General features: G+C 40.8%; 1 protein-coding gene across 1 annotated transcript; it reads left to right on the forward strand.

Moving 5' to 3' along the window:
• The first annotated feature begins 16,798 nt into the window (after positions 1-16,798).
• Positions 16,799-77,132, forward strand: LOC126092347 (U4/U6.U5 tri-snRNP-associated protein 2). Its single transcript, XM_049907890.1, has 11 exons — positions 16,799-16,998; positions 35,026-35,181; positions 35,436-35,549; positions 35,634-35,809; positions 47,841-48,066; positions 48,912-49,198; positions 50,122-50,250; positions 57,716-57,777; positions 68,946-69,081; positions 75,888-75,974; positions 76,736-77,132. The coding sequence occupies exons 1-11, from the start codon at positions 16,809-16,811 to the stop codon at positions 76,787-76,789; spliced, it is 1,617 nt and encodes a 538-aa protein (XP_049763847.1). The 5' UTR covers positions 16,799-16,808; the 3' UTR covers positions 76,790-77,132.
• The last annotated feature ends 67,047 nt before the right edge of the window (positions 77,133-144,179 follow it).

The following is a 144,179-nucleotide window of genomic DNA, read 5'->3' on the forward strand; positions in this document are numbered from 1 at the left end:
GCATCTCTATGATCGTCTCCATGGGAGAATAGCAGCCTGCATTGCTGCGAAAGGTTGATATACACTGTACTAGTGCCGACATTGTGCATGCTCTGTTGCCTGTGTCTATGTGCCTGTGGTTCTGTCAGTGTGATCATGTGATGTATCTGACCCCAGGAATGTGTCAATAAAGTTTCCCCTTCCTGGGACAATGAATTCACGGTGTTCTTATTTCAATTTCCAGGAGTGTATTTTATCCTGTTTGAAGCTCATTTATAAATGTTACTCAATAATTTGTAAAATTAATTTTTGTTAAAACCTATATTGGCTATACGTATGATTTACTTCAGAAAATGTGTAATATATAAAATTATTTTGCTCATGTTACTAGTGGCCCGCTTGTGGAGCGCCCTACATTGCATTTACTTGGCAGTGTGACTAGCTGCCACACAATCAGTCTCCTCACACCACACCAGTGTTACTTAAGTTTTAATGTTTGACTTTTTGAAGAACATTATGTCTTATGTTTTAATGTAAGACTTGAGAAACTCAGCTCTTAAATCACTGTACACTTTGACTATATGTTCTTCATGTAAGTACCATTTGTTTTACACTCGTTTACATTAATGTAAACTTTTATTAGATAAGATATTTAATCTGACATATTCATTTTAGGTAATTACCTTACCTTCTGATGAAGTCACACTTAGAGGGGACGAAACCTGGTCAAGGTATATAGAAAATCTATGCAACCAGTTGGCTGATTTTTACATATTTTTCAAATTTGTGTATACAGTTGCTGCAAACGTCAGCCATGTTCAAAGTTGTAATTATCTCTGTGTTACAAGAACATCGGTATTTTTCATTCATTTAACAGGAATCTTTAGTTACTGAATTATGCTTTTAAATTTCTCTTGAATTGTCCCAGGTCATTCTTTTCTTTCTTTCAGAAATGACTCTGTTCTACCAATCAACTAGTTATTACAGACATTCAAATGTTTTGCCTCTGGTGATTTCTTCTGTCCATTAGACACTTCATTGGTATTGGCTAGGGGACAGCCAGCGCAATTATTAAAAGAATGTGTATGACATTGGACAACATGAACAAGAACACAATTGTTTTAGTTACTTAAGTTGTCTGATGTAAATAAAACAAAATAAAATAAACACTCCTACACCAATTAATATACTTTTATTCTGAAATTATTGGTTTTAATTTTTATTTTCTGGTCCTAATTTAGAGATTTGTGATCCTTTTTTAACCAATACAGTTCATTCTCCCTTCTCTGGCTCTTGTCAAGATACTTTTGAAGTACCACCGCCAGTAACTCTGCTAATCTTTTCACATTTGAGAGCAGGTATTATTAACCGAAGAACAAAACTCATAGTTCGTAGGTGAGAAGACAAGAAATGAAGGAAGAACTCCATGAAGGTGTCATGCCTCTGGTTACTTTGTCTTCCACTTCCAGATTACATACAGCTGCTAGAGATTATTGCACAAGCCAAAATTGTCAATGAAATAGTTAGTGTTCCTCAAACACCTAGCGTGAGATACAACAACAGCCTACAGTTTGATATGTGCCATAGATACATTTCTACCCCAGGATTATAAAACAAAATTATGGTTACCTATTGTAAATCTTGGCATCTTATTCTTCATATATAGTCAATATACTTAATAATCACCATATGATAGAAACAGAATTTAGGTGTGCCCAAGAACTGCAAAATTAGATGCACAAATAGTGTTCAGTAATGCAGTAAGGGTATATTCTGTAGTACACCCATTGCTGCTGTAATGAATTAATCATTCTAAGACATAAATACAACAGCAAGCTGGCCAGTAACACTTCTCAGAATTTTCAGTGAATTCAATCTCCATGATGTCTGTGTTGTCACTGAAAAGACTATTTCACAAAGCAGATCACATTTAATAGTAGCTTCTATTTATGTCCCTACTTATAATTCACCATCTTTCATACAGCTACATATGACACCTTACTATCATGTGCAGAAATGCTGCATCTGAATCGAAATGACTGTGGAATCCTTCTGTTGGCAACTTTATCAAATCGTGTATTTTGTTGTCCTCAATTTGGAACTTACATTACACATCTGTAACCTCTGCTACCTTTCTGTGCATAATTTTTGCGTGTTTCCTTCTTTAAAATAATAATAATCATGCATATTTTGTAGTTGCTCTGCCGATCAATGTGAAGTTGTTCGTGAATAGAAACTGTTACATATTTTTTCCTATACTTTATTTGGAAATATAGAAAGATTTCTTATTGGTAAAATAACAAATACCTGATCATTTAACTAATTTCAAGACAGCTCGTTATACATGTAAGTATCCTACCAATTAAGTTAAATGTTTTGCACTTATATTTTCATTGAATGAAACTCGAGCAGTTTTTGTGTTTTCTACTACACTCCAACTCATTTGCAGTATCTAACAGCGTCAAAGTATCCACAAGCAAAAACTTTTGCTTTCTATCACTAATATTTGTCATGCTATTTCTGCAGATGACGACTAAATAAATATGAAGTGTCGTACTCAAAAATACCCAGAGTACTCTTCAGTTGTTTCCTACTTAACTGGACATGTAGGCTGTTCTGGGAATAACTTACTGAGGAATAAAATGGCTACATGCAACTCCCCCTCCAAGTTACCTGTGTTTAGCGTATTCCTCGGTTAACTAGCCCTGCATTTATCCTGAGATTGTACAACTGGCCCATAGTCAGAACAGATTCAGAAAATTTCATTCTTGTGAAAGACGATTGATCTTCCACTCACTCAAAGTAATGAGTACTATCGACAGTGAATGTCAGGTTGAATCCATATCTCTAGATCTCTGGAAGGCTTTTGACACCATTCCTCACTCATAATTGCGTACCTGTGGAGGACTGTATCAGATGTTGTCAATGGGTTTGTGATTTCCTGTCAGAAAGTACACAATCTGTAGTAATTGACAGGATGTGGTCAAACGAAGAAAAAGTGATATCGCGATTCCCAAGGGAAGTGTTGCAGGCGCTCCGCTGTTTCTAATCTATTGAAACTATTTGGAGACAATGTCAACAGTCCTAAGCAATTGTTTGCAAACGATGCTGTCATTTACTGCCAAATAAAGTCACCAGTACATCTAAATAATACAAAATGGTTTAGACAAGATGTCTCTAATGGTGGGACAATAAAAAGTGAGAGTTCCTCCACAAGACTACTAAAAAGAATCAGGTAAATTTCGGTTACACGATAACTAATACAAATTCAGAGTTTGTCAATTCAGCTGAATACCTAGGGACTACAATTACGAACAACTTATGTTGTAACCATCATATACACAATGTTGTGGGGGAAGATAATCAAAGAGTGCATTTTATTGGCAGAAGACTTAGAAGAAGCAACAAATCTGCTAATGAGACGGACTATATTACGCTTGTCCATCCACTGCTAGAGATTTGTTGCATGGCATGGAATCCTTATAGATGGAATAGATGGAAAATTTCGAGCAGAGATGGAAATTGTGAAAACAAATGAGTTATTCGTCATTTTAAAATTCACTAAATTGCAATCACCAATTTTCTCTTTTAAATGCAAAAATATTTTTTGAGAAATGACCATCATAGTAAAATAGGACAAATCAGAGATCGTATAGAAAGGTTTAGGTGTTCATTGTTCCCACATGCTATTTGAGAGTGAAAGGGTCAATAAATAGCCTAAAAGTAGTTCAGTGAACCTTCTGGCAAGTACTTAATTATGGATGGTGATGTGATGCAGATGTAAATGTTGTTCTAGATGTGCATACTTCTAGTATGCAAACTGTCTAATTTATCTTGCACCCAATATTTAGTCTGAAAAATCACTATCAATCCAATTTGAATTCATCTTTACATTTCATGGTCACTCAATCTTGTATATTTTGTGCTTTGCGAAACTATTTGTACTGTGTCTTGTTGATGAGAAATAGAGAAAGCCTGTTTGATCAGAACCAATTTAGAAGCTCTTCATAAATAGATATGCAAGTGCTGTTTCAATTGTTAATGGTTCAGCAATTGTAATGGACATGTCACTGAAGAAATAGAATAATGTGTGCTTTCTGATTTGTTCAGATAGGAAGATAGTTTATACAAATAAGTAAAAGAAAGGTTGCCAACATGGAGCCTTGTGAAGCTGCACGGATACTGGTGCCTCAGTCAGATGATACTGATATTCTATCTGCATTATTTTGACTTACCTTCTGATTCTTGTAATTTTAATATGACCCTCTCTACATCGCTGCAGAACAGAGACAGGTATCTGAAACCACAAAATTATTTAGGTTTCACAATACCTGAACAAAGAAGAGGCATATACTTTGTACTAATAAGAACATAAGCTGATGATGCAATTTTCATTAAATAACGTGAAAATGTCGGCTTTACTGAAGAAGGAAAACGCAAATGTTTTTAACATTGGTGCTAAAAAAAAAAACAAAATGGATAAGTTTTAAGGACCTTGCCATATGACTATTTTTGATGTATTTGTAGTTTTTGGATAATAGTTTTTCTGTCATTTAACTTCTCAGTAACTTAGTATACAAACTTTATCAAGAATATGTGTTCTGACGTTTGCCTTGGCCATTATCACACCTTATCTCCGCTAATTTCTTGATTCTGATACTTTATTCCGACCTTTTTATAACATGGATGATATCCCATTATCTCGATTTCACCTGTTGGGGATCGGCTAATCAAAATGACATTGAGTTGACATTCAGTCTAGCGCAAATACACGTCATTTGATAGTGATGTTGCTTACTCTTTCATTCCACTGAGTCTAGTGTGAATCAGCCTTTACTCTGTCAAAAGCATTACTTTTCCTGTCAAAAGTCGTTTTAACCCTGTAGTTATCCATTTTTATATGGATGTTTAATGTGTTTCTGTTCAGTTGATGAGCAAAGATGTTTTCAAATAATGCTGTGAATTCATCAAAGGATAGGCCAATTTTTATACCAACATTTGGCTCACTACAAATTTCATTCCATGTCATCTCTTTTATGCTTTTCTTAAACATCTTTGTCTTAGAGTCATTAATTATTCTGATTTCCACTGAAAGGAATTTATACTGTAAGGCACTACCTTATTTATCCATACTAACTGTTTCCCATTATCAGAAAGAGCATTTGTGACTGGATATAGATTTATTTTCTTGGTCTAAGCGTCACCAAAGAAAATATTGTCAAACAGAGTTCTACTATCTTCATCCACCCTAGTTAGAAAGTCAGTTATTGAGATCAAATTGTAGGATCGAAATAAATTTTTCAGACCATTTTTCCTATCAGAATCGTTTAGGAAATCTTTATTGAAGTCACTGCAATCTCTTTACTGGTTGTTGTTATCTGATAGAAAGCATGGCAAGGAATCCATATGCTTCATAAACAAATTGATCCTCAGGATAAAGGACATGATTACAACGAATAATCTCACAATCTGACACTCTGTAGAACAACCTCTACTAATGCTATGAGAATACAAAAACAAACATCTGAACATAGTAAAGTCATCAGACCAACTACCTGTCTAGGAGTCTGTTGCACTGGAGCCAAGTCCACTGCCAGCATTCTTACTTAGTTCACAAAGCAATGTTCCCACAGTCTCCCCCCCCCCCTCCTCCTCCTCCTTCCATTGTTGAGTATTGTGAGGGAGGTTGCATGGAGAGCCAAGGTGGTTATATGATGCAGAAGTAGGTTGTGCTCCTGGGTGCATGTCATCTGCAGCATTGAAGACATCGGGTGGTGAGGTACATGGGATACAGACGAAAATCGTGGAGGTTTCCTAGCATATGGTGCAGCCAGTCATAGCGTGAGTGTGTGGGGGCGTCAGGAGTAGGGGGCGCAGTTGGTGCATTGTTAGGTTGGGCAGTGCCAATAATGCAGTGGTGCCCGACGAAATGAAGTGTGGTGCATTCCCATGAGGACATCGTCGCTGGTGTAGGGGGAAGTAAGGATGGCTGCGTCAACATAACATGGCAGTGTGGCCGATCTTAAGAAGTGTCCCACTACAGAGCCATCTGCAGTTTGATGGTCTGCCTGTTGCCCTTCGAGGAGGGGTCGATGTTTATAAGTTTGATGGTGAGATCCTCAGAAAGGAAGTCATTGACATCTAGACGGAATTCTAAGGAAGTCTAGCACTGATAGTGTGAAGGTCACTAGGCATCAGATGGCATATGTCATCATCTGGTGAAGTATCATTTAATGTCCTTGCAGGTTTGGGTTGGGTTGTTTTGGGGGAGGAAACCAAACAGTAAGGTCACTGGTCTCATTGGATTAGGTAAGGATGGGAAGGAAGTCGGCCATGCCCTTTTCAAAGGAACAATCCTAGCATTTGCCTGAAGCAATTTAGGGAAATCACAGAAAACCTAAATCAGTATGGCTGGATGCGGTATTGAACAATCGTCCTCTGAATGCGAGTCCAGTGTGCCCTTGCAGGTTTCAGCCTGTTAATGAACATGGTTGTTGTCTCATCAAAGCGCTTGGTGGGTACCTGTGAGGGAGTGTTGTAATGCAGGTTGTACTGTGCCATCTTCCAACATGATGGAGTCACAGTCTGCGAGAGCTATATGGATGAACACTTTTGATACAGAGTGTGGAAGAGGTGGTAGCGTTTGGAGGTGTGCAAAGTATTTTTAACACTGGTGACTAGGTTCAGCAGACCAGTGGGCGAGACTGTCGGCTCTTGAAATATGAGAGCTCAGCCAGCGACGCTCCGAGGGCATGGGAGGATCCAAGGGAGCACTTCTGACCAAAGTCCCAAATGGAACGTGAGGATCACTTTTAATATGCTTTGCAATCATTTGACCAATCCATTACTTTGGATGTGGTATGATGCAGTTCCCGAGGCACCAGTCAAATTACATAGTTCAAGAAGAGTGCTGACACAAACTGTATGTTCTGACCAGTTGTGATTGATGGGGCAGCTGAATCTTGATTTACAAGTTTCAACTATTGCTTTGGTGGTGGCTTTGGCTGTAATTTCTTTAAGTGGTGTTGCCTCAACCCATCGTGTGACAAGATCGATAGTCGATAGGATATAGTGATAGCCATCGATCGATATGAATGAGCTGGAAGTGTCCTTTTGGTATAATGAACTGGCTTAGTGGTTGTTACGCATGGCACAAAAATTTACTTTTTTCATATAGTATACATGAGCGAGGTCAAAGGGTGTGATTTTTTTATGTTAGGCCAAATGAAGTTTACTGTCACTAGACGAGTGATAGAGTGAATGTTGGGGTGTGTCAGAGTGTAAAGCTGTTCAAAGATTGTTCGATAGAAGTGTTGAGGTATGAGTGGATGTATCCTATTTTGAGAAGTACCACATGGTATGAGGTGGGTCATGCCTGGGATTCTTAGCTTTCGTGTCTGGATCATGAGTGAGGGCTCTTGACTGTTGGCGTTTTTTTTTTGCACCTCAGTGAACTGATTATAATCGATGGTAGATGAGAAGGTGTTGTTGCGTGAGAAATTGTCCGCTACAACATTCTCTGTGTTTCTGAAGTTGTAGACCTCCTTGGTAGACTGGGTTACATAGTCCAAATATTGATACTGTTGAGAGCAGGGTGCTTTGATTGGGTTGAGAGTAGAATCTGTGAGGGGGGCAATCATTGAAAATAATCAGATTACGTCATACTGCCTCATAGAGCAGCAAGAGTGAGCTGTTATATATAGACGACGTACTGTGGAATGGAGTGAATTAGTGAGACAAGAAATGGAGTGAATGTGGGATGCCCCTTGCCTCTCGTTGTAACACAGCTCCCATAGCAGAACCGCTCGTTTCTCGTGTTATGACGAGCTGTGTATCAAGGATTGGGTGTGCCTGGGTGATGCTCTGGTGAGGTAGTCTTTGTTGTGTTGAACTCACGCCCGCATATGGTTCATCTACATAATTTTGTGCTTGCCAGTAGTATGTTTCGCCGGCCAGGGCTTGTGTTAGAGGTGCCTGCAAAGATACTGCTTTTGGATGATGTCTTCTGTAAAAATTTATCGCGTTTAGGAATGTGCATAATTCTTGGAAGTCTTGTGGTGGAGGCAACAGTTGAACAATTTCGACATATTTTGGTGTGGGCCTTATTCCTGATCAATTTACAATATGTCAGGCTGTCGAAAACGTCTTTGAGGTGTTTCATGTGAAATACCTCATCAGATGAGAAAATTATGATGTCATCCAGGTAAGTATAAGAAAATGATGACTTGAAGAGTAACCCACTGATAAAGCGTTTTTGTGCTTGTGCTGTGTATTTAAGTCCATACAACATAAACACAAATTTGAATAGAGCAAACAGAATCATTATGGCTGTTTTGGGAATGTCATCTGGGCACACAGATATTTGTAATTACTCCACTTTACAATCGACGATACTAAAAATGGAGGCGTTTGCCAGATTATGGGTGAAGTTCTGTATGTTTTTAATTAGATAGTTGTCCACGATAATAAGATTCTATAGTCACCACACAATCTGACAGATCCATCTACCTTGGTGAACAATTTACTGGGTGAAGCCCAGGAAATGTCAGAGGGGCAGATTATGTCTTGTTGTAAGAGTTTGTCTACTGACATATTGGCAATCTGTAGTAGGTCTAGCTGTAGTTGACGTGACTTGTGACGCACCAGGGTTCCAGGTGTGGAGATGTTTTTATGGACTGTTCCATTCTTAATGGCGCACTCTCTGAAAAGTATCTGCAGAGAGTCACTCAAAAACTAAGAGAAGGATGTGCGGGCAGATGATGCCATTCTATCCATTGAAGTACTTGCTGGGAGCAATGTGATGGCTATCTATGTGCGTTGCAATAGAGGACTCAAAAACTAAGAGAAAGATGTGCGGGCAGATGATGCCATTCTATCCATTGAAGTACTTGCTGGGAGCAATGTGATGGCTATCTATGTGCGTTGCAATAGAGGAGACACGTTGGCGTGTTGTAAGTCTGTTGGCAAGGAGAAGGTGATGAGTGGAAGAGGCTGGCATAGTCGATTGATGTACTGCCATGTCTCCAGGAGTTCATGTTCGATGTCTTGAACCTTGCCTCTGATGGTGTTGTTTTTGTGGCGTAAATGAATGTTCACTTCACACATGTTAGAATAAAATTGTTCGTGTTGCAACTGATTGATTGTGCAGAGGCACTCCTGAGGCCGGGGCCACACGAGCGGATTGTTTCCGCAGCGGTCGACGGCCTGCGGCTAGAGGCAGAGTCTTGTAGCCATGCGGCTAGCTGCGGAATGTTCGTGCGGGGAGCCAAATATCTAGTCATCTATTTTGTCTCGAAAAAAATTGTTTCATGTAAACGAAGGAAAGCTAATCCTTCCATGTAGTTAGTTTCTCATTACAACTTATACTTTTCGTGTAAAAAATTAAAAACCACTGTTTTGGAATTCGTCTGTGTTCTGCGCTACGCAATCTCTCTCATTCGATTGTGAGGAAACTATTCGACGAAAAAAATTTATTTTTACGCGTGTTATAGCCTGATATCACAGCTTGATAATGAACTGGTTTTCTTTTCGCTGCTGCCCATGGTTATCGTGATACTTCATAATTAAGTAAAATACAGCGCATATTTTGAAAACTTTGCAGTAAAAAATGTCGTCGCTGGCTACTTTGCGTTTGGTGCATTTGAGATCGTATAATGCTGCATACGAATTGTAGCTAAGATATCGAAATTGTTTTTAACACTGGAAGGAGAGCCATATCTCTTTCCAGTCTCGAGTAATCGAGTGATATATATTGGCGCTTGGTCGCAGCTGCCTACGGCGCGCCACGCTCCAGGCTATTCTCGCTCACAATGCAGAGTTGTGCCGTGTTTATTTTCCGCATGTCGTCTATGAAGGCATTTAGAGTCACACTTTATGTTAACGTTGCATCTTTAAGAGGTTCATCACTTTAAAAGTAGAAAAAGACATTTGCAGATTCAGGTGCAGAGTTAGCTATTTGCTGTATGTGTCATTTTTTGTCGTCTACACTGTTTCATTCACGAAACATTAAATAACTATTATCAACACAATTTTTAAGAAAGTAAGTGAAGTCGACCTGGTAACTGTTTACCTTGCGATTAAATGACAATACAGACGAGAAAAAAATACACTTTTCATTCTAGTACAGCGCGAAATGTTCTTAGAATGAACATAGTTCGCTTCATAGCCGCGAGGAGGCCAAGCAGACGGAATTGTTCTCTCCTTTTTTTAAAGCTGGTAGTCGCGATGGATACTCGACACTGTGCAGTAATGGCATACGTAGGGTTAAAAATACTGAAAAATACACCGAAAGTACTGGGTGCATCCAGTAGTGAGTAGTCGGTTGTTGCAAGGAGCGTTTTACGTTATATTTAACGAGCTACGAGAGGATGAAATGAAATTTTTCAACTATTTCCGAATGTCTTTTTCAAACTTCGATGAATTACATCACACGCTTAGAAACGCTTTACAGAAGCAAGACACGAACATGAGACTCGCTATACCTTCAATGGAAATGCTGGCTATAACTTTAAGGTAAGTGAATTCGAATGTGTAAGTATCCTGTCTCAGCCAAAAATTATCTCAGCTAAAATTAAAGAAACCCAGTAATGTCTATCATTAGTTTTAACAACACTTTCATTTCAATTTTTTTAAAAAAGATAATGATTAGGTCAATAAACGAACAAGTTTAATTCTCTTTTCCTTATTGATATTGAATGAAATGTTACATGTAAATCTGTCTTTTGGGGATAAGAAACATCAATTAACTGTAAATGAAATTAACAGAATGGACATGCAAAAAGGGAAAGTAACTCCTTTTAATTCACTTTTCTGCAAAAACCCTCTACTCAAGAGTCAGAATCAATAAACTCTGGTGAAATAGAAGGCGATTGTTCTCTAGACGTCACAATTCTTTCAGCTCGATACTGTTGAGAGTGCATCTGCACTAATTGAGGAGCTGCACGCTGGTTGTACATATTTCCTTGTGTATGTAATGTTTGGAAATGTCCTGGGATTACTGCATGCGTTGGTGCATGTTGCATAGGTTGCTGACGCGCTACATAACAGCCATGAAATGGTTGCGATTTCGCGTTTCGGATGCGCTGAAGTAGGCGTAAAACTTCCATATGGAATTCTAGTTTTTGATCTAAATCAAACTTACGCAGCGTGGGCAACAAGGAATCAAAAAACGATTTGTCTTCGTCCTCAGCGGACGGAGAACGAATTGGAGGACTATCCAGAAATTTGCATAATTTAGCTTCAAGATCTGTTTTCACGCTTCTCACTTTCGTTTTCTTTTTTGGAACGGATGAGCCTACTGAAATCTGCTCAGGTGTTGAGGCGTCAACTGATGTTACTGTATTGCCGGTGTTGTCTTCTGCCAGGGAAAATTCCAAAGGATGTTCCAAGTGCTGAATTTCGTCTTCCTGTGGACTTGAAACTGAATCTCTTGTTTCTAAAACAGGTGCCAAGAACCCCAGCTGGTCAGCGTACACGTATTTTAATATTCTTACTGCTTCTGAACCAGATTTCTTTACTTTCCTTACATATTTCCGATAATAGTCCCTAATGTTACGCCACTTTTGTTGTGCCTTCTGGCCTACAAAGGAGAAAAAAAGAAACGGAAATTTGATGTAACTTTAAAATCTTTAACATCATTAAATAATGACTAAATATTGAACGTAATTTTTATACATTTATATCTTTGGTTTTAGGTATTTGGCTACTGGTTGTAACTTAGTTGATCTGCACTATACATACAGAATAGGCAAGTCAACAGCCAGTGACATAGTGAAGAAAGTGTGCTGTGGGATTTGGGGCTGCCTGCGTGACAAGTGTCTGCCTCAGCCGACAGAGGAGGAGTGGAAGAATATTGCCAATGGATTCCAAATCCGTGCAAATTTCCCAAATTGCATAGGGGCAATAGATGGTAAACACATTCGGTTGGTCAAACCTAAGACGTGTGGTTCACTGTTTTATAATTATAAGGACTTCTTTTCCATTGTTCTTTTAGCAGTGGCAGACTCAGATTATAGATTCGTTTTTGTTGACATTGGCTCGTTTGGAAAAGATTCAGACAGCACAATTTTTAAAAAATCTACCCTGTGGAAACGTCTGAACGGAAATACATTGTGTTTACCAGAGCCATCTGGCTTACCAAATGCCACTGGGGTAGTTACACCGTATGTGTTTGTTGGTGACGAAGCATTGGACTCTCAGAACACGTACTGCGACCATATGGTGGTAAAATGTTGACACGCAAGAAGAGAATTTTCAACTACCGTTTGTCACGGGCTCGTAGGTACGTTGAATGTTCCTTCGGCATATTGTCGAACAAATGGCGCGTGTTCCAGCGAGCCATGAATGTGAAATTGGATTTTGCTGTTGACATAACAAAAGCATGTTGTGTTCTGCATAATTATGTGCACGAGCGAGATGGGCACCAAATTGAAGACACATTTATTGTGAACGGATTTGAGACTGCAACAAACTTGGATGAAAGAAGAAGAAGTGTGCCAGCAATAAGAAACAGAGATCTAATGGCAAATTATTTTGTAAGTGAGGCTGGTAAAGTGCCTTGGCAGGACAGCAAAATCTCAGGTGTTACATAGAGCAGAAAATGAACTTTTTTATGCATTTTTCTTAATATTTATAGTTTTATTAATTTTATTGTTCTAGCTTGTTATTATCGGTAATTACACCTGTAAATTCACCTGAGACTTAATAAAACTAACTAATCAGCTATTGTTGACTCTTTCATACACTATCCAGAAACTCGTTTGAGAGCAGTGCTTACTGAATCTGGTTTGTTTAATGTTCTGTTTTTAGTGATTTATCACTCTATCCAATATTGTAATTGTCCAAGGCGATCATGTGGCTTTATTCATGCGATGCAAAAGAGTCGATACCATTATTGCCAATTCTTATATATTACTGCCCAAATATGCTGTTCTTTTCTATTGTTATATTTGTGCATTGTTGTTACATTATCAATGTGCAACATGTCAACAATAATAGAAATGCATGGTTTTCTCAACACTTATCATTGTTCAGCAATCCCTAAACAAAAATACTTAACGAGTTCCAGAAAACTAATTCGCTAACTATGTTGCAATTCAGAGTGATCTTTTAACCAATTGTATTATTCTAATAGTGGACGAAAAACTTACCAATGGGTTTTTTCTCTGTGCTTGAATGATCTGCGAAATCATCGAATAATGCACAGCAGATTTCATGCCATGCTGCATCCTTCTTATTTCTGTCCTTGTATTCCTCGGTCCTTACATCCAAAATACAAGGCCTTTTTCCCACTTCCATTATCAGAATCTCCATATCTATTTTCTCAATGTCTAGTGGGCACATCGTGGAAGCCACTTTGTAGTCACACGGAACGGACCACGCAACTGCCTGCTGCAAATGGCCACTCTACTCCGCTCCCAGCACTGACTGCTGTCAGCTGGCCCTTCTCCGCACACCTGTCGCACCGCCCGTGTGAAATGCCCAATTGATTCTCATGACTCATAGCGCTGCGTGTGCCGCAGCGGGTTTTCCGCCTCGCTATGGGCGATGCGGCTGGCAAACAGCAAAATTCCGCGGCCGCAGACGTTCCGCCCCGTGTGGACTGCTGCATCTACCCCATGCGCCATAGTGGTGCGGTCATTTACCGCGCGTCTGTCGTTTTGCAGCTATTCCGCTCGTGTGGCCCCGGCCTGAAGGAGCTAATGCCCATCGGATTTGTCTGTGGCTGATGGGGGTCAGGGTGCTGGGGTGTTGTGTCATTATGCTGAGCTGTCGAAAGGGTGTGACCACAGACCCCAGTGGTGGGGCCTCTACTGGTTGTATATATCAGGTCTGGGACCAAGTTGAAGTGTCAGAGAAAGTGTCACCAATAACAGGTTCTTTCAGATCTGCAACAATAAATATCTAGGTTAATTGTTCAGTGAGACTGACATCGACTGTATGTATCTGTGAGCTATAGACTCGATTTATCAAAATTTTCGCCACACAGAGATGGACGGATATGAGGACGGGTGTTGGACTTAGTGAAGAGGATGGTGAAGCAGTGACACAGTGACCTTGCAGCCTTTGTTGATAAGGTATAGTCATCTGGTGGTGTATTGACACCCATAAAGTCTGTTATCATGAAGTACACACAATCGATGCAATCTGTCATTGTCTCTGTGAGTGTCTAGGCGGCTTAAAATCCAGCACAGTCTGGTGCACTTCCAGTGAACTGTGGATTTCATTTGGGAAATCACATGGTGGTAAGCAGTTGTGAGTGGTGGCAGCATTTGTTGCATAATATCCGCTGAAGTGGTTCTGGTCAGGAGCAGTTCATTCAGCCGTGTGTTGTGATTGTGTGGATGCAAGTTGGTTGTCAGTCTTCTGCACAAATGTGGTTCAGTGAGTTTAGTGGCATGTCGCAGCTATGTGAGTGCAATGCGGTTGGCTGTGTTCTATATATGCATGGCATGAATGCAGTGTAGGTGACAGATTTGGGGGGGGGGGTGTTTACTGGTGTCATGTGAAGGTCATCACTCTGATCAGAAGGGGTTATGTCAGAGTGGGATGAAATGAGCTAGCCTTACCTTTCTGTGGGTTAACGGCCTTGCCACAGTGGATACACTGGTTCCCGTGGGATCACAGAAGTTAAGCGCTGTTGGGCATGGTCGGCACTTGGATGGGTGACCATCCAGGCCGCCATGCGCTGTTGCCATTTTTTGGGTTTCGCTCAGCCTTGTGATGCCAATTGAGGAGCTACTCAACCGAATAGTAGCGGCTTCGGTCAAGAATACCATCATAACGACCGGGAGAGTGGTGTGCTGACTCCAAGCCCCTCCTATCCGCATCCTCCGCTGAGGATGACACGGCGGTCGGATGGTCCCGGTAGGCCACTCGTGGCCTGAAGACGGAGTACATTTTTTTACTTTTCTGTGAATACTTAAGGTTATTGTAAGGCTCTGTATTCCATAACAGGGTGTCTGAATCATGACTCCATCCTAAAAAAGGTACCCCTCTGACACCAGTAACGACAGGGATCTTGCTTTGCGTGATGGTGGCTCCTCGTACATTTTCTGCAAGAAGCTCAGCCAGTTTTTCTTTCCTTTTTTTATTCCATTATGTTTAGTATATCCACAAATCTGAAATTGTAGCAACAGGCACAGGACTCATGTGAGATTTCATTTCAGTTACCAGCAGCCTGCTAAACTCAGTGATAACGTGGTTCACAGAAGTGTTAAGCCAGGGGTGGTCGTGATACCGCAAAACCTCCACTAGACTCACATTTCAGTGTGCAGTTGCTACTCTTACTCCATACAGGTCACCCCGTATGCTGTAATTTCTGCCCTCTGTAAGGCTGTTTCTTGCTCTGCCTACTATAATCACATAATCCTGTTTGTCGAAATCCTTACACATTTACCTTTATCCTCTGTCATGTAGCTAAATGTAAGACTCGTACTCGACCTGGTATCCTGTTGCTAATTTGTCCTACACCCCTCACATTGCTACTACCTAGCAGCAAGATCTCTTTTGTTACCGATTTATACTTAGTTTCTTTGCTAGCAGTCTGCTGCTCCATATTGTGACCTGCTGGTGCATGAGGCTCTTCCCCACCTACATCACACAAGTCAACTTTATTAAACACTGGTAGCTCAAATGTTTTACTTTTGCCTTTATCCACTTCTCACTGTCTTTTCCCCCTTCATTGTATCTGTTTCAAACTTCACAAACTGTAAACTAATTCAGCCTCAAGAACAACAGTAGTCTCTTCCTGTTCAGCAATTCTCTTGGCTCTTTTTGCAGAACCTACACTTCTGTGGTAGAGCTTCAGCTATTACCTCAATCAGTTTCTCACTACAGTCGCCCCAATTGAACTCCGACCCAGAAGCTTCGCATACCATTCGGACTACCCTATGGCAACGTCCGCACTTATTGCGCATTGTAACACAAATATTTAATACTGAAAAAGAAGTTGGGCTGTATTGTCTCTATGCAACTTCTTTGTACTTCTAGTAATGTCCATGTGAATTTCATAGCTAATCTTAAATTCACTCTTATTATTAACCATGAGTACCATTGGAGAGTAAATGTATTGGCGTGTGGGAGAGTAAGAACCTACAATGACTTATGAGGCTTTTGCAATATACTTGTTTATCAGATTTACAGAATTTTCTTACTGCAAGCTTTTGTAGGATAAATGCCTATTTTACCTACGCTGTGTTGCTCCACAAGGCAAATCAATGTACCGAGAAAAATTTCGAAATACAAAGCAGGCTCACTACAGTGACTTTTTGGTGTGTTATGATAGCAAATCAGAGAACTGAGTATGAGAATCCTATATTCATTCAGTTGCCATATAAGAACTTTATGTACAATACCAACAGTTATTGTCATCAACGATGACTCAATGACTGGTTTACTCTTGTAGAATGATCACTTTCTCAATTAGAATGTGATCGGAGCGGGGGCCACACCCAACACACTTGCGCTGAATCATCTTCTCAAAATCTGCTTATTTTCAATAAAAACAGAATTCAGAACAATGCGTGGAACTATTTATGGCAATGAAGCACACCAAAGTTAAGCCATCGACAAGAGTCCTGGATATTTTATTAAAGTTTGTGGTCGCCATGTGTTCAGCAGTATAGATGTATCTATTCGAAACGGAATTTTATATGTCGAAAACAGTATTGGTCAGTAATATGCTGCTAAAATTACCTTGTAATGGCTGAGCAGTCAAAAGAAGTCAATAATAAAATAATAGCAAAAGAATCGAAATTACAATTATCAAGAACAAAACCGTCTTTATGGACTTCTTTGATTAACAGACGCTACCACAGAAGGTAATATTTATGTTTTCGAATGTAAACATGGCAGGAGAGTCGGTAGGGAGTGAAGAGAACGATGCTTCTCTTCAAAATGCAAATGTCAGGAAAAACAGAAGAGACTCAGGTAACACTGCTAATGACAAGCCTGGTGCTCCAAAGTCCATTAAAAGGAAGCGTGATTCATTAGAAGTGATCGACGACGATGTGGATATCAGTAAGTCTTTGTTTACATTACAGTAACTGTTCAGTTGCCAGTAGTGATTGCCTGTAAAGTCAAACATGCTTAGCTTTCTAGCCACTATTGCGTCTCGAACTCATCACTGTGTATATAGTTACCGATTATTTGCGGTATCATTTCTGGCATCTGTTAATTTTGAACAGGGAGACTGTATGTAACCATAATATTTGTTAGCGACTTCTTCCTCTCTCAGTTAAAAATGTGATCTCAGCTGAGTCACTTTGCTGTGTAAATATTTTTCAGTACAATCAAGATTTAGGCTAATTTAAACAGAGTAATAAGCCTAGAGTTCATTAAACTAACTTTTTCCTTTACTGACTTTGAACTCCAAATAATTATTCAGCTATCAGTGCTTCTAATTAGTAATTTACGTTCTTGTATTACATGATTCTGCATTTGGCTAGGAGCACTATTTTCTCCCGTTGTTTACTTAGTGAGGAGATACAAGTAGCACCTGTTGTGAGGATGAAGGGAGACAACAGGTGGGTCTCTCTCATCCTGGGAGTTGAGTGACTCGTTCTTACTTTGTAATCTTCCCCAACGCATCCCTAGCTTCTACCTTAGAAAAAATTTGTTACTAGTTCCAAAAGCTATACCAATTTCTTGTACATCCATAAATGTTTATCAGTAATACTAATAATTTCGTCTCCTGAAGGTAACTGATGGGGAACCTGGAGTATTTTGATATGTACCAATAGAATAGGAGGGATTTTTGTTGAGTATAATTTTGTAGGAGATCATATTTTCAGATGTTCACAGTAGGATGTTAAATGTAGAACTGCTATTTTACTCATTTATTTTTATTCATTAAGGACTCTCTTGGTGGTATAGGACCTGTTATGCTAATGCAATGCAAATTAATAGTTCATAATATAGATACGTGCAGAATACATAAGTTGTTGTTGTTGTTGTGGTCTTCAGTCCTGAGACTGGTTTGATGCAGCTCTCCATGCTACTCTATCCTGTGCAAGCCTCTTCATCTCCCAGTACCTACTGCAACCTACATCTTTCTGAATCTGCTTAGTGTATTCATCTCTTGGTCTCCCCCTACGATTTTTACCCTCCACACTGCCCTCCAATACTAAATTGGTGATCCCTTGATGCCTCAGAACATGTCCTACCAACCGATCCCTTCTTCTCGTCAAGTTGTGCCACAAACTTCTCTTCTCCCCAATCCTATTCAATACTTCCTCATTAGTTATGTGATCTACCCATCTAATCTTCAGCATTCTTCTGTAGCACCACATTTCGAAAGCTTCTATTCTCTCCTTGTCCAAACTATTTACCGTCCATGTTTCACTTCCATACATGGCTACACTCCATACAAATACTTTCAGAAATGACTTCCTGACACTTAAATCTATACTCGATGTTAACAAATTTCTCTTCTTCAGAAACGCTTTCCTTGCCATTGCCAGTCTACATTTTATATCCTCTCTACTTCGACCATCATCAGTTATATTGCTCCCCAAATAGCAAAACTCCTTTACTACTTTGAGTGTCTCATTTCCTAATCTAATACCCTCAACATCACCCGACTTAATTCGACTACATTCCATTATCCTCGTTTTGCTTTTGTTGATGTTCATCTTATATCCTCCCTTCAAGACACTATCCATTCCGTTCAACTGCTCTTCCAAGTCCTTTGCTGTCTCTGACAGAATTACAATGTCATCGGCGAACCTCAACGTTTTTATTTCTTCTCCATGGATTTTAATACCTACTCCGAATTTTTCTTTTGTTTCCTTTACTGCTTGCTCAATATACAGATTGAATAACATCGGGGAGAGGCTACAACCCTGTCTTACTCCCTTCCCAACCACTGCTTCTCTTTCATGCCCCTCGATTCTTATAACTGCCATCTGGTTTCTATACAAATTGTAAATAGCCTTTCGCTCCCTGTATTTTACCCCTGCCACCTTTAGAATTTGAAAGAGAGTATTCCAGTCAACATTGTCAAAAGCTTTCTCCAAGTCTACAAATGCTAGGAACGTAGGTTTGCCTTTCCTCAATCTCTCTTCCAAGATAAGTCGTAAGGTCAGTATTGCCTTACGTGTTCCAGTATTTCTACGGAATCCAAACTGATCTTCCCCGAGGTCGGCCTCTACCAGTTTTTCCATTCGTCTGTAAAGAATTCGTGTTAGTATTTTGCAGCTGTGGCTTATTAAACTGATTGTTCAGTAATTTTCACATCTGTCCACACCTGCTTTCTTTGGGATCGGAATTATTATATTCTTCTTGAAGTCTGAGGGTATTTCGCCTGTTTCATACATCTTGCTCACCAGATGGTAGAGTTTTGTCAGGACTGGCTCTCCCAAGGCCGTCAGTAGTTCCAATGGAATGTTGTCCACTCCGGGGGCCTTGTTTCGACTCAGGTCTTTCAGTGCTCTGTCAAACTCTTCACGCAGTATCGTATCTCCCATTTCATCTTCGTCTACATCCTCTTCCATTTCCATAATATTGTCCTCAAGTGCATCGCCCTTGTATAGACCCTCTATATACTCCTTCCACCTTTCTGCTTTCCCTTCTTTGCTTAGAACTGGGTTTCCATCTGAGCTCTTGATGTACATACATACATACATACATACATACATAAGTATGTATTACAAACAAGGTCGGTGGTTGGCCATGACCTTGATTAAGGAAGCATCCCAGAACCTGCCTAGTGATTTAGGAAAACATAAGTGAGGTAGGCCATTCAGAGCAGCTCTTCCTCCTGAATATGAAGCCAAAGTCTGAACAGCTGCACTGCCTCATTCAGTTGTACATATTGTACAATGTTCTTTGATTAGCACACAATTTGCTCCAGTATAAAACACAGTTTTGCTATTCATCACTGCACACACTGTGGGCACACTCTGGTGATGTGGGCCATGAAGATGCTGCTATGCCCTTGTGCTACACGCGGCCTGTTTGGGAAGCTGACTCCAGGCCCAGAAACATTTAACTATTCTCCATGTGTGTCTTCCGGTTCTTCCCTATATCCGACTGAAAAGAACTGAGTCTGCATCCCCTCGATGATATATATGTGAGATGTTAAACCTAGGAGAATAACAAAACATTACTACCATGTACTTCTCTCTCTCTCTCTCTCTCTCTCTCTCTCTCTGTTATGCCCGTATATTGTGCTGACTGGATACAATGCCATCTCTTCAGATTGGCAGGTGGGCTGGGGGAGATGAGGGTTGGATCAGTTAGGGTTGGTAGAGGGAGAGAGTGGTGGGAGGCACATAGAGGAGTTGGGGTTGGTGGCTAACAGCTCAGAGGGAAGCAGCCGGTTTGCCTCTAATCCTTCTGGGCTGGTTGAGATTTGTTGATGATATCTTCATGATCTTGACACACGGCCAAGACATTCTATCCTCATTCTTGCACAACCTCAAACCTTCTCTCCCAACTGATTTACCTGGTTCTCCTCATTCCAATGTGCCTCCTTACTGAACATTTATTACCACTTCTCTAATGGTCCGTCCGCACGTCTGTCCACATTAAATCGACTAACCATCAACAGTACCTGCATTTCAACAGCTACCATTCCTTCCACACCTCAGAATCCCTCCCATACAGCCTGGCCACCTATGGAGGTCATACCTACAGTGACGGAACTCCCCTGCTAAATAAGTTGAAAGTTACGTGAAGGCCTTCATGGACAAACACTACTGCCCAAACTTAGTCTGCAAACAGATTTCATGTGCCATACCCATGTACACCTCCAATCTTCCTACCATCCCCAAGAATAAGCTACAAAGGGGTGTTCTCATCATCACCCAGTATTATCCTGGACTGGAATACCTGAACCATGTCCTTTGCCAGGGCTTTGATTATCTATCATCATATCTTGAAATGGGGGACATCCTACCCAGGATCCTTTCCATCCCTCCTAAAGTGGTGTTCCATCACCTACCTTACTTACAACATCCTAGTCTGTCCCTGTGGCACTCCCACTCCCATGCACTTGCTACCACATCAGAGGCCAGAACACCTGTGAAAGCAGCCATGACATATACCAACTCTGCTGCAAACCTTTCACAGTTTTTTAACAACCAGCTTTCTACCAGGATGAAGGTCCATCGCCAAACTGTTGCTAAGAACAAAATTGACCACCTGGTGGCACTACACATAGCTGAGCACAACACACACAATTTCAGTGGCTGCTTCGCAACCTGCACCATCTGGACTCTTACCTCCAACACCAGTTCCCATGAACTACGCAGATATGAATTATTTTCGTAGCACAGCCTTCTCTCCCATAATCGTCCTGGCCTCAATCTCTCCTCTCACATCCTCCTCCCAACAGTTTCCCATTCCTCTGCCCTTCACACACTCCCAATTCAAGTCCCTACATCACTGTCCACATTTACCAATCCTCACTGGCCCTGACACCCTTGCATCACATGCATAGCCTGGGCACATGCCACCCCTCCCTCCCGCATTCCTAGATGGCAAATGGACTATCTCCTAACAAGTTGCTAACCACTCTCCCCAAACCCTCTGCCTGCCTCCCACCTCCCTCTGTCTCCCTCACATCCCCCAGCTACTCAAGTCCACCGCCCGAACTGCAATAATGGCTTTATGTGTCCAGTTTGGGGCCTGTATACTGTTTATGCATCCCTTCAGAATAGACACTGGAACCCCATCTGTGCCTGCTGACTTCTCATTTTTTAATTTTTATCTTCAAGCTCGGCCCCAGTGACCAGAGATGATAGTATTGTGTGTGAGAGAGTTGTGTTTGTGTGAGTGTGTTTTTTACTTTAGAAGAGGACCTTTTGGGCAAATTCTCAAGTGTATTGCAGCCTTTTTGTTGTGGTTGCCTGTGACTCAATGTCTCCTGTATGTGGCGTATGGCAACCTATCCTTCTCATGTGATTGTTGTTATTCCATCCTGGATTTTCCATTATTTGACTTTAACTTCAAGCTGTGTTGTGACGAACATCATTATTGTGTGCGCTGTGTAAGCTATTGTGGGTACTACATGTGTTTTAGAAAGATTTTACGGTAAGCAGCAGTTTCTCTTTTTCTACTTCATTGCTATTCCAATCTAGAGTTTCCATATATCAAGATGTGAAATCCACTATAGTAATGTCTTCTCACTCTTCTGAGTTCAACATCTCACTCATCAAGGGGCAATGCTGACTCAGTTTTCCAAGTGTGCTTGAGGGAAGGATAAGAAGCCATTCGTGATGCATAGTGAATGTTGGTGGGCATGGAAGCATCTTTCCGATAAGGCTGGAGTTAGTCCAAGTGGTATAGCAGTACTTTGACAGTCCAGGAGCCAGCAGCAGGTGTCTTTAGTGTGTCCAGCAATGAAGAGCAAGACTGTTTTATATTATGAGTTACCTTCAACAAATAGTGTGTAATCAAGGAGCACTGTACAGTAGGGAGCAATTGAATGAGGGAGTACAGCTTTTAAGAAACTGACTTTTTTTTTTTTTTTTTTTTTTTTTAAATGTTGTGTATTCTGTGAGTTGTACTTTTTGGTGAGCTGATTTGCATTGTATTGGGAATTACCTTGACAAATCCTACATCATTGTGAGATGACCCTTGGATAAGAAAAATAAGTAAATAAATAAAAAAATTAATTTTGTTAGCTGGCCAAAGAGATTAAGCCACTACTGACTTTTCCACACACACAACATTAATATGATTCATCCTCCACAGATTTTCATTAGTATATACACTCAGAAATTTAAAACTGCTAGTTTCTGTTGCCATGATATTACACATATATTTTATGTTGGTTTGGTGATAACTGTATTTTTACATGCCACCTTGATGCTGTGATCATTTAAATAGGTCGTTAATTTCATTAAATCATTAGTAGGAAAAGTCTTTCTGTCTTTGGTGTCTCTGCAGTTGAATAATATTGAACAGTGGGAAATCCGAGGTGGAATAACAACAATATGGAATGGATATATTGCAACTCACCATATAGAGGAGACCCTGAGTGACTGACAGGCACACTGAAAATAGCCTGCTAGATACTTCCAGTTATCAGACTGGCCTTTGTCAGATGTAGACAAAACACACACACACACACACACACACACACTCACCTATGTAACTCACAAACATATTGCTGCTGTAGTCTCTAGGTGCTAAGGCTTTACTGTCATTGTGTACATCTGAGAAAAGACTGCCCGTGAGCACCAATCTATCCAGTTCATATTATTGTTATAGAAGAAGATGAGGATGTCATCTGCATAGTTTGTTAAGTGGAAGTTAATGGATTGTGCAGTATTGTGAACACATATGAGGAAGAGAAAAGAAATTTGTTTTAATGGGTCATGTGTCCGTTGCCCTAGTGTCTGAGATTAAAAGATTATATGACTTTAAGATGTCAGTGAGTCTCATGTTTACTCCACTATGTATTTGAATTTGCATCTGTATTAAGCACAACATATAGTAAGGTGATTAGGACCAGCTTATGCAACTACACTATTGATCTATCCATGAAGCACATTACATCAGTATTTGGTGAGCAATACAGGTACTGTAATCATGTTCTTCATCATTACTTGGAACACAACCACGCATCATTTCAATTGTTTACACATTGGGAGTTCACAGCTTTCTAAGTCACTCTGAGCAATGATCTTTTGAGAGGTACCTAACTCTAAATGTCCATTATATGCAGTTCTCTCTGCAGCGTTCTTTTTCTTGCTGAAACTGGTTGAGATGGATTTGCCTTCATTAACAATCCATGACAGATTTGAAACTGACTGCCGCTGACAAGGTTTGACATTATCTCACTGTCTGTGCTGATAAACTGACAACTTTGGGCAACTTCATACATGACATGCAGTTGCATGACTGCCCTATACCAATTCTACACCATCAACAGGGATCCAAAATAACCATTGTGCTCTTCTAAGGGAGTTACTAACACTTAGTCTTGGGAAATTAACATGTATGGTCACACAGACTGTATTTAATTTATAAAGTTAGAAGAAAAGTTGCTGATTTGAATAAAAAGGAACAGAGCTCTTTCACAAGTTAAGAAAAATTGATACATTTATTTCCTACTCATCATCATCATCACCACCACCACCACCACCACCACCACCACCACCACCACCACCAGCCTTGGGCTGGATCTGTTTGGAATGTAAACCTCACTATCCAGCCCTGTTTTCCCATCATCATTCTGTGTTCACTCTGGTCCAGTCTTCACCTTCTTTTTTCAACAGACTCCTCCATACCTTTCAGCCATCTATCCCCTGGTCTTCCTCTTGGTTCCTTCCATTTCATCTCCATTTCGTGTATCTTTGTGGGAATGCTCTTGTTTTCAATTCTCTATAAGTGCCCATACCATCTTAGCCTTGATGTTTCTATCCTACACTGCAAGGCTTGCTCTTTAACTGTTTCCCTTATCCTATCTCTCCTTGTTACTCCTATCCTACTTCTGAGGAACTTCATTTCACATGCCTGTAGTCTGCTTACATCTCTTTTCTCCATTACCCATGTTTCAGATGCATAGGTCAGTATTGGGTTATCGTGTCTTCTCTGTATCACTCCGTTGCTTTTTATGTGGGACATCTTTAGTCCAAACCAGGCTCCTAACACTTCGTAGGAATGCTTCTGCCTGCCTGCCATATCCAGTGATCTCTTTCTGGTTTCTTCCATTTTCCTCTTTCACATGTGCCAAGTACTTAACACTTTCCACCTTATTCAATTGATCACCTCCAAACCTTATTCAAGCTAGTTGATCTACCTTTCTTTCTAATTGTAACCAGGATTTCACATTTGTTTACATTAAATTTGATTCCATACTGTCTTGCAGTTTCTTCCCAAGCATCCAGCTGTTCTTGAATCTCCTCCTCCCTGTTTCCCCAGATCATCAAGTCATCCTCAAACACCATTACTTTCATCTTGTCTTCTTCAGTTTTTTCTGCTACCGTAGTCATTATCTCATCGAAGACCACAATAAAGAGGGGAGGTGACAGTGCACTGCGCTGTTTCACACCACTTGTTTACTGGCACCAACCTGTCCTTTTGTTTCCCATTTTCATAAAGCTCAGACTTCCACAGTACATCTCCTCTGCTCTGCTTGTTGTATCTTTTTTCACTCCCTTCTTTTCTAGTGCTTTCCAGACCTTTTTCTTTTTAAACAGACACTCTCAAATGCCTTTTCTGTATCGAGAAAGACCGTCACAAGGTCTTCCCTAATTTCATAGTGGTGCTTCTGGAGCTGCCTTACTGCAGATATGAGGTCAGCAGTTAACCTCACTGATCTGAAGCCATTTTGATTTCCTCTATTTGTTCTAGACTCTTGTTCGGATCCTGATCTCCAGGATCTTTCCATAAACATTGGCACAGTGTGACTCCTCTGTAGTTTCTACAACCTTTCTTACTTCCTTCTTGAATATATGGACAATTAATGCTCTCTTCCAATCTTCTGGAGTCTTCTCATTCCACACCAACCTCATGACACATGATTCATCCAGTTTCCCAACCTCCCCCGCAGTACCATTTCCATTTCTTTCCATCATGTCAGGTCCCCCCCCCCCCCCCCCCCCCCACACACACACACACACACACCAGCATTTACTTTTACCTCCTTAGTCTATCATCCACATTCCCAAGTCCATTGGGATTTAACAAATGCTCAAAGTACTTCTTCCACCTGTCATAGGTGTCTCTCTGTTGTCATCCATTCCCATTTCTACCTATGATTGTTGCATCCTCTCTCAAACTTCTCCTCGTACTTTTGACCATTCCTTATAGTACTTTCTTACTTCCTCTGCAATCTTCCTGCATCATCTTTGTCCATTCTTCCATCCATTTTCTTCTATCTTCAGCCAGTGTGTTATTACCTCTTTCTTTTTTTTTTCTTATGCTCCTCTCTTGCTAATTCAGTCCTTCCTCAGAACCACAGTCTGTGAAGGCCTTGTTTTTCTTTGCCATTACCCCCTTGTCTCTTTCATTTCATTTCATTGTGGTATTCCCTTCCCCCATTTGCTGCCACTTCTGCCTCTGCCATAGCACTTTTAAATTGTTCCCATTCCTATTCTCCTGTTTTAGGTTCATCCTTTGGTAACCTTTTTGCCCTTATAATCTCATGGTATTCTTCCTTGACTTTCTTTTCCTTCAGTTACCATACTCTGATTCTCCTTTTGTGGTCCACTGTCTTTTTCTATTCCTTTGTGATTGCAGGCTCATCACCAGTAGCTGGTGGTCACTATGCAGTGCCTCATAACCGTTACAGTAATCTTTGTCTCCCAATCATAGAGCATGTAATCCACTAAATATTTATGCACTAGATTCTTGCTGTACCACATTAGTTTGTGGCTCTCTTTCTTCCTGAACCATGAGGAACTGACCACTAAACCACTTTTCTTGCAGAATTCCAGCAATTTATTTCCTCCTTCTGCTTCCCCACCCCTCTGTTCCTAGTACATTTTCATACCCTTGTCTTTCAATCTCCATATGTGCATTCAAGTCTCTCATGACTATTTCCTTTGTCCATTCATCTGCTTTAGTAGTTCTTTCTCAAAGTCCTTCTCTTGAGATGTGCAGCCCACTTGAGGGGCGTACAACTGAACCACTTCCATACTTCTTCCATATGTCATTATTCTGATCTTCAATATCCTTTCACTTATCCTCTTTATCTCTTCTTTTAAGCCATCCCCACTCCCTTTTGTCTTCCTTCTTCATTTCCACTCCAACACAATTTATAACCTTTTCTCAGATCCCTACTGTCTTTTCCTTTCTATCTTGTCACTCCCATGCCTAAAATATCTGTCTTTCTCCTTTCCATCATATCCACAATCTCCTCTGCCTTTCCTGTCAGTGTTCCAGTGTTCAGAATTTCAATTCACAATCCGTTTACCTGTGCTGAGTTGTTACCTTTTGTAACCATCTTTATCTTTGGCTGCTAATAATTTAATATTTATTTGTACACATTGCTTATAAGAATATTTGTAACAATAGATTCCTCTTAAAACATTTGCCAGTGACGTGCAAGAAATAATTTTCTTTTGTGTTTGAAGTGTTTCCCAATTTTGTAGTTTATGTCTAAATGGAAAATGTTGAATATTTTTGAAGGAGAATAGAGTGTTTCAGTAACACTCTTTCTCAAAACCATTTGACTTTCAATATACTCCTGTGGCAGAGATACCAGTGAGTAATGACATACACTATGTGATCAAAAGTATCGGGACAACCCCAAAAACATATGTTTTTCATGTTAGATGCATTGTGCTGCACCTTCTACCAAGTACTCCATATCAGCAACCTCAGTAGTCATTAGACATTGTGAGAGACCAGAATGGGGCGCTCTGCGGAACTCACGGACTTTGAACGTGGTCAGGTGATTGGGTGTCACTTGTGTCATATGCACATATGCGAGATTTCCACACTCCTAAACATCCTAGGTCCATTGTTTCCAATGTGATAGTGAAGTGGAAACATGAAGGGACATGTACAGCACAAAAGTGTAGAGGCTGACCTCATCTGTTGACTGACGGAGACCACTGACAGTTGTTTTGAGGGTCATAATGTATAATAGGCAGACATCTATCCAGACCATCACACAAGAATTCCGTCCGCCGCTCGTGGTCTCGCGGTAGCGTTCTCGCTTCCCGAGCACGGGGTCCCGGGTTCGATTCCCGGCGGGGTCAGGGATTTTCACCTGCCTCGAGATGACTGGGTGTTTGTGTTGTCCTCATCATTTCATCATCATCCAGGAAAGTGGCGACATTGGACTGAGCAAAGATTGGGTAATTGTACGGGCGCTGATAACCACGCAGTTGAGCGCCCCACAAACCAAACATCATCATCATCACACAAGAATTCCAAACTGCATCAGGATCCACTGCAAGTACTGTGGCTGTTAGGCAGGTGGTGAGAAAACATGGATTTCATGGTCAAGTGGGTGCTCATAAGCCACACATCACACCGGTAAATGCCAAACGACATCTCACTTGGTGTAAGGAGTGTAAACATTGGAAAATTGAACTGTGGAAAACTTTTATGTTGTTTGACAAATCACGCTACACAATGTGGCGATGCGATGGCAGGGTGTGGGTATGGTGAATGCCCAGTGAATGTCATCTGCCATTGTGTGTATTCCCACAGTAAAACTCGGAGGTGATGGTGTTATGGTGTGGTTCAATTTTTCATGGAGGAGGCTTGCACCCCTTGTTGTTTTGCATGGCATTAATACAGCACAGGCCTACATTGGATGTTTTAAGCACCTTCTTGGTTCCCACTGTTGAAGAGCAATTCGGGGATGGCGATTGCATCTTTCAAAATGATCGAGCAACTGTTCATAATGCACGGCCTGCAACGGAGTGGTTAGATGACAATAACATCGCTCTAATGGACTGGCCTTCACAGAGTCCTGACCAGAAATCGATAGAACACCTTTGGGATATTTTGGAATGCAGACTTCGTGCCAGGCCTCACCGATCGGCATCGATACCTGTCCTCAGTGCAGCACCCTGTGAAGAATGGGCTGCCGTTCCCCAAGAAACCTCCCAGCACCTGATTGAACATGTGCCTGCGAGAGTGGAAGCTGCCATCAAGGCTAAGGGTGGGCCAACACCATACTGAATTCCAGCATTACTGATGGAGGGCACCACAAACTTTTAAGTCAGTTTCATCAGGTGTCTGGATACTTTTGATCACTTAGTGTATCAAAGGATCAGTAAGTGTATCTTTTAAATCACACTGTAGGAAACTGAAAGTTACAGTATGATTGTACAATTTTTATACAGTAAAACACAGATAATGGACATTATAGAAATGGTCCTTAGTTTGAGTCTGTACTACTCATAACAGAAGCAGAGAAGTGAGACAGTGGAACTGCTAACTCTGAATAATGACAAGGTGACATATTAAGCTACTGAAGATGGGCCTTCAGGGCATTATACCTTTCCTAGTATCTGGCCGTTTTTTGGCCACTCTTGTTTTTAGTGCAATACCTACGACCAGCCAGTATTCTGGAGCCGCTCCTCCTTTGGAGGCTGTTGCCTCACTCGTACATCATACGTTTTGGGCAATGTATTGATTACAAACAATTTGTTGATAGGCCAAATGCAAGCAGGCATCACCAGGTGCATCATCATCACTCATGGGCAGCACACACAGCAGCAATGGTGGCACCACAGTTGAGGGAACTGTCTTGCATCTTTGGGTCATGTGTCCTTTAAGCACTTCTGGATCTTCCTCCGCTTGCTGTGTATTTGAGGCACAACCTCCAGCAGCAGTTCTTCACTCATCTCTGTGCCAAGCGCAGGCCAAGTCCTGCAGCCCATCTGTTGGAGCTTTCCAACTAGTCTACATGTCTCGACAACATACTGGACTACAATGCTGCTCTAGCAGATTTCAGAGGTGACAGTCAACATCTATTGGCCAGCAACCCTTGCCAAAGCCTCCCACTTTCTCTGACTCTGGCCTTCCCAGGATTCCAAGCCACTGTAGTGGTAGTGGTACTGTGAAATGTTGACTGTTTATGTGTGCTCAAGTGAATCATAAGATCGATGTCACTACAGACTGTGATTATGTTATTCATATTTGATCAAGGACTATTTTTTCAGTTGTTACTCAAACTCTGTTTTATGTGGAACTTAATTTATGTTGTGAAGCTGTAATAAAAGTGTACTTGACTGCAGTATGCGATGATCACTCATCAACCATGTGCATGCAGTTTACAGTAAAGGTAAAAGCAACATTTCCCGTTGTAGGCATCTTGTGCCTTTCATTCCATGTAACTTGCACAAAGTGCTGATTTTCTCAACTCCCTTGGTACTTCTTCATTTCTTTTCATTCCTGCAGTGTACACCTTTCTCGTGCACTTGTACACACTTCTTTTGTTGCATTTCATTCCTGCAGTGTAGATTGTTTTGTGCTCATGTGCACAGTGTCTTTCTTTCTTCTGGGCTTCATAGTGTTTTTTTTCTCCTTTCATGCCCTGCATCAGTTCCTTTATGCTCAGTAGCACTCATCATTTTCCATGTTTTTGGGCCTTCTGAGTATTCTTGTTCTCAGCGTCCTCTGCACTCCGACCACCTGGCCCCAGCTCCACCTTCTGGGTGTGTCCTTTTCGCTTTGTTCTCTGTTTTCAGGCATTTCTTTTGTGGTGACCGCTGCCTCACTGGCTATTGTATCTTTGTGTTTCTGGCAGTCAATTTGGTTAATTCCATCTCCTAGTACTACCAGCATTACACTTTTCATTGGCAACTACCAGCATTACACTTTCCATTGGCACTGTTAAATTCCTAGTGGCAGCTTTGTTCAAGCGCTGTCTCCCAGTGCTGCCAGCACCACACCATTCTGCCACCCATCATGCCAGCAGCCGAATTGGTCGAGCCCTGTCTCCCATTGCTGTCGATAACCACTGACACTCCATCAGCCTGTTGGCATCTGGCTGCTCTTCTGGCATTTTTAATCATTTCTGGCAGTGTGTGCATGTCACTGGTTGGCACCAGTTAGTCACTGGTTTTGTTCCCATGAACCACTGGCTGGTCATATCTGGCCGTACAGTTGGTTCATCTGAGACCATTCCACCGTTGGCTGCCCACCACCTCTGTGGACATTGCTTCACAACCTTGGGTCTGGGTGTCAGGGTCACAGCCACCAACAGCTCCTCTCACCCTTTTTGTTATCCTCTGCATCGACCCAGGGGAGGCACCCCTTCTGCTGGACTCCTCCTGGCACTGCGATCTCCTTTGTTTGGCCCCACCAAACTCAGTCCAAGAGACGGTATGCAGGCCAAAAGACGGTATGCAGGATCTCTTGGCTTGTGTCAAAATGGCACTGCTATCTGTTCCTTATGACAGAAGAGGGGTCTAGTATCAGGCTATTTGTCAACCACTCTTGTTTCTGGTCCCTTTTTGATTATGGGAACCTTGCATATGGTTCAGCATCACCCTCACTGTTGTGGATACTTTGCCTCATTCATTACTGTGGGGTCCGACTTGAGACAGGAGTCTTCCTAACTAGCCCTGAAAACAGCCAACTAGTTGAGGCTGAAGTCCCTCCATCACCTATCAGGTGGCAACAACAACTGCTGAATTGTGCTGTACACGTTCGTAGCTTCTCTGAACATCCCAACTATCATATCCTTTTGCCTGGAAGGGAGGTCCACCTTCCACAACAGCAACGTAGAACTGGGTGTGCAATTGCTGAACGCCTCCAGTGTCTCTGTTTGGATCTGCAAATTCCTCCACTGTCACCTCTGGTCAGAGAGACATTGCATCTGCCTTGTTGGCTTGTGCCCTGACCTCAGATTTGTCCAAAGTCTCCTTTGGTCCAAAAGATTCCATAGCCACCACAAGTTTTTGCCGGCTGTTCTTGGCTGGCCTTGAGACATATCCAGGTTTGGAAGAGGTATTCACAGATGGCTCAATAGTCGATGGATGAACAGGCTTTGCAGACGCACAAGCACGGTGCAGTGAACTCCACTCTCTGCTAAATGGACGCAGTGTCTTCACTGCTGAATTAAAATTATTGACCATTAAACAAGCCTTTAGCCATTTTCAGTCTTGCACTAGCAAAGGTATCCTAATCTGTAGTGATTCCCGTATCAGCCTTCAGGCCTACAGACTATTGCTACTCTTCTCACCCACTGATTACTTCTGTCCAGGATCTTGTATCTGACATCCATCAAGCTGGGTGGCCAGTCGGTTTTGTTTGGACTCCAGGTCATGTGGGGATTTCGGAAAATGAATGAACTGACCAGTTGGCCAAGCCATTTACCAGGATACCAATTCTGGAAATGGAGGTTCCAGAACTGGACCTTTTGTTATTTACATGCCATCAATTGCTGGAAGTCTGGAACTGAGAGTGGCCTGCCCTGATCTTCCCAAACAACTGAGACCAATTACAGAGACACCACCCCTTGGCAATCTTTCCGTGTGTGCTTCTCACAGGGAATTCACTGTCCTCTGTTGACTCTGCGTTGGCTAAACTTGGCTGACCCATGATCGCATTCTCTGACATGAGGATCCTCCATACTGTGGCCTGATGGTGGCCCACTTACTCATAGACTGCCCTAATTTTGGCTGCTTTGAGACGGCATTTTAATCTTTCTGACAAGCTACCTCTGGTGGTAGAAGATGATGCCAAAGCTGCTGATATGGTGTTACATTTTGCCCATGAATCTGGTTTTTAGTCATCCCTGTAAGTTAGAGCTTTTGGCCTCATTGACTGCCTGAGGTTTGGTGGGGCATCTCGTCTCCTGCTCGCTCGTAACCCCCCCCCCCCCTCCCCCCTTCCAGGTGTCCCTTTTCAGCCCTTGCTCAGTGGCCAAGCTTGTCCTGTGCCCTTTCCATCCTTTTATTCTGTTTATTCTTTTTCATTTCTTGGCTTCAATATCTGGTCTTAACTGATCCTTTAATGGCTTGTCTGCTGTCTTTTTTTAATTCTGTTAGTTACACTTAGACTTTCCCGGATTTGTCTTCCACCTCCATCCATCAAGAACCACTCCTGGTTTGACAGTTAATGATTGAAGGGGCTGATGACCTTGCTGTTTAGTCTCTTTCACTCCAAACCAACCAACCACCCTTGTTTCTGGCACAACACCCACAACAAGTAGTTGGTCTGCTCCGGGGCCCCAGCACTTCTTCAGAGGTTGTTTATGCACCTTTCTAGTACATTGTATTGATTACAGACAAACTGTTGGCAGGCTAAATGCTAGCAGACACCTGAAGGGGTACGACCATTGCTAATAGGCATGCACACAGCGCAAGTGGTGGCACTACAATTGGGGAACTAGCCTGAATCTGCAGACCACATGTCCATTAAAAGCTCACAAATTTTCCTCTGTCTGCTGTGTATTTAAGTCGCAGTTCGACTTCAGCAGGTAGCTCTTCATTCATCTCTGGGCCAAGTACACACTACTTCGTGCAGCCCATCTGTTGGAGCTTTCCATTGAGCCTACATCACACTGCATGACAATGCTCCAGCAGCTACCAGGGATGACACTCCACATTGAGCAGTCAACAATCTTGTTTAGAACCTCCCACTTCCTTTGGCCCTGGCCATTCCAGGACACTGGTTGTTCTACTGTGAAATGTTGACTGAGTACTTGTGCTAATGTGATCATTGAATCACTGTCACTAAAGACTTTGATGCTGTTACTCACAGCTAGTTGATGTCAGTCACTGTAATTGTTAGTCAAACTATTTCTTATGTGGAACTTAACTTCTGTTGTGATGCTGTAATGTGACTTAGGATCATCATTCATTAATCGTGTGTGCAGTTTCAACAAAAGATACAAAACTTTTAAATAAATACTATGATTGTAACTGAAGCAGATGCTTTTACTTTATATGTTATGAACATAATACACAATTATGAGATTTATTAAGTGACAGTGTAGCTTTTAACGTACTTATATGATTTTTTACAACAAGTTAACCCACTGCAGTAGCATGCAAAGTATATACAAGTATGCAGCTGTAGAACCCTGTTTCTGTGACTGATGCATTTTAAATTCTTTTGGTAGCAGCAAACACAAGCAGCAAAACATGAAACAACATTTTCTATCAGGGAATAACAAATTTCCCAAGAAAATGAAAAAGGCATCTGAAACTTAACTTCATATTTAATGCATCCTGCACAATTAAAAATTACTAAGAGAACTCAGAATAAGGATTAATAAACGAAGAAAGCAACAACAACACCATGTCACATTACAGTACATAACCACAGTGAAATGCTTGTACAGGGAAATCTGCCAAGGTCTGTAGTCTTCTAGCTCAAGTGGGTTGCTGACACGATATTCTAGACAGATTGAAGGGATGATATGGAGATGTACATGTTCATAGTCCTGGAGTTACCAGCAGGTGTCTGTAGTGTATTCAATGGTGCAGTGCAAAACTGTGTTTTTCTTCTTCTTCTTCTTCTTCTTCTGCTTTTATGGCCTCATTGGACCACTTCAGTCAATCATTTCTGGTCCTCTTCTTTGGTATTTTCCCCTTCCGAGTGGCCCAGTATCTCTTCATTCGTTCCGATGCTTTTCGTCGTTCCTCATCTGTAAATACCCTTTTCATTGTATGTCGTTTGTCAATTTTTGGTTTAAATCTTATTTCTGTGTCCCTCAACTTCTTTAAATTTGGCGTTTTGTTCTGCAAATTATCCAGAGTTATTTCCAGTTCTTCCATATCCTCTCTTATTTCCTTAAGCCATCCTCCTTGTTGTTTCAAATTCCAGAGTTTCTCAATAATTTTCTTTGATAATCTGGTTTCTGGTGTCCTCAGAATGTGACCACAAAAAGAGATCCTTTTCTTTCGTGTAGTATCGGTGATGGGCTCCAGTTCTCTGTATACCACTTCATTTGGAACTATCCGCCATTGCCCCTGTGTTTTTACTATAATATATTTGATGCAAAATTGTGTGTGATTAAGAGAACATTAGGGACCAATTGAATGAAGCATCACAGTCATAAGACACTGACATCATATTCGGAAGGATAGAGTTTGCTCTCTTCTGCCATTCAGATTTACGTTTTCCATGGTTTTCTGAAATCATTTTAGGAAAATGCTAGGATGGTTCCTTCAGCAAGGCCACACTTGACCACCTGCCCTACCCTAATAAATGTACTTACATTTTTGTGTGTACATATACTAGAGTTATTTATTGTCATTATATTTATCAATGAAATGATCACACAATGAATGAATGAATAAATAAATAAATAAATAAATAAATTACTGTTTGGAGGCTGAGTGTGTTTGAGTTGCTGCGAGACAATAGTTGCTGCCAGACTTTGTTGTACCATGTCAGTGCTTACCAAGGTACGGGACATTTGGACCATAATTACTCTTCCAAAAAAAGGGACTGTTTTGGTAATGACTTTTATGAGGGTTTTTCATAAAAATTCATAAAATGTGTAATGGCTGTGCTGATAGAATATGTACACGAACTATTTTATAATGTTTGAGAGGAAAAATATTATTAAAATAATTGCATATACTGAATACACTATTTGAAAGCAAATTAACTACAAATAGCAATAGTTTGCATGACAATATTATGACTAATATATAATACCTTTTGCAGAACCTTCCAAAGATCAACTACGAACTCATCGCCTATGTCCATACTTAGACACTATAAACCGACAAGTTCTGGATTTTGACTTTGAAAAATTATGCTCCGTATCCCTGTCAAGGATCAATGTCTATGCTTGCCTGGTGTGTGGGAAATATTTTCAAGGTGAAGTAGCTGAACACATTGGGTTTTGAGTGTGTGACACTTAAAAGATGTGTAATAATTACACATTCATTATCATTTTGAATATAAACTAATACCCAGAAATGTATCATTTTCAGTGCTGTAGGATAATGCAAATAAAATAGTGTATTCCACCCTCCCTCATCATTTGGGTGAATGAGAATTAGCAGCAATTCAGTGTTTTTAATTATTTTATTGAAAATTAATTAATTTTTTTAAATGAATATCCTTCCTAGGCAGAGGGACAAACACACACGCATATACACATAGTGTCGCTGAAAGCCATCATGTATTTCTCAACCTTCATACTTTGAAGTTTTACTGTCTACCAGACAACTATGAAATTATAGGTAAGTATTGCTAATAACATTTGACAAATGTCAATTTTTATTTGATATGGAAATGCTGAATATTTGTAATTTCACATTCTACAGATTCCTCGCTTGATGATATAAAATATGTCCTCAATCCAACATTTACTTCAGAACAGATTAGTGCCATGGACACTAGTGACAAATTATCAAGAGCAATTGATGGAACAATGTATATTCCAGGGATTGTAGGACTTAACAATATAAAAGCTAATGACTACTGCAACGTTATTTTGCAGGTGAATCACATTTATTTGAATCCTTTGATAACTTTGTGTTTTACATTATCTTTTTTGAAATATTGCTATAATTCTTTGATATTTTCTGTTGTTGTTCCCACAATGCATCCTCTCCCTCATTTCATTTAAGTTTTCATTTAAGGAAATATCCAAATTTCTTTACACTGATTTTTCCTTTACAGTGTTAGTTTGTAACACTGCTATAAAGACATTTGTGTCAGTGCTACCTTACTCCTCTACACATCCATTTCACCAATCGGTCACTCATACATATTCCTTCAATATCATATTATGAAATGAAAAATAAAGAACTTAATGGGTTAATGATGGATCACAAATTGCATTATTTATTATTGGAATTGTTTTTTCTTCAAAAAACTAGTTCAAACTACACTTTGATTTAGAAAAATCCCGTATGTCACAATGCATGATTAACTTCTTCTCACCAAAACTTCAGATACAATAGAAAAATGGCATGAATAATTAGAATGAACCTGTTCAGGGTAGGTGCAGTTTTATCCCAATTATATTGAAACACACGTGTGTAAACACATCTGTATCTCAAGAACATTGCCTTCCAACTGGGCTGACTGAAATTGACTGAAATATTACACCTAGTGCATGTGTGTGACACAACAATAATTCAGAAAACGTAATCAGCAAGCAAAGATTATTCCTTACTGCTGAATACGGCTTTATCAGCTGTTGTTCTGTGACTGTTGATACTCAAAATAATAAATATTATGATGTGTGAGGATATAGGAACCTCACACATCATTGGACTTCAAAAATAATTTTGCCATGAAGCTTGGGGCAACAGTAAGTTTCAGCGTGAAATCAAAGAAAAAAAGAGTCTCAGTAGATAAGAAGAGAACAATAGCTTAACACTACATAATGATAAGAGCAATATACACATAAAAAATTATCCACACTTGACAAATATTGTTTCATACAAACACAGCTTCAAGAAACAGTTCAAACTACACATTGATTTAGAAAATTTCTGTGTGCTACAAGACATAATTAACTTCTTCACTCTAAAACTTCAGACGCAGTAGAAACATGACACTAATACTTAGAATGAATATATGCTCCAGATGGATGCAACTTTATCCCAGTTATATGAGAACACACACACACATGTTAATGCATTTGTATCCAACTGGACTGGCTTGAATATTACGTCTAACATGTACACTATGTGATCAAAAGTATCCGGACACCTGGCTGAAAATGACTTACAAGTTCATGGCGCCCTCCATTGGTAATGTTGGAATTCAATATGGTGTTGCTCCACCCTTAACCTTGATGACGGCTTCCACTCTTGCAGGCATACATTCAGTCAGGTGCTGGAAGGTTTCATGGGGAATGGCAGCCCATTCTTCACAGAGTGCTGTACTGAGGAGAGGTATTGATGTCAGTCGGTGAGGCCTGGCACGAAGTCGGTGTCCCGAAACATCCCAAAGGTGTTCTATAGGATTCAGGTCAGGACTGTGTGCAGGCCAGTCTGTTACAGGGATGTTATTGTCGTCTAACTACTCCGCCACAGGCCATGAATTATGGACAGGTGCTCGATTGTTTTGAAAGAGTCAATCACCATCCTCGAATTGCTCTTCAAAAGTAGAAGCAAGAAGGTGCTTAAAACATCAGTGTAGCCTGTGCTGTAATAGTGCCATGCAAAACAACAAAGGGTGCAAACCCCCTCCATGAAAAACGCAACCACACCATAACACCACTGCCTCCGAATTTTACTGTTAGCACAACGCACGCTGGCAGATGACATTCAGTCAGGCATTCACCATACCACACCCTGCCATTGGATTGCCACATTGTGTACCGTGATTCGTCCCTCCACACAATGTTTTTCCACTGTTCAATCGTCCAATGTTTATGCTCTTTACACCAAGCGAGGTGTCGTTTGGCATTTACCAGCATGATGTGTGGCTTATGAGCAGCCGCTTGACCATGAAATCCAAGTTTTCTCGCCTTGTGCCTAACTGTCCTAGTATTTGCAGTGGATCCTGATGCAGTTTGGGATTTTTGTGTGATGATCTGGATAGATGTCTGCCTATTACACATTACGACCCTCATCAACTGTCGGCAGTCTCTGTCAGTCAGCAGAAGAGGTCGGCCTGTACACTTTTGTGCTGTATGTGCCCCTTCACATTTCTACTTCACTATCACATCAGAAACTGTGGACCTGGGGATGTTTAGGAGTTGAAATCTCGCGTACAGACATATGACACAAGTGACACCCAATCACCTGACCACGTTCAATGTCTGTGAGTTCTGCAGAGCACCACATTCTGCTCTCTCATGATGTCTAATGACTACTGAAGTTGCTGATATGGACTACCTGGCAGTAGGTGACAGTACAAAGTACCTAATATGAAAAACAAATGTCTTACTGTCTTTATCTATTCGTGTTGGAAAGTTAATTATTGACATCTTGGATTGTCGGGTGTTCTGCCGGATATCAGCGTCGTACTTGCACAATATTTCGGTCACGTAGCTTGTGACCTTCATCAGGTGCGACCTGAAATATCGTGCAAGTACGACGCTGATATCCGGCGGAACACCCGACAACCCAAGATGTCATTAGATCGCTGGGAAAGCCTGAAGAGTTACATCAAGTTAATTATTGTCACTGCAGACTACTGTTAACTGCATGCTGCTGTCTGACAGAGCCAACCGGTGTGGCCGAGCGGTTCTAGGCGCTTCAGTCTGGAACCGCAATACCACTACAGTCGCAGGTTCGAATCCTGCCTCGGGCATGGATATGTGTGATGTCCTTAGGTTAGTTATGTTTAAGTAGTTCTAAGTTCTAGGGGACTGATGACCTCAGATGTTAAGTCCCATAGTGCTCAGAGCCATTTGAACAATTTTTTTTTTTTTTTTGGTCTAACAGATAGCATAGTAAGGAAACCACATTCCTCATAAACATTTCAAAATTTTCCGGTGGGTTCTGTATACAGTTACAGTTAAAGGTGTTTTCAGTATTAATTCATGAACACAAGCTTCTGTGTACTGATCGCTACAAAATCTACTTGACTCAATGTTTTTGAACTTGGGTTGTGTCTTAATATATGCAACAACTCCTCCTTTCCCCATGTTAATTTTGCATAAGCTCCTAGAGTGTTATCTTTTATATGTAATTTACCTAACCCTACTCAGATAGACACAGTGTGTCTTATTTTTTTCAGAGCTCTCTAAATTTTCCAAATTTTTGTTAATTATGAGCAGCTAAAGTAAGGCCTACAGGTTAGCACTTCAGGTGTGTGATATAACATAAAAAGTTTTTTTTCTGCTTACAACAAGGACGTAGCACTCACTTAACCACAGTATATGTTAGTTAATTTAATCACATTAGAATGTAACTTCAATGTATCCAAATTGTAAAAAAAAAAAAAAAAAAAAAAAAACACTACTACTACTACTACTACTACTACTACTGCTAGTGCAAAAGATTCTAAAGCAAGCCACTTGAGATTTACACATATTTCCATAAATATAAACTTGTTAATGAATGAACATGTTGTACTTAAATTGCTGGAAAAACAGAATAATTAAATGGGATTCTCTAAGTTAACTGTGCCGAAACATAAACAAAAATGTTAGTACATCACAATATTACAATCTTTTCGCATTTATTGGAATAATATGTAAGGGAAAGTGGTACCTTTAATAATAATACAGTATTTAATGAGTAATTTCTACTAAACTAACTGTTATTAACTCTAGAGTGCAGAAACTTGGGTGCCCCGTCTGGTACAGGACTGCCTACAGTTAAATATAATTATAATCATGCAAATGGAGCTACATTTTTGTGGGTGATCCACTCTTCACAACTTATCACATCAGTCAGCTTCAATGTTGTGACAAAGTAGTTGGTCAAGACAATATCCCGCATGTGTGGCCATGTGCTGTATTAGCTCTAAAGAACAAGGTTTCTGATGTATTAGTCACATTTTCAATCTCTTTTAAGAACCTGTCAACTGCTCAAATTCTCAACTATATGGTGAATAGATACTTTTACTACTTCCATTGTCTATAATCTACTAAGGACCTTACAGTATCATTTTGAATGATGAACAGAGCAGTTAAATCATTGTGTTGTGATAGAAGACACTTGCATTAAGATTTCTAAGGTTGTTGAATTTGTAGCCACCTGATATAGCTAGATACATAAAATCTCTAATTAATTTCTGCATATGAAGAAGTTGGTGTGATAGGTGTCTTGTTTGTGCAATCCAAACCAAAAACTCTTTGAAAAGCAGCAAAGTGGAGAGTCCCCTTATGCTCTCATATTGATCCTAAAGTAAATAAATGCTACCTTTTTTTTCAGGTGACAGTTACTTACTAAATAGCAAAATGACTTCCCAGGATATTTTTTGTAAATTGTTCAAGCAGTAACTTATGTTTCGCTGATTCCTGTAGCATTATTTCGTATTATGGAAGCATTTGGTATTAAAATAATCACAGAGAAGCTCAAAAAAATTTTTACGCTACTAATTAACTTTTGCTGAAACACTGAAATATAATGATTTAAGCCCAGATTACTAAACCCTCATAAAATTTATAATTGCTTTGGGGTATAAAACAGGATATTTTGTACATAATTTGGTATTTAACATACCATTGAAGACCTATTAATTGTAATCAACTAATGCATGACTAATAAATTATGGCTTCTTTTGAATAAAATGTGGAGTAGTATAATTTACGATTACCTTGTAACATTTCCTCCCCTTTGGTGTTTTCGGGTTAATGCTCTAACTTTCCTGGTCATAGAAATGTGTTTTATTTTTCTAATGTGCAGCAATTGGAAGTTATTTTAATTTAGGGATTTACATTGATAAGCCAAAACATTATGACCACTGCCCATCATGACGTTGGGTGCTGCCTGGTGGTGTTGCAGGCATGTAACCCAGTAACAGAAGAATGTAAGCAGAGCATACCGACAGGAAATCACCCTAGCGAAGGTATGGGGAAGTCCATTGAGATAAGTGACTTTGGTGAATCGCAGATTATTATTCTGCAGAGCCTGTGAACGTATATCTAAAAAATGGCGAAGCTGGTCAAATGTTCGCATGCTAGTGTTGTGAGCATCTACGGAAAGAGACAGAAGGACAGTGAAGCTACTACTAGGCACTAAATGGTTGGACGTTGATGACTCTTCACAGAATGTGGGGTTCAGAGGCTTGTCTGCTCTTTAAAATAGGATAGATGATGACCTGTGGCATCTCTGCGAAAAGAGCACAATGCTGGTGCATGCCCAAGTGTTTTGGAGCACATTATTCATCATACATTGTCGGTGGAGCTCTGCAGCAGACCACCCCTACATGTTCACATGTTGACCAGTGACATGCCAGTTATGATTGCAGTGGGCTTGGGACGATTGGAATTCGACAATCGATCAATGGAAACATGTTGACTCTTTGGGTGAATGGTGGCTCGAAACGTGCAGTGTGCTACAGACGCAGGCTGGGAACAGTATTATGCTATGGCAGACATTCTCCTGGGGTTGCATGGGACCTATGGTGGTAATCGAAGACACACTGACAGCTGGAACCACCTGCATCCCTTCATGCTTGATATCTTCCCCGATGGTGAAGTCACCTCTCAGCAGTGTGATTGCTCGCGTCTTAGAGTCAGAACCGTGCTACTGTGGTTTGAAGAGCCAGTGAACTCATGCTGATGTGTCGGTGATCAAATTTGCTTGATGTAAATCCTATGGAACCCATCTAGATTGCTATCGACCACCATCACTGTGTATGCAAATCAGTGACCCATTAGTTATGTGAAATACATGACCTGTGCATAGACGTCTATTGCCACATACCTCCACAAACTTACTGACAAACTGTCAGACCTCTGATGTGCAATATCAGTGATGTATTTTGTTCCAAAGATGGACAAACAAGTTATTAAGCAGATGGCCATAATATTTTGGCTCATCATTGTAATTGTTAGCATAAAATATGCTAATGAACACTGTTTAAATTCTACTCCATAAATGTAGGACATGATTAAATATTATTTTAAAAGGCATGTTAATTACTGAAGAATCAAGGAAGTATGCAATCATTATATTATGGTTATAACTCAATTTTGTTAGCATGGATTGTGTGAAATGAGTCTATTTAAATAATTTTGAAGTATTGGGATAAATATCCTCCAATTTAGAAACTTATGGATACATATATAACTGTGAAGCAAGGTGGAGAATAAGTGGGTGGTGTTAAACAGAATTATTATTAACAACAAGTAAAGCTTTGTGTTTCAGGTGCTGTCTTTCAGCATTAAGCCAGTGGGATTCACTTCCATGCTTTGGGAAACTTGTTTTGTGTGCTGTCAAGAGGGTCTGTTAATTGTCAGCAGTTCAAACATACGGCAAATGATGGTACTCCTTAGCAGTAGGAAAGGACACCAGATGCACTCAGTGTGTATGCCTGGGGGCCTCATCCAACATGTTGAACCAGCTATTCTGGCAGCCATTGAGGGAACAGTGTGCAAGCAACTGCAGATTGTGGCACATGTTGGAACAAATGATGCATGTTGTTGGGACTCTGAGGCTATACTTGGATCATTCCAGCAACTGACAGAGGAGGTTGCCAAGACGAGCCTTGCACATGGAGTTTCAACAAAGGTCACAATTTGCAGCATTGTCCCCAGAACTGATTGTGGTCCCTTGGTTCTGAGTTGAGTAGAAGGACTGAACCAGAGACATTGGAATTTCTGTGACACATTAGAGTGTGACTTCCCGGACTTGCACAGTAGGGTTGAGAACTGTAGGGTGCCCCTAAACGGGTCAGGTGTGCACTACTTATCATAGGCTGCTACCAAGGTAGCTGACTGTGTGTGGGATGCACACAAGGACTTCTTATATTAGGTGACTCTCCATCCAGTTCAGATAATGATAGTTGTAGGAAACCGAAAAGTATCAGTGTAAGATTGAAAGAAAAAATGCTTTCCATAGGTAAGAGAATTAAAATCATAGTTGTTAACTGCCATAGCATTTGCAACAAAGTGCCAGAGTTCAAAGTGTTCCTGAGAAGCAGTGAAGCTCACATAACACTAGTTACAGAAAGCTGGTTGATAGCTGAAATTGGTAGCAGTGAGATTTTTGGGGAAAAAGGATAGAGTAATGGAAAATGGAGGTGGTGTATTTGTTGCAGTAGACAAGAAATTTAAATCCACCAAAATAGAAATTGAAGCTACATGTAAGATTGTTTGGGCAATAGTCTGTATCAGGGGTGGGCATAAAATGATAAGTGCACACACCATACTCATCTTCTGATGTAATCAGAAACTCTAGAGAAAACCTCACTTCTCTTGTAAGTGAGTTCTGCAGTCTTACTGTAATCATCAGTGGACACTGTAATCGTCCAACTATCAACTGGAAAAATTATAGTTTTGTTAGTGCTGGGTGTGATAAGACATCCTGTGAGACATTACTAAATGCCTTCTCTGAAAACTACCTAGAACAGATAGTTTGGAACCCATGGAAATATGTTGGCTGTAATGGCAACAAATAGAAATGTCATCTTTGAGGAGGCCCACATCAAAAATGTTATCAGTTACCATGATGTGGATGTGGCACCAATGATTACTAAAGTACGAAGGACAACTAAAACAAGCAGAAAGATATATATGTTCAGTAAACTAGATAAAAAGTTGACAGTGTCATATCTTAGTCAGAAGTTTGGAGCTTTCAGCACAGTGTAGGAGTATACAGAGGAACTATGGCTCAAGTTTAAAAGAATAGTTGACCATGTGCTGGAGTACCCAGTAGAACAGTTTATAATGAGAGGGGCCCTCAATGGTATACAGTCACAGTAAAGAAACTTCTAAAGAAATAGAGCTTACGCACAATAGGTATAAAACGAAGCAAAGGATGCTGAATGAAATGTGAGAGGGCAGTGCGTGAAGCCTTCAATGACTACTGTAGCAAAATATTGTCAAATGATTTTTCACAAAACCCAAAGAAATTCTGGTCGTATTTAAAGACTGTTAACGGCACCAAAGTTAGTATCCTGTCTCTAGTGAAAGAGGTAGGAACTGAAATTGAGGGTAGCAAAGCAAAACTGAAATGCTTAACTCCATTTTCTAATGTTCCTTTACAAAGGAAAACCCAGGAGAATGTCTGCAATTTAATCCTCATACCACTGAAAAGATGGGTGAAATCACTAGTAGTGTCAGTGGTGTTGAGAAATGGCTGAAACTGTTAAATTTGAACAAAGCTCCAGGGCTTTATGTCATCCCTATCAGATTCTAAATTTAATTTGCAGCTGAGTTAGCCCCTCTTCTAACTATAATTGATCATAGTTGCCTCAAACAAAAAACCATGCCCAGTAGTTGGAAGAACTACCCAACTACAAGAAGAGTAGTAGAAGTGATACACAAAACTGACACCCAGTATCTTTGACATTGATTTGTTGTAGAATCTTATAACATATTCTGAGCTCAAACAAAATGAGTTATTTGAGCAGAATGACCGTCTCATTTTGCCAACAAGCATAGATTCTGAAAGCACCAATCAAGTGAGACCCAACTTGCACTTTCCTCACATGACGTACCGAAAGCTTTAGAACAAGTTAGTCAGGTAGATGTAGTGTTTCTTGATTTCTGAAAAGCATTTGACTCAGCACCACACCTAAGCATATCGTCAAACATTTGATCATATGAGGTACCAAGTGAAATTTGTGACTAGATTGAGGACTTTTTCGCAGGGAGGACACAGAATGTTATCTTGGGTGGAGAGTCATCATCAGAATGTAAAAGTAGTTGTGTGTGTGCTTGAGGGAAGTGTATTGGGACCCTTGTTTTCACTGTGCACATTAATGACCTGCAGACATTGTTAATAGGAATCTCAGACTTTTTGGAGGTAATGTAGTTATCTATAATCAAGTACTGTCTGAAAGAAGCTCCATAAATATTCAGTCAGATTTCAAATTTGTACAAAGATTGGCACATTGATTTAAATGTTCAGAAATGTAAAACTGTGCACAATTAACTGAAAAAAAAAACACAGTATCCCATGACTATAATGTCAGTGAGTCACAGTTGGAATCAGCCAAGTCATACAAATACCTGGGAGTAAAGTTTTTAGGGATATGAAATGGAACGATCACCTAGGCTCTGTCCTGGGTAAAACAGTTGGTAGATTTTGGTTTATTATGAGAATACCAGGCAAACACAATCAGCGTACACAGGAGGTTGCTTACAAATCACTCGTGCAACCCATTCTAGAATATTGCTCAAGTGTGTGGGACCCACACCAGATAAGACTAATGGGGGATACTGAATATATACACATAAGGGCTGCGTGAATGATCACAGGTTTGTTTGACCCAAGAGAGAGAGTTACAGTAAAGCTGAAGCCACTGAACTGGCAGACTCTTGAAAGTAGACTATCTCGAGAAAGTCTACTAACAGACTTTCAAGAACTGGCTTTAAATGATGAGTCTAGGAACATACTACAACCCCATAATTTTGTCACTCATATAGGGATTGTGAGACAAGATTAGAACAATTACAGCAAGCACAGAGGCATTCAAACAATTATTCTCCCACACTCCACACATGAATGGAACGGGAACAAACCCTAATGAATAGTACAATGGAATGTACCTTTACTGTGCACTTCACAGTTATTTCCTTAGTTATCTAGTTTAACTGAATGAGTAAATCTTTCTACTTGTTTTAGTTGTCCTTTGTACTATAGGTATTGTTGTTGCTACATCTGTCTGATGATCACTGATATTTGTTTCAGTGTGGACAACCTCAAAAAAGTCATAGCTATTTGTTGCCATTAGATCTCGTATATTTCTGTCATGAGTGGGTTTACAAAGTATCTCTTCTAAATAATTTTCAGATGAAGTATTTAGTATTTTTGTGGACTGTCTTGTCTCATCCCCCCTTACTAAATTGTAATTATCCTAATTGATTATTAGGTGTTTAAAATCTCCTTGAATGATACAGTAAACAGGGACACACATGTGCTAGTGAGCTGAGATTTTCTCTAAAGTTTTCAGTTACATCTGCCCAAACAATTTCATACGCAGTTTCAAGCAATAGAAAATCCAGGTTGGAATGTCAACATTAGTTTATTATAGGTCGAGGTGAGGATGATTTCAGGAGCAAAGAATTTGTTGTAAGGATAACTGCCATATGGGCACTTCAGAAAAGCTTGTTGTGGAGGGGAGGATCCAAATTGCAGCCATTCAAGTCAAACATGTTATGTTCACTTGCATGTTGTGCCACAGGGTGATCAACTTTTCTCTTGGCCACAGTTTGGTGGTAGCCATTCATTCTCACATCCCCCACCCAAGTTTCTGCTTCATCTGACCTACCACCTCCTCCCAATTATTGTCTCCTCACCGTCATTGTGTGCGACTCTTTGCCAATGCATCCACAGGTCAATTCCCTTTCTCTGCTTCTCTCCTTTTCCACTCCTTGTTCCCCCACCCTCCTCCCTCCATCACAGCCTCCTGACATTGCACATGACAGCCTTGTCCTGTTACTATCTAGTCCCTGCATGCTCTGCCAGGCTGTGCTGACTTCTCTCCCACCACCTGTATGCTTCTATCCCTCCACTTCCCCTGCCCCAGTCTGAACTGCTGTTCACAACATGACAGAGTTGCATTTTGGCCAGAGCAGCTGGAGATAGCAATCATGTATGTATGAGATGTGCTTGCGATTGTGAATATGTGTGTTTTCCTTAATGAAGAAGGCTTTGGCCAAAAGCTCAATGTGTAACAGTCTTTCCATTGTGCCTGTGTGCAACTCACTGCACTATCTCTATGCTGAGTAGCAGTCTATCCTTTTCACAAAGTTGTTAATATGCACTTTCAATTTCTGTTTTGGTGAATTTGAGTTCTTATGTATGGTTACGAATACACCACCTCCATGTCCCATTAGCCAATCCACTCGGCATGCACTGATATCCATCCCAAATTTGTGCAAGTATCAGTTTTTACATTTAGCTAGTTTTCTGTACCTTGTGAGCTCCGCTGCTTTTATGGAGAGCTTCAAAATGTGACACTTTGTTGTGAATGCTTCTGCAGTTGATCACAAAGATTTTAATACTCTCATCAGTGGTGGGCATTTCTTTGGTGCTTGTGCTACGACTTTATTGTATCCTACAGCTGTGTCATCTGGACAAGATGGAGAGTTACCTAAGGAACCCTTCTGACTGGGTAGTAGGTTTGAAAGTCCATGAGCAAAGATGGTGTTTCCAACTTTGTCTGCCAGTTGCTGAAATGATAAATACACCAAAATCTCTCACTGGTTGCACCACCTTCCCTCAGTGGTTGTCAGACAAGCTTCTTCAACATTTTGAGTGAAGCCCTCCGTTGCTGCCATTCCCCTAATATTATTCAGCATGTGTTCAAACTGATGATGAATAACAGACCAGTACCCCTTTGAACTAGCTTCCATCTGAAAAAGGATACATTAGGTTTCCCAACAGGTGAAGTGATTCTCTCTGGCCAAGTTTCAGTGGACAACAACACATTAAATTTGTTGGTTAGGGATATGGTTGTAATACCCTGAACTCTGTGGTCCCTGTCTACCCTGTACCAAGGCCCAGATCTACCACTGACACACCACTTACAATTAAGTTGATGGCGTGATAAGTTCTGTATTACTCATAGAGGAGACAGTATCTTTGGTAAGTGTCTCTTGGTAATCCATGCACAGCTGCCAATAGCTTTACAGCAGTTAGGGCGATTTTCAGCTTTGTTTGCTAAATCATACTTACAATTTTTTACCAAAAATTGGGTGGTCAAATGCCCTCCTGTCACCATATCTGCTATTAAAACTGTATTTAAAATAACATTGTTCCCTTGTATGTATTGTTCACCATCTTGTACATAAAACACTGTTTTGCATTTTCCTGTAATTAGTAAGTGAGTAATGAGTGGATGTTTTTTTCTTTCTTTTTTTTTTAACACATTCATGTAACCACATACATGAGCAGTTATTGTATATATTAATCTCTACCTGACAATGTATTATTATCTTTCAGGCATTGTGTCATGTAACGCCACTAAGAAATTATTTTCTACGTGAAATTAATTATGCTCGTATAAAGAGACCACCAGGAGACAGTTCATTCTTACTGGTACAGAGGTTTGGAGAGCTTATGCGAAAGCTGTGGAACCCTCGTAACTTTAAGGCACATGTTTCTCCCCATGAAATGCTTCAAGCTGTTGTCCTGTGGAGTAAAAAGAAATTTCAGTTTATTGAGCAAGGTAAGAGACTATACTGATCTATATCTTGTGAAACTGGGTGAAATGCTTACTTTCGTACAGAACTGAACAGAACAGGCATATAGCCAACAGTTACAGTGTATTAGGCTTTGTGGTTTTTATTTCATTGTTAATCTCTTGTTCTGTAATTTCATCATATGTAGCTATTTTAGTCCTCCAATGATGATGTTACCCTTGTAAGTCTATTGTCATGATTATTATTACAGATAAATTCAAGTTAAAAATTTTGGCTGTGTTAGCCAGCTTATTTGTTACTAATTGCAGCTGAAAATAACCAAGTCATCCACAGATAAAATGTCATCTTTTTCATTATTCTTCTTTTTTTGTGCATTTTTTCCTGCATCAGCACAGTGTCAGTATTGTTGTTAACAGCTTTGGCGTGGCTAATCTAAGGGGTGGTCAAATGCCCTCCTGTCACCATATCTGCTATTAAAACTGTATTTAAAATAACATTGTTCCCTTCAGAATTGTTTATCAGAGTACATTGTTACTCTTGTGTCTGTGTACATATTACATAATATTGGTGACTTTGGAAAATCTTGTTTTATTCCCTGATTTATTACCTTTTTGTTCTTGCTGCTAATAAGGCAGGCCCAACCTTTTCTGCATATTCTTGTATAAGCTTAATATTGTTTTAATCAAATTTTTGGAAAGTCCTTCAATTTATGTTATTTCACTTACTTAACTCGTCATCCCACAGAAGATATTTCTTATCAAAAAATGATGTTGTTACAGTGTATTATCAGGTAATGTTATTTCAATTTTATTGTGTTTTTATTGTATCTCATAAGATTTATTTATACATGAAAGTTCTGATTTATTTCTAGGTGACCCTATAGACTTCCTGTCATGGTTTCTAAATGCATTACACTTAGCTCTGAATGGTACAAAGAAACCTGATTCTTCCATTGTGTATCGCTCCTTTCTGGGATCGATGAGAATTTACACCCGCAAGATTCCACCCATAGAGTTGGAAGAGGAGCAGAAGAGTGCTCTATTGCTTACAGATGAATATCAAGAGAAGGTGACAGATTCACCATTTCTCTATCTAACATGTGACCTGCCACCTCCACCTCTGTTCAAAGATGAATTTAGAGAGAACATTATTCCACAGGTATTACGATAAAGCATCAAATGCTTATTTGCTTATTTCCATTGTTTGTTGAAAATGCAGCTTTTTTTGTATTGCTTGCAAAGTTGATGTTGTATTTTACTCATTGTTAGTATTTTACAATAAAAATAAAGAAAATTTCCATTCAGTAATGAAGCCAGTGTGAGAGTGATGGTTAATTAATTTAAAGAGAATTAATTTCATTGTTCTATTGTAACAAACTTACTGAATGTATAAAGGGTTCCTGCTAAAATAGCTATGCCATTCATTCTGGAAACTCATTTTACTGAAAACTTCCATTTTGACTAGTAATGTTGCTATATGTGCAACCACGTGTTTTTAAACTTTGAACTAACCTGAATATAATATCACAAGTGTTTGGTTCACAGATGCCAGCATGATTAATCCAAAGGATGTTCGTGATAATCAAAACTGTTATCCATTTTTTTCCCTATGACATGATCACTGAAGACACAATTTACATAATTATTGTTGCATAAAATAAAAATTGGCCTTTGCACAGAAAAATAACTTTTTCAAGAATCATTTAAAACTTCAAATTCAATTGTATTTTTTTATTTCCATGTCTTGGGCAGTTGTACTGCAGTCTTTCACTGCCAGAAAACAATGGAAGAAAATACTTGTATTTTGTTAGTAATGGCAACACTTTTTCATTAGTCATGTCCTCTATCATAACTGCACCCATATCCAGGGTAGCATGGAGACAAGGTTAAACTGGTCTCACTGTCCCTCTGTCTATGTCATGTTTCCACACTTTCAAGATTTTACTTTTATACTGGTTTCAGTGTTCCCTTTCGGTTCTGCCAAACAAAAATCTCTCCTAATGAAAATTAAAGTACTAAAATAAGTTCTCAAATATGTTAAAACTTTCTTTCTCTCTCATTTTAAATTTGTTTTTCTTCCAGGTGAACTTGTATACATTGCTCCAGAAATTCAATGCACAAACTGAGAAAGAGTATAAGACATACAAAGAGAATTTTATGAAGAGGTTTGAAATTACTAAGCTACCACCATACCTCATATTATATATCAAGGTGAGTGTTACATTATTTTCAGATTTAAATTTTTGTTTGTACAGCAAAATTATTAATTGTGCATGGCATGTTCGAGTGATTAAATCTCCTAATGTGATTCTGATAAATTACTAACCCTGAGAAATACAAATTTCTGATGCTTCTCAGTGTAGCTGCCACAAGAAATGACCATAATAATTGACAAGTCCTGTAATGCCAGTTCAGTGTGCTCCTTTTTGTGACTGTAATTTTGTTTCATTATTGAAAAATATAATCCATTATGGCAACTTATGAAAAAGAATTCACATTCTCGTTTGTCAGTATTTCCTGCCAAATTGTCATTTGTGGAGCTTTAGCATTTATGTCATCCAGCATTTAGACATATAATGATCCATGAGTGATATGAAGTTAACAAGGGCATAAGCCATTAAAAAGTGAGACAGAAGCCACTCCACTCTGAGGTTAAATAGAATTGCGTGTCATGTTTCCACAAGGTGGTGCTGGATGTCGGCTGCATGTCCACATTGCTGTTCACGTGGTGCCTATGGCTGCTGTGTATGGCTGTCTGTGCCCAGGTCATGATGAACTGGTGGATGGCTGGAAATGAGAATGGAGGAGGGTGAGCAAGGTGCAGTATCATTTGGGGACAGAATCAGCTGAAAAGTCATCGAAGGTGGAAGTGAGGAAGAAGGTCCAGGTATGGGAAGAGTGCAAAATCTTGTCGGTGTGTATGGAGGCAGCAGAGGCTGGTCCATCACTCAGTGGCAGAGTTGACTGTGGTGGCGGCTCATCAGCTTGTCTTCTGTCTGCAGTGTGAAGATGCTGCTGATGCGCTGACTGCACTGGCTGCAGATTACTGCAGGAATTAAATGCTCACAGCAACCAAACATGTGAGCCCAAACTGGAGGCATATAGCACATTGTTGGGGGCCCTGGGAGGCCTTGATGTGGGGAGTAGTAGATTCAGCACCAAGTGCTAAGAAAGCATGTACGTCCATGTGGGTGTCACCAATATACTTCTTCATTTGCTTCTGAAATTGCATCCCAATCAGTTGAGAGTGGGATGGGGATGCGAGAGCACTGTGAATATCATGGTGGACAAAAATCGTGAAATGTCTGAGAGATGAATTGCAGACTGTTGTCAGTTAACCAGGTTGCAGGACAGACCTTCGGTGTAGAAGATCTGAGTAACAGCCCGCACTGTTGTGTCTGCTGTGGTGGAACAACAGTTGACAGCATATGGAAAGTGGGAGTAGTCAATGATGAAAATAAAGCAATAAGTATCCAAGAAGCGCCCAGCTCCAAACAATGTGACAACTTAGGTCACTGTGAATAACATTGCCGTGGAGAGGCATTGTGCCTAGCATATTTAGAACAAAAAGTGATTAAATGTTCAGTCTCATGGTCAATTCGAGGCCAATAGACATGGCAGCAAGCCAGCATCTTTGTGTACAAGGTATTCTAAATGATCCTGCTGCAGGAAATGAAAAATGTCGTGTTGGAATGCTGACAGAACGATCACCCGGTAATAATGTTTTCTGTGGACAACAAAATGGCACCATCAATGAGCATGGGCCTGTACCTCAACAGAAAATAATTGGAGATGTGATCTGATGCACAAGCTGGAGGTCATTTTGGCGACCCTTGCAGAATATATTGTCACACTTGACAAAGAACAGGATTGGTGGTGACAGCTTGAGCCACATGAGAACTGGTAATATGGAATCCATCCACTGTCTGTCAAGTTCCTTGTTTAGGTAAACACAAAGTACTTCGTCCGGATTGAAGTAAGGAGTCAGATCCCACCAGTAAAAATGAAAGACCTGTGTTTGAATGCTAAGCAATAGTATGGAAAAGGCTCTCATAATTATACATACCAAGATACAGGGACTACCGTTGAAGAGTATTTGCTGTTTTATTTGGCAAGTGTGCCACAAGACTAAAGAGAGAGACTAACAGCTTGTGAACACTCACCAAATAAAACTTGACATGATATAGAAACACATGAAACGTCTTGATAGCATAAATAATAGCAAGAGTCCCCTTCTCTGTTTGAGAGTAATTCTTCTGTGCATTGTCTTTGACGCAAAGTCGATGGGCTGTACAGAACCATCAGCATGACATTGAGACAACATGGCCCACACGCCATACTGCAAGACATCCGTTGCACCCCCGCTGATAGGTGGTCAAGCACAGGGTAGAATCCACACCGTCTTTCAATGTCTTGAATGTGTGGTTGCAGTGAGGTGTCCATTCAAATGCTGCACCTTTCTAAAGCAGTTGAATTAGAGGGTATGAAACCATAGCTGCATGCAGAATGAACTTACGGTAATATGTGACTTTGCCTAAGAAAGCTTTTAGCTCCTTGACATTCATATAGGTTGTGGAAGGGATGGAATAGCTGCTTTGTGATTTTGGTTGGCTGAATCCCATTGATGAGAAATAACATCCCTCAAGTGTTCTGTAGAGTATTGGAAGAAATGTGACATACCCAAATTGCACATAATACCTGTGTCACACAATGTCTGAAACAAGAGAGGAAGGTTGTGAAAGTGGTTGTTGCTGGTGGAACTGGTAACGTTAGGTAATTGATACCACACGGAATTCATTGAGTAAGCTGCTCAAAATAACAATGAAAACTAGTTGGCATGTTTGCAATGCTGAAAATCAATCAGTTGTACCTGTAGAGGCTATACGACATGTTGACAACAAGAAGCTGAAGTGATTCTTCATCAAGTTGCAGCTTCCAACAAATCTAGTTTAGAAAAATATTGTCCTTCCACCAGTTTCATCACAAGTTTGCCCAAGCGAGGAGTGGAGTATGTATCGACCATGGACGGTGAATTAACCGTGACCTTAAATTCACCGCAAACATGGAGTTTGACCATCAGCGTCTTACTAATGGCAAATGGTGTAGCCAGTTGATTGGTCAAAATGGGTTCCATGGTGCCTAAAGCTGCCAATCTGTTTAATTCTTCCTTCGCTTGAGTGCGAAGTGTGAGCGGTAGGGAACTGGTATGGAAAAAACAGGGCTGTGCTGTAGATTTGAGAGTGATGTGCACTACATAATCAGTAGCCTTGCTGAGTCCTGGCAACAGATAGGTATAATTTTCCTTGCACAAATCGTTCAGTTTGTGATGGCACAAGATCCAACACTAAATGAACTGAATTGCAGAAATTGTCCAAACCAAACAAATTTTGTGTAAATGGACTACCAGAAATATTACTGTCTGAACCACTGCCGTAAATGTTATTTCTACAGTAAACTGACAAAGAATAGGAATCTGCTTTGTAGTGTAACTGACAAGACAGCTCGAAGTAGCCATCAGCTGGGGGAATAAAGTTGTTACATAAGTATTAGAATGCAGGAATGAAGCTGCTGTGCCCAAGTCCACTTGGAGGTGTAGGGAAGTACTGTTAGTATGCACATTGATGAACAGTTTGTTAGGAACAGTTGCAATATCTTCACGAGCATGAATAACAACATTGATGTCCATAGACTGAGATGGGGGTAGCACAGTGGAAGCTGAGTGTTGCGCACAATTGCAGTGTGACCTATCTTATGACATAGAAGACACAACACACAATGTTACAGATAAGTTGTCTGGTTGTGTTGAATAAAATGAAGAGGTCAGGAGGGCAGGGGCTTGTAGAAATTTTTCCGTGATGGCCTTGTTTGTGTGGAGTGCAGCAGCCAGCTGTGCTACACTGCCACGACCTCCCCCACTGAAGGATTACTATAATGTGTGCCTGTTGCTGTCTAAGTTGAGAGTAGCAGTGGCAGTCGAAGAATCTAATTGACAGCCAGCGACACAAGAAATTTCAAATGCTCACACTATCTTGAGTACTACTTCTAAAGAGGGATCTTTAAACAGCCACTCCCTTTGGCCAACTTCCTCTTCGGGGGCTGCCCGTATGATAGCGACTCCCACCAAGATTTAGCAGTAACAAAATGGTTGCGACTTAATTCTTGCATTTCCGCAGCCCGAGTACAATAGGACTAATGGAGTGGCTTTCTGCCCTGATAAAACTCCTTTCTTGTAGAGATCACATGAGTATTCTTGCACTAATAGAAATTCAGCAAACAACACATTGAATCAAACAACAGAGATGGAGGACCCTGAATGGTGTTAACTTCCCTAACAAGTGATACTTTTATGGTGTGGGAGGGGGGAAGAGATCCATGACAACAAAAAACTTTAATGAACTCAGTGTTCACTACTTTGAAGGCTGTGCGGTGTCATCATAGGCATGTTTCTTATGAGTCCCAGTCTTTGACCACATCATTGTAAGTGGGGAACAGAGTTGGACAGGACAGCAGAGTTTGAGGCATCGTTAACAGACCTGTGAACACTTTGTCTAACTTGGAAGTGTGTTCCTGTAACTGCATTTCTAAGTGCTGCTGGTTTGCCAGTTGCTGCTGTAGAAAAGCTCTGCAGAGTGGCCTCCAAGAATGCACTTGTTGACATCGCCATGTAGTTGCACGTAACATGTGGAGAATGAACATTACTCATTGCTGTTTTTGCAGTGACACTCTTAACTGGGAACGCCAATAAAAATGAAATCACTTTAATTCTGAAACCATGAACATGTTCAATACATAGCTGGGTTGGAACCAGTTTCACATACAGTGATCTATTACAGAAAGAGGCAGAAGTCACTCCGCTTCAGGGTTAAATACAATTATTTGTGACATTTCTGCATGGTGGCACTGGTGCACACTGCTCTTGATGCACGGCTGTCAGCACTGTCTAAAAGTGCTGCCTCCTGGCGGCCAAGTGTAGCCGTCATGTGCAAGGATTGGACTGAATAACATGTGACAGGCTGGCACCTTGCATCCAGCCAAACTTTGATTGATAGCGAGGTGCCAGTGCAATTGACATGTTAGCTGTGGGTTACATCATCTACCATATTTACCTGATTATAAGATGAGGTTTTTCCCCAAATTCGTCATTCCAAAAATACGGGGTCGTCTTATATTTGCAAATTAAACTATTGCTCTTGAGGTCAACATTTTTTACCTTGTTTCGTAAAGTATATAGGGGTAGTCTTACATGTATAGGTGTTGTCTTACATTTAGAGATTTATTTTGAAGAGCTCAGAAGGGCAGGGCTCAGCAAGTGATCCTCGCGTTCCAGCAGGTTTGAGATTTCTCTGAATGCCGAAGCACTTGATATAGTATTAAAGTTGCTCGGACAATCGCGCAAAATTGACCTGTGCAGTGCTGCAAGAGATACATGAGAATCTATGAACTACTGTTTATAAGAACAACAGTCTATTGCTCCAATTAAAATTTGATAATTTTGGGAAACACAAGAAGAAATAGCATTAAATTCTATTATCCTACAAACTTTTATTGTATCTGTACAGGTTTGCAATAAAAGTTCTCATACTTGTATGGATACCATATACGAAAATTAATACTGCTTTTTAAGTAAAGGTAACATTCAAAAACAGAAATGTTGTCCTTAAAAAACATTAGTTGATTCAGAACCCAAACCAATATTTTATTTGGTTGTGATGAAAGTGGAATGCAAATGAGAAATTCGGTCACTGTTCACATATTAGAATACTGGCTAAAAATGTTACCAGCTCTTAATCAGCTGTAAGACATGATGGTAATATTCAGTTGAAAGAAGAAAGAAAATTAATCCATAATGAAATGTCTAACAAAGGAAATTCGACAAATTGAATGAAGTAATTGTTACCACGAGAGTAAATTACAGCGGTAAGATCCGTCATGGGTTTGGCTGAATCTATTTGTAGTCTGAATCGAACTGACTTTAAAACTGGACAAATACTCAACAATAGTATTCATTTCTGCGGGAGACAGTGGAAGTCTAAATAGGGGCCTGTGGCGTACTTAACGTGTTGAAAGGAGATGTGTCAGCTGGTTCTACACAGCCAATGAGAGAGCAGCGTGCAGGCAATATGTGTGGCAGCAAGAGACATTGTAACGTTCTCATGACAGTATGGAAGCAAAATCCGATAATATTCAGAAAGGAACAGCTGTGTTCATAGGTCCCACTTTAAAGACCTCAGAAATAGCAATATATTTGGAAGAAAAGCCAGATATTTGTGATAATGAAGGTATAAATTTCACAGCTATGCTATTAGATGATGATAATTAAAAATAGTGATACTCCAAACTACAGGGGTAGTAAGCAAAATAGGTAGAAAAGAAAATGCTCCAGAAATTATGTAAACCTTTTTTGTTTAATTTAATTCTCCTAGTATTATCAAAATGAAGAAAATCAATAAACGACATATGTTTAGAACGGGCATAATGTTGGAAATTATGTAAACCTTTTTTTTTTGTTTAATTTAATTCTCCTAGTATTATCAAAATGTAGACAGTCAATAAATGACATAAGTTTAGAACAGGTATAATGTTAACTTTTTGGCTGATACTTTATTTCATTTATTTCAATAAAACAATTTGTAATTTTTATTAGTCAGAATATCTTAGAAATAATTTTTTAGCAAGGAGCCTCTAAAAAAGGGGGGGGGGGTCATCTTACCTGTATGTTCAGGGTCATCTTATACTCAGTTAAATATGGTATCGCTCAGTTACCAATAAATTTCTAAAGTGTTGTACTATATAAGTTGGGGAAATGGATATACTTATACCATTCCTTAAAAAAAACTCTCTTTCTGAATGGTTTAGTCATCTCCTACATGCATAGCATCAAATACACATTCCCATGTTCACCCAGGTCCAAGGAGAAAAGGAGAAGTTATAATTTGAACAAAATTTTTATTTCACAGCACACTATTAATTTGAGGAAATAGAAGGAAAAGTCTGAGAAAAGAAAAGGTCTGGTTATGAGTCACAGTTTTGTATGCAGCTGGAATCTGTCAGGAAGTCTGATTTCAGCACAAACTACAGGCAAAGTAAAGGATTCATTCTGGAAATAACACACAGCCTGGGGGGGGAGGGGGTAATCCTTTCTTTGAGGAGCATAAATGCAGCAAGGTTTGCAGGAAAGCATGAAAAGAATTTACAAAGTGAGAGACTGAAGTGGGCCTTGAAAGGAGGCATAGATAGCTCAGTTGGCAAAAGAATTCCTTGAAAAAGGCAAAGGTCAGAGAAGAAGGTGCAGTCCAGCATAGAGTTCTAATATGTCAATAATTTAAACACAATGTATACTGCACTGTGTAATGAAAGATCTATTCTGCTCACACAAATTTCTTTTTTCTCGCCTTTCCTATTTTGCCTTTCTACCAAGACACAGTATTTTTTGCCAGCTGGTTTGATAAAAATCTGCCATTTTGCTTTAGCAATCCTTCATGTAATGAGTTGGCATTATTCAAGTAACTGTTTTGAGTCTGTTTATACTAAATGTGTATACATTATCTGATCTTTATTTATCATTGTCATAACAGCATGTAGGAATAATTTGTTTTGGAAATTTAATAGCAGTGTGCTAAAAATGTATTAAATTATCATAATAAACTGTTTCATAATTGTGATCTTTACTTTTCAGAGGTTTACGAAAAACACATTCTTTGTTGAAAAAAATCCAACCATAGTGAATTTTCCAGTCAAGTAAGTTGTTCTGTTTATTATTGTTTTTACCAGATAGCTCTCTACAGTGCTTTAGTTTTATTTCTTATCCGTATTTCCAGATTCACGCTGTGGCACTGCATTTGTAACTTTGGTTTTTGATTGTGCTTAGGATTATGTTAGATGTTATCCTTGACCATTTGGTCGATTGTTACATATTGCTAATACTGAGAAATTTTCGATGGATGAGTTCTTCTGACTCCTGTTGTACACACAAGGTGGCATTGGTACATCTATTAAAATTAAGGGGAGCATATAAAATACCAAAGGAAATCAAAAATCAAAAGTTATCTTACCAGATCAAAACTTAAATAGCCTATTGCTACTTTTCTGAATCCTAAAAAAAACCTAGATTTTTCATAAAATTGTCATATTTCAAAGTATTCATGGAGTTATTAGTGAAATAAAATATGTTGCTCACAAAACCCCTCTGCAGAAGCCAGTCTAAGTGAGAGCAGCAGCAGCACTGAAGAAGCATCTGTACAGAGAGACAGATACTATGTAGAATAGGGGTGGGGAAGAATTCGGCTGATGAGCTTTGCCCTGGCACGAGTGCAATAGTGATGAGCCTTGCTTCAAATTTGCCCCACTGCCATGTCATGCCTTCTGAATGCGAGGAGGAGGAAGAGTGGGAAGCTGCAAATGCACCACATTCAAATGACAGTGCAGTCGCACTTCGTACGACTTAGTTTTGCATTTCAACAAAGGAAAATCCGTGATGGAAGGCAACAATATTATGAAAAGGATAATTGCTACTCAGCATCTAATGGAGATGCTGAGTTGCAGATAGGCACAACAAAAAGACCATCAGATAGCCAGCTTTCGGCCAGCAAGGGGTGTGTGTGTGTGTGTGTGTGTGTGTGTGTGTGTGTGTGTGTGTGTTTTGTCTATCTCCGAGGAAGGCCTTGTTGGCCGAAAGCTCACTTTCTGACCATCTTTTTGTTGTGTCTATCTGCAATTCAGCATCTCCACTGTATGGGGAGTAAAACTATCCTTTTTATAATATTGTTAGTTTTATATTTCATTTTTTGTAACTACATGGATTACAAACAAAACTAATTTTCAGTATTATTAAATTGTTTTTGGCATGCTGAAGACCTAATACAATTTTTATCTGATACAAAATGTTGGCACACAGACAGGCACAGACAATTTCATAGATTTTTACACTCAGGTTGCCACATAATCATGACTTACTTAGTTACATAATAAAAAGAAAAGTCTTTCACACAGATTTGTCAATCAAAATATTGTAGCAATTTTGCAACCTCATTACGGAGATCTTGAAACTCTACCTAAGGAAAACAATCCTGATGATATCCTGGCAGTTTTAACATAAAAGGATTTATCATTAAAACAGGAATTACCTTGTAGGTAGGTCACTTACATCTGCACTTGCACAGTGGAGCTTTCAATTGAAGTGGCAAATGGTCTCAAAAAACAGCTCAGAAACTGATGTAAGATTGACATTGTCCTCAAAACATTTAGGAAACTATCAGCATATTTCTTTCAAGACCATAGTGAATTCTTCAGACTTCACATTTTCTTTAATGACAGTGTGCTTAGGGAGTTGGACTGAGTTCATCAGAATTTATCCCTTCTATACATACTTTTCTTTTTAGAATCAGAAAGAAGGTGTTTCTTAAAATATGAAGTCTGCAGCCTGTTTTGGATGTTCCAGTTCTCATTCCTGCACTTCTTTTTCCTTCATAAATTCAACAATAGCGAGTTTTAAATAAAAAAATCATTCCCTCGTGCCTCTTGACTTAACCAGTGACATGTCCAGTAATGTATAAAGTTGCCATACTCTTGGGTCAGTTCTGTCGAAAACTGTTGCAGCTGACAGTGGATTAATTTTGGAAATTTTGATATTTGTACCATTAATTTCCTCATGTGCTGCTTGCCTGTATATTTAGCACAAAGTGCTTCTTGATGTAGAGAACAATTAATTCCATCTGTTGATCTTTGTAATTTTTTGCTCTTTCATTCTTAACAACTGGGATCTCAAGTTAATTACATATTTGTAGATTTTCAGGATGCTTTTGACACTGTTCCCCTCAATCAGCTTCTAATCAAATTGCATGCCTATGGAGTATTGCCTCATTTTTGCAAATGGATTTATGATTTCCAGTCAGAAAGATCACATTTTACAGTAATTGATGTGAATTCATCAAGTACAAAAGAAATGGTATCTGGTGTTCTTCAAGAAAGTGTTATAGGCTCTCCACTGTTCCTAATCCATATACATGATTTAGGAGAGTAATATTCTTAGATTGTTTGTAGATGAGCAGTCATTTACCATCTAGTGAAGTCATCAGAGGATCAAAACAAATTCTAAAAGGAGCACTTATGAAAAGGACAGCTTGCTACTCACCATAAAATGACACATTGAGTCCCTGACAAGCACAATGAAAAGATTGTCACACACCAAGCTTTCAGCCAAAGCCCTCTTCAGGGCAGAAAGGAAAACAAACACACATTCACACAAGCAGGCAGGTCTCGTGCATGTGTGGCCACTATGGCTGCTGTGTCCAGACTCTCAAATGTTGTGTTAAATGAAAGGAGCAATCGGAAGTGGGACAGGGAATGGAGAGGGATAACTGAGTACAAGTTGGGGGAGAGAACTGTGCTGTCTGACAGGGTGTGCAGGGACTAGACAGTGTCAGGACAATGCTGCCAGAGGAAGTGTTGAGAGGCTGTGGAGGAGGCAGACTGCTAAGTGCACTGACGGAGAGTGGCGCACAATGAAGGTGAGGCAGCTTGAAGTTGGAGTAGATTATAGGACAGAGGGGGTGGAAACTGTTGGTGGAGAGTGTGGGGACAGTAAACTAACTTTGGGGGTAGAGAATGTGTTCTAAGGATGATTTCCATCTGCACTGTTCAGAAAACCTGATGGTGGAGGGGATGATCCAGATGGCCTGGTTTGTGAAGCAACCATTAAAATAAAGCATGTTATGTCCAGCTGCATGTTGTGCCACAGAGTGATCCACTTTGCTCTTGGCCACCATTTGGTGCAGTGATTGCAGCAGAGGTGGTATATGACATGGCTGCTTTGACAGGTAACCCAGCCTCTGATGGGGTAGGATAAGCCTGGGACAGGACTGGAAGATGAAGTGCTGGGTGGGTGGATTAGGCAGGTCTTGCACAGGGATATGGTCCCTGTGACAAGGAGCTCGGATTGGGAGTGGTGCAATGATGGACTAGGATATTGTGGAGGTTGGGTGTACAATGGAACAAAACTTTAGGAGGGGTGGGAAGAATTTCAGGGGACGATGATAGATAATTAAAGCCTGATGAAAGATGTGGCTCAGTTGTTCCAGTCTGGGGTGGTGTTGGGTATTTGTGTTCCTTTGTAGCTGGTGCTTGGGGATGGGGGGATGTAGCAAGGAAAATCTGTTTGCATATTAGGTCTGGGGCTAGTGTCTGTGTATGAAGGCCTTTTTGTGGATAAAGTTCATAAGGTATATGAGGAATGAGATAATGGGTTTGGAGTCTGAAGGCCATGGAAGAGGTAGTATTCAGTACTGGCAAGACCATGGGCATGAGGGATAATAGTGTATGGGAAAGTGGCATCAACAGGGATGAGTAGTGATCCAGGAGGCAAAGGGAATCGATGAAGGAACTGGTTGGTGTCTTTGATGTGGGGTGCTAGATTTTAGGCAATTGGTTGGAGGGTTTTTGTCAGTGAGTGCCAAAATTCTATCAGTGGGGGCACAATAACCAGCTACAATGGAGTGTCAAGGATTGTTGGTCTCTGGATTTTGGGGAGCATGTAGAAGGTGGGTGTGCGAAGTGTCATGGGGGGTGAGGAGGAAAATGGATTCAGGGGAGAGGTTCTGGGAAGGGCCTAAGGCTTTAAGCAGCGATTGGAGGCTATGTTGGACTTCTGGGATGGGATCACTCTGACAGATTTTAAAGGTGGAGTAGTAAGAAAATTGATAGAGGCTTTCCACCAGGTAGTCACTGTGATTCATAATGGCAGTGGAGGAACCTTTGTCTGCAGGTAAGATGATTGGATGAGGATCTGTTTTGAGGATGTGTATGGATGTCCTTCCTTCTACTGAAAGGTTGGTATTCTTATAAAGGGACTTTGGGACAGATTGTGAGGCCTAGCTGGAGGTAAGCAATTCCTGGAAGGTGACCAGGGGGTGATTAAATGGGGAGGGGGGCAGGGGACAGAAGATCATGATTGAATGCTGGTGTGAACTGGGCGCCGGCCAGAGTGGCCGTGCGGTTCTAGGCACTACAGTCTGGAACTGAGCGACCGCTCCGGTCGCAGGTTCGAATCCTGCCTCGGGCATGGATGTGTGTGATGTCCTTAGGTTAGTTAGGTTTAATTAGTTCTAAGTTCTAGGCGACTGATGACCTCAGAAGTTAAGTCACATAGTGCTCAGAGCCATTTTTTGTTAACTGGGAGAGGCAGGGTTCAATGTTGGGAGGAGGTTGGCTTTGGGTGGAAGGGTGGGTGGCAAAGAAGTGTTTCCATTCCAGGGATTGGGAAAAGGGGAGCGGGTCTTTGAGAAGTCCAGCATGGTTAAATTTGGGTGTAGGGCTGAAGGGGGCGAGGTCTTTGGATAGGGTTGAAACTTCTGGGAGGCTGGAGATTTTGGTGGAAAGATTAACAACAGTGTTCCATGATTGTTTTAACTCTGGGTCTGGGTGGCAGAGTGTTAGTAAAGTGTTTTGAGGAATTTAGCAATTTGAAAAGTTCAGGTATGCATGGTCTGCATGCTAAGAGGGGTGGACTATCAGGAACACTCTGGGTAGGATAGGAGTTGAATGGCGGTGTCCCAAGGAGGCAATAGGATGTCAGCAAGATGGGTAATAGTGGTGGTTTCTGAAATTCTCTTCCAGGAGGTGAAGAGCAAGGGACTGAGTCTCAGAGATGTGATGTGTGTAGAAGGGATTGCACAGTAGCAGTATCTTTCAGAAGGAACAAAGATGTTTTTGGGGTGGCTGTGCCATGTAGATGTGTTTTCGTAGTACCAGGTTTGTGAACTTGCAGAATCTCAAAAGGTAAAAGTCATTGTGAAATAAAGGTGGCATCCAGAGAAAGGAATTTTTACTGTGAGGCTGTTGGGGGGGGGGGAATTCGATGGTTTAGGCAGCATTTAAGGAACAGGAGGTGAGACTGGGTTTTAGCCAGAAAGAGAGGTACTTTTCTGAACTGGTGCTAAAAGATGGAGCAGGGGTCCATTGTGGCTGCTATGGTGTTAGGGAAACAGGAAATGATATAGGAAATGGGCAAATGAAGGAATTACATTGTTGTGTGTAGGATAACAAAAAAAGATGCACAAAAGACATAAAAAAGATGCAAAAATATGTAAAAATTTTCACAAATACATAAAAATAAAGTAAATATGTAAAAATATCCACAAATACAGAAAAATGTGCAAAAATACATAAGAATATATAAAAGCACGAGGAAAAAAGGACGGAACAGTTGAGGTATGAGAATATTCACATGGTGGGATAAGAGATGAGAGTGGGGAGTTAGGGCCCTCCGTTAGTTAGATGTCCACAAGTTTGTGTGGCACAAGCAGATGTAGAAAATAACTTGTGAAGATACACGAGGATGAGGGAGGAAGTAGGATTAATACGAATAATTTAATTATCGGTGAGAAGAATTTGGAGCTTGAGAAGCTGCGCCAACAATCTGAGTGGCCACATAGCTGTGTATTGTGTGTGTGGTTTGGAAGGCGATTGGGGGCGGGGGGAGGGGGAGGGAGGGAGAGAGAGAGAGAGAGAGAGAGAGAGAGAGAGAGAGAGAGAGAGAGAGAGAGAGAAGAGATAATGAGTAGAGTAATGCTTTAGAGAATAGTGAGAGTAGTAACAACAGAAAATGCTACAGGGTTGTAGAATGGAATGAAAACTGTTAGGCAGAACCAAACAACTGAAATCTGTGATGGGATGAGAAGGATAGATTGCTACTCACCTTATAGATGAAATGCTGAGATGCAGATGGGCATAGCATAAAGACTGGTACACACCATGCTTTCAGCAAAGTCTTCTTCAGAAAAGAAAGGAAAACACACACACATTCACTCAAGTAGGCGCACCTCCTTCCTCCAACTTGGTGTCACTCTCCATTCCCAAGTCTCTTCCTAAGAACACCAACTTTACAGCAGAAGAAAGGACAGCCATACACAGCCTCAAAACAGATCTTCACTTAATCATCCTATCTGCAGACAAAGATTCCACCAATGTCATTATGAATCACAGTGACTGCGTAGCAGAAGGCCTCTGCCAGTCGTCTGACTCCTCCATCTACAAACTCTCCCAGCGTGGTCCCATCACAGAAGTCCAAGATACTCTCCAACCCTGCTTAAAGCCTTAGTCCCTTCCCAGAACCTCTCCCCTGAATCCATGAAACCATGCACATCTACCTCCTACATGCTCCCCATAATCCACAAGGCCAACAATCTTGGACTCCCCAGTGTGGCTGGATGTTGTGCCCCCACTGAAAGAATTTCAGTCCTCATTGACCAACACCTCCAAACAATTGCCAAAAATCTAGCCTCCCATGTCAAAGATACCAACCGACTCCTTCACCGACCCTCCACCATCCCCACCCCTTTACCCCCAGGGTCCCTTTTTGTCACTGTTGACACCACTTCCCTATACACCACTGCCTTTGAACACTACCTCTCCCAGTGTCCTTCAGATTCCAAAACCACTACCTCATCCCTCATTCACTTTAGTATCTTTATCCTAACACACAACACTTCTCCTTTGAAGGGATGATATACAAACAAATCTGTGGCAAAGTCATGGATACACAGATGGTGCCTTCCTGTGTCAACCTGTTTATGTACTATGTAGAGGAAACCTGTCTAGCCTCCAGAAATGCCAAACCCCTGGTCTGGTCCAGGTTCATTAATGATATTTTCATGATCTGGACTCAGGGCCAAGCCACCCTATCCTCATTCATTCGCAACCTCAACATCTTTTCTCTCATTTACTTCACATAGTCCACCTCACCCCATCATACAACCTTCCTGCATGTTGACATCCTCCTGTCTGATGGCTCCACAATCACCTCTGTCCTCATTAAACCCACCAACAGCACCTGCATTTCGATAGCTGTCATCTCTTCCGCACCAAAAAATCCCCCCCCCCCCCTCCACCTCCATGCAGCCTGCCACATGGGGATGGGGTATCAGCAGTGATGAGAACTCCCTTTCCCAATACACCAAAGGTCCCATAAAGGCCTTCACAGACAGGCACTATGCCCCAGACATAGTTGGCGAACAGATTTCCCATACCATATCCCAAACATCTCTAACATCCCACCAACTCCAAGAAGCAGCTACAAAGGAGCACTCTCTTCCTCACCCTATAACACCCCAGATTGGAGTGCCTGAACCACATCCTTTCTTATGTCTTTGATTATCTATCATCATGTCCTGAAATGAAGCACATCCTGTCCAAGATCCTACTCATTCTTCCACAAGTAGTGTTCCGTTTTGCTCAGTCAACCTCCACAATCCTACTCCATCCCTATGCCAATCCCAATTCCAGCCCCTTGCCACAAGGATCACATCTGTGTGAAAGACCCAGATGCAAGACATCCACACACCCAACGCTTCCTGTTCCAGTCCTGTCACAGACTTATCCTTACTCCAAAGAGGCTGGGCCACCTGTCAAAGCAGCCATGTCAGATACCAGTTCTGCCACAATCATTGCACAGCTTTTTAAATTGTTATGACTACCAACCAGCTGTCTACCAGCCAGGCCACCACCAAACTGCGTCCAAGAACAAAGTGGACCACCCTGTGGCATGACATGCAGTTGAACGTAACGTACTTTGTTTTAATGGCTACTTCACAACCAGGTTCGTCTGCACTGTTGCCTCCACCACCGGATTTTCTGGACTGTGCAGATTGGAGTCAGCCTTACAACACATTCTTTGCCACCAAAATCATCCAGGCTTCAACTTACGGTAACATACTGTCCCCACAACCTCCACCCAACAGTTTTTGCCTCCTCTGTCATATAACCTCCTCCCAATTCGCATCCCCTAACTGTCATTGTGTGCTACTGTCCTCCAAAGCATCTACCAGTCGTTTCATATCTATGCTCCTCTCCTTTTCTGTTCCATGCCCTCCACCTCTTCCCTCTCACAGCCTCCTGCCACTGCCACTACAGCCTTGTCCTGCTGCTTTCCAGTCCCTGCACTCTGTTCCAGAGAGTGCGGTTCACGGTTTCTTGTCCCACCCCTCCCCCACCCATTCTCTGCTATCCCTTCCCCTTCCCTGTCCCACTCCCACTTGATGCTTTCATTGAACCCATCACTTGCAGTCTGGCCAGAGATAGTGGTCATGTGAACATGAAGAGTGAATGTATGTGTGTGTTTTCCTTGCTTTTCTGAAGGAAGCTTTGACCAAAAGCTTAGTGTGCAACAGTCTTTTCATTTTGCCTGTCTACAACTCATCGCAATCTACCCTTTTCATAACTGTTGATATTTCAACCAGGACTTTCCATTGCTTAAATTCTAAAACAGACCAGACAAGTGCAAGGACTATCACTCTGAGGGTTCTGTACGAACTTAATTGTGTATATAGATACTTCATCTATAGGTTTTGATGAGTCAGTTTGCGAGTATCAAAATGCGTGACTTAAATGGCAGTGTCTTTTTATTGCATTAGTGTAGATACTTAAATTTTTTACACCACCAACATAAATTTTAACTTGATATGTTCCTGAGAAAAAGAGGTCTTGACAGACAGACAGACAGACAGATGGACAACAAAGTGATCCTACAATGGTTCAGTGTTTACCTATTGATACATGGAGCCCTAAAAAGTATTAAAAGGAATTCATTACAGATGAGTCACACAAACTTAATGGTTGTTGATTCGGCTAAATACCTAGGGATTACAGTTAAGAAAACGTTAATTGAAACCACCACAAATAAAATATTGTGTGGAAAGTGAACCAAAGACTGTGTTTTATTGGCAGAGTATTTAGAAGATACAGCTAAACTACTAAAGGGAATGCCTACATTGTGCTTGTCCATCCTTTCCTGGAGTACTGCTGTGGGGTATGGGGTCCTTATTAGATAGAATGGACAGCAGGCATGTGAAAATAATTGGTTAACTACCATCTGCTTAAGGAGAGATGACTGTTGTTAATAGAATAAGAGAAATCAGAATTTGCACCGAAAGATTTAGGTGTTATTCTTCCCAACATGCTGTTTGAGAGTGGAACGGTCAAGAAATAGTCTGAGAGTGGTTCTGTCAACTCTTTCCCAAGCATTTAAATTTGAATTGCAGGGTAGCCAAGTGGATGCAGAAGCAAATGTAGAACACCCTTTGGAGTGAGCAACATTTGGGAAAGGAATTGCTTTTGTCATTTTCAAATGAAATGTCCATGCATTTGTTCTGAGAGGTTTAGTAAAACTGTGGATGGCCAGATGAGGTAATGGATCATCATTCTCCTGAATGTGAGTCATGTATTTTCATTAATCTGTAGACATTTACACATTCTCGATAGTCCATCAGCGAAAGTTATTGAATATGTTGTATGTGGTACAGAAGATACTTGTTTCCTCAAGAATGTGACGAGCAGACTCGTCTGACCTCCATACCCCTTTAGGAATATTTTTAATGCTAATCAGGGATCTTCCTCTACCACAAATGACATGCTCTTGTTTCCTGTAATTAACTGGATCATAATCCACCTGTCCACTCCCAAGTGACATGGAGATCTTAACCACTCCATATTAACTTTTACTTCTAAGAGACAAGATGATTCTCTTTATTCCATAAGGGGATGTAAGATGAATTTTTATTTCATTAGATGACTTTTGTTTCACTTGTTTGGTCTACAATATTGCTTTTGCTTCTGAACTATTTGCACCAATTTTTGAAAGCGTAATCATTAAAAATAATTGCTACACATGAATCGTGTTTTACAATTCTCTTATTTGTTCAACAGAAATAATGCCATCTGCTTTATGACAAGATGCGCATACTCCTGCACTTTTACAAATTTTGCTTAATATGTTTCAGTATTGTTTATGATATGAAAGTATTTGTGCATACTGTAATTACTTTTTGTGACTTTTTGTAGCTGTCCCTTTTTAGGTGTGAAGATCTCTTTATACCTGTTGTGATCTAAGATTTGTTTAATAAGTTCCCATTATTACTCTTAATTATCTTTTTAGCAGACCAACTTTCAAAAATGGATTCAGACTCATTTAGCAATATGTTGAATTTAGAGCTAGCATTAGGTTAATTGTAAACCTCACCCCAGTGAACAATTTTAAAGCTTTCTTTAAAATCTTCAGTAGTTTTGTCATTAGTTAGCCTTACTGTTTTCTTTAGTTGTTCCTGAACTTTCAATGGAACGAAGTTATGTTTTATGGCTAAGTGGGCATTTTGAACTGACAATCAGTTTACCACAGAATAGGCATTTCCTTCTTTAACTTCTTGCTTGTTGTTGTATGAATACATTATTTATAGCGCTACTACTATCTCAAGAAACTTAAATTGGGAAATTTGTGACTGATACTACATTATAAGTAGCCAGCAGCACTTGTAGATCACTTTTTCTGTCATATTCTGTCAAGAAATTTACATCAAAATCGCCAAAAATTAATAATCCTTCCTTTCTGTTAAAATTTTTCATAAAAATTTTTCCATATAACCCAGTGGAGACTTGTATACTGTAACAGTCACAAGTACTACATTTCCCAATATTAACACTCAAGCAAGTGCTTCCATATCATGACTATACAGTGTTTATGTATTTCTACATTTTGTATTTATGTTGTAAATTGTTAAAATCATGTTCTGTACTACTGCAAGCAGAACTTAAACTTGGAAACCTATCTTTCATGGGTTGTGCTTTTCTGTTTGAGTGTTCCTTGTGAAAGGGAACTAATGCCAGTTTCAGTTAATGAGTTGTGCATGAAATTCCTGCCCTCAGCAAATCTGAATCCAGTGGGGAATGTGGTTTTTAACTTCCGACACATAATTATCACAAGGAATAATCTGCTGAAGGTCGATATATTTTATCTTAATTACATGTTTCAAAGTAAAATAATTGTAAATTGTCGAAACATTTCTTCTTTGTATTATGTGATGTGATTGTTGGTGCACTGTACATACACATTTTTTATGATTATTGAAATTGTGTGTTTCCAGGAATGTTGATTTTGGAGATATTCTTACTCCAGAAGTCAAGGAGAGATATAACAACACAATATATGATCTGGTGGCAAATATTGTGCATGATGGTGAACCAGGCAAAGGTACATACAGAGTACATGTGCTGCACAAGGTATGTAAGGATTGTTGTAGAGGTATAATTTGTGTAAGTTACTTCCATTATGTAATTATTGTCGTTGATCTTCTTGAATCAGCATATAAATTTTATAAAAACCTTTCCATTTAATTACAAAATGAAAACAAAGTTTGCCAGCCACTCACTGGCTTTCACCCACCCAAACACAAAAAAGTAGCAACTAAAAATACATTAAAAATAGGGCTTGGTATACTATTTAGAGCAAAAGTATTTTTTTCCATAAAAACATGTCACATATACCAGAAATATGAATAGATATAAGAAGTCAGTATGGTTCACTGAAACACTTGATCACTGGAAATACTCTGTTCCATAGCTGCTTTCATGTCATTATTACTGTTGGCAAAAATGCAAACAGAAGATAGTTTCAAATAACTAAAGAAGGAAGGAGTGTTTAATATTATGCAGGAAAAAAACTGCAGGTAACTATGTGAATGGAATCAGCTGCTGTACTACTATAGCTAAGATACAATTTAAAACTATGGAACAGTTTTTTCATTACATGTTGTAGTGATGAGAATTTTTACGCAATAAAAGGTTTGTATCAGTTAACTCATTAAAAACCAAATACACACAATGCAATAAAATTACTGTGGGTCAGATGTGGACAGCACATGGGTGCTTATTTACCTCACAATTAATCTAAATCATAATGTTGAATGTAATGTAAATGGACAGTCTACTTACCAAGTGGCGATGGGGTACACATACACATATAAAAGGATTTAAGGTTTAAAAGCTTTTGGAGCCATCGGTTCCTTCTTCTGGCAGAAGAGTTGAAGAGAAGGAAGAGGGGTGAAGGAAAAGGACTGGAGAGGTTTAGAGAAAGGGGTACAGTTCAGAAAAGTCACCCAGAACACTGAGTCAGGGGAGACTTACCAGACAGGATGAGAAGGAAAGGCCTTCCAGTAAGTCTTCCCTGACCCATGGTTCTGGGTGATTTGTCTGAACTCTACCTCTTTCCCTAAACCTCTCAGGTCCTTTTCCTTCACATGGTCCTGGGTTCGATTCCTGGTGGGATTTTCTCCACCCGGGGACTGGGTGTTTGTGTTGCCCTCATCATTTCTTCATTATTCAGGAAGTTCCGAGACTGGAAATGGAAAGATTTGGAACTTGTACAGGCGCTGATGACCATGATGTTGAGTGCCCCACAAACCATCATCATAATCATCATCATCATCCTTTTCCTTCACCCCTTTTACTTCCCCTTCAACTTTTCTGCCAGAAGAAGGAGGCAATGGCTCGAAAAGCTTGTAACCATTAAATCCTTTTTTGTGTGTGTTCCTCTGCCGCAGCTTGGTGAATGGGGTTTTTATCTGTCCATTTACATTACATTATCAATAATTGATTATTTTCATTGTTATAATGTAGAATGTATTTTATTAATGTGGTGTTAATGAAGAGTGGAATCAGTTTGGGATGTTTATAATCAAAGGTCAAAGTTGTTATTAGAGTTTTTTAGTACCTCTTAATATGGGTACTTTCATAAAGATGGTCTACACATGTGAAGGTGCAATGGTTCTGAAAATATTCTCCACCTTTTTATCATCTGTGTGGTTGTATTAGGAGTGGGCAACAATGAAATAAAACTACGGAATGCATCTAAACACACCAGATTGCCTTTATTTCCCAGCTTAGATCTAGGCAATGGCCCTACAAAGTCAACATACATTTTTTGCAATGGCCTTTCAACAGTCTTAGACACAAGACCCTGTTTTGCTGACTTGGTTTGCTAAAGGCACATACTTGGCAACTTGCTACCCATTAACTTGTTCCATCCCTGATCAGATAAGCTGCCATCTAATTTTTCAAAACCCACTAAATGCCTCCCCCCCCTCCCCCCCTCTTCCTAGAGACTCGTGAAAATACTTAGAAAAGATAGGAACCAATTCTCTAGGTACTACAATCTTAGGCCCCCCACTCCCCCCACACCTTACAGCAAGTACCCTGTCCTTTAAAACATATGGTTGAACAGATTCCCCTTTCTAGAGTCTTCCTTTAATCTCCCTAAAGTGCTCATTGCTTTCCTGGAATTCAGATATATCATGGAAAAGTTGAGATATTTGAGTCATATGGAAATCACTGGCAAATTCGCACCAACTCCTTGCACTTTATTATCATCTTCTTCCATCCCCTCTTGCTCACAGAACATCCAACTCAGCCGATCCACTATCGCGGATGACCATACAAAAGTTTCTCTTTAGATTTGTCCACAATTATTTGTAACACTATTAAACACTGAAACAGTAATTACTTTCAGAAGCAAATATTTTTTTTTTAATATTGTAGTTCTGAAACGAACCTTAGAAAGGAGCCAATCACACCTTCATTAAATCAGTAAACTTCACAGTTTACTAAAGCAACCATAACTTTATCTTACGATAAATTTCAATGGTGTTTACTTTTCAAATTTAGTAAACAAGTTCCTCTTTTACCCTGATTTATGAGGTCCACATAAACATAGAACAAGTCGGTAACCAATTAACAGTTTCGCACTTTAGAAAAGAAACTGTAGCACTATATGTTAATGCTCACTGAGTAGTCCATAATCTGAGCTGGAACATAGCTTCTGTTTTTTATAAATGACTTGTCAAGACCCGGCCACTGCTTCATCATTAACAGGTCTATTAGACTCCGGCATTAGGCTATGTCAGTCCACAGAAATACAATACACTGTTGCCTCCTACACCTGTAGCAAATATTGAATCAACACAACAGCTGAATTGCAGTTCAGGCATGTGTGTTCCAAAGACACTTTATATGCAGGCGGTCTGCTGTAAGCCACTGTGTCTCCCATGCGAGCCACTGACTGGTCTGACAAGTGTAACCTCCAGTAAACAGACGGTGGTACTCCAAACCTGTGCCCCGCTTGCGACAACCAGTTTACTGTCCTCCGTTCTGTCAGAAAAATTGTTACATACTCTGCTGCCAACTTTCTTCTCTCTCTCAAAGCTCACTCATTCACGCAGATAAACCACTTTGAAGCAGAGAGGTTCCGCTACATTGGGACGAGGAAATCTTGCCAACCTGGTTTGGCTGTTGCCAACCTAGATAAAAATGCCATACATGGCACACCATGAACAAGGGTGGCACAAATATGTACCTGTAACATTTGCTAATGCTTGCATGGCCTGTAATGTTGCTGCCATTAGCTCTTGATAACCCTGCTAAGTTTGTGTTAGCAGTTGCTGCAGTTGATCTGACTAATCACAAAATGTTCCAAGTCTGATTTGCAAATGACACAGGTCCTAAGTAGTTCTTAGAGATCAAAAATGAGCTCTGTAAACTTACTTTAAACTCACCAGCAGTTCCTATATCATCATCTCTGAGCTTACCATCTCCGGAAACTCGACGTGCCAGTCTCCGCTGCTGCCCGTGTAACTGACAACACATCACTTGAGTCCGTTGGCAAATATAAGTATACTATACCAACATGGAAAAGAGAGACGTGCAATAGTTTTGCACGTATAACCGAAGACTCTCGGCATTGCCGCTACACACACAACAGTTGGGCATGACAACTATTGTACATATTATAACTTAAGGTCCCACACTTGGTTTCCTGTCTGTATGTGGAATCTAATCTCAGGAACTACTGTAGGGACTGTGATACTTATTCAGTTACAGATTAATTCATGAGGAAGATTTGTATATATACTTTACCCCCGTTATGCCAGACAAAGTGTCTGGCCATGGATATTTAGTGCCACCCATGCAAATACAGGGCAGCTCGCGGTTGTTTATTGATACTGCAGACACACACACACACACACACACACACACACACACACACACCACATGCATATACATCTACAGCAACCTGCCTGGATTCGCACATGTGGCCAAATGACTTGTCTGGTAGTGGTAATGTATAGGGTGATTCTGTGATGGTGTTACAAAAAAGTCCAGCAAATATAGGCTCTAAAATACATTAAGAACTATGGGCTCTTGTCTAGTAGAAGAGATGCATTTCACAGTAGTGAAGATGAACAAGTGCTCGTTGCTCTCAAGATGTGTATTTTAGAGCCCATAGCTACTAGGCATTTTTTCTTCTTTTGGTCCGTACTGTCTACTCCAACTGTCTACTCCAAAATTATTTAAATCAAAGACTTTACAGTTGAAGAGATGCGTTCACAATATTGAAGATGAACAGATGCTCAGGGTGTTATGAAATATTCACACACACACACACACACACACACACACACACACACACACACACTCGCGCATGCGCGTTTGTGCACTTGAGAGTGGGGGTGCATGCGTGTGTGCACGCTTGTGTGTGTGTGTGTGTGTGTGTGTGTGTGTGTGTGTGTGTGTGTGAGTGAGAGAGAGAGAGAGAGAGAGAGAATATTTCAGTACAGCATTTTTGAAGATGGCTATAAATTTATTTTAATGTGTGCTCTCTATTCAGAGGCAACGGCCTTGCCGCAGTGGATACATCGGTTCCCGTGAGATCACCGAAGTTAAGCGCTGTCGGGTGTGGCCGGCACTTGGATGGGTGACCATCCAGCCGCCATGTGCTGTTGCCATTTTTCGGGGTGCACTCAGCCTCGTGATGCCAATTGAGGAGCTACTCGACCGAATAGTAGCGGCTCCGGTCAAAGAAAACCATCATAACGACCGGGAGAGCGGTGTGCTGACCACACGCCCCTCCTATCCGCATGCTCACCTGAGGATGACACGGCGGTCGGATGGTCCCGATGGGCCACTTGTGGCCTGAAGACGGAGTGCTTTTTTTTTCTCTATTCAGAGAAATTCTAACAATTATGTTGACAAACAAACACTTTCGTCAAGTTACTGACTCTGTAATGACAGTGCAAGAAAACAGAATACATGGACGAGGTAGTTTCTCTGAATAATGGTTAAATATTAAAGTAAATTTATAGTAGTCTTCAAAAGATTACAGAAATCAATGATATGCAACACAACCTGCTATTAGCATATAAACACAAGTTACAATGATAAAAAGAATACAAAATCTGAAGGAACTGATGTCTTTGTACATACTGGTAGTCTCATTCCATTATGTTGTACATAGCATTCTACCTTGCGAAACCATAGAGATTGCTTTAAAATGCTTGTTCCTAGCTGCGTGGGTTAAAAACCAACCCAGCATCATTACAAGTAATGCAACAATGCTGTGCAGTAGGCTATCAGAACTTATAAAGAAATTGCTGAGAGATGATGGACCACCAACTAGACATTTTTAGGAGACAGTTGGAAATAATGATTAAATTTAAGTAACATTATGTCATAATATTACATATCTGAATAGTATGAAAATGAAATAATATACATCACAAGTGTTTAATAGATAATTGTAACTTTGAACCAATGAAATGTCATCCACAACCTCAGGATCCAGTTGACTGTGACACTTCATGACAACCAAATCAGCAGCGCAGAATCTACTCTCAGCAGATCCACTTGAGACTTTAACACACAGTACTCTCTTAGCTACATGTACCTGGGAAGATACTGTCTTTTCGTGTTCTTTCCACTGTCTCTGCATCTTTTTTGGTAGTTGTGATTGAGAAGTACGGCAATAGCCTGCATTGTCAAAACTTCTTGCATACCTCTGAAACTTCAATGGATGCAGCAGTTTTAATGGGCCTGACATATTTTTGTATGAACCACGAGTACCTAGATAGAACAGAGATTGCAGTTTGTAGCAACATTCACTTGTAATCACGTTCCAGCAACATAAAATAGTAGGCATGTCCACTTACCTGAAATATTTATGCACAGAGCACCAACTTCTTTGAAAACATTATCTCTGTCTTCAGTGCTGAGCATCAAAAGAAAATGATATAAGGGACACACAAATATTTCATTCTTATGGTACAAGTGCAGTTTAATCTTGTCATTCCTTCTATTAATGTAACTTCTGCATCTTAATTTAATTATTGCCATGACATTACTGTCTAATTCATTAGGGTTCAAGTGCTCATCCAGAAGTTTACACTGCCAGAAAAATACCAAATGTAGAGCTGGATAGTTGCCTCATTCTAGATCATTACTAGCTCCCTTGAATGGCTTGGAGAACATGATACGCTCATTTAGTGTCTGCTCATCTATATTCTGAAGTCTACTTAACTCTTTTGGTGGCATCCACTCCTCATTGTTGATCAGAGTGTCACATACTGAAACCAGCTTGTCTAACAGGGTGTTCCATTGGACTTGGACCCCTTGTTTGATTGATTTTGTGAGTCTCTTTGAAAGACCGTTCTCTTGCAATATGCCACTAGTCAAACAATGGAAACTTCAGGTAGAAATATCAATAATGTAGGGAAAGACAGATGGCTACTTACCGTAGAGGAGACACTTTAAGTTGCAGACAGGCACAATTAAAAGACACTTACACAAAGCTGTCAGCCACAGCCTGCATCACTAAAAGAGAGACACACACCACTCATAGACACAAGGAAGCACACCTCACACAAACATGACTGACAACTTCAGCAGCTTCTGGCCTGAACTGGTGATGGCAGACGTGTGCATGAAGTATGCTTACTTATGTGCGTATTTCTTTTTTTCTGCTGTGGCTGAAAGCTTATGTGTAAATGTCATTTAGCTATATGCCTGTCTGCAACTGGAGTTTCCAGTACTGTGATGACATACACCATCCAGGTAGTGGTGCCACAGTGGCGACAGTAATTTTGCCCCGTCTTCTCGGTTCCTATAATGATGTTGGGTGGCAGCAGTACAAATACAATGTTAAGAAAGGGATACCTCACAATTTAACTATAATCTCTCATGTATTTATGTTATCATTCCAGGGAAGTGGCAAGTGGTATGAGATGCAGGATCTTCATGTCACCGACATACTTCCACAGATGATCACATTGACCGAAGCTTATATTCAGGTATTATGTGATTCATTATAAGATCTGTTAACACTTTGGAGACTGTCCACTTAGAAGAATATTGAGCCTACGAAACCTGCCATTTATGCTGTTATTTACAGTGTTATTGGTACATATGTAATTGATGTATCTTCAAGCATAATATGTACTAAAATGAGCCGAGCTTCGAGATCTATTTTTCATATTTACTTGAACTCTTTGCTAGATTACAGATTTTAAAATGATGCTCACAGAAAATATAATAATTGCCCCAAGAAAAATGTGTGAGGTGAATTATTGAGCAATTTATTTGTATTGAGCTTCCAAAATTTCCTGCTCACTCAACAAACATACCACATTTGTAGCAGAATTGCAATAAACTGCAAAACCTAGTGAGTACAAGCACAAAATTACATCAGTTCAATCATTATGGCCTAGCCATTCATGGCAGCAGCTGTTACACTTGCTTATGTTTCTTTCGAAAAATTCTAAAAATTGACAGTAGAAGGCAGTACCAGTCAATGGCAGGTCAGGAGATGTCCGTATGTTGTTCTCATATGAAATAAGTACAGCTTTTCAGTGATAGGCAGCTTGCATGTCGAGAAAATCGCAGCCCAAACCAAATCTGTACTCTGGCACAGTCATTTCTATTCAAAGTTGCGGTTCAAGCTATGCTCAGGCTTGGTTTACAAAGTGTTAACAATGTTGCATTCCTAATGCTATGTGGTATTTACATTTATCTCGCTCATACTCATTATGTAATTTACTTATTTTCATTTCAGATATATGAGCTCAGGAAGGATTTTAAAGATGATATGAAGATGGAGGTTGTATGACATAAGGCATCAAACACAGGCACAATTCATAAGTTTCCCAAGCAAGTACCTTACTGAAGAATTCTTCATGAGAGGGAAATGACATGCAGCAGTTGTTCATTGAAATGCTAGAGTGACTAATGTAAATATTGTATTTATAACTGGGGTGAAAAGTCCCTGCTCCTCTTCTACAAAATGTGCAGCAAATGTCTGTTTTCATCGCCATTCTCTATCTTTATTTATGTCTCTTACTCATGGGTAGACTGATAAGTGAAACTACTCAAGTGACACATCACGTCCAGTGCAGACACTCAAATGCTGCCGTCAAAAGACCACTGTATTAAAATTAAATATTTTACTGTAATTAATTTTCTCATTTATCACTTGTTTTTCATTTCCTACTTGGCTATTTGATTTCCATTTTTTTCTATTGTTTGTTTCTCTCCTTCAGTTCCATGTAAATACAACTAAAGGATTGTACAGTTATATGTTAGGTTGTTATGATGGCTTTCTGATTCAGTGATTAAATGTCTCTGCTGGATCTATCCACAAATCCAAGGGTTGATCTGCACTTGTGATCAGAGTTTTTGTTGCCTCTGGAATGCTTTGTTTATGTGAAAAATACTAAGTTGAAGCATGGTTCAGATTACATATTCACTATAACCAGCTGCTGTCTTGTGGAAGAGAAAGGCTCTGTAAGAGGGCCATACACCAATGTCTTATGGCATCATATTGTGAGGTAACTTGTTACTGAGGAAAAAAAGTGTTTGTTGCACAATAGTGTGCAATAAGGACAATATGTGACATGAGTATAATATGTGCTATTAGTGCTAGAATCTTTTGTAGACTGTTCTTTAAAGAGTTACGGATACCAAAAACAGCCTGATGTTACATTTACTTCCTTATAAAGTTCATTGTCAACAGTCAATCTCAGTTTGAAAGCAACAGTAACATCCATAACTGTAATATTAGAAAGAGAAATGATCTACACTGTCTTTCATTTAGCCTTAGCGTACAACAGAAAGGAGTGCTCATCTATCGAATGATGTAAAGAATTTAATAGATAATACAATTAAGTAAATATGCAAACTAAAATCATATTTACTTGATAACTCTTACTCTATAGAAGGATTTGTGAACATGTAATAATGTTTTGTTTGGGAGGAGGGGGGGGGGGGGGGATTGAAGATTGTTATGTAGAAATCAATGTATGTTAATTTATATTTAAAAAATTCATAGCTTAATACAACCATGTTGCCATAGTCTTTACTCAGAAAGTGCACTAATGTTGTAAAACTGATCCATTCTGCATCATAGCAAGAAGTTGCAATTATGACCAATGAATATGCAGATAACTACCTACCGGAAACTGTGCTGTGGGTGTGACTGGTAACCAACTATCTACTTGTTTGAATGGTCACCAGCAAACTGTGTCAAACTGCAAACTTGACAATCCATTTGCTGAACATGCTGCGCACCACAACACAAATGACCTGAACAGTTGCTTCACTACACGTGCCATTCAGATGCCTGTTGCCACTGCCTCACATTGCCTTTTCCATTTTATCTTCTGTCATTGTCCACATGACTCCTTCCCTGACCAGCTTATGCACTGCCCTCTCCCACCACTCTTCATTCCTCTCCGCCCCCCCCCCCCCCCCCCACCTCCCTCCTTGTGAGCATTCTCTCTCCCACTCTCTCTCTCTATTTCTCTGTCTCTCTCATATGCTTTACCCCCTAAGAACTCCTTTCATCTAGTTGTGCAGCTCCTGTGTCATTTGTCTTTCCCACTCCTGCCTCACAGTATCCCAACTTTGCCTCATGTGTCCTTCCCTACTCTACTCTACCCTACACCGATCACTTAGGCAACTGCTTTGTATTAATTAGTGTTGCTGTGACTGCTTTTTAGTCTCTCTCATGTGTGTGTGTGTGTGTGTACATTCTGCCAGAAGAAGAGCCAGGCGTGAAAGCTAATTAATAATATGTTATGTTATGTGTGTCTATGTGCCACATATTACTTTGCTAAATGTGAGTGGTTGCCTTTCCTTTTGTTTTACACAACTGAAGCATTGTGGTGTTTGTAACTTAGGGTTGTTATGTTTTCTGTTCACTGAAATATTACTTAAAATACATGTTTGTGAGAATTTAAATTCTAAAAAAAAAAAAAAAAAAAATCATCCTAAAAAGCCCAGTTTAGCCACTTCTGCACTTCTTGGAGAGAAGCAAATTGGTAAGCTAACATAATTTTGGCTGTAGTCATTCAATAATGTGATATAGGATAATGGCATGGGATCTCTTATCTTTAATGAAGTAAGTTTTCATGGCATAAAACTGTGCCATGCGAACACTATGAATTGCTCACCCATAATCAGGTTATAGACAACTGCTTAGTATCATAAATACTGGCCACAATCCAGTGTCATGTTCCAAGTAAAAATTTCCAGTGTTTGCTAGTGCTGGTGGTGTATTGGAAATTGCTGGTACTGGTGATATCTTGGACGCCTTTGTGGGTACCTCTGCAACGGGAAGAAAATAAAAACTATTCATTTTTAATTTAGAGCTGTGTATTGGTCTGGTATGGAATGACTGCTACAGAGAGCTGGAAGAACTGCTCTTCTAGTTGTCAGAATGGTGTGCAGAGAGGAGGGAGGTGGACATGGACAGAGAGAGGGGGGGAGGTAGTGCACAGAGAGGGGGGAGAAGGAGGTGGGCCATTGAGGGATGGAAGCAGTTCAGGATGTATATCCAATTTCCAGACGTATTTAACAATTTCAAAGCATTGCCAGGTTCAATAGTTTGAAATATTTCCACAGTTCATATGGTAACAGCCACTGACTGTCCCTGTAAACTAGTACTTACCAGAGAGGTATTATTACAATTACACTGTAGTTGCTTAAGTTCCTTTTTCTGGTTCATTCACTGCTTCCTGTAGCACTCTCCAAGGTGTCTCACTGAGGAGTCCATTATTTTTCTGTCAGTCTGTCTCTGACTTGTCTATCCAGCAAGCAGCTGTTTCAAACCATCTCAGAGGAGTAGGAGTGTAGTGACCTATGAGGCATCCGGTAACATTATGCACTTTTGTACCCTCCCATTTATGTATTATCACCCTCGGCTGTATATTTAATCTTAACAAAAAGACGCTCATCATCTTCAATGTAGTCACGTGACATATCATCCAAATGACTTATTGCACCTTATCACAACATCATAAAAAATAAGCACACATATTGAGGAAGAAGAGCTTAGCATGAGCTATTAAAGAAAAAAGGAAGGAATCTGCAGTAGAGTTACTGTAGTTGCATTTCTGATCTTAGGAATCGGATAGCTATCGCTTAAACCCTATACTTCACCTCTAGTTCCAGAGAGATCAATCCAGTGTAGTGTCCTTCATGTATCCTGCAATACCACTGATGTATTTAATCGCAGGCATGTTACCAACTGCAGTCTTTTCCCCTTAATACAACTGTGTCATATGGGATAATTCTTTCTCCTCCACATAAGTCCCTAATATCCGATACGTTCTCTCATACACTGGTTTGAACAGACAAAGCACACAAACTGTAAGATACTGTTGTTACTAATTTATGTTTTACTTTGTAAGTACTGTATTGCAGTTTACAACTACCTCACTAGAAAACAGAACAAGCAGAAGGAGTGCAGCACAGAAACGGAAGGGAAGAAAAAAGTTCTGCACATGACTCAGGCACTCTGTGACGACAAATCACATATCTACTAGCTTAGACACAGGGAGGATTCTTAAATTCCAGTTTCACATATCAACACTATTTACAACAAATTATGTTTACAATAGCCTACTAGCTGTATTGGTTTAAACTTCATTTGTACCAATCCATCTCCCAGCACTACGTAATGTATTGCCCATTCTTCTGGCATATCCTGTGTGATTCAGTGCATGGGGCCACATGACTCGGTACAGTTACATTGTATACACACAACCGGTGTCATTGGTTCTTCCCTTGTTCCCTTCCCAAGTATCATAACTGAGTTTATACATGACATAATGAAAAATAGGATGGTGAGATGAAGGGTAACTCCAAGGAACAACAGATATGAGGACCACAAGACTGGTTACAAAATGAACAAGTTGCTACGTACTTGTTTTGCCAACAACCATGCACTTTTGCCAATCCCACTTGTGACACCAAAATTTAGTGCCCTGTTGGAGGGGTGCCCTATGGAGGGGTGGAAGAGCTATTCTTCTGGTTGTCGGGATAGTGTTCAACTCTCCCACCTGGGTGTTGTGGCTATGACATGTTGGCAACGGCTGCTGGAGAGTGTTGTAGGAGTAAGGTGCCTGCAGCAAGACTGACTGTTCACTAGAAGCTCTTCATTTTTCCTACAAGCTTAAAACAACTATGGATGTGTGCCCTTACCTGGTGGTGCAGTCTGTTGCCAATCGACAGTGGTAATCCCACAGACCTCTTCGGTGAAGAAGCATTGTCTGGAAGATGGCAGTAGCTGCTTTGCACAGCATGGCATGAATGCAAAGTGATTTAGTGTAGTAAAGCATTCCCCAGTGGCACCGAGACAGATGCTGATGCAGGTGACTGGTGGTGTTATGCTGCTAGTGAGGCAACCAAGTATGTGACATACAGGCTGGCAGCGAATGGCCTCAGTAGTACCAAGGCCATGCTCAGCAGCAGAAGAGCCTCATAGGTGGTTGGCCCATTGTGAGGTGACAGAAAACCCTGTATACGGAGCCCGACCCTGCATTGGGCTGGTAGTGGCTCAGTGTTGAGGTGGCAGAGCTGCCTCAAGACAAAAGCCAGTGTGGCAACAATTGATGACTTGATAATCTGACCCATGCCTTGCCTGGCTGGATGGATAGTATTTATATGTTCCATAGTGGGTCCATTGTGGTGTGTGGCTGTGAAAGGTTTGCTGCATACTGAAGTGCCCCTTATGGTTGGTGCTAGGACTCTGGCCAAACCAGCAGTGGTGGGTCTATGTATTGTCCAAGTTGCTAAGTTTATGACATCAAGCCCAGCTAACTGTACCCTTGTGTTTACTGTTGGAAAAGCTCTAAACTTTAAAAATCGGTATGTTGAGCACTTACATTAAAAATTATGTATAACAACAAAACAGCAAATTAAGTTGGAATTGTGCAAACGAGCTGATGGAAATCTGTTGCAGATGTTAAACTGCCAAGTATAATGCAGAATACACGGTGAAGGGAAGAAATTCGAGAGTAGTAGATAAAACTGATGCCAACAGCTGCAAAGGAATATTACTGTTACCATTTATATACAAATCCTTTCCAAAATGCTACTTAATAGGCTAAAGAAGCAGGTACATCACAAGATCTGGAAGTATAAGGGTGGATTTAAGATGGGAAGGCTATGTGTGGAGCAGATTTTAAGTCTCTTGCTCATAATCCAAGGCAAGCCCTAAGTCACTTTGTTTGTGGTTGTCAGATCATCTCTGTGTGAAATATTGTAGGAGTTGGGAGTGGATGATAAAACAAGAAACAATAATAAACACAAAATCTGAAGTTAAATTTCTGTTAGAGATAACTGAAGCTTTCAGTGTTCCATTGGCTAAACAAGGAGATGGACAAGCCCATATTTTGTTGAAGGTGATCCAAGAATGGACTAAAATGAGTAAAGTAAATGATCTGGTTTTAATTGGGTTATAAAAACAAGAAACTTAGGATTCATTGTTCAGTTTGTGCAAAAGATCTTGCAATACTGTCGAGAGGATGAAATGACAAGAAGAAAAATCAACATTTTGAAAAGAATTACAGAAAAAGTAGGTCTTCAAATATCTTACACAAAAACAGAATAAATGACCATAACACTTTGTCATCCACTGACATCTGCTGTGTGTGCGGTCATTCCGCAGTCAAGTGAAATTGCACATGTCACCACAATGATGCTACAGTGGCGGTGTTTTTATTCTTTGCCTCTCTTTCATTCTGTGTGTAATTGTACATAGTTACAACTTTCGCTGTACTACTTATTCTCCATTGGCCTTTCTAATATGTTAAGGATGATACCACACTCGCGTAAGACATCTTCTCACTAACATGAGGGATTGGATATGATTGTTTTACTCTTGTATAAACAAAGAGATGGTTCTGATTTAATCTAGAGTGGATGGTTTTTATATGCTCTGACGGCTTGAAGAAGTACGCTTAAGAAAGTTGAGTACCCCTAAGCTCAGCTCTGCCCAACAATTGGTGACCCTGATATGATACAGCTAGTGAGAATAAACAGTGATAAAGTTGAGTTATGAGCAATTGTAGAATATGTGGCAAGAAGTGATGTCATGATTGGTTGGGTAGAAGTCATGTAAAATCAATAAAAATTACATGTGACTACTGAAGGAAAACCTATTTCTACATCTACATACATACTCCGCAATCCACCATACGGTGCGTGGCGGAGGGTACCTCGTACCACAACTAGCATCTTCTCTGCCTGTTCCACTCCCTAACAGAACGAGGGAAAAATGACTGCCTATATGCCTCTGTATGAGCCCTAATCTCTCTTATCTTATCTTTGTGGTCTTTCCGCGAAATGTAAGTTGGCGGCAGTATAATTGTACTGCAGTCAGCCTCAAATGCTGGTTCTCTAAATTTCCTCAGTAGTGATTCACGAAAAGAACGCCTGCTTTCCTCTAGAGACTCCCACCCGAATTCCTGAAGCATTTCCGTAACACTCGCGTAATGATCAAACCTACCAGTAACAAATCTAGCAGCCCGCCTCTGAATTGCTTCAATGTCCTCCCTCAATCCAACCTGATAGGGATCCCAAACGCTCAAGCAGTACTCAAGAATAGGTCGCACCAGCATTCTATAAGCGGTCTCCTTTATAGATGAACCACATCTTCCCAAAATTCTACCAAAGAACCGAAGGCGACCATCCTCCTTCCCCACAACTGCCATTACATGCTTGTCCCACTTCATATCGTTCTGCAATGTTATGCCCAAATATTTAATCGACGTGACTGTGTCAAGCGCTTCACTACTAATGGAGTATTCAAACATTACAGGATTCTTTTTCCTATTCATCTGCATTAATTTACATTTATCTATATTTAGAGTTAGCTGCCATTCTTTACACCAATCACAAATCCTGCCCAAGTCATCTTGTATCCTCCTACAGTCACTCAACGATGACACCTTCCCATACACCACAGCATCATCAGCAAACAGCCGCACATTGCTATCCACCCTATGCAAAAGATCATTTGTTTAGATAGAAAACAACAGCAGACCTACCACACTTCCCTGGGGCACTCCAGATGATACCCTCACCTCCGATGAACACTCACCATCGAGGACAACGTACTGGGTTCTATTACTTAAGAAGTCTTTGAGCCACTCACATACTTGGGAACCAATCCCATATGCTTGTACCTTAGTTAGGAGTCTGCAGTGGGGCACCGAGTCAAACGCTTTCTGGAAGTCAAGGAATATGGCATCCGTCTGATACCCTCCATCCATGGTTCGCAAGATATCATGTGAAAAAAGGGCGAGTTGCGTTTCTAAAGCCGTGCTGATGCATGGACAGCAACTTCCCTGTCTCAAGGAAATTCATTATATTCGAACTGAGAATATGTTCGAGAATCCTGCAACAAACTGATGTTAAGGATATTAGTCTGTAATTTTGAGGATCCGTCCTTCTACCCTTCTTGTATACAGGCGTCACCTGCGCTTTTTTCCAGTTGCTCGGGACTTTACGTTGGCCAAGAGATTTGCGATAAATGCAAACTAAGTAAGGAGCCAATGCAGTAGAGTACTCTCTGTAAAACCGAATTGGAATTCCATCAGGACCTGGCAATTTATTTATTTTCACCCCATTCAGCTGCTTCACAACCCCAGGGATGTCTATCACTATGTCCTCCATACGGGAATCTGTACGAGACTCAAACTGTGGTATGTTCGTACGATCCTCCTGTGTGAAAGATTTCTCAAATGCTAAATTTAAAATTTTAGCTTTCGTTTTGCTGTCTTCCGTTGCCAGGCTAGACTGATCAGTGAGTGACTGGATGCAAGCCTTCAACCCGCTTACCGATTTAACGTAAGACCAGAATTTCCTTGGGTTTTCAGCAAGATATTTCACTAAGGTATGACGGTGGTAGTGGCAGTATGCTTCGCGCATCGCTCTTTTGCCTGTCCTCATTCTCCCGATCTTTCTTGTACCGCGAATGCAACTGCCTTTGCTTCCTGATCAAAGCAGCCAAGCAGCAATCGGTATTGTAATTGTAAACTGTCGAAGCTGCATTGGTAAAGTACCGGAACTTCAAGCGCTGATAGAAAGCACCGAAGCTGAAATCGTTATAGGTACAGAAAGCTGGCTGAAGCCAGAGACAAATTCTGCCGAAATTTTTACAAAGGCACAGACGGTGTTTAGAAAGGATAGATTGCATGCAACCGGTGGTAGCGTGTTTGTCGCTGTTAGTAGTAGTTTATCCTGTAGTGAAGTAGAAGTGGATAGTTCCTGTGAATTATTATGGGTGGAGGTTACACTCAACAATCGAGCTAGGTTAATAGTTGGCTCCTTTTACCGACCTCCCGACTCCGCAGCATTAGTAGCAGAACAACTGAGAGAAAATTTGGAATACATTTCACATAAATTTTCTCAGCATATTATTGTCTTAGGTGGAGATTTCAATTTACCAGATATAGACTGGGACACTCAGATGTTTAGGACGGGTTGTAGGGACAGAGCATCGAGTGACATTATACTGAGTGCACTATCCGAAAATTACCTTGAGCAATTAAACAGAGAACCGACTCGTGGAAATAACATCTTGGACCTACTGATAACAAACAGACTCGAACTTTTCGACTCTGTTAGTGCAGAACAGAGAATCAGTGATCATAAGGCAGTTGCAGCATCCCTGCATATGGAAGTTAATAGGAATGTAAAAAAAGGGAGGAAGGTTTATCTGTTTAGCAAGAGTAATAGAAGGCAGATTTCAGACTACCTAACAGATCAAAATGAAAATTTCTGTTCCAACACTGATAATGTTGAGGGTTTATGGAAAAAGTTCAAGGCAATTGTAAAATGCGTTTTAGACAGGTACGTGCCGAGTAAAACTGTGAGGGACGGGAAAAACCCACCGTGGTTCAACAACAAAGTTAGGAAACTACTGCGAAAGCAAAGAGAGCTTCACTCCAAGTGTAAACGCAGCCAAAACCTCTCAAACAAACACAAGCTAAACGATGTCAAAGTTAGCGTAAGGAGGGCTATGCGTGAAGCGTTCAGTGAATTCAAGAGTAAAATTCTATGTACCGACTTGAAAGAAAATCCTAAGAAGTTCTGGTCTTAGGTTAAATCAGTAAGTGGCTCGAAACGGCATATCCAGACACTCCGGGATGATGATGGCATTGAAACAGAGGATGACACGCGTAAAGCTGAAATACTAAACGCTTTTTTCCAAAGCTGTTTCACAGAGGAAGGCTGCACTGCAGTTGCTTCTCTAAATCCTCGCACAAACGAAAAAATGGCTGACATTGAAATAAGTGTCCTAGGAATAGAAAAGCAACTGGAATCACTCAACAGAGGAAAGTCCACTGGACCTGACGGGATACCAATTCAATTCTACACAGAGTATGCGAAAAAACTTGCCCCCCTTCTAACAGCCGTGTACCGCAAGTCTCTAGAGGAACGGAAGGTTCCAAATGATTGGAAAAGAGCACAGGTAGTCCCAGTCTTCAAGAAGGGTCGTCGAGCAGATGCGCAAAACTATAGACCTATATCTCTGATGTCGATCTGTTGTAGAATTTTAGAACATGTTTTTTGCTCGCGTATCATGTCGTTTTTGGAAACCCAGGATCTACTCTGTAGGAATCAACATGGATTCCAGAAACGGCGATCGTGTGAGACCCAACTTGCTTTATTTGTTCATGAGACCCAGAAAATATTAGATACAGGCTCCCAGGTAGATGCTATTTTCCTTGACTTCCGGAAGGCGTTCAATACAGTTCCGCATTGTCGCCTGATAAACAAAGTAAGAGCCTACGGAATATCAGACCAGCTGTGTGGCTGGATTGAAGAGTTTTTAGCAAACAGAACACAGCATGTTGTTATCAATGGAGAGACGTCTACAGACGTTAAAGTAACCTCTGGCGTGCCACAGGGGAGTGTTATGGGACCATTGCTTTTCACAATATATATAAATGACCTAGTAGATAGTGTCGAAAGTTCCATGCGGCTTTTCGCGGATGATGCTGTAGTATACAGAGAAGTCGCGGCATTAGAAAATTGTAGCGAAATGCAGGAAGATCTGCAGCGGATAGGCACTTGGTGCAGGGAGTGGCAACTGACCCATAACATAGACAAATGTAATGTATTGCGAATACATAGAAAGAAGGATCCTTTATTGTATGATTATATGAAAGCGGAACAAACACTGGTAGCAGTTACTTCTGTAAAATATCTGGGAGTATGCGTGCGGAACGATTTGAAGTGGAATGATCATATAAAATTAATTGTTGGTAAGGCGAGTACCAGGTTGAGGTTCATTGGGAGAGTCCTTAGAAAATGTAGTCCATCAACAAAGGAGGTGGCTTACAAAACACTTGTTCGACCTATACTTGAGTATTGCTCATCAGTGTGGGATCCGTACCAGATCGGGTTGACGGAGGAGATAGAGAAGATCCAAAGAAGAGTGGCGCGTTTCGTCACAGGGTTATTTGGCAATCGTGATAGTGTTACAGAGATGTTTAGCAAACTCAAGTGGCAGACTCTGCAAGAGTGGCGCTCTGCATCGTGGTGTAGCTTGCTCGGCGGGTTTCGAGAGGGTGTGTTTCTGGATGAGGTATCGAATATATTGCTTCCCCCTACTTATACCTCCCGAGGAGATCACGAATGTAAAATTAGAGAGATTCGAGCGCACACGGTGGCTTTCAGACAGTCGTTCTTCCCGCGAATCATACGCGACTGGAACAGAAAAGGGAGGTAATGACAGTGGCACGTAAAGTGTCCTCCGCCACACACTGTTGCGTGGCTTGCGGAGTATAAATGTAGATGTATGTCAAGTACTCCATTTCTTTGCCATGCCTTGGTCATAAACTGAGTCTTTAATTTCATAACTGCAGTGATTCCAAGTTAGTGACAGGGGTTTGTGAGGTACTGCAAACCCTTTGTATTCATTTGCTTGACTGTTGTCTTGTTTACGGAGTTAGTGCAGTATGGCATTTAACTTCACATATCAAACACCACTGGTATGTGTTTGTCTGTTTCCTTGTAAGATGCATTTTCCGTTGCTGACGATAATTTTATAGGACTGATGGAAGTGTAGTGTAATTTCTGAATCATAATCAGATGTGAACAGTAGGCACTATACACCTCTGGAAAGATTATTGTGCATGTGCATGTGTCTCAAAGAATCTATGCTTTTCTGTAGAAAGAAGTAGTTGTATCATCTTAAAGTTTGTCACAGTAGTGAGTGGAGAGAAAACTTGTAGATTGGATGTATATATCCTGCCTTAGAGAATTAAGAGCATTGCATTCCATTTGACCAATATTTCAGAAACCACATGGCTTTAACATTGTAGCGTGTGTAAGTGCAGAACTGTGTAGCCTTACGATTGCATATGTTCTATGATCATTTGTCTCTTGTCAGTACCTTCTTGGTACTTACTGCAGCCACTAGATCAATACCTTAGAATTGATAGCACAATTGATTGGCATAAAATGCTTCAAACTCTGCCCATTTGGAGCCCCATCATGTACAAACCAATGTTTCTTCTTAACCATCTGTTATATCACCACAACACTCTCATATCTACTATATACTGTAAAGGGTGCCAACCTCCCCGAAATGCATGCATCTGGACAGGTCTTGTGCACTTGGATGGGTGCCATTAGTAATGTTGGTGCAGAACAGTCTTTGCTGAATGGCAGTTATGGACTCAGCTTTCCCTGTTCCTTCATGAGACGTGGAATGTAGTGATTACAGTACTCTCCTACTTCTGGTCAGTTGCAAATTAAATCGGTGACAGTGTTGCATGGAGGGTTGGTCAGAGACATTGTGGGGAGATCTTTCAATCACCAGTTTTATCTTGTGAATGCAAGAATACTCTGACTCCCATCCACACGGGGAAAGATGTACAATCATAGTCATATGATCGAAGTGTTAGAAATATCTAGATAACCTAAGATAACCTAACTGCATCAGTATAGGACACTGTTTGGTATACTTTGGTGTATATGTTTGAGAATTAACCATGAATGGATATACTGCACAGTCTTGTATCTACATTTGCAATCTAGTATATGGTACACGCAAAGCAGTGGAGGGTTGGTTTAGCGATGATGTAGAAACCGAGAAGCATGCTGGCATGTAATTGGCCAGCATTGTAATTACACAAAAACTGATAAAATTGCTAAAATTGATTGCACTATCAACTGTGGTACTTATTACAGTATGTCATCCCATATCAATGGTGTCTTTTCCATCCCATCTGGTATGCTGTTGATTACCACATAATGACTGACTGACACTACTTGGTTGAGATGGAGAGAGTCTTGGTGTGAGCAACACCTTCTGGGAATGGTCAGCACTGAAGCACTGATTGTATACGAAGCTGCAAGATGAGGAATCAATGCTCTTGGTTTCTTCAAAATGGAATGCCTAGACATCTGTTGCCCTGTCACTGTGAAAGATGAGATTAAATGTAGAGGTCATAATTGTCGGACAGGTGTTTGGAAATGTTTCACAATTCCGCAGACTCTCCCCGTTTCCATATGTTGCAATGTCCTCCACATTTTTGTCAATAAGAAACACCACCTCTGTCTTTAATTTCAACTATGCTGTGTGTTGTGGGAGCAGCATAGTTTACACCACACGATGCCCAGCTTTGTGTGAGAGCCAATGGATCAAAATGTGTTAGTGTCGGTTTAGTGCCTAACACAGACCTCAAAGTTATGGTAGAAAAACAAAATGCATGGCAGTGTTCATAGCTGTGGACATACACTTCTTCAATGTGTTACAGTAAAAAACAATGTATCAAACTGCTTATGAAACAACAACACAAGGACCCTCTCATTGTGATTGATAGTCTGAGGGAAATGATTGTCCTACAGTAAGGTCAAAGAAACTTTACACCGGTCTGTGCAAGCAACTTCAATCACTGGCCACCTGCTCCAATGGACCAATACTTGCATGTTTAATAGGATGGCCACAGGTGCTCGATGTCAGCACATAGATGGTATTTGTTCTTGATGTATTGGAAGAGAGGGATGCAGTAATATCAAATCAATTTCTCTACTGGGTGATGTTAGTGAAGTTTTTATAGTTTCTCTCTATTGGATGGTAAAAATATCAAGGAGGGTGAGGATGTTTGGGTGACACATATGAATGCACCTTGAGAGACTCAGGTCTCCTTTGGACTGCAGTACCTCTATATAGTCTGGAAACGCACTGCAATGCAGTAGCAAAATCCTCGTCCTCCTTCCAGTTCTCATATGATGTGAAGTCTTCCTAATTTTGCTGGTAAGAAACACAACTATAACTGCTCTTACTGTCTTTTCTAATACCTCATGTTGTAGGAGAAAGTGCCATTTGGCACTGGCTTTACACATTGTACCTAGTTGGGGCAGAGCTACAACAACATGTTCCCATTTCCACCAATTGGTCAGAACATGGTCCATCACATTAGCCCAGCTCACCCAGTTTCTCCATAGGATGCCGAAGATAGTGCTCTCAGACTTCCGCTCAGTTGTGACTTAAACTGGAACAATCACATGGACAAAGCTGCAGGGAAGGCATGGCGGAGACTGAGGAACAGTTACAAGATGCATAGAGACTGTCTAAAACCATGCTGGTGTTTTTCTGTATGGAGTCCTTAGCAGATAGGTTTGAAAAAGTGACTTGTTTTGAGATATGAGAGTGCCACAAACATGATTCACAAGTTACTGTAACCATTAAAAGAAATCTTCGCAGGATCCAATGCAGGGAAGTAGTTGAATGGAAAGACTTGATTTCAAATCGCAGACAGCATTTCTATCAGCAAGCGTAATTCCACAGATTTGGAAAGCCAATGTTTTGGTCCTAGGATTTTGCACATTTCTTACGACTTCAATCTAGCATTGCATTTTTTAAGCGATTCCTCACATAGCACACCATTTACTGTATGTACTCATTCTCGATCAGCCATCATCCTCCATCAGCTACAACCCCGTGGATATATCTCAAAACCTCTGTTACATTGTGTATTTGGTATCGAGATAAAACGAGTTATGAATATTGTTTGTTAACATGTAGGGAGTTGCAAATATCGGCTTAGTACCACCTTCCTTAGCCGGATCACTTTCTGAATTCGGTGAGAAGGGTGACTTTTATTATGAGCTTATACCGCTGTTGGCATGCAACTGCACTTTTGGTCTGTTGACACACACCCCGCAATCACCGTCTATATTTATTGTCGTGATGTTTATGTGGAAGACCACTTCATTCAGAACTAATATCATAACTCGATTTGGAAATCATGTATAGCTTTTAACAAGGATATCATTAGCTGTACTTGTGTGTGCCTGTAGATCCAAGACTGCTTTTTTATGCAGGGTGACAGTAACATGGTTGTTGCAATCGTATTTTTAATCGGTGGTTGCTCGTTTAGCCATTTACATCTCCCTTGCTAAGACACATTGGTACCACTTGCAAGAAAAACAAATGGAGCATGTCCATAGATACCAGGTTTTCACTCAATATTTTATGGTGTCACCAGTGTTCAGTTATTGGCGAAGTATTATTCTTAGTAGGGGATGTGTGATAGATTTGCTGTGATCAGCATGTTTATAAATTGTGTGTTGGGATGTAAAGTTACTGTGGACTGTTTTTACTAAATTTCCATAGTGAAAGTCTTGCAGCTAAACTGTATGGGTAGCACGACGATGGCCGCAGAGCTTGGTTTTATTTATTTATTTATTTATTGTTCCGTGGGACCACATTAAGGAGAAGTCTCCATGGTCATGGAACGAGTCAATACATGAAATTATAACACGATTGTAGAAACAGATAAAATGAAATATAAGAAACATATTCAGGTGACATGTCATTAGTTTAAATAAAGAAAATCAAGAATGTAACACTGGAATTTGCTTAATTTTTTAGCTCTTCCAGGAGCTCCTCGACAGAATAGAAGGAGTGAGCCATGAGGAAACTCTTCAGTTTAGACTTAAAAGCATTTGGGCTACTGCTAAGATTTTTGAGTTCTTGTGGTAGCTTATTGAAAATGGATGCAGCAGAATACTGCACTCCTTTCTGCACAAGAGTCAAGGAAGTGCATTCCACATGCAGATTTGATTTCTGCCTAGTATTAACTGAGTGAAAGCTGCTAACTCTTGGGAATAAGCTAATATTGCTAACAGCAAACGACATTAAAGAAAATATATACTGTGAGGGTAATGTCTTAATTCCCAGACTATTGAATAGGGGTCGACAAGAGGTTCTTGAACTCACACCACACATAGCTCGAACAGCCGGTTTTTGAGCCAAAAATACCCTTTTTGAATCAGAAGAATTACCCCAAAAAATAATACCATATGACATAAGCGTATGAAAATATGCGAAGTAGACTACTTTTCGTGTTGAACTGTCACTTATTTCAGATGCTGTTCTAATGGTAAATAAAGCAGCATTTAGTTTCTGAACGAGATCTATGAACATGGGCTTTCCACAACAGCTTACCATCTATCCGTACACCTAGGAACTTGAACTGTTCCGTCTCGCTTATAACCTGCCCACTCTGTCTGATTAAAATATCAGTTCTCGTTGAATTGTGAGTTAGAAACTGTAAAAACTGAGTCTTACTGTGATTTAGCATCAAATTATTTTCCACAAGCCACGAACTTATTTCATGAGCTACATTATTTGATAATGTTTCAATATTACACACAAGATCCTTCACTACCAAGCTGGTGTCATCAGCAAACAGAAATATTTTTGAATCACCTGTAATACTAGAAGGCATATCATTTATATAAATAAGAAACAGCAGTGGCCCCAGCACAGATCCTTGGGGAACGCCCCATTTAACAGTGCCCAATTGGGACTGAACATCATTACCACTCTCAATATTGCGGAGAATTACCTTCTGCTTTCTGTTCTTAAAGTAAGAGGCGAACCAATTGTAAGCTACTCCCCTTACTCCATAATGTTCCAACTTCTGCAGTAATATTTTGTGGTCGACACAGTCAAAAGCCTTCGTTAAATCAAAGAAAACACCTAGCGTTCGCAACCTTTTATTTAATCCGTCCAAAACCTCACATAGAAAAGAGACTATAGCATTTTCAGTTGTTAAACCATTTCTAAAACCAAACTGTACATTTGACAGCAAATTATGTGAATTTAAATGCTGCAGTAACCTTGTATATACAACCCTCTCAATAACTTTAGCAAACACCGATGGCATAGAAATAGGTCTATAATTATCAACATTATGCCTGTCTCCCTTTTTATAAAGTGGCTTCACTACCGTGTACTTTAATCGGTCAGGAAACCGACCACTCCTAAAGGAAAAGTTACAGATATGGCTAAGTACTGGGCTAACATACATGGAACAATACTTCAGTATTCTGCTAGATACCCCGTCATATCCATGAGAGTTCTTGGTCTTTAGTGATTTAATTATTAACTCAATCTCCCTCTTGTCAGTATCATGGAGGAGCATTTCAGGTAACAGTCTCGGAACACTTTTTTTCTACAAGCGCTATATGATTCCCTGTTGGGACTAGGTTTCTATTTAGTTCACCTGCTATATTCAGAAAGTGATTATTAAATACTGTACATATACGCGACTTATCAGTAACACGGACATTCCCACTACGCACTGATTCTATATCCTCGACTTGTCTCTGCAGACCAGCCACTTCCTTTACGACTGACCATATGGTTTTAATTTTATCCTGAGACTTAGCTATTCTATCTGCATACCACATACTTTTTGCCTTCCTAATAACTTTTTTAAGCACCTTACAATACTGTTTGTAATGGGCTACTGCATTTAGATTGTGACTGTTTCTAACGTTTTGATATAATTGCCACTTTGTTCTACAAGATATTCTTATACCTTTAGTCAGCCACCTAGGCTGCCTGTTTGTGCTAGTACCCTGTTTTGAACGTTCTAACGGAAAGCAACTTTCAAAGAGCACGAGAAAAGTCTTGAGGAAAGCATTATATTTATCGTCTACTGTATCAGCACTATAAACATCTTGCCACTCTTGTTCCTTGATAAGGTTTACAAAAGTCTCTACAGCAACTGGATCAGCTTTCCTAAAACGTTGGTAACTATATTTAACCTGCGTTGCAGCACAACGCTGGTAGGCTGGTGAATGAGATATGCATGGACACATTGTGTCTGCAAGAACCGTACACATGAGATGGAAGAATTCCATGCCTTCCGAGGTAGTATATGCAAATCACAGGCACAAACAAAGCCAAGGCTGCAATCATTGTAGTAAACGATAACATTACAGTAACACAAATAATGCAATAATGCAAACAACATAGGTTACACTCAAAACAACTTCAGGCAGGGAAACATGGCTCATCTCATTGATCTGCGCCCAGTACTCATTTGACATAGAGGATTTTGCTGAAGTAATAAAAGAAATTGTTCGATTTGCAAATGGTAGACAACTACTTATCTTAACAGACATAAATGCTAGATCATCCCTCTGGCACTCTAACAGAACAGACACCAGAGGACAAATAACAGTTAACATAGAAACAAATGTAATCTTTTCATTCTAAACAAACCGGGCCAGCTGCCCAAATTACCACGGAAATAGTGGAGTAGGTAGCAACATAAACATTTCCCTGGTAAACAGTGCATCATTAATACAGGTAGCTAACTGGCAGGTGCCTGATAAGAGAAGAGTCATAATGCAATAATTATATACACTAAAACAAACATGGACACATTACAACACCCTAGGTTGCTGCTAAGCAAAGTGAATTGGCAAAAACTAAGGCGCATAATTGAAGAGTTTCCTCTTCGCATCACCCAAGGAAGCATAGATCACAGAGCTCACATTCATACAGATGTGTTACAGAGAGCACAAGCTACAGCAATGTCTGCAGCAAGTGATGCACGCAAACAAGGGCACCATGATCAGCACTATTAACAGCATTAAGAAAAGACACTCCTGATAAATGATGATATTACCAAAAATCAAAGACAGCACAGGAAAGAGAAATTAGACTTCAACATTACCATGACACTAAAACGGGATACAAGGTGAATTACTTAAGACCAGGAAAGACCACTGGGACACATATGCTAGGACAAACTTGCAGAACAACATCTAGGAGGAGCTATTTAAACTGCAGACTGGATGTATAAAGACTCCTACAGTATTATCAACACTGAAGAAACCAGATGGTACTACCACAAGAGGCTGGAGATGCACAGTACAGTACCTCCTCAACAAACTACTTCCTGATGATGACCACACTCATGACAACCATCTTCACACTGCCCTTCACAGACTACTTTATGACAAATATGAAAATGAAGGTATCACCATCCCCTTTTCTCATGAGGAAGTAGCACTGGCAATACACAAAATAAAGAACAAAATGGTTCCAGGACTTGATGGCATCCACCTCGAAACCTAAACCAGCTGTTCCACTTATCGTGCCATACTTGACAGACTTACTGAATGATGCTGTATTAGGACGAATACCAAATATATGGAAGATGGCAAATGCAGTTATAATTAAGAAAGTGAAGGACAAAGACCTGACTGACCCTAAGACATGGACACCAATATGCTTCATTAACATTCTGGCAAAGGTACAGGAGAGAGTGCTGTGCGACAGACTTCAGTCGCATTTGGTTTTCAACCACACAGCTCCATCAATGACACATTAAACAGGACCATAGAAATGGCACAGACAACACATGAGAAATACATAGTAGCAATCCCATTTGACAGAGCTGGTGCTTCCAAAAACCTTTGGTGGCCAGCGCTGTTTGCAAGACTTAGAGAGATGTATCTTCCACTGGCTCTACACAACAGCCTTAGAGGTTTGTGTAAAAGCAGGATAGTGGAATGGAAGAGCGGTCGCCAAGAGATTATAAAGAGGTTAACAAAGGATTGTCTGTAAGGGTCCATATGCGGACTGATTTTCTGGGACATAGCCATAGAACCACTACTGACAAACGGAGTGGTTGTGTTCGCTGATGACTTTATGGTAATGGAATCTGTAAACTCAAGGTCCCAATTAGAGAGTAAATCCACGCGGCTCCTCGCATTCATCAGTGAATGGTGCACGAACAACAAACTTATTAAAATAGCTACAAACAAAACTGTTTACCTACTTCTAAGAGGCACACTGAAAAGAAATCCAATTATGAAGTTAAACAAGCTATGACCTTGCCATTTATATTGTCAAACATTTACACTTTAATGAACACGCCAGACTGACAATTAACAAAGTGGTAAAACTCGTGCATAAACTTGGAAGACAGAACACTATAAAATACAGACTACCCCTTCAGACAATGAGGACGTATTAACAGCACTCTTTGAGTCACTCACTAACTTGTTTTGTGGGTAGTGCTTGGGCACATTGAGTGTGCTTTGATATGCCATTGTGAGGTGCAGCCAGAGGAGTGTCCTACTCAGAATCTAGGGAGGGGGGGGGGGGGGGGTTGGCATGACTTTGCTTGAGGCACTGTGTGTGGTACTTGGAGTTTTCTGTACAAATAGTACAATTCGCCACAGAGCAGCTGTCTATTGGCTGAAGAGGGGAAGATATGACAAAATAAGAGGAATAACTAGACAAGACATTGCCGACAAATGGAAATTAAACAAGTGGAGAACTGATACACGGCAGACAGAACGGGACAAAACTAATACAGGAAGATGAGTCTACTCTTTCTTCCCCAGTATACGAGGGCAGATGAACTTGAAATACATAAATCCACCACAGGGTATGGTGCACTTTCTCACGAGCCATGGCACCTATCCTGTGCATCTCCATCCTGTGCATCTTTGGCCTAAAACAGACTCCCACTTGTGCCTGTGGTGAGAATGGCAAACCTGACCACATTGTGCTCATCTGCAATGCCCTAGAACACACAAGACTGAGTTTGGGAAACCAGGACATAGGACAGTTAATACACAGACAAGATGACTGGAACTCTATAAACTACATCACAGACGAAGTATTGCGAGCACTATATGCGGCATACAAATGGGAGAGACTATACCCTAGAATAAGACAGGCTCCACATTTGACAGATCAGCAGGACAGGGTAAATGACACAGATATGGAAGCAGATGCTATAACACACATAGGAAGTGAAGACAAGATAAACATACAAAAATAGCAAAAGTAAACGAAGGTTCTACAACACTAAATCAAATCAACCTAAAAATGTAACTCTCGATTGGCTGTTTTTATACCATTTCGTAGCACTAATGCTATCTGAAGATGTTACATTTCTTCTTCTTTCACTGCATCAGGTGTGACTGGAGCCAAGTTTTACCAAGCCCTTCAAAGTGTGATATCTCTCGAAACAAAAATTCAAACATAAAGACACATTACATTTTACACAAATGTATCTTGTGTCACTTCGTTTATCATGTTTTGCACATACAATACACCTTTCCTGGGCGGCCTTCTTCTTTGAAGTTCCTGGGATTAGCGAGATAAAGTGGCCCTCGGTTAGGCGTAAGGGATTGTCACCATCAGCCGATCTCCTTCCACGACGTCCCTCTGTTTGCGGTTGGTGGTGAATCTCTAGGATCTCCTTGATAAGTTACTGTTAAAAATCAGATAATGAAATATTTCGTCCCGTTTGAGTTTTATATAATGCATGCACATTGAGCAGAGACAGATCCACCAAATAAAAAAATACTTTTTTAAACCATTTTACAGTTTTTCGTACACATTCTACTGAACTTGGCATCATGTCGCTCCTGTCGACGGCCCCCATATTTTCAGTGTAGCTTAAGATGCAAGCTGGTTTTGTTTTTGGTTCATTCGTGGTTGTGTCAGATTTGTCAGTCGCTGTAATTTCGCTTGTATGAAGAGTTGAAAGCATCCTCAATTTCGCTTGTATGAAGAGTTGAAAGCATCCTCACTTCCCGCTTGTCCAGCCACTTCCGAGCAAGAAGTTTATCTGTTGACATAAACTCGATCTCGCCTTTCCTAAGTTTTTTTTTTTTTTATAAGAAAATAACGTTGGGCTAGTGTACCAATTGTCAACATATAATGTGTGGCCTTTACCAAAGTAACGTTCAAGTAAAGTGTGAACAATGCTTCCAGGTATTCCATTTACACCAAAGTCAGTTTTTTTTACGTCTGTTGCTGCACCCACATAAATAATAAAGTCAAAAATATAACGAGTTTCACAATCACATAACACAAAAAATTTTACACCAACTCTGTGGCGTTTGGAAGGAATGTTCTGCTCGAAGAAGACACGACCTTTGAAGAGAACTAAATTTCGTCAATGCACAAATTTTTATAAGGCTAGAAAGCACCTGGAAATACTTTTCTTAAGTGATCCACAGTTCGACGTAATTTCCAGATTTTGTCATCTCCAGGGTCCTTACTGTTATCAGCAAAATGTAATCTATCTCTCGGCATGATATGCGCAAACATTGGAGTAGACAGTAACTGATAATTGGTCCAATAACTGTTTATTTCATTTTTTCTCACTTGAGCCATCAGAAAATTTACAGCAAGGAAACAGTAAACTTCGTCACTGTGTTTTTCCAACGTCACAGTCTTGATTTTTCCATGGCGTCATTGCAAAGGTGTTCATAATATAAATTACATTGCTCAGCTACGTAGCTCACAATTTGGAAGCAGTCGTATACAGTACATAAATCATCTAAATTGACGATTTTGCAACCGGAACAACTATTATCGAAATTATACACTTTAGGGTCCAAATCGGAGTCTTTCAATCTAAATTCAACTATTTTGTGTCTCTTGGGAGATTTTTCAGGCATACGCTCAGGCTCTTCTTCGGAATCGGAGAACGAATCGACGATAACATCAAAATCTGGATCTGCATTTACTGGTCAACGTTTGTTGGTTCACAAATATTTTTTATATTTGTGGTGACAGATTTATCTGCCAGCTCGTTGTCATCATTATCTGACCACCCATAATCAGCCGGATTGGGCATGATGATGTCCTCGTCTTCACTTTGGTTTAGAATATTCAGCAGCTCATCGTCTATAAACGGACGGTAACGTCGCGTCATTTTATTCGGTAACGCGGAAACGGCCGCACACAAAATAGGTAATATAGCGATACGAATGAACTCAGCAGAAAGAGAATTCAGCATTCAATAGTCGTTGAGGTATTTCCTAGTATTCCAACAATTACACTGCATACTTGCGCAACAATTACCTCCGACTCGCTGGCCCGATTGTCGGAGTTATACGTAACTATACGACTGTAGCAAATAGTATATATACGTCTGGAGCATTGAAACGATTAACGTATATTTACGTCTGGAGCAGTGAAAGTGTTAAATCAACACCCAATCTCCACTGTTATCTTAAAGTCCGAAACACATTATAATCTAACTAATCAGTACAGTAAATTAAGTGTTACCACTGTCACGACAACATATGTAACAGACGTAACCATACATGCAGAAGGTATAAAGAAAAGAACTTTCACGTCTTGTTGTTGTTGTTGTGGCTGTGGTCTTCAGTCCTGAGATTGGTTTGATGCAGCTCTCCATGCTACTCTATCCTGTGCAAGCTTCTTCATCTCCCAGTACCTACTGCAGCCTACATCCTTCTGAATCTGCGTAGTGTATTCACCTCTTGGTCTCCCTCTACGATTTTTACCCTCCACACTGCCCTCCAGTGCTAAATTGGCGATCTCCTGATGCCTCAGAACATGTCCTACCAACCGATCCCTTCTTCTGGTCAAGTTGTGCCACAAACTCCTCTTCTCCCCAATTCTATTCAATACCTCCTCATTAGTTATGTGATCTATCCATCTAATCTTCAGCATTCTTCTGTAGCAACACATTTCGAAACCTATTCTCTTCTTTTCTAAACTATTTATCGTCCATGTTTCACTTCCATTCATGGCTACACTCCATACAAATACTTTCATAAACGACTTCCTGACACTTAAATCTATATTCCATGTTAACAAATTTCTCTTCTTCAGAAACGCTTTCCTTGCCATTGCCAGTCTACATTTTATATCCTCTCTACATCGACCATCATCAGTCATTTTGCTCCCCAAATAGCAAAACTCCTTCACTACTTTAAGTGTCTCATTTCCTAATATAATTCCCTCAGCATCACCCGACTTAATTCGACTACATTCCATTATCCTGTTCTGCTTATGTTGATGTTCATCTATACCCGCCTTTCAAGACACTGTCCATTCCGTTCAACTGCTCTTCCAAGTCCTTTGCTGTCTCTGACAGAATTACAATGTCATTGGCCAACCTCAAAGTTTTTATTTCTTCTCCATGCATTTTAATACCTACTCCGAACTTTCTTTTGTTTCCTTTACTGCTTGCTCAATATACGGATTGAATAGCATCGGGGAGAGGCTACAACCCTGTCTCACTCCCTTCCCAACCACTGCTTCCCTTTCGTAACCCCTCGACTCGTATAATTGCCATATGCTTTCTGTACAAATTGTAAATAGCCTTTCGCTCCCTGTATTTTACCCCTGCCACCTTCAGAATTTGAAAGAGAGTCTACAAATGCTAGAAATGTAGGTTTGCCTTTCCTTAATCTTTCTTCTAAGATAAGTCGTAGGGTCAGTATTGCCTCACGTGTTCCAACGTTTCTCCGGAATCCAAACTGATCTTCCCCGAGGTCGGCTTCTACCAGTTTTTCCATTCGTCTGTAATGAATTCGCGTTAGTATTTTGCAGCTGTGACTTATTAAACTGATAGTTCGGTAATTTTCACATCTGTCAACACCTGCTTTCTTTGGTATTGGAATTATTATATTCTTCTTGAAGTCTGAGGGAATTTCCCCTGTCGCCTGTCTCATACGTCTTGCTCACCAGATGGTAGAGTTTTGTCAGGACTGGCTCTCCCAAGGCCGTCAGTAGTTCTAATAGAATGTTGTCTACCCTGGGGCCTTGTTTCGACTTAGGTCTTTCCGTGCTCTGTCAAACTCTTCATGCAGTATCACATCTCCCATTTCATCTTATCTACCTCCTCTTCCATTTCCATAATATTGTCCTCAAGAACATCGCCCCTGTATAGACCCTCTGTATACTCCTTCCACCTTTCTGCTTTCCCTTCTTTGCTTAGAACTGGGTTTCCATCTGAGCTCTTGATATTCATGCATGTGGTTCTCTTTTCTCCAAAGGTCTCTTTAATTTTCCTGTAGGCAGTATCTATCTTACCCCTCGTGAGATAAGCCTCTACATCCTTACATTTGTCCTCTAGCCATCCCTGCTTAGCCATTTTGCACTTCCTGTCGATCTCATTTTTGAGACGTTTGTATTCCTTTTTGCCTGCTTTATTTACTGCATTTTTATATTTTCTCCTTTCATCAATTAAATTCAATATTTCTTCTGTTACCCAAGGATTTCTACTAGCCCTCGTCTTTTTACCTACTTGATCCTCTGTTGCCTTCACTATTTCATTCCTCAAAGCTACCCATTCTTCTTCTACTGTATTTCTTTCCCCCATTCCTGTCGATTGTTCCCTTATGCTATCCCTGAAACTCTGTACAACCTCTGGTTCTTTCAGTTTATCCAGGTCCCATCTCCTTAAATTCTCACCTTTTTGCAGTTTCTTCAGTTTTAATCTACAGTTCATAACCAACAGATTGTGGTCAGAGTCCACATCTGCCCCTGGAAATGTCTTACAATTTAAAATCTGGTTCCTAAATCTCTGTCTTACCATTACATAATCTATCTGAAACCTTCTAGTATATCCAGGGTTCTTCCATGTATACAACCTTCTTTCATGATTCTTGAACCAAGTGTTAGCTATGATTAAGTTATGCTCTGTGCAAAATTCTACCAGGCGGCTTCCTCTTGCATTTATTAGCCCCAATCCATATTCACCTTCTACGTTTCATTCTCTTCCTTTTCCTACTGTCGAATTCCAGTCACCCATGACTATTAAATTTTCGTCTCCCTTCACTACCTGAATAATTTCTTCTATCTCATCATACATTTCATCAATTTCTTCATCATCTGCAGAGCTAGTTGGCATATAAACCTGTACTACTGTAGTAGGCGTGGGTTTCGTGTTTATCTTGGCCACAATAATGCGTTCACTATGCTGTTTGTAGTAGCTCACCGGCACTGCTATTTTTTTATTCATTGTTAAACCTTCTCCTTCATTACCCCTGTTTGATTTTGTATTTATAACCCTGTATTCGCCTGACCAAAAGTCTTGTTCCTCCTGCCACCGAACTTCACTAATTCCCACTATATCTAACTTTAATCTATCCATTTCCCTCTTTAAATTTTCTAACCTACCTGCCCGATTAAGGGATCTGACATTCCACGCTCCGACCCGTAGAACGCCAGTTTTCTTTCTCCTGATAACGACGTCCTCTTGAGTAGTTCCCGGCCGGAGATCCGAATGGGGGACTATTTTACCTCCGGAATATTTTACCCAAGAGGACGCCATCATCATTTAATCATACAGTAAAGCTGCATGCCCTCGGGAAAAATTACGGCTGTAGTTTCCCCTTGCTTTTAGCCGTTCGCAGTACCAGCACAGCAAGGCCGTTTTGGTTAGTGTTACAAGGCCATGTCAGTCAATCATCCAGACTGTTGCCCCTGCAGCTACTGAAAAGGCTGCTGCCCCTCTTCAGGAACCACACGTTTGTCTGGCCTCTCAACGGATACCCCTCCGTTGTGGTTGCACCTACGGTACGGCTATCTGTATCGTTGAGGCACGCAAGCCTCCCCACCAATGACAAGGTCCATGGTTCATGGTTCCCGTCATATCTAAGCCAAATGGCTATCTCTTGTTTCTTCCATTAAATACACTTTTCATCCAGTTTAAAACACATCTACAATATATATGTTTTTTTCCTTTTGTAAAATTTTCAGTCAAAAGAAAAAAGTACTAGCAGTAAAACTGAATTTGTATGATATAACATGTCAAATCACACAATGTACAGCCTGCCATATAATAATAGGCAGCGGGTCTTTACTTGAGAAATAAATCAAATAAATGTGATCTGTGTTCCGACATCTGCAAAGAAAATGACTATTCTGCTCGTAAGAGAAGTATGGATTTGACATGGAAAACTGCAGTTTCAATGCACTGAAAGCCGTAAGGGGCATGAAAGACTTTATGTGGAAAATTATGTCTAGTCATAAGAATGGTATAGATGCTGGTATTTCCAGAGTTACAGTTATCAGGAGAGGTATTTCCAATACTTCACTCATTATTGAATGTCACCAGACTAACACTATAATCGTAATATTTAATTGTAATTACACAGATAAATATGTGGCTGGTTTCCTAGGACGATTCTGCCTGGTGTACGGGTGCACAGCAGAGGTAGCCGGCGACCAGAACAAACTGACATTTCCGGCTTAAGGCGGGAGCTGTCACTGAGCCTCTGAATCGGTCTGGCGGGGTACAACTGTGTCACCCTCTGGTCAGTGAATAGCAAACTAATACTCAGTGTGTGTTGCGAGTATTATCTGTGGAAAATTGAGAAGGTTCAGTGTGGCGGATGTTGGCACTGGATATATCAGTAACACCTGAATTCCAACCACTCTGGTCATCCTGGACACCCTCCATGTCCGGGTGGTCCTCTCTGGTGAGCAGAGTCTGGCTGCAGACTGGGTCCAATTGCTGAGACGCGCATCCCACGGCGGCAGCCAGTGGCGCATAATATCTGGCGTGGGGCGCTGCATGTGGACATTGGGACATGAGTACTCGGGACATGTGAGTGTTTTAGTAATCTCAAACATTTAGCCATGACAACTACTAAAATGGATTGGATTGTGGTTTAAGTGTGTTGCATTTATTGTTTCTCAATACACTGCAGTGGACTCCGTCTTACAGTGGTAGTAGTTGTTGTTGTCTCTATCCTGTCATGCAGTAGGTCCTTCCTTCTCCTTCCGAATGTAGCGGAGGAAACCAATTTAGGAATTCTATAGTGAACCATCAAATTCCTGATTGACAGAAATCTCCAACATCTAGCCATGACAACTACTACTACATATTGCATTGCGGTTTAACTGTGTCATGTTCTGTGTTTCTCAATACATTGCAATAGACTCTGTCTTGCAGTGGTATATGATGTTGTTGTCTCTATCATATCATGCAGTACTCCTTTACTCCTCCTTCTGAATGTGGCAGAAAGAACCAACTTACAGATTCTAAGTGCTTTAAAAACCCAATCACAATGTCAAATTCCCAATTGATCAAGTTATTGTTTCCAATAGTGAGCGTGCATCTGTCCAGTCCCTCCCGCAAACTTTTGAAGGACATAGCATATAACTGAACTGAAATTTGAAATTTTCAGTTACCTCCAACGTAATGAACTTCTTACAAAATGACTTAACTGTGCCAGTATCCACCAAAAGGAGGCAAAGGGGGGAAAAATCCTTGCGGCATTCAATCCTGCCAAATATACCAGTACTAGTATCCACCAATAGGATACAAGGAAAAACTGGCCACACACAAAGGGTGTTGATTCAGTTAATTAGTCAATCAGTCTGATAGAGTGGTGGACCTATTTCCAAGACATCCACAGCTGGGGGTTTATCTGGTACCCACTACTTTGTTCAGCACAAAGGAGGGGTTACTGTGACGTATAACAGACACTACCTACTTCTTCTCAAATGTCTTTGTTCCGTCCGCTACACATTATGATCCTCTTCAACTGTCGGCGGTCTCATCAGACGAGGTCGGCCTGTCCGCTTTTGTGCTGTATGTGTCCCTTCACGTTTCCACTTCACTATCGCATCGGAAATAGTGGACCAATGGATGTTTAGGAGTGTGGAAATCTCGCGTACAGACGTATGACGCAAGTGACACCCAATCACCTGACCTCGTTCGAAGTCTGTGAGTTCTGCGGAGCCCCCCATTCTGCTCTCTCACGATGTCTAATGACTACTGAGGTCCCTGATATGGAGTACCTGGCAGTAGGTGGGAGCACAATCCACCTAATATGAAAAACGTATGTTTTTTTTAGAGGGGTCCGGATACTTTTGATCACGTAGTGTATATAGCCGTACTGCTAAAACTATTAACAAACTAATACAAAGAAAGTGAACCGATATATTGTGGACGGGTAAGAACGCCGCAGTATGCCATATTTCAGTCTTCGAATTGCTTCTTTCGAACAGTCGGCTGTGCCAACGACTACAACACATCGCGGTGCATCGCATCGTACAAGCTGTTGCATCGGTTATGCAACCCGAAGGTGGAATTCGACAGAAAGGGTGAGCTGTTAAAATTTAAATCTGCAAAACATTTTGTGGAGCTAGTGTGATACTGTCTTTGTTACCGCGTTGTGTAAACTGTGTGAGGTGACAGTTTATCTAGCCGAGTAGAACAAAAGGATATATTTGCGTTATATGCCGGTACTCACACGAAACTTGGCCGCACAAGTTCTCGACTGGCCACAAACCTTGATGTAGCGGATTAAGAAACAATAAGCACCAAAGAGACAACTAAGGAAGAATAACCAATATAGTAGAAACTACGTGAACGAATTTAGAAAACACTTTGACAAAAGTTACCTAAGGAGCTGAAGGATGCAAAAGGCAACCAATGCAATTCAGTTAGATTGGAAGTTAAAGGGCATTTTCCAGAATTTGATCCAAGATTAATAACGCAGGTCAGTTTGCTGTTAAATAATTTAAACTGGTTAAGGATCAAATCTCAAAGGCAAAAGAATGTGCTAGGCTAGTAGAAAAATACAAAGAATACAGGGAAATAATCAAAACACCCGACACTTTATCTGATATGGAGGGATGGTTAACAGGAATTTGTAAATCATACAGTACAATAGAAATTGGAGTTAACTAATACCAACACTCATTCCAAGGGAGATTTTGCTGAATTATTCCAAGAGGAATGGCATCCGGATGTGGGGGGAATAATAGCTTTTGCTAGTAGAAACTTAACGAAGCACGAAATGAATTACTGGTGCCCCAGAGAAAGAACTGTTAGCATTTTCTGGAGAATCCGAAAATTTCAAACACTGTTATGGGATTCACAGATTTATTATCTATACAGACCATCAATTACTGTCATTTTTTATGGAAAGCCGATTATTTCATTGATTCATGCGCTGGGCTCTAGTCTTACAGGAATACAATACAGAAATTACCTCTAGGTATGAGTGAAGTAAAACGAACTGAAGGAGCGGGACTGAGTTTTGCAACAAATTTTTTTGGGTTGAAGCTACGCCTACAATGATGTAATGAATTCAGCTTTAAGAATAGAACAAGACGTAAAGGTAGATCGTTATGTTAGTGTAAAGAACTATTGTTACCTCAGATTGACTTAGAAAAATTGGAATAGAGAGTGCAGGAAAATCTGCGTACAGAGGCACAGAAAAGATTCAAGACAATTAATGATAAAGCAGTTACACTTAGCTTTAAAATAGATGATCTGGTGTTAATTTTAAAATTTTCCCGGCGAATTGATTGTTCAAACAATTTGTTTGAACAGATGATCTGGTATTAAATTACAGTAGTTCAATTTTTCCCTCTGTACAGGGGACCATTCAAAGTGCAAGACATACCGCATCCGAAAGCAGTATACTTGGTAGACTGTCTGACACAGGACAAAATAAAGGATTGTACAATACAGTTACACCTAAAAGATTCAAAGCCCCAGGACAGTTCACGTCCTTTGTGAATTCAGTGCATTGACAACCAACGGCTGTGCCATTTAAATCGTTTGCGTATGTCTATTTCTAGTTTTCCCAGAGACAATTTCTTTCTTCTTCGACTATCCTGTTATCTTTTAAGAAAGTGTTACTTTCTACTATCAGTTCTTCCGTAAAAATAACTGCAAGAAAACAAAAGGGGACTGAGCTCGACGTGAAAATGGTCAGGTAAGCCCCAACGCCTACAACAGCTGGACACAGCGACTAGTGCTTGTTTTGTGACTACTTAAGATAGTAGACGATCAGTTACTCCTAAACTTAATTGTACCATAGTTTAAATTTATCATGAATACATGACAATTAATATTTCCATTTTATGTATTTAATTTAATGTTACCATGTACATGCGATACATGAGAAACCAAAAATAAGAATGATTTTAATTTTATTCTCATACTATAGCATTAAGGGGGGACATTGATGAAAAACACACACTATTTAAAAAATGCACCAAATCCACAGTTTTGGAGATGTGGCAATGAAATTTTGTACCACGCTTCACATGCAAGTAACACATTTACGTATAAAATCCTTTGATTTTATATATTCAACTTTTTTAAAATCAAATTTAAAGTTTTATTTGCAAAAAATAATGTGTGTTCCTTTTTCTCAGAAAGTAATCAAGAGATTTCCAGAAAAATTTCTCTGTTTCATCTCTTTATATGTTGCAAGCTTCTTTCATGAGGTTTTTGAAATAGGTAAAATAGAAGAATTTTCATAATTTTTTAATTATAATTCCACAAGTACAATTTTCAATTCATGCAAAATTCCAAGCACTTTGCCCCATATCTCAGCTTGCAACCAGAATTTCAAAATTTTCTCTTGCGACAACGTTTATTATGTTTAAAGAAATATGTGTAGAAAATTTCATAATTCTAACATTCACAGAATCTGAGGAAAAGGTACATAAACTTTAAAAACAAATATTACAGGAAACGCAATTCAAAGGTCAACTTCACGTTTTTCCTTGTGTCACTTTTTCAGACGGCACCACATTTGTACTCTGGGTCATCTTTCCTTTCAAGGCTTCTCTTCTTGTTTCTTGTTGTCTGTCTTCGTTCCTTTACCAGATCTTCAACTGACTTTCCAGCTGCAGAGACGCGCTTGTAAATCTATTTTTCTCAGGATGTCTTGAGTAAAATTTCCTATCTTGAAGCCCATTCCTTCTAATACCGTCATCCTCCCGACGTTTCCATCATTAAATACAATAACTACATCATAAGTTGCAATTCTGTATTTAGGGCATCGTTTCCATATGAGTGAATTTAGAGACTCATTTGGATTTTGGGTTTTGCCATGAACACACTTTTTGAGAAGTGCAGGATTGGCAAAAGATGATATATAAAACCAAAGAGTATGTACAACGGCCTTCTAGATGTATCCCGCACACGTTTGGTAGAAAGTAATACACAGAATCGTTGTTCACTGAGCTGGTATTGGAAGTGCTGCTTCAAAACGTGGGCGTGGCAGGGAGGCCGCGTCACACTTTTAATTAATTTTCAGGCACTTCAGATGCGATTTCAGCATTGAAAATTTGGGAGCTTATTGTCCATCAGTTGTACTAACAAATAAAAAATAAATCGAAAGTTGACATTTTTGGTCAATTTCATCAACGTCCCCCCTTAAGAGTTGGAGTATATGGTACTATAAAACGTAAAGAAAAGGAAAAGCGATGACAACGTGCTTTCAACAAACTATGAAAGCAGTGAAAAAAGTATTTAAGAATTACGAGTAAAATGTTATTGGTTTTTTTAATTTTTATAAAACTATATAAAGAAAAATACTGTGAGTGGGATTACATGTGGTTTTTTTTTATGGGAGGTCAGTCAGGGTTAGTGACGGACCACCTCTATAGAGCATTGGCAGACGAATAGAATGACTTTAGCGATTCTACTGGCAGTTTGACGACGACTTACGTGAAAATAATTTACTTTCTATTGCACTTCGCAGGGGTCTCCTTCTCCTTTGGCTCTGAGCCCTATGGGACTTAATTTCTGAGGTCGTCAGTCCCCTAGAACTTAGAACTACTTAAACCGAACTAACCTAAGGACATCCACAGATCCATGCCCGAGGCAGGATTCGAACCTGTTAGGCTCAACTTTCGGGTTTTCTGCAATGGTGAAACCGTGGCAAAGTCGTACTGTAGGAAATGCGAACACCTTCTTCCTCCGACGCCACGGTGAAGTACCTTAGCAAACAGGGCCCTTGAGGTGGTGTGCGGTAAGGGAATCCGTCTATAGGCTACTATCTCCCTTTCTTCTTCGATCCTAACGTACGTTTCTGTTTCCTTTTCTTAGTTCAGGAGTACCAAATCCATACTCCCTCTGTGCTTTTGCAAAGATCCTATTAAAGGATCCCTTCGCTTTACAGTCCCCATAATTGAAGTTACAACCTACAACAATAGGATTTCACTGGAGAGTAGTTCATGTATGACGACGACAATAGACTGACAGAATTTTATGGAGTGTCGATTGCATGACACATGTTAGTCACGCCACATGTAGCGGAGAGGAGTCCGTGGAGGACGTAGGCTGGGAATATTGATGGCTTGCTAACTAGTGATGGGAACAACCGAATGAAAACAGTCGATTCATTTGATTGTTGGAAAACATTAGACTCATTAGGTTGTAAAAAAAATGGCTCTGAGCGCTAAGGGACTTAACATCTATGGTCATCAGTCCCCTAGAACTACTTAAACCTAACTAACCTAAGGACAGCACACAACACCCAGCCATCACGAGGGATTAGGTTGTAGTTACATGTATCGGTTGAATTATTCATTTATTCTTTTGAGTGAAACTAGTCCCTGGGAGCAATTGAATGAAAACAGTCGATTCAGTCGTTTGGTCTACTCATTCATTCTTTTGAAGGAAACCAGTATGTGGGAGCAACCGAATGAAAACAGTGGTGTCAGTCGGTTGTAGTTTTACCTGTCGGCTGGATTATTATTCGTTTACTTTTTTTTGAGTGAAAGCAGTCAGTGGTAGCAATCGAATGAAAAAATTCGACACCATTGTAGCTTTGCATACTGACTGAATTATTGATTCTTTCTTTTCAAGTGAAAACAATCAGTAGTTTTTCTGTCGGTTAAACCATGTGTTCATTCTTTTAACTGTAGCCACTCTTTAGTATTGTAGACGACGGAGGGCTCTTCATTCATTCTTCTATGTGAAACCAGCCTGCAATAATTTCATTAGTTTAACCAAAGCAATACTGACAGAAAGTAGTCCTAAGTGAAACGCCAAAGGTAAAATAAGCAGTATAAATGCTCATTTATGTACAGAATGGAGTAATTTTTGTTTTCCCCATTTAAAACTGAGTCATGTATTGTTGTGGATTAAATTGTTTCAGTTGCCATTAACGCGTAACTAATTGACCTGACGTATCGCTGCGGTAGGCCTGCCATCATTTAAATTGCCGACCCCAGACAAAAAACTTAGAAAACTCCGGACGTCTGGGTAAAATAGGATTATTTTCCCGGACACAAACAGTCTGTAGACCGTTAGTTGGTCGACGGCCACGATGTTGCGCGGGGACAAAGGGGACTTTCTCACTTGCGCTTCAGTGCCGACAACGCCACCAGCGGGCGAACGCCTCCAGATACAAATTACACATCAGAGTGAGGCCGCTTTCACACATTTCCCGCTGCTGGAGTCGCTGCGACGCACTTCGTCTCCGCGCACGCAACGCCATGGCTGGGAAGCAGATTGCCGCCGCAATGGAAGTCCTGATCAACGCGTTGGGTTTCACTGGCGGCCGCCAACGGCAGCCAAGGCGCAAAAGAACGCAGCGGAACGGGACGATGCTCCAGTGCTACAACTGTCAGCAGCTGGGGCACACCCCGCGCGGGTGTAAGAACGCCGTCGCGTGCTTAAAGTGCGCGGCGGCCCACGACACCCGCAGCTGCACGAAACCTCGTGGGGTGGCTTGTAGCTGCGCGAACTGCGGCGGGCCACACGCCGCCAACTCGCGTAGCTGCGGCTACCTCCGCGAGTCACGCCGTCTCCTCGCCGCACCACGCCCTGCGGCGACGTCAAGCGCCTCGACGGCCGCCCCGCCCCCCCGCTCCGGCGAGGGCTGCGAGTCGCTCCGTCGTGAGGTCGCCACCGATGAAGCTCTGGCCGGCTTCCAAGCCGCCTTTGCGGCCGAAAGGGCCGCACTGAAGGAGGAGCTCGTAGCGGTGCATCGCCAGCTCCAACAGCTGCGCGATGAGCTGCGGGCTATCAAGAAGAAGCCGCCAGTTCCCGCCGCCGCCCCCGCCGTGAGTCGTCCGGTGGGGGTCGACGCGACCACGCAAACAACCGCCGCTCCCCCTCCTGCAACAATGCAGGAGGTGGCGCCCATGGAAACAGAGGATGTGCCGCCAGGGCTGCCCCCCTCCAGGGTGGCAGCCGCAAGGAAGGGCGCCAAGACGCCTCCTGACTCCACGCTAGCCGGGAAGCCAGCGCAGAAGAGGAGGATTAGCCTCCCATTCCCCGACATGAACAACGTATAGGTCATCCTGAAGGACATTGCCGCGGCTCTGAAGAACGGGTCCTACCCCTATTCCGACCAACCATACCCCTTCACCCCGCCAGACCAGCCCATACCTCCCCTCCCCCATCGACCGCTCCACCTTCGCACGTACAGATACCGTGCTGTATTTATGGAAGTGCTCACGAAGAAAGAACTAACCTTGGTAAATTCACACCCCATCTTCACGCCTTCACAGTGGGACGACTTAGTGAACATTATAGACTTATACATGAAGGAAGAGTACCGGTCTGGTAGGAGGAAGCTGACCCCTGAAGATCAGGAAGCCATAGAAGAAATTGAACGTAACCAGCGACAGTTCCAGCATCGAAACCCATGCGAGGCCATCACCACTGTAGCGGGACCCATGCAAAACCCACCGGCCCGTCACTTCGGCCGTTCGTTTTCTACTTCTCTCACTATCCCTCTCACTATCCTTTAATCTTTCTTTAATTAAAAAAAAATGCAAGCACAAAGTCAAGCAGAACGATAAGTCAAGTAATTCCCTACCCACAACGTCATGCCAGAAGGAGAAGCGCCTCGTGCGCTAGAACTTCACTCACAGTCGAGGATACTCCCTCATTCAAATGTGCAGAGAGAGAGGCCGCTTTCACACTATACGGTTTTGACCGTGCGGCAAAAAGCCGTACGGCTGTAGGTGTGATGAAATGTATGGTACCTTTCACATTATACGACGACGGTAAAATGCCGCTGCCGTGCCGTGCCGTGCTGCAGCCGTGTCTTGCTACCACAACTGACGGTCGCCGTACGGCAAGTTCGACACAGTGGCATACGTGACTAAGTGCATGCTTTCACATTGGACGGCTTTGAGTCGTACGGCGTCGACTAGTTCGTTTTAGTGTCGTGTTATTCATTTGTGTTTATTCTTGTTTACTGAAAAGTGTAGAAGAATGGCCGGCCGCGGTGGTCTCGCGGTTCTAGGCGCGCAGTCCGGCACCGCGCGACTGCTACGGTCGCAGCTTCGAATCCTGCTTCGGGCATGGATGTGTGTGATGTCCTTAGGTTAGTTAGGTTTAAGTAGTTCTAAGTTCTAGGGGACTGATGACCACAGCTGTTAAGTCCCATAGTGCTCAGAGCCATTTGAACCATTTTTGTAGAAGAATGGATGAATTTGATACTGAAGTTTTGATAACCTTGATGGAAGTAAGACCTGTTCTGTGGGTCAAAACTATAGATGCGTATAAAGATCGTATTGCTACAAAGAATGCTTGGTGGGAAGTTTGCGTAGCATTGAAGCAAGATTTTGATGAGATGGAAGACAAAGATAAAAATGCGTTTGGTAAGTATTTATTTAATAAAAAATTTTATACGTTTCAAACAGTATTTATTTAACGTTATAAATTTTATTCTAAAAGTAAAAGCTTTGTTAATAAATAAATTACTGCTACCAGTCACGTTTTTTTCTCTAAGTTGTCATCATGTGTGGTGTCTTTTTATGTGTTAGGTCTTGCATTCTGTTTTCTTCAGTGTAATATATAAGAGAAACACGCGCAAGACCTCACACATAAAAAAAACACCCCACATAATGACAACTTAGAGAAAAAAAACGCACTTTAAGATGGGAATTATTTCCCGAAACGCGTCGTGCAAAATATAAACAGAACGAATAAAAACGTGAGTGGTAGCAGTAATTTATTTATAAACAAAACTATTGATTATACAGTCGCAGGCTTTCACAAACCATCTACAAAAAGTAAAAGGCTTGTTAATTTATGAGTTTGACATTGCCATGACACGCATCCAGCATTTGTCATAAAATATTTACAAAGAGTGTTCCTTATGGCGTTGGCTGTCAGTCCTGCTCTTATGTTAGCATCTTGGGGTAAGTCTTCCATGTGGATGTGGTGTCTTCAATTATAAATCCATCTCTCTGACGGGTCCGCCGCTCGTGGTCTCGCGGTAGCGTTCTCGCTTCCCGAGCACGGGGTCCCGGGTTCGATTCCCGGCGGGGTCAGGGATTTTCACCTGCCTCGAGATAACTGGGTGTTTGTGTTGTCCTCATCATTTCATCATCATCCAGGAAAGTGGCGAAATTGGACTGAGCAAAGATTGGGTAATTGTACGGGCGCTGATAACCACGCAGTTGAGCGCCCCACAAACCAAACATCATCATCTCATCTCTCTGACGTACAAAATAGCGTAAAGCAATACAAACGTTAAGCATTTTTACTGCAAAATCTGGCTGAACATTTAAAGGTCGGTGAAACACCCGCCACTTATTGGTGAGGATGCCAAAAGCACATTTCATATACCTCCTTGCTCTGCACAAATGGTAATTAAATACACGTTTCTCAACTGTCAAGTTTGTTCCCCCAAAAGGCCGGAGCAAATGTGTGTGTAGGCCAAATGCTGCGTCTCCCACGAAAAAGTAGGGTACTTTTGGACCTTCCGTACCAGGCAGACATTTGACGTCTGGAAATTCCAGGGAATTACTTTCTATTGACTTCTATAAACTGGATCATCTGAACACTGAAGAGTCACAGTCTTTGCCATAACTTCCTACGTCGACATAAATGAACCTGTAGTTGGAATACGCTACAGCCATCAGAACCACAGAAAAGTATTCTTTATAATTGAAGTACATTGATCCACTATTAAATGGGGCAGTAAGGCGGATGTGTTTTCCATCCACCGCTCCTAAGCAGTGGGGGAAATTAGCAGTACGTTCAAATCCAGCCGCTATTGATTCCCATACCTCTTTGGTCGGTCTTTGTATACATTCTTCCCGCAGTGATGCCCAAATTGCTGTGCATACATCATTAACCGCTTTACTTGCTGTAGAAATCCCAATTCAGTACTGGAAATGTAAGTCAGTGAAGGAACAACCGCTTGCCAGATACCTGAACAAAACAAAAAAGCAGTGACATTTAGTTCGCAGTGGACATTTTTTGTTACAGTTTTGCTTTTTTCTATATAAAATTAAAATGTTTTCATACAGTTTTGTTTTCTTTTGGTGTAGATAAACAAGTAATATGGAGGTGGACCAATCTACGAGACTTCTTTGTGAAGTCAAAAATAAAAATTCAAGCTACGAAAAAAAGTGGCTCAGCAGCAAAGAAAGTGAAAAAGTATGTATATTCTGATCAGCTGTAGGTTCTAAAAAAAAAAAAACTGTATGATGCTCGAGAGACGAAGAACAGTTTTCAATCGGAACGCACTGCCAGACAGGAAGGAGATATAGAAACGCAGGTCTCCGTCGAAAATACTGAGAATGTTTCTGAGCCATTTGATACACCACCCACATAACAAACATCCAAAAGCGAGCGCCATACAAACAGAAAACAAAGAAAACCTGATGAAATCTAAATGAAGATATTAAGAGCTCTGGAAGAAGACAAACGTTGCAGCAAAATGTCATTCTTACTTAGTTTGAAGCCTCACCTGGAAAAATTTGATGAACAGGATTATCTTCAATTTCAGATGGGAGTACTCAAAGTTATAGAAAATATATATGAAAGGAGAAAGATATTGACAGCTCAACCTCCTCCATTTACCCATCACACACCTTCCATGCCCTACAATAATCGATTTCAAGCTTATTCACCTATGAAAAATGCTGCTCCAATATCCTCTTACCATGCTCATCAGATTCGTCCTCCTCCAGCTGCACTATACCCAGTCTTTTCTGGATCAACCATTACAGACTTCTCAAGGTCGCAGTTCTTATCAACAAAGAAATAAAGTGCCATCACCATACCCTTCGCCTTCCACTAGTAGCCATGAAGGCCCACCATCAGCAACGCAGTTCTACAAACTTTTCGCAGAGAGCCTGTCGCCACAAAGTGACAGTACAGTCAGTCCTGCAACAAACTCTTTGGTTTCAACTGCTGATTATGATATTGACTTTTCTACTTCATAATCTGAGCGTAATCAAAATGTAAAACACAAATAAATAAGTAAACAGAACTAGTTTTTTATGCTTTAACTTACCTTAACGTGATTGAACAGGTTGGATGCAATTGCGGAATTGTGTGTTTTGTCGTTGTAACACGTCCTTAAGTTTTCTAAGTAATTCGTCAAAAGAGGTGACTGACATCCGGAAATACTTAAAGAATTTATTTCCATCGTTCCTCAAATCTTCAAAGAGTGTATAAAATAAACCCACTTCCTCTCTTCTCTGGTTAATGGGGTGTATCCACAAAAGACGACGTTTTCTTTTGCGGCGATGAAGCAACCACAAAGCAACAATTCGTTTACGGTTCATCTTCACACACACATTAATCAAACTGAATAGACACCACAACTGGTCACGTCAAAACACCGTGCAATGGGAAAGCAGCACAGTCACAGCTAAAACTCGTACGGCTTTTTGCCGCACAGTCAAAACCGTATAGTGTGAAATCGACCTGACAAGGATTTGTGAAAGCGCATTATAGAGACGTATATGTTACAGTAAGGAATATGAACATAAATGAAATCTGTTTTATACAGCTCAATGAGTAGAAGGTACATGACATTTAAGATATTCAGTTGACTGGGGAGGGGGGGACAGGGCGGCGTCGCGGTGTATGCGATCGACCATTGTCGGCGGCTACTCATTGTCGGCGAGTTCTCATTGTCTAAAGAAATATGGTAAATACAGGGTGTTCCAAAATTGTTCTTACAACTTTGATCACATATATTTGAGAAATGGGGATAGAGAGAAATGCGCGGTTTGAGGCATAATATTCATAACGTGCCTAAAATTCTAGTAGCCGCTTAACAGTGTTCACTGTTTTAAGGAGACCTTTTTTTCTTGAGACATGTTCGGGACACATTAAAAATTTTTGACATTGCAAAACAAAAAAATCTTAATTGAATGCGAGCAGACATACAGTATTTATGAGTGCTGTAAATTTTATTCACCATGTCTGTATTCTTCAACAGCATTATGAAAACATCGTAATTCACTCTAGTCACTACCATTGCTTTCGTAGTTTCTACTACAAATTATGTTTCGTCACTGCTCCATACATTACTCATATGGGAAAATACCTTTTCAGTAACAACATACCGATACATATGAAATGACCATATAATTTGGGATAAATTGTTTCATAAGAATTACTTTCGAAAAAATTCGGGAAAGAGCGAGGAAAATCTTGACTGTCACGAAAAAAGGGGGGACGGATGATCACTTCAATTTGGTGCGCCGCCTGTAGCACCCAAGTTATCTAAGCGATATTCCAGTTCCATGTGCGGCCTAGGATGTCCTCATGAAAGTGTGGTATTGCTGCTCTGTCACGAGCTCACAGTTCGTGGAAGATCCACACGGAAAAAAATGTAATGGGAGTCGCCAGGACAGATCTGGTGTGAACCAACTATTCTACACATTGTAGCAATTGCTGGAGAATGGCCAGTCCGTAGCTGACGTGGGAAACTAAGAAAAAAAATCAGCTTTACGTGTGTGTGAACATTGTGCTGTAAACCGCACCTTTCTACCTATTCCCATTTCTAAAACTTACGTGATCGAAGTTGTAAAGATCATTTTGGAGCATACTGTATGCGTCTAAGCTTGCTTGCCGCTGCGTTTTTAACAACAGACGAAGATACCATCAGTGGTTAGGTCGGTCCCCGTTAAGGAATTTTAACTAAGGTTTATTACAATCTACTTCCAATCAATCGAATTTCCACAGACGTGCCCCCGTCGTTTTCAAGCTATTAAATATTCACAAGCACAAATTTTCAGGACTATCTGTATGACGTTAGGAATCTCTATGGGGCAAGGAGAGATTATTCCGTTTTAAAACCGTTTTGTATTAAAAAGTTTCTCTATTTAAATAGTTATTTTCTGCATTTTAGTCGTCATGCGTGAAATTTTTCAACTGATTTAAAACATTTTGATGAAGTTACAACAGAGACATGTGGTAAACTTCAGGTTTATTTCTGTTTATCTTCAACTGAGTCAACCAGTATATTGATTCCTCTTAGGCACATCTCTCGAAAAGTCAGCGACTGTAAAACGAGAGAGACTCGAGCTCACAGTGAAGCTTAGCAGCAATCGTTCGTAACTGCGAAACATTCGCGACAGGAACAAGAAAACAGGGAAAAAGCAGTACCTACTCTCCACCACCCACCAGAGTAAATATTGCATTGTAATCCAGTTCTGTGCTAAGTTGAAAGTTTCAAGCCTATAGGCTATTGGGCAATTAGTTTAAAATCAGTTGCAAAATTTGTACCGAACAGACAGACAGACAGACCGAAAAACAAAGTACCCTCTGCGATACACCAGACTCGAAAGGGAGTTAACATGACAGTGTCATCCAGTTCTGAGCTATGTTGAAAGTTTCAAGTCGCTAGCTGATCGGGAAGCTAGTTTAAAATCAATTGCAAAATTTGTACCGAAAAAAAAAAAAAAAACAGACAAGAAAGCGACCTAATACAAAGGTGTTAAGAAGTGACTGTTGATTCATAAATGCCACATCTACAGTGCGTACGAAAATTCGTATTTCAGTAAGTAAATGCATACATTTTGAGTATACATTATTTTTAGAAACACAATTCCCATTCATACCTCCTCGAAATAAGCCATTTACATGCCTCTAAAAAAAACTGTCACCTCTAGTCATGGTTCACGTATAACCGAAAAGGCTGAAAAAATGCAAGTAAAATCACTCAAACCCGCTGAGTGAGTGCAAACTTTCATATGACGGTCGTAACCGACGAAGACTTGTTTCTGTCCGTTGTCTCACCCTGAGTAAAACCACTCAAACGCGGTGAGTGGAAACATACGTGTAACTGACATGACCGCAGACACGAGTTTCATTCGGTGTTTCATTCGACTGAAAAAACAGACTGAACGAAAAAACAACTGACTGGCCAATCGATTGTTAAAAGCAGTCCATTGTCCAATCAGTAGTGCTAACATGCCTAACAGAGCAATAGTATGCTAAAGAGTAAGCAAGCTAACGATTTGATGCGCTAACTTATTTTCAGCAAGAAGTAGAAAGTAGCGTATGCCCGCAATGACGGATTGCATAGAGCAGGAGATGAGGTACTAACGTTCTCCTAGTATACTAAAAAGAAGTACATTGAATGCACTCAGTCAAGTGTTGCCTAAATCTAATAGATGTAAGAGAGTGAAAGATAAGAAAATATGTATCAATAAGCAGACGCAGAATACGTAGGGGTGAGAACTATGTGTATACAGTGTTGTTATATGCATTTTAAACGTGAGTAACAAATAAAAGAAGTCATAAAAGAGGAGTTAAAATGCAGAGGTAGAGAGTAAAGTCAGTGTAAAATTAGCATGAAGGAACTTCTCATTTAAAGTGATTAACGATTGTAGAAAAGGGCTGACAGCTGTGTTTAATGATGGAGGTAAGACCTGCCGTACAAAAAAGAAAAAAAAAATTCAAAATAGGTGTAGTTGAAGAAAAGGTTAGGCAGATCCGTAGGAGAAACGACCCACGCCTTGGTGGGAGGAATGATTTATGTAGGTAGGAGATGTGAAAGGATAGGCGAACCCAAGGAAGGAATGGTCTCACTTTGGTCAGGTGAGTCCGTTGGGGAATGACCTGTACCATGTTTTTTGTGCGCGAAAGGAAAAAGGGGATCACTGGCATCTGTAATCGTATAGAGGTTTGCCACAGTGACTTACCTGATAGCCGAGACGAAGGATGGTTTGGAGCAGAGATGTTCCACACAAGCTGACAACAGCATGTTGAGATTTGACTCTATAGATCGTATAGTATACTTATTTCCAACAGGCAACTCTTCAGGTAACAACAACGTAAGAAAGTGATGGAATGTATGTTCAACTCACAAATGCATAAGTGTACACACACTTATTTCAAATAAAATAAGAATGTAATCCTCAAGTAATAGAACAACGAAAAATTGCCTAAATGGTGTACTAGATTAAAGACAATCGAGTAACTAATAGCGTAAATACGGGAAACACAAGTAAGCTTAAAAAAATTGTTTGAATCCCGTCAAGAAGATCCATATACATATTAAAGTAATATATATATCTTTGTAGAAAGACTGGTCACTACATAACAGTTTACTGCATTAGATAAACAGAATGTAAAGTATACGTTTCTAGCATTTGTAGACCTAGAGAACGCTTTTGACAATGTTGACTGGAATACTCTCTTTCAAATTCTGAAGGTGGCAGGGGTGAAATACAGGGAGCGAAAGGCTATTTACAATTTGTACAGAAACCAGATGGCAGTTATAAGAGTCGAGGAGCATGAAAGGGAAGCAGAGGTTGGGAAGGGAGTGAGACAGGGTTGTAGCCCCTCCCCGATGTTATTCAGTCTGTATATTGAGCAAGCAGTAAAGGAAACAAAAGAAAAATTTCGGAGTATTAATTGAAATCCGTGGAGAAGAACTAAAAACTTTGAGGTTAACCGATGACATTGTAATTCTATCATAGACAGCAAAGGACCTGGAAGATCAGCTGAACGGAATGGTCAGTGTCTTGAAAGGAGGATGTAAGATGAACATCAACAAAAGCAAAACGAGGGTAATGGAATGTAGTCGAGTTAAATCGGGTGATGCTGAGGGAATTAGATTAGGAAATAAAACGCTTAAAGTAATAAATGAGTTTTGCTATTTGGGGAGTAAAATAACTGATGATGGTCGACGTAGAGAGGATATAAAATGTAGACTGGCAATGGCAAGGAAAGCGTTTCTGAAGAAGAGAAATTTGTTAACATCGAGTATAGATTTAAGTGTCAGGAAGTCGTATCTGAAAGTATTTGTATGGAGTGTAGCCATGTATTGATGTGAAACGTAGACGATAAATAGTTTGGACAAGAAGTGAATAGAAGGTTTCGAAATATGGTGCTACAGAAGAATGCTGAAGATTAGATGACATAACTAATGAGGAGGTATTGAATAGAATTGGGGAGAAGAGAAGTTTGTGGCACAACTTGACTAGAAGAAGGGATCGCTTGGTAGGATATATTCTGTGGAATCAAGGGATCACCAATTTAGTATTGGAGGGCAGCGTGGAGAATAAAAATCGTAGAGGGAGACCAAGAGATGAATACACTAAGCAGATTCAGAAGGCTGTAGGTTGCAGTAAGTACTGGGAGATGAAGAAGCTAGCACAGGATAGAGTAGCATGGAGAGCTGCATCAAACGAGTCTCTGGAATGAAGACCACAACAACAACAACGACATGTAAGGTAACACTGCATAACAGAATCTGCCTGAAGCTCAATAAAAAGACACGCCTTTTTCTTAAAGGGTTAAAACTGAAAGGGCAATACTAAAAATAGTGTTGAGAACTGTAAACGGATGGGACTACAGGAGACTTGTGCCTAGTTATTAAAGATGGAGTATTTTCGCCTTAACAACAGATCAATTACCATTAAGTAATTATGTGTTTTGTGATTTTATGATATGAGAATTCATTTGTATCTAGCAGAATACAGAGTTGTTCAAATGCTTCAAATGGCTCTGTACACTATGGGACTTAACATCTGAGGCCATCAGTCCCCTAGAACTTAGAACTACTTAAACCCAACTAACCTAAGGACATCACACACATCCATGCCCGAGGCAGGATTCGAACCTGCGACCGTGGCGGTCGCGCGGTTCCAGACTGAAGCGCCTAGAACCGCTCGGTCTCAGCGGCCGGCAATAAAGGATTGTCCAGACATCTTTCTTTAAATGGGTGAATCTGTAATGTTACATGCCGTTTAGGCAAACGACATTTCTGTCTCATGATTTTGACAAAATAGTAAAGTAACGTAAGGTAGTGAATAAGTTGCGAATCACATACATTGCGCCGCCGTTTTGTTTCATGTTTGTGCGGATTTGAACGGATAGGAGTGCGCTGCGAGAAATCGGCAAGGCGCGACGCTGAATATACGTCTTCATCTGCTGTGGGAGGGCCTTCTGTGGTTTGACGTCGCAGCTTGGCGGAGTCTTACTGTCAAGGAGCAGACACCCTCTCCAAGAATGAAAACAGCAACGAACAAAGGAAGCTCTAAAATGAAATGTCACTTCTTGTCGAACTATCAAAGTGGATGTTATATTTAATTTGTATTGTAACTGCTCCAAGTGACGAAGTAATTGTCATCTATACACCCATGGAAAAAAAGGGGGCCAGTCATTTAGGAAATGTTTCGTCGTTTAGAAATTAGAGTAGGTATCGTTCTTCCTTTTCACCAGTACCGCTGCAAAGGTGAAGAGTTGAAGTCGTTCGAGTGCGACACATGGTTCTGCGGAGATACTGCTTTGCAGGACCTCCACATAACGAAGATAATTATTAATGGCGACCGAGTTATATTTAAGGCAAATTAGCACACGATATGTCAGGTGACATGCCAAAATGTGAGTGTTCTGACTCGGCTTCAAACAAATAAGAAGAGGGTCAGAAATGAATCAGATGGTGCAGCCCAGCTGTGGTTAGAAAACAATGAAGAGAAGCTCAATAGCTGAGACAAATTCCAGGCCGAATAGAAGAAAACATTTCGTGACAATCAACAACAAATCTGTTTAGCAGAAGAATAATTGAAGAATAGGGCTCAACGTCATGGCCAAACGACAATGTCATACATACAGCATGTTTGGCTCTTTGCAACATTGTAAATCCGAGATGACGGAAGCTGATATTTGATGAATGGAGTCGCAGGAGATATACACCAAACTCTTCTCGAAAAGAATGGCATAACAACAGAGGACATCGTCGAGTGTTTTAGGAGTATCAAACCTGTAATGTTCGGGTAGCAAATTACTAGTGCCCAGCTTCACATAGTCTAGTCATTTAAAAATCTGAGCGTAACATTGCAAAGCGTTATGAGATGGAACGAGCATGTGAGAACTGCGGTAGGGAAAGCGAATGGTCGATTTTGATTTATTGGGAGAATTTAGAAAGCTTGGTTCATCTGTGAAGGAGACTGCGTGTAGGGCGCTGGTGCGACCTATTCCTGGATACTGCTCGAGTGTTTGGCATCCGTGCCAGGTCAGATTGAAGGAAGGCAACGAAGCAGTCCAGAGGCGGGCTGCTAGATTTGTTACCTGTAGGTTCGAACAACACGTGAGTCTCACGGAGATGCTTCGGCAACTCAAAGGGGAATCTATGGAGGTAAGGTGACGTTCTTTTCGAATATCGGCATTGAGAAAATTCAGAGAACTGGCATTTGAAGCTGACTGCCGAACGATTCTACTGCCGCCAACATACATTCCGCATAATGTCCATGAAATAAGATACGAGAAACTAGGGCTCATACAGAGGTTTATATGTGATTGTTTTTCCCTCTCTCTATTTGCGAGTGGAACAGGAAGGGAAATGACAGGTAGTGGTGCAGGGTACACTCATCCATTCATTGTACTTTGGCTTGCGGAGTATCTATGTAGATGTAAATGTAGATGTAGATTGATGGCATCGCATCAAAGAAATGCAGCAGAAAGAAACAGTCAGATGAAATAAATATGAACCACTCTGGAATGTATTCCCTAAGGCAGTTAAGGAAGACCACCATGGCCTTGCTTCTCTCCTAAGTATTGGAACAACCTGCGTTCTACCCCAAAGTACCGTTATCCAAGATGGCCGCAATGACGTCATCCAAGATGGCGGCCGTGACGTCAATCAAGATGGCGGATTTTGGCGGGAAGTTTGAATTTTGGCGGGGAAGTGCCACGCCCCCTCGCTCAGAAAAATGGCGCAAAGTTGAAATTCACACCCCGGTTATCTCTACTAAGCAACGAAAATGGCGGGAAAAAGTACTTTTTTTATTATTTAACCAATTTCAGCAGGTGTGTTCTCCACTGGGTCTGGACTCCAACTGACTTAGTTCATATTGGTGGCATCAGAGGTCATCACTGTGACATCAGATCATGACACAAGTACCGTCATTCAAGAGGGCTGCACCCGGTGTATCCACCATGAGCTCCAGAGCCCAACTGGCTTAGTTGATATAGGTGCCACCAGAGCGCACTCTCCTGACGCCAGATCATGACACAAGTACTGCTATTCAACATGGCGGCACCTACTGTGTTCACCACAAGCTCCAGAGACCAACTGTCTTAGTTCACATCGTGGCCACCAGAGGGTGCTACTGTGAAGTCGCGTGATGGCACAAGATCATCTGCTCTCTCTCGCGCCACGCCACCGACCCGCGGGCATCCGACCGCTTACGTCACGCACCCTCGGCCGCCACCTCCATACGTGCATTGTACATAGTCTTCTGTAAATATGCTAACTAAAGTAACACCCACTTCGTGCATCTAACCTATCAATTACCTAAGTACTTAATTCCATTTCAATTTTAATCATATTCAATCAGTCAATTTACAATTTCAATTTTCAATTATCAAATGAGAAGTTCCACATTTTCCCAATATCAGCGTGGTGTTCATATAGGTAAGAAAAGGGGTTCACTATACTTTGAACTACCTAGTTTCAACTACTTGTCAAGGACCAGACCGCCACCTCTTCCTAGGAACCGGCGCCAAGTTTGAATTCTGGCACTAAAGATAGGTCACTTGCGCTTTCACTACCAACCCAACAAAATTGTTGCAAACCAAGCTCATCACCACTAACCTAAGCCTCCAGGACGCAACCTCTTCCTAGGGGTTGCTGCTAAAAGGACTCAGCCCGCACTAGGCTGATGGAAAGTGGAAGGAATGTACTTTATTTATTTGGGAGCATTTTATTTAGGGATGGAGTATATGTATAACAGAACACACGCTCTGACATGCCCCACAGCATACAGACCTGCAAACTACTCCTACATAACTCATGTATAAGGCTCTACACTCACGCTTGCTAATTGTAAACCGTCAGAAATAACGCATTGCACAACCTACAGACATGTGAACCACTCGTAAATAATGCAGTACATTTATGTCCAGATAGCCAAACAACTCCTAAATTGTCAAAATAATAATCCATCTAAAAGATGGATTTTTATTTAAACAATTAGAGGCAGCACCACCACCCAGTGTATTCGCCACTGAGTCCACAGCCCAACTGACATAGTTCGTATCGATGACACTAGAGGACGCTGTCGTGACGTCAGGTGGTGATGCAAGTGCCGTAATCTAAGATGGCGCCACCTAGTGGGTTCACCATGAGCTCCAAGCCCCAGCTGCCCTAGTACATTTAGTCGCCGCCAGAGGAGGCCTCTGTGACACCAGCTGATGACGCAAATACAGTTATCCATGATGGCGGCAAATAGTGTGTTCTCCATGAGGTCTGGTACTCAGTACCACCAGCACAGGACGCTGTCGTCCGTTTCGTGACGTAAACCAAGATGGTGAGGGAAAATAATGGGAAACCGACTCAGCCTGCTCTGGGCTGCTGGGGAGAGTAAGTATGGAGTGCATTCTATTTATTTTGAAACATCTTATTTAGGGATAGAGTATATCTATCACACCGATACAAAACATCCACCCTGATGTGCCTGGGGCCCTGTTGCACAGCCCATACACACGCAACCAGGTACACAATAGCAGACTGCTCCTAAATAATTCTTCACACTTATGTGTAGACACGCTCAGCACTCGTAAACTGTCCAAATAGTGCATAGCATGGCCTACAGACCCGATCAGGGAATAATGCAATCAATGCACGCAAGCACAGTCCACCGCCCCCGGTCCATTAGACTACACAGGAGGTAGAGGTAAGTGACACATCCCTCAGATGTCAAACCGCGCACTGGCCCGTGCTTGGCTTCCGCAAGCATGAATTGGTGGCACCCCCATTCACACGTAACACCTGAGAAAATCCTAGACACTGATGATGATGTGATCGGACGTACGGTCGATGCGGCCGTCAGCTGCCATAGCACTCACAGACGTCCATTTTGGAACGCGCGCACCACAACCCCCGTGAAGTGAGGCGGCCGCAGCTCTGGTCCCGCGCGCTCCGTCACAGCCCCCAAGACCGGAGAAAGTTGCATGCCTCTATACAGTCACGGTTATACTGACGTCGTAGCATTCCAAAGCGCGCTCACGCCAGTTCATATTCGAGGCATCTGCAGGCGCCACTTGTCTTTACCATTGAAGGCAGAATAGCACACAGTGTGTTGACACACGCGTTCAGCCACGCGTACACGCCCCAGCATGACTGACACCTCGCCGTCTAAAACATTCTCAATGTTATTCTTACGTCACATAGCTTTGGAAAAAAAATATCAGCCAAGTCCAGCTCTCTGTAATTTTATAGTGCCCCAGAAATAGTTAACGCTCGCTTTCTTCTTGTCTCAGCTTGTAGGCGCGAAAATTCCTACCCTAACAGAACCCGTTTACAAAAATATCGCCGAGTCCAGTCTTCCTCCCAGACATAACGTGATAGCCTTCTTGCTCTCAACATATGTAAATGTTCTCACCGGTCCTATATCCCACCACAATCAATCGAGCGTTCTCATTGGCTCTTATCGAATTTACCAGTCGAATTACTAACGCTGCCGGTATCAAAGCTCCATCCACCTTTTCTTTCTCGGGCTTTCTATGGTTATTTTGCACATATTGATAAATTACACCGACAGTTCCCTCAAATCTGTACGCCCCCAACCTGTTCTTTCTTTCTACAGACGCTACACGCAGCGGTAATAAAATATTTTTCACTGATCACCATATTGCACCGACAAGTAAACCTCGCAAAGTTGTCTACACATCATCAAATACATACGAGACTCGCAAAGATATTGGATCGTGAAACCGATCTCCATCCTCGCAATATATCACCGTGTACCGTATCGATCTAGTAAACATGCAATTAATATCCCCAACCATACAAAATCAGCCCTTTTACATCAGCGAACCGAAGTCACTCTCAGAACTGATGTGCAAAGACAGTCTCCTTTCCCCATCGATACAAACGCCATACTGTTTCTAGTCCGGACCTGTCTGCTTGCTTGCCTTTCTACACCCATCTCCAGACTCGTCGATTACAAGAACACACTTATTTTCACGATAATGTTATTTCATTACCGCCGTACTTCTCGATCTCAAGCACACAGCAGTAGTCTCCCGATCGCTCACGAAACATAATTTCCAAGACATAGACTCGAAATTATTTATCTACAAAGCCGAAAGTTTAGCTATGTGGAGCGTCCCCTAGACCACTGAGTAACTAGAAACAAATAGAGTAAACTGATATTTGCACTCGCCGAAGTCAGTGATGTAACAGATTCCAGATGATCAATATTGTTTACAAGTCAACAAAGGTCTTTCCCATGTCTAGAGAACAGGCAAACGTGTGTCTAACACACCACAATCGATCTTCCCTCAACTAAATAAAGGCGCCAAATGTGCAGAAGCAGTCGACTGAACAATTTACATGGGAGGGAATAATGCTCCACCGCAAACGCACCATCTCCTCAAAGTTACACTTGATCACATAGTAAGTATTATTTCGCTATTCGGTTGTCTAGAGGATGGTAAAGTTAACTCTTATACATTTCTATACTCCAACAGGCCTCTGGATTCGGAAGGCAGCTTCCGTTAATATGGGAACGCGAATAAATACCACCACAGACTTTGCATACACGGACACATCCTAGAAAACCCTTCACATATATCTTCTACCATTGTACTTACAGTTAAATGTTATGATCGCGGTCTCAACTGAACAGTATACGGCAATGAGCGAAGTATCGGAAATACACTCTGTTGACCGCTGTAGCTCTGGAAATACCTGTATCTTCCTTATGACTAGACATACTCTTCCCGTCGCTATCACAGTACTCTAAGTCAAATGCATACCCTCCCTACAACAGCACATAGACATTTGCTTTACACAAATACATATACTTTATAAACCTGACGCTCAAATGCGAACATATCACACACCCAGCACCTCGTCAATTGTAAGTAGGCTGTTTAGGTTTTTATATTGGTAACGCCGCCGCCACGTAGCGCTCTCTGTATGAAAATCACTGGCTGTGCTGTGTGCAGTCTGTGGCTAGTTTGCATTGTTGTCTGCTATTGTAGTGTTGGGCAGCGGCAGCTGGATGTTAACAGCGCGTAGTGTTGAGCAGTTGGAGGTGAGCCGCCAGCAGTGATGGATGTGGGGAGAGAGATGGCGGAGTTTTGAGTACAGAATGGATGTCATGAACTGCTATATACACTCCTGGAAATGGAAAAAAGAACACATTGACACCGGTGTGTCAGACCCACCATACTTGCTCCGGACACTGCGAGAGGGCTGTACAAGCAATGATCACACGCACGGCACAGCGGACACACCAGGAACCGCGGTGTTGGCCGTCGAATGGCGCTAGCTGCGCAGCATTTGTGCACCGCCGCCGTCAGTGTCAGCCAGTTTGCCGTGGCATACGGAGCTCCATCGCAGTCTTTAACACTGGTAGCATGCCGCGACAGCGTGGACGTGAACCGTATGTGCAGTTGACGGACTTTGAGTGAGGGCGTATAGTGGGCATGCGGGAGGCCGGGTGGACGTACTGCCGAATTGCTCAACACGTGGGGCGTGAGGTCTCCACAGTACATCGATGTTGTCGCCAGTGGTCGGCGGAAGGTGCACGTGCCCGTTGACCTGGGACCGGACCGCAGCGACGCACAGATGCACGCCAAGACCGTAGGATCCTACGCAGTGCCGTAGGGGACCGCACCGCCACTTCCCAGCAAATTAGGGACACTGTTGCTCCTGGGGGATCGGCGAGGACCATTCGCAACCGTCTCCATGAAGCTGGGCTACGGTCCCGCACACCGTTAGGCCGTCTTCCGCTCACGCCCCAACATCGTGCAGCCCGCCTCCAGTGGTGTCGCGACAGGCGTGAATGGAGGGACGGATGGAGACGTGTCGTCTTCAGCAATGAGAGTCGCTTCTGCCTTGGTGCCAATGATGGTCGTATGCGTGTTTGGCGCCGTGCAGGTGAGCGCCACAATCAGGACTGCATACGACCGAGGCACACAGGGCCAACACCCGGCATCATGGTGTGGGGAGCGATCTCCTACACTGGCCGTACACCACTGGTGATCGTCGAGGGGACACTGAATAGTGCACGGTACATCCAAACCGTCATCGAACCCATCGTTCTACCATTCCTAGACCGGCAAGGGAACTTGCTGTTCCAACAGGACAATGCACGTCCGCATGTATCCCGTGCCACCCAACGTGCTCTAGAAGGTGTAAGTCAACTACCCTGGCCAGCAAGATCTCCGGATCTGTCCCCCATTGAGCATGTTTGGGACTGGATGAAGCGTCGTCTCACGCGGTCTGCACGTCCAGCACGAACGCTGGTCCAACTGAGGCGCCAGGTGGAAATGGCATGGCAAGCCGTTCCACAGGACTACATCCAGCATCTCTACGATCGTCTCCATGGGAGAATAGCAGCCTGCATTGCTGCGAAAGGTGGATATACACTGTACTAGTGCCGACATTGTGCATGCTCTGTTGCCTGTGTCTATGTGACTGTGGTTCTGTCAGTGTGATCATGTGATGTATCTGACCCCAGGAATGTGTCAATAAAGTTTCCCCTTCCTGGGACAATGAATTCACGGTGTTCTTATTTCAATTTCCAGGAGTGTACATTATGACTTTTGAACACTATTAAGATAAATACATTGTTTGTTCTCTATCAAAATCTTTCATTTGCTAACTATGCCTATCAGTAGTTAGTGCCTTCCGTAGTTTGAATCTTTTATTTAGCTGGCAGTAGTGGCGCTCGCTGTATTGCAGTAGTTCGAGTAACGAAGATTTTTGGTGAGGTAAGTGATTTGTGAAACGTATAGGTTAATGTTAGTCAGGGCCATTCTTTTGTAGGGATTTTTGAAAGTCAGATTGCTTTGCGCTAAAAATATTGTGTATCAGTTTAAGCGCAGTCATGTATAATTTTTTCTAAGGGGACGTTTCACAATAACTGGATGTATACGATACCAAATAATACTGACCGAAATAATACTGACAACGATGGGTGTGCATGTCTCTTACGTTCTTCCTGCGAGTCATACCAACGTCTCATAGACGTAATCGAGCAGGTGTTAAAGAAAAAAATCCAGATCCAAACAACCACTGCATGTTACTCTCACAAGCGCTCTTGGTTCTACAGGTACACCCAAGTATCCATGTTAAAACCTATAACAGCTTTACGAATCGAGGTACGACATTACTTCTGAATGAGGTCGTATTTTCCGGACAAATACAGTGACGGTGATCGTAGAAATGTGTGTATTAAGAGCCAACGATGCAACCTCGCGATAAACTCAATGAACTTTGAAAGTGATTCAGCTAAGGAACGTGGTATGCAAGCGGTATTTGCGACCCCATCACAACCCACCCATCTACATAATTCATTAGTTTTTGCACCGCATTCTGTCTCGAGACCATATCAGAGGTTCTGCGATATATCCGCTGAGTTACAGGCTGCTATGATATGGCTGCTTTGACACGTGGCCCATCCTGAGATGGGATAAAGTAAGCCTGTGACAGGACCGGAATGGGAAGTACTGGAGGGGCAGATTGGGCATGTTTTGCGCCTTGGTCTTCTACAGGGATATGATCCCTGTGGTAAAGTGGTTGGAACTGCGAGTGGCATAAGATCGCCTAGAATAACGTGGAGGTTGGGTAGGTGATGGAACACTAGTTTAGGAGGGGTGGGAAGGATCTTGGGTAGGATGTCCCTCATTTCAGGGCATGATGATAGATAATCGAAGACCTAACGGAGAATGTAGTTCAGTTGTTGCAGTGCAGTGTGATATTGGGTGGCGAAGGGGCACTTGTTTCTAGCTGGCTCTTGGCGGTGGTGGAAGGATTAGTTGTGTGGGGGAAAAGGACATGGGAAATCTGTTTGCGGACTATTTATTCTTACCTCTTCAGTAAATTTAGTAGAACACTACAACTGACATTTCACGTCACATGACGGATAAAACCTACCCACGCTGTCTTTCTTCTTCATTTTCGGAGGTTTGTAAGAGTTGCAACTGTTGCTCAACAGTTTATACTGATTTCTTTTCCATTATTTGGGGACTGCTTTTCGTTTCAGACTCTTTTCCTTCTGGTTATCCTAATTACTTTCCTCCTCTGTTGAAAGGATGTCTGTTGATGTTGATGACTCAGGATAAGAATAATCCGAATGTGCATCCAAATCGCCCACGTTTCCTGAAGTTAACTCGCCACTGGTTGAAACCGACACAATTTCCTTCTGACTTTCTTCTCTTTTCTCACTTTGCCTATTCTGTGAAATTAATAATAATAACGTTTCTCATAAAAGTAAAAGGAATAACATAATTATTATTCAGAAATAGAGACAAGATAGTATGATAACTTATCAGTTCGCGATTCGTACCTGTTTCTGCAATTGTTGTTACTGGTACTCGGTGTGGCACAGTACGTTATGCGCCAGCCATCTCCGTTCCCATCTTTCTGCATGCTAAAAATAAAGCAGTTACCACATTGCACGTGGAAAAGTACTCAAGGAAGAAACCATGAAGACACGCGTTACTTACACTCACTGTGTTGCAAACGTGACAAGCATCCCTTCTTCTCGGTTATTCATGTTAATTATGCCTTTTGGCGGAGACAACACAGAGAAATAGGGAATATTTCATCTCCATGTAAATCTGAAACAACGGCACAATTGGAGCTTTACCTGAGAAAAAAATACCTCTACAACACTCACGATGCTTGAAAAGTCTCACTAGTGACGAACAGAACTCGCTTCTTCACTGCAAAGCACCAGGTGCTAGCTGAAGTGAGACACTTCTGCCATCCCAGAATGAAATTTTCGCTCTGCAGCGGAGTGTGCGCTGAAATGATACTTCCTGGCAGATTAAAACTGTGTGCTGGGTCGAAACTCGAACTCGGGACCTTTGCCTTTCGCCGGCAAGTGCTCTACCAACTGAGCTACCCAAGCACGACTCACGCCCCGTCCTCACAACTTTAGGAGACGAGGTACTGAGGTACTGGCGGAATTAAAGCTGTGAGGAAGGGGCCTGATTTGTGCTTGGGTAGCTCAGTTGGTAGAGCACTTGCCCGCGAAAGGCAAAGGTCTCGAGTTCGAGTCTCGGCCCGGCACGCAGTTTTTATCTGCCAGGAAGTTTCACTTCTGCCATTGTTGATGGTATACTGTACTATAAGATATGCCTCTGTTACTGCCGGGGAAGACCAATCTGCAATCCCGGAGAGTGCATTAACTCAAAATTCGTATTTTTTGAGTTGTGCCACTTTTGCTGCAGCCCACGAGTGATATACTCCGGCAATGATGAATTATCTGTCACCTCACTCGTCAATAAAATAACCTTTATCCTTGAGGATGTTGCATATTTTTTTCCGACAGAGTATTATGCGACCTACCGCCGATCATAAAACATATAAGGTTATTAAGTGAAAAAACCCGAACACTATTAATAAGAGTGGATGACATTTCTTATAAAATCACAATGAAACATTTTACACGTATTGTTGAGAAATCGTCAGAAAATTAAATGGTTCCTGCCAAATCTATGTGTCGTCCTGTACTCATGTGGAATCTAAACTAAATGAGTGGCAGCACAAGGAAAAAGAAGAATTCACTGAATAGTTGTAAATCTGTCGTTTGTAAAGAGAGAACTGTCAGTACAATATTTCAAACTGTTGGCCACCGTTTCATCTGGCCAAATTTAAAAACGATAACAATCGCGCTAATACTGGGAATTTTGAGGAAATTAGGTTAACTGTTTGGTAAATACACTAACCGTTGCCCCACGTGTGAGCGCTGGTTCACAACACGACGGTATTTGGTGGTCGCGCTCTCACCTCGCGGTCTATTCTGTTTTCTGTACTGTCCAACGACATATGCATGTGATCTGGAGGCATAAGGGCTATCGTTGTCCGCTGTGTGCCCGTAGTCACTTTGCGCCGTTTTTTGAGTTCAGTTCAGTAGCTCCCACATTCTCTCGGCACCGCACTTTTTAGGCTTTTTGGATTCCTTCCGGCGCGAGCTTTCATCTGAGTCGCATTTTTTATAATTCCAAATCTATTTAAGAGTCACTTGAGACAACATCTGTCACTATTTTGTAATATTAAGTTTCGACACGTATCACTATTTTGTAATACTCGGTTTAATACTGTTTTTTACTCATAATCCGGCGAATGTTTTTATCGTTTCGCTTTGGTTTCTAGTAGTGCTTCACAATGACAACCGAATCATTGTCCTATCTAAATGCGTTTTCGTACGTCCTGCGGTGGGAGGAAGGGGTGCGATGGCGGGTGCTGGGAGGGGGGGGGGGCGCCGGGGAGGGGGTATAGGTGGTTGAGTACAACTGTCCGGGCAGAGAAACCCAGAACTTTTTTGTCTTTTTTGTGTTTGTAGAAGTTCGATTTTTTGGAAATAAATTAAAATAAATCTTAGTAATAATTCACTAAATGACGACTGGCGTGTAGGTAGCTTCGTTCGTTTCATATTAAAAAGAAAAAAAAACAGCGGCATGCACCATTAGACACCCTCCTATACACTTTATTTTCATACTTCCTTATTGAGAACAATGAGAAACCGCTGTAACATATTCTTTCTTACTGGCAGAATGAAAATTGTAAAAAATACTTCCCCAGGGAAGTGTTATAGGTCCTCTACTGTTCCTGATCTATATCAACGACATGGGAGACAATCGTGAGTAGCCGTCTTAGATTGTTTGCAGATGATACTACCACTTACCGTCTTCTAAAGTCATCAGATGACCAAAACGAGTTGCAAAATGTTTTTTGATAAGATATCGGTATGGTGCGAAAAGTGTCAATTGACCCTGAATAAAGAGAAGTGTGAAGTTATTCTCATGAGTTCTAAAAGAAATCCGCTAATCTAATTGGAACGATCACATAGATAATGTTGTGGATAGAGCAAATCAAAGACTGCGATTCATTGGTAGAACACTTAGAAGGTACAACACGTCTACTAAAGAGACTGCTTACACCACATTTGTCCGCCCTATTCTGGAGTATTGCTGTGCTGTGTACGGTCCGCATCAGGTGGGACTGACGGATCACATCGAAAAAGTTCGAAGAAGGGCAGCTTGTTTTGTGTTATCGCGAAATAGGGGAGATAGTGTCACAGACATGACACGTGAATTGGAGTGGCAATCATTAAAACAAAGGCGTTTTTCGTTGCGATAGGATCTTCTCATGAAATTTCAATCACCAGTTTTCTTCTCCGATTGCAAAAACATTGTTTGCCAATAAAATGTTTTCGCAATCGGAGGAGAAAACTGGTGATTGAAACCTACATAGGGAGAAGTGATCATCACGATAAAATAAGAGAAATCAGAGCTCGCACAGACAAATTTAAGTGCTCGTTTTTCCCGTGCGCCATTTGAGAGTGGAACGGTAGAGAGGCAGCTTGAAGGTGGTTCATTGAACCCTCTGGCAGGCACTTTATTGTGAATAGCAGAGTAATCACGTAGATGTAGATGTAGCTGTAGCCAAAATGTATACAGTGCAGTTAAGAAAGGTTTGCCTCGGGAAATACGCGTCACAAGTGCAATGGCACGATTTGCCATTGCTATTTTGATGTGCTGTCGATGTATCAGCCCCTGGTTGCTATTGTGCGTCGTTATTGTTTGAAAGTACTGGCAGTGAAAATATATTATATTGACTTCCACGCACAAAATGACAAAAAGTATGAAATCGAATTCGTAAAAAAATAATGCAAGGGTTCGACTTTATATGTACGCAATGGGAAACCGATCTGGCACAATGAGCTATCGGCCGTTTGGCTTCCTGACAATACGTGCACAATCCTGATACTCAGATCTGAAATGCTAAAACTCATAAGCCAGATTAAAATGCATGATTCCAAAGGATTCTTCGAATGACTGCAGACACATTTGCAAGAAACTACATCATTAATAATTACACATTACACAGAGCAGTCACATGTACCTCTATTCGTCAGTGCAACACAAGAAGGAATGACGATCAGAAGAGGAGTTTCACGCTTCCTTACTTTTGTTTTTAAGAAACGAATAGCAATTAAATATAATGTTTACTGGTTTTAACAATATTATGAAAGGCATAGTCGCTACACACAATATAGTGGAGATGCTCAGTCGCAGATAGGCATAACAGGAAGACTGTCAAACAAAGCTTTCAGCCAAACAGGCCTTCATTAGAATTAGACTACATATATAAAATTACTACTTCATATCTAAAAATTCATGTATTGAGTAGAAGTAGTTGTCATTCAGAAATCCTTTTAATTTACTTTTAAATGTTGGTTGGCTAGTTGTCAGACTTTCAAAGCTATTTGGTAAATGAACAAAGATTTTTGTGCCAAAGTCAGAATAGTGAAAAATTATCCTTTCTTCTAGTGTTGTAGTTGTGCACTTTGATATTATTTTTGAATTGAGATGGGTTATTAGTAATGAATGTCGTAAGTGAATATATGTATTGTAAAGTTTCTGTGTATATGCCAAGTTCCTTAAGTAAATGTCTGCGAGGTGATCTTGGGTAGGCTTCAGCTATTATTCGGATTACACGCTTTTGTGCAATGGATACATTTTCTTTTGATGATGAATTACCTCAAAATACGATGCCATATGAAAGCAGTGAATGAAAATATGCGTAGTAGGCTAATTTACTGATATGTTTATCTCTAAAATTTGCAATAACAAAGGAGATGAACCTAAATGTTTCAGCAGCTCTTCAATGAGTTTCTTCCAATTTATTTTCTTATCAATGCACACATAGGAATTTTGAATATTCTGCTGTAGCAACAAACTTCTGTTCAATGTCTATACTTATCAATGCTGTTATGCAATTTACTGTACAGAAGTGTATACATTGTGTTTACTCAAAATTTAGTGAGAGTCCATTCGCAGAGAACCAATTAATGATTTTCTAAATGACGTTATTTACAATTTCCGCAACTAATTCTTGTTTGTTCGATGTGATTACTATTGTTGCGGGTTGATATTTGTAATTATAGACACTCTGCAAATATTGATTATCCTTGAATTAATGTTTTATATTCCATGATGTACGTTCCTTGGAGAGAAATAAATTAATGTTGTATTAGAATCACGGTGTTGTGTAATATTTTGGTGCCGAAACCCGGGAAGAAATTGCGATTACCTGCGTGATTTCAACAATTAACGCCTTACTTCACGCTGTAGGAAACCAGAGACGACGTCGGACCGCATCACAAGCTAAGTCTATTCCAATATAATATGATCGCATGAACTGGTTGCTTCAAAACAATTTTTGCGGCTTTGTATTGCAAGCCTGAAACTTGCACTCGGAGTAGCTAGCTTTGTTAAAAGGTTTTCGTTTACTTACGTTTGCGCATACGCTGCTTGTTAAACGTTTAAGCTATTCACAAGCGCACTCGTAAACAATCTTACAACAGCCGTCTTTAGTAAGACATAATGCAGGACGAATCAGAGATACAGTTAGCAAACTACAAAAGAATGCGAACTGGGGAGAGGACTAATGCTACGCGGTTTTGTGCGGCTGTTGATGTTCTTACCACAGAAAGACCGTTTGATGATTTTGAACATTACAGGGATCGTCTTCAAGAAACTCTAGAGAAATTCGTTTCATTAGATGACGCTATTCATAATTTTCTCTCTGACGATGAATACAATGCAGACGTACTGAGCTGTGAGGAATATATAGACAAAGTCAAACGCGCTATACAGAAGGCTACAAAAGCAATTGGTTACCAGCTTTCAGCCACGACGTCGCGGATGAATATCACGTCACCACCAGTGCTCACACAACCAACTGTATTCCACTCTGTCAAGCTACAGCAATTAAGCCGAGTCATTTTGTGGAGATGTCGAAATGTGGTCCCGCTTCTGGGAACAATTTGAATCGACCATTGATAAAGACCCATCCCTTTCTACAGCAAACAAACATGTTTTCCTACGTGGGTATCTGTCATGCGAACCGAAGTTGCTAGTAGATGGAATACCTATAACGGCTAACACGTTTGAAGAAACTAAGAAAATTTTATTGAATAGATACGGAGATAGCAATCGCATTATACAGGTGCACCTCGATTATTTGGATGCGCTAAAGCCTGTACAGTTAGCGACACCTGAAACGCTGAACAGTACATTCCTGGAATGTAACCGTTGTATTCAAGCACTGCGTGCCTTAGGAGAAGACGTCGTGGCATACGGTAAAATTCTCACTCCGAAAATTCTGCGTGCATTTCCCGCTGAAATGTGCCAGAAATGGGTCATTTATGCTAGAAGAACCGAAGTAGCGGAAGGAGATGTACTGAAACTACTTAACTTTTTGGAAGAAGAAGTTCGTGGTGCTCTCACTGCACAAAAGATTCGTACAGAATATCAGTCATCTCCTAGCTTCACGCCCACTGCAGCAGCGCTTCACATAAATTCAAAGCAAGCGAAAAATTCGCGTAAGCCTAAACGAGAAGTACCGGTACTATCATAATGCGTATTTTGCGAAGCTCGCTCTCATTGGGTCCAAGACTGCAACATAGTAACTGACAGCCAACAACGTATCGATAAACTAAAGCAAGGTAATCGCTCTTTTATATGTCCAAACCGAGGTCATAATGCTGGAAACTGCAGTAAGGATGGCAAGGTCTCGTGTTCTAAGTGCAAGGAAAGTCATCACAAAGCTATCTGTACTGACATAGCTGCCTCTTCTTAATCTTCTCAGCATCTTCTCTACATCTGTAGGGAGAATCGACGTAAGTTCAGCAGGTTTTACTTATCTTCAGACAGCTCGAGTTTGGGTCAGTGGACCTGCAGGATTAAGCAAACTTACTCGCTGCGTTCTGGATAGCGGTAGTCATTCAAGCTTCATTTCCAAGTTCCTGATTGATGAGCTAGGTTTAAGAACTATAGAACATCGTGATCTGTCTGTCAACGCCTTTGAAATGCCACCCGCAACTTCAATGCATCGTGGAGTCGTACCATTTACACTACACGGTACATGGACTAATTCCAAGACGTTTATGACTGTGTTTGAAAGCTCATACTCATTTTCCGCGCACCCAACTGTGCCTTCCAATTTAAGAAAACTTGTACTCACACGGGGACTTCAGTTTGCGGACCTAAGGGATGGTACAGAAGATCTTCCCATCGAGATTCTTAACGGGGCAGATTACTATTGGAAAATCGTTAAAGATTCCCCTCCGATTCGACTAACGTTATCAGTTTTTCTGATACCTTCTATTCCAGGTTGGATTCTTAGTGGAAGCAAATCAAGCACCACGGCTAACCTTGTGACGGCAAACTACATCAGTTTAGAGACAGCGACAACAACAGACGATATTTTACGACGTTTCTGGAATTTAGAAACAATGGGAATCACAGAAGATGAAACAACAACTCTGAATCAGAAGGAATTGGCGTTATTGCAAGATTTCTCAAAATACTACTGCATCGAACACAAAAGAAGAGTGGTGTCTTTCCCTAGAAAACCCAACGTTATGTTATCTAATAATCTTCAGCAAGCAGAGAAGAGATTTGCTTCACTGGAGAAAAAATTTACGAAGGACAAGAAACTGAAACAAATTTACGAGGCGCAAATGATAGAACACATCAAGAAGAAACACGTGGAAGTCACCCCCTCTGGACAGAAATTGCGTGACACATTTTATCTGCCACATCATGCAGTAAAGAAAGAAAAGTAAGGTGTCATCAAAGGGGGGACTGTATTTGATGTTTCGTCGCACGACCAGAATGCACCTTCATTGAATGACTCTTTAAAAATAGGTCCTAATTTACTTCCTGACATTCTTTCAATATTACTGAGATATCGTCTACATCAAGTAGCCTTAACTGCCGATATCAAACAAGCATTTCTACAGTTAGTTCTTCACAGGAAAGACAGAGATCTCACGAGGTTTTTTTGGTACAAAGTAATCGTAGATCAACAAGGAAACTATATTACAATTGCAGAATTACCCAGAGATCAACGCCACCCGATTCTTCTTGAAGGACATCATCATTTCATACGTTTACTGATCCAGCAGACTCATTCGTTTGCATCACCTTGGAGTAAACATAGTGTTATCTGAACTGAGAACAGAATTCTGGATCCTTAGAGCTCGACAGGCAATTAAACATGTTCTACACCGTTGCCTACCTTGTAAGATGGTAAAAGCTCACGTTGTTCAACAAACTGACGCTCCATTACCAGCTGAACGAGTCTCACCACTGAAACCATTTACAGTAACAGGTATTGACTTTGCTGGTCCATTATATGTCAGACAAGGACATATTACGAAGAAAACGTATATTCCTCTATTCACATGCGCAACAACACGAGCCATACACCTGGAACTATGCTCAGATATGTCAACTGACAGATTTCTTCAAACCCTACAGAGGTTTGTCGGAAAACGAGGAGTGCCCAGCACAATTTACACTGACAACGCTACTACCTTCCATGCCACGCACTTAGAACTGAAGGAGCTCTGGCAGGCTCTTATGGCAAGCAAGACGCACAAGTACCTCGCCCAGCAAGCCATCACTTGGAAATTCATCGCCCCACACGCGCCTTGGTGGGGATGATTCTGGGAACGGATGGTGGGATCTGTCAAACGCTGCCTGAGAAAAGTTTTAGGACAGTCACAGTTGGACGAAGAAGGTCTCAACACAATCCTGGTCAGCGTAAAAGCAGCACTAAACTCTAGACGAATTACGCAAGGGGGAGAGGAATCTGAGCCATTGACACCCGCACATTTCCTTGTAGGTGATCGACTCACAACACTACCTACTGGTCCAGAATCACCAGTTAGAAAGGACTTGTCCAAGGAATTTCAACGGTTGCATAAGATGGTAGAACACTTCTGGAACAAGTGGAACAAAGAATATCTGATCCTGCTCAGAAACGTCCATGAAACTCATCAACCAAGGCCAGGTTCAGGAAGACTCCAGCTGGGTGATGTCGTTCTTCTACAAGAGGATGTTCGTCCACGACACATGTGGAGGAAGGCGCGGATAGAAGATCTTCATGAAGGAAGAGATGGCCGACCGGTGTGGCCGTGCGGTTCTAGGCGCTTCAGTCTGGCACCGCGTGATCGCTGCGGTCGCAGGTTCGAACCCTGCCTCGGACATGGATGTGTGTGATGTCCTTAGGTTAGTTAGATTTAAGTAGTTCTAAGTTCTAGGGGACTGATGATCTCAGAAGTTAAGTCCCATAGTGCTCAGAGCCATTTTTTTGAACCAAGGAAGAGATGGGAAAATACGAACTGTAACCTTACGAACTTCAGAAGGATCCATAGTCTCACGTCCCTTTCGACTGGTCATTCCTATAGAAATTGAACAGGGTGGGGAGGGTGTTGCGGGTTGATATTTGTAATTATAGACACTCTGGAAGTATTGATTATCCTTGAATAATGTTTTATATTCCATGATGTACGTTCCTTGGGGAGAAATAAATTAATGTTGTATTGGAATCACGGAGTGGTGTGTCCATAATAACTATATTTGTATCATCAGTAAAAAGAACTAGCTTTGCATCATCATGAATATAGAGCGGCAAATTTTTAATATATATTAAGAACAATAAGGAACTTAAGACTGAACCCTATGGGACACAATCCTCGATACCTCCACATTTAGAGGACTCTGCTGATTTTTGCAGTATATCTGTACTGGCAGTTTCAACCTTCTGCAGTCTTCTTGTTATATATGTGTGAGGGATCCACTTGCACGTGGAGCCCGATTGTCTAACATATTTCATGAAAAATGAAATATAACATATAGAAGAGATTGTATCTTTGATACCACTTAAGCAAAGGTGTTGGCCTGAGTGGCAGAATCGATTGTAAGTAGGGGCGAGCAGAGCGCAGGAGCAGTTGCCATTGCACTTTGAAGGTGGGCTGTAAGACTTTAAGCTAGTGGCTAGCTGTGAGCATTTAGCTTTTGGGCTATGGACAGTTTGGTAAGGTAATGAAATTTTGTATATTTAGTTTTAAGTACGCAGAAACGCAATGTGGATTTTGCTAATTCTAGCAGTGTCGACCCTTGAATGTGGGAACCAAGTATTTGCCATCAGATTTAATGTATAGGTTGATTAGTTGTACCTGATTTGTAATAATTTGTGTGTTTTGTAATCCTGATACAAAGAAGTTAAATTTTGGAACCTGTGTCGCAAAAAGATGTCAGACTTTTTCTCATGTAAAAATCCAAGCATTTTTAATTACGACAGTAAGTGAGAATTGTGGAAAAGTCTAGAAGCTCACTGATTTTGAAGTTAATGAAATGTGTTTCATATTAGATTTAGTGAAGGAGAAACTTTATTTTGTACAATTTTCAAACTGAAGCATTCGGTCTTAGCATATCCCCTTACCAGTACCTCATCCTCTTCCATGTCGTGTTTGTTGAAATCCAACAAGTATTTCCTAAAAGAAATGATTTTTCAATCAGAGTCAGAAAAATATTAATGTGCCAGAATCAGAAAAGTATTAATGTTTGTAACAGCTTCAATGTGGGCAGCACTGCACAGCGCTGAGCTAATATCCAAAATTGTCACTGAACATTTGCAAGGTTATTCATTTATCAACTAATCTACCGACACTATTTGTATGAAACTATTTTACAGCCGGCATTGCACTTTGCTGAGCAAAGATTGAATATTTTGTATGCCTACTATGGAGAGAACAGAATACCAAGATCACATACGTTGGGACTCAAGAGCTAAAAAATGTATTTCATTGTTTATTTGCATAGGGAATTTATCAGTCTATTGCACAGGGCCATAGAACTCGGTGCTCACGAGACTGAGTAAGTTTCAGAGGGATTGATTCCATTAAAGGCATTACATACTGGTTTTCTAGATTAAGTTGTTTAATTTTCTTTGGATTACAATAAAACTGATTAAGTACACGATTTGCTCAACAACGCATCACACAGTAAATTTGGGAAAAAAAAGATTTATTATTAAAGAACATTACACTAATATATATTTCTTAAAGAACGTTACATATGAAGTAAACCGTTTGTGCACTGTCCTACTCATACCACAACACTTAAGCTTATCTAGAAGAATTTCATGATTCATACAGTCAAAAGCCTTTGAGAGAGCACAAAAAATTCCAATGGGTGATGTATAGTTATTCAGAGCATCTGATATTTGATCACTGAAAGTGTACATAGTATTTTCTGTTGAAAAACCTTTTTGAAAACTAAATTGAGTTTTTGTTGGTACTTTATTTTTACTAATATGTGAAGCTGCTCTTGAATGCATTACTTTTTCAAGAATTTTTGGATAAAGCTGTCAGAAGTGAGATTGGGCGGTAGTTGTTACTATCCGATCGATCCCCTTTTTTAATGCAATGGTTTGACAATAGTGTATTTCAGTCTATCCGCAAAAATGCTATCTTTCAATGAGGTACCATATCCTATTTATCTGTTGGGAACAAGCTTTTATTAATAGTAAAAATGTAAAATTTTAGATTCTTCTTGCAAGATATGCTTTACGGCTGACAATCGACGATCTCATCCACCTCGTCGCCGACCTGCTCGCCAGACAGTTGTGCGCAAGAAGCCAATTGTGCAATTTTACATTTCACTCCACACGCCCGGAAAAATAATCAGATTTGACGCAGATGTTCAGGATTTTCGTATTGTTTGACCGGGGTCAGAAGTTTAAGTGATGGCAGGCCTACACAAAGCTATTTCGTAATAATCACGCGTATGCATTTATCCTGGTACGATGACGTCACGGACAAAACAAATAGTACGCGACAGACACGTACAGACCGGAACGTCTCCTTAGAAAAATTATACATGACTGTCCTTAAACTGACACACAATATTTTTAGCGCAACGCAAACTGACTTTCAAAAATCCCTACAAAAGAATGGCCCTGACTAACATTAACCTATACCTTTCACAAATCACTTACCTCACCAAAAATCTTCGTTACTCGAACTACTGCAATACAGCGAGCGCCACTACTGCCAGCTAAATAAAAGATTCAAACTACTGAAGGCACTAACTACTGATAGGCATAGTTAGCAAATGAAAGATTTTAATAGAGTACAAACAATGTATTTACCTCAATAGTGTTCAAAAGTCATAATGTATATAGCAGTTCATGACATCCAGTCTTACAAATTTCAAATCTCCGCCATTTCTCTCCCCACATCCACCACTTCTGGCGGCTCACCTCCAACTGCGCATCGCTACGCGCTGTTCACATCCAGCTGCCCAACACTACAATGGCAGACAACAATGCAAACTAACCACAGACTGCACACAGCACGGCCAGTGATTTTCATACAGAGCGCTACGTAACATTGCCAATAACAAAACATAAACGGCCTACTTACATAGCCCCCATGCTCCCCACAAAAAATTTTACAAATTGTTTTTGGCAGTGGCCAATAATGATTTGATAAAATTTTTCATAATTATAATAACAAAGATATCAAATGCACACACTTATTGATACAATGTTGGTCAAAAGCTAAAATTTTCTCACAGTCCATAAAGACAGTCCTGATCATTCATCACAGTAAAATTGCAGTCTTTTTCTCAAAGTCTGAACAATAAAAGAAAATGCACACAGAAGTAGTGGATTTCAATGCATTCTTAAAGAAGTAGTGTTGTCCTTCCAACAGAAAGACAGTGCTGACTCTCGACATGCAGACAGGTAATGGGCCACAACAGAGGAAACCCACAGCAGAGTCATTCGACGTTTTGAAGAATATTGGTAGGTAGGTCATCACAGAGTAGACCCACTGTATTCCTGGTAGAGATTCTGGTATTGGTGGGTCACCTGAGGTGCAGACCCACTGCAGTCCTTGTAGAAATAATGGTATTGGTGGGTCATCAAAGATGCAGACCCACTGTAGTCCTTGTAAAGATGGCCAGCAGCCATCTGTTGTGACTGTGCAGGTGCACAATCACCATTGAAGAGTCTCGTAGATAATATAGCAAGTTCATAACCACCACTTGTGCACTCACAAAGTTTTTGGAATTGTCCTTAGAACCAGCAATGCTGTTATCCAGTCCCTTACTGAATTATTAACATATGTGCAAACACTAACAGTCCCTACTTCTCACATATTGTCCATATAGTATGACAAACAGAAACGTGTGCAGTGAAATAGAATTTACAAGTTACTTAATTTGATGAACTGCTGTCAATTACAATTTTATAACATAAGAATACAATAACAAAGGTACAAAATACATCATTAAAAACATAATAATACAGATAACATTTGTAGTAATACAGGCTTTACAAAATAATAGAAATAAACATATACATCAGTGTTACAGGAATTATGAGATAAGTAGATGCGTAAAAGATCAGAATAAGTTTTGAAACAGCAACTTCACACATGAGCATTAAAACAAAACAGTTTAAATAATGTCAAAACATCTTTACAAAGTAAATAACATATTATTAATGCCAGTTATATTTGAGGATAACAGTATTCCTCATCATAGTGAATGTAGCTTAATATTAGAAGAAAAAATTCTATGAAACTACACAGAGACTATTCAAGCATGCTTTCTGTATTCTGTTCACATCCTCTTTCAAAAATAGTTTTTCTCCACTGTACACAATTTTTTTGGCCAAACCATTTTCTTATAGCTTCTCAATGCATTTCTTCCAATCCATCATAGTTAGTTTCTTATATAGTCTACCCCCTCTTAAGCTAACTTAAATCTACTGAGCTCAGATGCTAAAGTAAGGGACGAGGCAATGCAGCAGCACAAAACAATTAACACAAACAGCAATGACAAAAAAATTCAAATTGGCAAAGCAATTGCAATATTACAACTAATATAAGGCACTGTGCAGCAAACAAGAAAAATAAATCAGTAGTAATACCTGGCTTAACAGAGTAATGTAAAGTGAAATTTAGTAGCACTATGCCTGGCAAACAGCAGCAGCAAATGCAGTAACTTATATCTAAACATGACAAAGCTCAAGCAGAAAAATTATTACAGTAAAAATGGCCATGTTTAATACCTATGTCACATCTTAACACTAGGGTGATGCATCACTTTAACTTACACTACTAAATAAGTTACCCAGTCATTGACAAAAATTATGTATGTAATTCCTGTGAAGGGAAATGTCGTTTTGTACTCCCTCGTTTTTTTTGAAGTAGATTTTAAAATGGTTATTTACTGGATCTTTAGGCATAAAATATTTATATTAGTACATCTATAAAATTTTATTTTAACCAATGCTGCAGTGCAGCTAGGAACTAGATATTAAACAAAATAGGC

The sequence above is a fragment of the Schistocerca cancellata genome, chromosome 1 (genome assembly GCF_023864275.1).
Source record: "Schistocerca cancellata isolate TAMUIC-IGC-003103 chromosome 1, iqSchCanc2.1, whole genome shotgun sequence".
Classification (NCBI taxonomy): Eukaryota; Metazoa; Arthropoda; class Insecta; order Orthoptera; family Acrididae; genus Schistocerca; species Schistocerca cancellata.

Coding starts and splice junctions, on each gene's coding strand:
- LOC126092347 (XM_049907890.1), top strand. CDS start 16,809: ATGTTTTCGAATGTAAACATGGCAGGAGAGTCGGTAGGGAGTGAAGAG. Junction 49,199..50,121: donor GAGAGAACATTATTCCACAG/GTATTACGATAA, acceptor TTTTTCTTCCAG/GTGAACTTGTATACATTGCT. Junction 57,778..68,945: donor ATAGTGAATTTTCCAGTCAA/GTAAGTTGTTCT, acceptor GTGTGTTTCCAG/GAATGTTGATTTTGGAGATA.